Genomic DNA, 143,055 nt, shown 5'->3' with positions numbered 1-143,055 from the left:
AAATAGTGATGATACCAGGTGTTCACGACAATCTGAGCGTACCCTGCCCCAGCGGTGGCACCAGTCACAAATGCACCCAAAGGCAAGTCAATCCATAAATATGCCCATGATCACGGGTTCCGGCGTGCAAACAAAACAATGACACGATTACCTTTACCTGATGGTCAATGGGTGCTTTTCGTCCATCTGACGGTAGCCACATGTAGTCAGTGGAATGATTCTTTAATTTCCTCCAAAAGTTTACCGCAAGCCGGGGGTACCTTCTGCTCATGAAGCTTGAAAACTATACGCCTAATCACCCTGTATGAAAGCTGTCTGATATCCTCTCACGCCTGGTTCTGTTTTTGAGACCACCCATATACGTTCTCTGTTTTACTTATACTGTGGACTTGTTGGTATGAATTGAAATCCCCATAGCTTGGGCAGTTAGGTAATGCACCCTAATATATGATTTCCCTCTATCTCTCTAAAGCGGAAAGAACTCTCCAAGTACAGACTCCATGTCGTGTACCATGGCTATGCCTATGCAAGTGTAGTGTGACATGCATCATCGGAGCAGTGTTGACAAAACAAATGCAGTGTCATTTTGTTATTTTAGAAGACTCACATCAAGAATTTTCTCCACATGATTTTTTTCTGAGGATTAGATGTTTATGTGGACTACTTTATTATCATTATAATGGAGTCACGTGCGCATGTTTCTATAGTCCGTTTTAGACTGCCATCATTGGACTTCGAATAAATCTGTACTTACTGTTTTCGTTCGGATTTTTCTCCTGACTGAAATACTTCAAACCACAGGTAGACCGATCGTTTGTGACTCGATATTTCAATTGCAACAGTCTGTGAAAAGTATATCCTTTTACAAGGGTCAAAAAACATTTTTTTCTAGATTTTCCGACAGTACTGTTTTTAAGTCACACATGTCCCCTAGGTCTGGTACTGCGATCCATTGTATCACTCCTTACATAGAATACCGTCACCATCAACGGGTATACTGACATTCCTCAGCTGTTCATGGATTGGTGGGATAGCCTGTGATAATGGCTAAAGTGTTCCCACACTACCCCAATTCTTGTTGGCCCCTGTCGAGAAAACAGCAAAGTAAAACTTTTCTTAATATTTTTTTATTGACTTAAAATACATATCTCATTTAAAAACAAAATAAACCCAATGTTGTTTAATATTACCCGATTGTGCTGTTTATGATGTTATATTAAATTCTTATTTCAGAAAATTTACATAATCCGTTTTAAGTCAGGCGGGCGGTGGGATAGGCTAGTGTCTAAAGCGTTCGATTCCCCATTTGACGTCTTGAGTACAATGTGTTAAGCCCATTTCTTGTGCCCCTCTGCTGTCATAATGCTAGTTCCTTGACGTCAATCCTGGCCGCTCATTGATTGATCTTCCCCAAACCACATCAATATCCCTCATTGACTATTCATTACAGGACATTGACATATTTTTACACTTAACACACGTTGTGGACATCAATTCCTAAGGACATTGGTGAATACATTGACCACATACAGGTTAGTAGTCGGTATCAATAACACATTATCATTATGATATCGAGGTTTTCATATCTTTACGTACACGAGAATAGACGCCTACGAGGTTTGGGTTGGAAATATAAAACCAGAGGGGCAGGGGATTTGATAGCACGGAGGATGAATCACGAGGGTTTACATTTGAAACCAAAACCGAGAAGCGCTTTCTCTGACTTATAAACCGTCGAAATAACATTTGTTAATAGTTATTTGATATTATACACTAGACATGGAACCTTCTAACGAACAATCTATCTTCAGCCCATTCTGTTGGCTAAAGGTCAGAGTGCCTGACAACTGATAGGGAGGCTGTTGCCGTCATCAATAGTGAAAACATTCTTGTTTTCGATTTCAGAAAATTGGACGTTTGAAACGCCATCTGCTACTTAACTCATTAGGTAAAAGAAAAAGGTAAAACCTCCCGCTCGGGATGAGGTCTTACGAGGAAAAGCTAAAACCTCCCGCTCGGGATGAGGTCTTACGAGGAAAAGGTAAAACCTCCCGCTCGGGATGAGGTCTTACGAGGAAAAGGTAAAACCTCCCGCTCGCGATGAGGTCTTACGAGGAAAAGGTGAAAACTCTGAACCGGGATGAGGTCTAACTAGTAGAAAATAAAACCACCTAAGAGGTTATTACGAAAACACAATGGTCACAATCTGTGATAGGTTTATTACATAGCATGAAACATATATTAGCACGGCCCATAGCAACGCTCTTGATAAAACTATTTTCTTAAACAATAAGGACGAAAAAAAGATAATTGATTTCTTCTGATTCAGAAATTGTTGAAAAAGGCAATATCTCTTTTAAGAGTCGACATACCCTCAAAAATTGAACGTGAAATATTCATAAACCGCATTGGACTACAAACAGTGGTTGTCTCATATTCTCAGTGGAAACACATTTCTTTGAGCGGTTATTGAATACGATGATTCATCAATTTGCAGCTACACTCTTAAAAAAAACAACCGCACAGGTAGATTTTTAGTAAATTTATTGTACCTAATAAAGTCGATATTTTTAATTGCGATGACGTAGGTGGAACAGTCGAATGTAGCGATCCTGTGCAGGGGTGGTAACTCTTGGTCGTCCGGTTCTCGGACAATCTGCAGTGGAATTGAACTGTATGTGTCGGTCACAAAGGCGGCAAATGGTGCTGTGGTGGACGTTGAAGTGGCGTGAAACAGAAAAACTGTGATTCCCCTCTTTGGATACGTCCTATGGCGATGTTCCGATCGGCAGCGCTGAGTCTCGGCATTTCCGAACTTGTTGACAATTAAATGACAAATTATTAGCTTATGCTAGCTTTTTAATAGCCACTACCACGAGGTACGAATTCCATAACTTGCACGTGCATTTTGCTTTACTGTTTTCCTCCAGGACATGTTTGAAGAAGTGTGAAAACAATGCCCTTTAAGACATTGCAAATCAACGAATGTCGAATATCAGGCTACCAACATTTTTCAATAACATATATCCAATTGATATATCGGATTTTATTGTGTAGTCAGGTTCAATGAACGACGTACTACCTGTGCGTTTCTTTTTTTGAAGAGTGTATTCGGGTGGGTTTTTTTCTTTTGATTTAATTTGAACGTTTAGACGTAGATCAAATAATTTTGTACTCCGAACCTAACTAAGTAACATAGTAAAAATATTCATTGTTTAAAATTAATATTTATCAGGGAAGACATGCATATCTTATCCATGTTAGGTAAATATTTGTATCTATGTATGTGTTGAAAAGAGTAAATGCACATGCGCATGTTGTTTAATTATATACTTGTAATGGATTATGAGTCAGATGGTTTAAAAACAATAAACACTGAATTGAATTGAACATTGTCAATTATTTTAGAATAATTCCTGGGTTGTTAGTGATAACAAACATTAAAGGAATGTATAGACGGCGGGGCTATGTCTTGGAATAATACATAATAGGATAAACCACTGTGGCAAATTGTCATAACAGACGTAAGTGATTGAGTATGGTTTTACCAATACATTCCAGCAAAATCACGCAATGGATCATCTATAGGCTCCATATAGTTTTAATGGTGAGAGATCCGTGAAGATCACGGGTAGAATAGGACTTAAGAAGCAACCCATGCTTGCCGTAAAAGCTTGTCAATGCTTGTCGTAAGAGGCGACTAACGGGATCGGGTGGTCAGTCTCGCTGAATTGGTTGGAGCATGTCATCGATCCCAATTGCGTGGAACGATGCTCATGACATCAATCACTGGATTGTCTGGTCCAGACTCGATTATTTACAAACCGCCTTCATATAGCTATTGCTGAGTGCGGCGTAAAACAACAAACCAAACCAAAATGCATGCTGAGAATCAAACCAGAGTAACCGGCGTGGCGGGCCAAAGCTTTCCCCACAAGACTACCAGGTCAGGTCAGATTGACATACTACCGACACAGACACATTGGGTCATGATCAATATGGTTAATGATAAGGTAAACACAATTTATGGATAACAACTTCTTTAATACTGTAAAGGCGACGTTTCGGTATAGAACCTTATGCCGTTGTCAAGCAAGACTGAATGAGGAATATTGTACATGAAATATATAGTAGGTGGAGGATTAACAGTAACAAAAATTGCATACATGTGTGGGATAACATGAGTAAGTAATGACAACAGAAACATAATACTGTTACAACATGATGGACAGGGAACACATCGATGGAACCCCATGGGGCATGAAGCCAATTAACCATATGCATATCGTTGATATTGATTATCAATATGGTTTATTGAACATCACTACAAGAAAACGAGTTCTAAACCTTTCCTATAAAACATAAGGCATTTAAAATATCGACCCAACCTATAGCCTCAGTGGAGATTGCCACACGATTGCATCAAATGGAAACACTAGTCTCTCTGATACTTGAGCTGGTAAACTGGCATCAACCTACTGAGTTAATAGGGGCTGGCTATTTACGCTCAAGAAGGGCGGTGGGGTAGTCTAGTGGTGAAAGCGTTCGCTCGCAACGCCGAAGGCCCGGGTTTGATTCCCCACATGGACTTATTCACTGTACACTCGAGACACTAGTTACTACTGTTGATTTTGGTTGATAAGTATAGAGTCCCACACTCGTGTCTTCCAAGCTCAAATATATTAAAACTAGGTGATAAAAGTTTTTAAAAAGTCGGCAAGCATGGGATATTTGTAACCTTTATCTACCCGTTTTGATGTATTTAATCTCGGAGGACCCTCAATTGACTTTCTCTATTTATCCCAGGGAATGAGAGACTAACGGGTGCAATTACGTCACAGTTTCAGCTTTCCAAATCGAACTTCACGTTAATATCGATTTTGATAACTATATTCAAGTAATTTATATAACAACAAATATTCCTTTGTTACTATGCTGCTAAAGATTGCTGATGCGACACTACATTTAAGTCACGCTAAAAAGCGTGTTCACAGTAATCTGACTGCAATATTTAAAAATATATGTTATTTTTCAAAATAAAGAAGCCTCACTAAAGAAAGAAAACAGATGTCATGTTCGTATTATTACTCCTATATGTCATATCGCGATATTGTTTGTTTGTTGTTTAACGCCACACTCAGCAATATTCCAGCTATATGACATCGGTCTGTAAATAATCGAGTCAGGACCAGACAAATCAGTGATTGACATCATGAGCATCGATCCACGCAATTGGGATCGATGACATGCATCACACCAAGTCAGCGAGCCTGAGCACCCGATCTCGTTAGTCGCCTCTTACGACAAGCACAGTTGCCTTTTACGGCAAGCATGGGTTGCTGAAGACCTATTCTACCCCGGAATATCGAAATATTATTATTTGTGAGTGAACATTCCAGTTGTCAGAATGAAATCTACAGATCACCCTCATCATATACACCGCATATTTTTAAAGACAATCCACTGTTGATTTGTATTCACCTTTTATTGCAACAAATTGTATATAATCTTAATAATGTTTAATTAATACTTTATTAATTAGCACAGGTGGTTGTATATGCATGAATATAAAAATTCAAGCTTACGTAAGATGGGCGACATAAATGTCTATTGTTTGAAATACTGATTCCTCAATAGACAATCAAAATTATATTTTAATATACCACCAATGAGAAACACAAAGCTATATTGTAGCTTTGAAAGTAGACTCTTACTCTAATACATTTTACAATAAAAGGTAGCCATGCAATACAAATTATCAATAAACACTTGGAAACACGAATAATGGAAACTGGGTATAGTAATTATGATCTAAATCTTTATCTAAATACGTTTATTCGGGCTTATAGCAAAGCTATACACATGTACTCAATTGCATATCACAGATTCAAACCCTGTCACAGTGTAATGCGATAGTACGTAGTTTGATTCTCATCTTCAAGTTGAGTCAGTGTTCAACATTAATTTTGTTTATTGATTAACACCGCCAGTATTCCAGCTATATGACGGTGGTCTGTAAACATATCGAATTTGGACCAGACGCTCCAGTGATTAACATCGTGAGCATCGTTCCACGCCAACGGCGTTCGATAAAATATTACAAGGGTACTTGGATGATGATATATATTTAGAAATATGCATATATAGATAAGGTGAATGTGGCATTCCTTAATAATGATCCGGGAGGCACGGGTGGCCCAGTCGTCTGAGGCTCCGCGATTCGCTGTGCAGAGTTACGTCCCTTCGGGAGGCCAGAAACCTATGATTGTGGGTTCGAATCCCGGTTCGTCCCAATTATGTTTCTAGGTTTGTCAGCACCATACCCGTGCTCGTGGGTTTCACCGAAGTATTGAATGCCTGAGACCTGCATTACTTCGGACTTTCTTCCCACATTAAGCGATATAACTGAAATTCTGTTAAAAGCGGCGTTAAACCTAGCTCACTCACTAATAATGATCCTGTGATGTACACAAACATGCATAAACCTGTCACGGATATTGACAATCATGTTGGACATAATGACCTGTCACGGATATTGACAATTATGTTGGACGTAATGACGAATCACGGATATTGACAATTGTGTTGGACATAATGACCTGTCACGGATATTGACCATTGTGTTGGATGTATTGACCTGTCACGAGGTTTCACGTTTTATTAGTAGGACATATTGGGTTCAGTTGAGAAGCAGATTTGTTTCAAACGCCCAGTGTTCTAAAGTCGAAGACAAGAATAGAATCTGTATCATTATGGATGATGGAAGTCCAACCCACAACCTCATAATCAGTAGTCAGGCACCCTGTCCATTAGCCCACAGAACTGGTTGGTTGTAGAGTGTTCATAAGAAGGGTATGCCTTCTGGCCAGACATATTTTACGAGCGTTTCCTTAGACTCGTAACGCACTTTAAAACAGAATGTTAAAATCTTAATAAATGTTGTTTTGACGGTTTATAAGTGAGAGAAGCACTTCTTGCTTTGAGTTGAAAATGTAAACCCTTAGGCCTTCCCCGTGCTTTTTGAAGTTGTTACGCTATATCAAAGAGAACAATCCAACGTAGAGGTCACCATTCAACGAATTGAAGCCCACTGGTCAGCACCACCCAGAAAGAGAAGATACCGGCTGATTGACAACCGTCTTCAGGCTCTGAAAGACAATCTCGTCAACAACGTCATCGGCGACGTTGAGTACACAGATCACGTTGGTGACCTGATCCACTTGGAGTGAATGACTTGAACACAACGTGTATGCCAGTGCAACCGCAAATTTATTATAGAATGTATTTAGGTATTTACCATTATATTTTAAGACATAAGTTATTGTTGTATTTGTAGAAATTATAATGTACATCTATGAAATATTAAAGTATTAGAGTTATTAAATTTGTTAAATGTAAAGTACTTTTGAGCAACTATACTATACTTCAGCATCTAAAAAATTACTACTGTAATTACGGTATATGCATTTCTGTGTTTTTCTTGTAATTTGAGAGTCCCGGTACAGCAATATCCCGTGTTTACTGTAGCGTGACCAGTCTTACTGTAGCTTCACGAAAGCGAAGAGATTTTAGAGTTGATTATGGCTAGGTTTCGCTCTTCCGGCCCATAACCGCTACTCCCTCCGTCTCGAGCTTTACCATCTTCCCGAGGCAAGGGAGTTAACAGACTATAAAAGTCAAGTTTCAACTGGATATTCACCTTCAATGTTTGTCGAAATCCAGCTGACAAATGCACATGATCTGCAAATTCTGCAATCGTCCGAAATCTGCACTGAAGTGTACGAACCGGATGTCGTTTTCGTTACGCGATATTGATTGGTCTATGCTTAGACTCGTGAGTGCAGCCAAAATGTTATAATTCCAGCCTAGTTCGGCAACGGTGGAAACAAGTATTTTATGTATTGGAGAAAACACGCTTACGAGGTTTTGGTAGACAGAGCATGCCCTGGGGAGAGGGAAAAACCAAGGGGGCGGTTTTCCCGACCCCCAGGGCATGCTCTGTCTACCAAAACCGAAGGAAAGTGTTTTTCCATACTTATAAACCGAGAAAGAAACTTAAAACAACATTTATCAACATTTTTATGTTTCGATCATACTTTCCATGAACCTTAGGAAACGGGCGTAAAATATCTGTTGCTGGCGTACGGATCTTGAAAACGACATTCTAAAAACCAGTGCGGCTTATCAACACCTCTGTAGCCTCGTAGTACACTCACTGGGCTACAGGTATGAAGGTTGCGAGTTCCATCCTCGGGAATAGTAAGAAAACATTTGTCATTTGATTTACATTTCATTACATGATACAATCTCAACGGAAGTTATATTAATAAAATACCCAGGATATTATATAAAATCCCAGGGACATTACAACGTCCCTGTCAAGGAGATTTAACCCGACTGGAAAGTAAAACCTCACAATAGGTTTTAATGCCTATAGAAAGAAGTCTCTTACTTAATAGCGATCCCAATGAATAGGTGTATAAAGTCAGTTAACTCCCTTGTCGCGGGAAGATGGGGTTTTACATTTAAACCAAAACCTCGGAGCCGTCTTTTCTCATTAACGTATAAAATGTTTTATGCTATTTGTTCACGCTCTCCTTGACACGAAATGTCATATTCCATTCTGAAATTAGTAAGTGTTAAATTGTTAATTCAAACAAGAAAAAGAAAAAAATCACAATTGCGACTAAATACGTCGGGGAGCTCTTTCTTTTTAGCTGAAACAAAACTTCGAATTATTGTCAGTGACCTGTGAAGATCCGGGGTAGAATAGATCTTCAGCAACCCATGCTTGCCGTAAAAGTCGGCTATGCTTGTCGTAAGAGGCGACTAACGGGATCTGGTGGTCAGACTCGCTGACTTGGTTGATGCATTTCATCTATCCCAATTGCTTCAATCGATGCTAATGATGACAATCACTGGATTGTCAGGTCCATACTCGATTATTTACAGACCGCCCTCATATATCTTTATCTGATTATAGAAATATGAATTTGCAAATAATAGACGACGAACAGTTGAAAAATAAGTAAGGATAAGAATTTATGGACGAACAACTTCTTTATTACAATTAAGAGCGACGTTTCGGTGTAGGTTCCAACACCGTTATCTTGCTTGATAACAATGTGAGAGCCTACGCCGAAACGTCTCTCTCTCTCTCTCTCTCTCTCTCTCTCTCTCTCTCTCTCTCTCTCTCTCGAGAGAGAGAGAGAGAGAGAGAGAGAGAGAGAGAGAGAGAGAGAGAGAGAGAGAGAGAGAGAGAGAGAGATGCTTAACGACAGAGAATCTCACCCGATTGTCTCACACTTGTTGATAAAAGTGGAAACACTTCGAGGCTTGCCGAGGGTTTTTTCCACTTTTAACCAACATCATTCTTCAAACTTTTTCAGTTTGTGGACATTAATTAGCAGTGTCTTGAGCGTAAAAAGTACTGCTAACGGCTTCAGTAGCAGAGCCATTAGTGATGTCATTTGATTGTGACGTCATGGTAACCAATGACATTACAATGGTCTGCAAAGGATTGCGAAGCAATTTCATTGCAGCGATATCTACAAGCGACATGGGGAGCCAGTTTTGGATGATATTGTATATAAAAAATTTTAGTATATAAAATTGGATACAGATTATTATGCTTGTCGAATAAAAATGTAACACATTTATTCTTTGAGTTTATAAAAGGAATAAATATACATAAAGCTTCATGACTATTCGTGATAGATATAGAGAAGTATATTCACCGTTATAACTAAAAGATTAGAGTTGCGAACGACCACACGAATGTACACTGTGACGTCAGAAAAGTCTCTGGTGGGTTTCACTTAAACTGTCACATTCCTGGAAGTAATCATTCTCAAACTGTGCAGCACTTCCCCTTCCTGAAAGAGACATTGTCGAGTTTGTAGAGTCTGACGGAATCACGTTGCATTCCCCGGGGCTTACCATCAGTTACCCAAAAGGTTAGGCCTTCTTATCGTGGAAGCCATTCATTGTACCTTTCCAGTACAGGTTAGAGGAGGGATCAACCTTTTTCTCTGGAAGGTATTCCTCTGCTGATACCTCCAGAGCCTTGACACTAGCTTCGTAGAAAGTCTCAATATCTTCAGGGGAGCAGTCAAGTGCGGGAACACCAACACTCCAAAGACCATTACTTACAGCAAAGGTGTAGCCAATAGTCCATTCGCCCAGATGGGTTTGTAACAAGCCTTCTGTAACAGGTGCATTTAGGACGGGAATAGTGAGACTGAACAAGACTGGATGATGATCAGACACATTGAACGGTTTGTCGTCTTTCACTTCTGCACAAAGTACAAGCCCTTACATGTCCACAGGGATTATAATGTATGCAGGATTCGAGGCCACTATCATGGGCATAGAAGGCAGAGACTTGTCCAGTGCAAAGAGATTGTATGTTTACCGAGAAATACAGTGATTGCATAAGAAAGTCATCAAGGCTGTTCTTCTGTTCGAGCTAATGGCTGATCTGGGACCCCTTTTTTAGCATCTATTTTCATCAGTTCTTTTCTGGGAGCATGTCATGTATATGTCCAATACAATTTGAAGATAAGATGAGAACATTTCATTAGCTCTGTTGAATTGAGGGAGATAAAAAACATAAAAAGAACAATGAACATTCTTGAGATATGTACAGTTCCAATCCACTTCAATCACTCATATCACGTTTGAAGGCTCTTTTTGCAAAGGAGGGCAATTCCACCACTTCGTTTATCAAAGGTTTGGTATGGGTTGATGACTTAACACATTTGTGTCTTGTAGCAGCGCACTGGTCGTTTTATGTCTGTGATAGTGTTTTAGTGTCTGTGATTGTTCTTAGATAGTGAATAGCGGAATTTGTTTGAATTCTTTAGTTCTGGTGCGACTGATGACATGACGTTCAAAAATGCTCCAGTCAGGGCAGTTCAGATTCGACTTGAAACCTACAGCATCTGTGCAAAGGTCTATCGTCATGCTTCACAATAAAATAACATAAAAACAAATGTTCAAAAAGAGAAACCAAGAAACAGACTCAAATGACTGTTAACTTTAAAAGAATATATTTTGCAAATATATTTCAGATTCTGGCGTAAAAAAGAGACGATAACGCCGTTTCAAGTGATTTTTCTTTCCATTTATAAGTATTTATTCTTTGCAACCCAGTGTACATAAATCGAGTGAAATTTGCTATGATTCAAGTCGGAGTCTTTGAGTACTTTTTTCTTCTTCTTCTTCTTCTTAGTTGATCGTTGATAGTGAGTGAGTGAGTATGGTTTTACGCCGTTGGAAGGGGGGGGGGGGGGGAGGGGGGCACAAGAAATCACACATTGTACCCATTTCGGGAATCGAACCCGGGTCTTCGACGTGACGAGCAAACGCTTTAACCACTAGGCTACCAGACCGCCCCTGATCCTTGATAGACACACAAAGTTTTATTTAAGTATCATTCGGGTGGAATCCGTTCATTCATTGACCGGATTTGCGCATGGAGAAAAAGGTTCCAGTCGTAGCTTCATTTTCCATTCGTCTTGACTAAGTGTTTTACTTTTTATCATTGGTTTCTCATTCAGAAACTGTCTCACGTCAAGCACCGTGCGAATTTCACTGAAAACAAATAACTCATGTCGAGTAGAACGAGACAACCTGTGTGTTCGAGCACTGTGTTGGTTGAACGGTATGGTTGACAATAAATATTTCATTATCCATTACCGAAGTTTTATTTATGCGTTTGGAAAAAGTAACTCCGTTAACGATAGTCAACATTTTGATTGCCGGGGGGGGGGGCACCGAAGTTTTTTGGGGGTTTCACCGAAGTGGTAAACGTCTGAGACCTGCATCACTTCGGGCTTTCCTCCTTCAAAAAGCTGACACACCGCGATATACCGGGGATGCTGTTAAAAGCGGCGTTAAACCAAACTCACTCACTCACTTATTAGCAAATTGACGATTAACTACTGATCTCTGTCCACTCAAGTCATGATATATTGCACTATTTACATTCAGTTACAAAAACTGTCAGTAAAATTGTTCTAAACGAGAGGCAACAACTCTGGTAACTTTAAAAATAGTTTATTTCAATATAGGTCATGCTCTGGCGTACATCCTTGAAAAGGAAACGATGATGTTATTTCTCGCTAGCCATTTGAATAATGTATTGCATCGCTCCGGCTGTAGTGTGAGCGGTCAAGCGAAGTCTCCTTCGACCTTTAGTATGTTGTTTTTGGGACTTAGTAGAAAAGCATTGTGGTGACATACATTCTGTTTGCAATTTTTTTTCGAATTGAGTTAGAAAATTGCCTACATCGCCTGGACTACTAGGAGATTGAAAAATGTATTTCAACGCTCCGGTTATTGCGTGAACGTTCAAGTGATTTCTTCATCGATCTCCGTCCGCTACTCTTTGTTTTGCCCTCTTCACCTATCATTGCGTTGTTTTACATTTATGAGATCTCGGAGAACCCTTTGATCTGTCACGGTTCATACGTGTCTGACTACTAACACCATATGATGTCGTCAGTTATTGCTTTGATGAGTCCTCTTTGTATCTGATAAACAAACAAACATAGTCTCTCCGCAACCACTTGACCTCACCATGACAAGATGGCGACTTGAGTTTCATTGAGTCACAGTAAAATGTAGACCAGATAGACTATTTTATTTGTATTCAGTTTCCTTGGATTGTCCCCATTTAATCCCCACGTTCTGGCTCGTGGTTCCATCATGATTTCTTCCTTTATATACATTTCATCGTATAGAAACACACAACTGGGGTGGCCGAGAGGGGCATCGTTTTCTCGCTTTCAGTTACGGTCGCCAGAGAGCGACAAAGCGAAACCACGACACGAGAAAGTGATAACACGAGACGAGAAAACGATAACACGAGACGAGAAAGCAATAACACGAGACGAGAAAGCAATAACACGAGACGAGGAAGTGATAACACGAACACGACACGAAAAAGCAATAACACGAGACGAGAAAGCAATAACACGAGACGAGAAAGTGATAACACGACACGAGAAAGCGATAACACGACACGAGAAAGCGATAACATGACACGAGAAAGCAATAACACGAGACGAGGAAGTGATAACACGAACACGACACGAGAAAGCAATAACACGAGACGAGAAGGCAATAACACGAGACGAGGAAGTGATAACACGACACGAGAAAGTGATAACACGAGACGAGAAAGCGATAACACGAGACGAGAAAGTGATAACAGATACGAGAAAGCGATAACACGAGACGAGAAAGTGATAACACGACACGAGAAAACATGTATATCGCTTTCTCGTCTCGTGTCATCTCTTTCTCGCAGTAAAGCAATACGTTATACAGTATCCCCTCTTGGCCACTATGAGGGTCGCGTGTTTTATGTGTTTCTATACGATAAAAAAAAGTATCTACGCAAAAGAACACTAATGATTTGTTTGACCACACCTTACGGTCGCGAGAAAGAGATACACGAGACAAGAAAGCGATAGCGGACTTGGACGTCGAGCTGAACGGACGTGTTTTTTGTAGCTCCTCCAGCCAAGGGTTATGTAAGGTGCCCGTGAGAGAGGTGGTCACGAAAAAGCTGCTACGGGTAAAACATTCCAATCCACACTGTTTTAACCCGATTTTAACTACCTTTAGGCCCACACAGCATTTTTTTTCTCTTTTACTGCACGATCGGCTCTACGACATGGCCCTGGAGTTGAACGAAAGCCAATCTTTCTTGAAGAGCGTAATGGCGGAGATTCGAAATGTGACCCACCCAGACAACAGAAGTCGGCTCCCTCAGCACGATGTGACTACTTCAAGCGATGGACACTCTAGAAAGAAACCTCCCACAGAACAAGATCTCAGTGATTCAAGAGATGACGAATTAATGCGTGGCATGTTTGAGGCTGTGAAATCCGAGATCGCGAGTCTGAATAACTTTCGCCCATCGGATGGACAGCTTAGAAAAGCGATTAGAAATATCACTGTCAGAGAAGATTGCCTCCTTAATCAGTAGCACTATTAAGGTTGAAATGGACAATATTAGATCAGACCTAAAATCAAACTTAATACAGTTTGAAGACAGACTGGCCAAAATTGAAACAAGCTACGCACGTGTTGTCCGTGGATCAACTGACAAGAATGATGAATCTTGTATTGGCATCAAGAACTTAAAGTTCCACGAGGACGAAGCTAAATACACCTCTGTTACACGCAATAAAGTGGTATCTCTCGTTGAGTGAGTGAGTGAGTTGTGTTTAACGCCGCTTTTAACAGTATTATTGTTATATCACGACGTGTCAGCTTAATGCGGGAGGAAAGCCCTAAGTGATGCAGGTCTCAGACGTTTACCACTTCGGTGAAACCCACGAGCACGGGGTATGGTGCTGACAAACCTAGAAACATAATCGGGGCGAACCGGGATTCGAACCCACAATCATAGGTTTCTGTCTCGCCCAAGGGACGCAACTCTGCACAGCGAATCATCGCGCCTTAGACGACTAGGCCACCCGTGCCCCAGTCGTTTCTTGACCTTTTATATGCGGAAATGGAGACAAAAATCCCCAGAAAAGATGTTAATAAAAATCGACCTAAAAATAGAAAGACATTCTATATACCATACTGGAATGCTGGTTTGCAAGCTCTTTGGAATACTGTTTGTGAATATGAAAAGAAATGGTTGAGGTTTAAAGGTAACGAAAATGAAAAAAGAAAGCTAAAAAAGTTATATACAGATAAAAGGAAAACATTTGACAGCACTAACCGTAAAATGAAGCTCAAGTACGCGCTTGATCAGCAAAATAAACTGGTTGCATCACTTGATCAAAATAATGGAAAAGACTTTTTGGAAAAAAAATGGAAAAAACGGACTGGCTGATGATAGAAATGGCCAAGTTCCTTTTGAAGTCACTGATGATGATGGAAACATCCGATATGATTGTGACTGTTTTATCAAAATGGAAAAATGCATATCAGTCACTACTTAACACAGCACCTAGTGATTGTATACACATGCTCAAATGTTAAGCGCCACCATATTCATAGTCTCTTGATTTCACGTGTGGGAATCAGAAATACGAAATATGATGATGTATGACTGAATTAGGCTTCCATAGTTTCATCAACCCAAATTTGTCCAGATACCACAATAAAATTCCTTTCTGCTCATATTCTTTTGGAACACAAGATAAACTTGCTTTTGGACAACTTTTGCATCACATGAGGTTTACACATACGGCTTTTGACAATCGTACATCTCGTTATAATATTCTACATTAAGTGCCAAAAGTAACAGCTCACAAATATGGTGGGTGGCGCTTAACTTTTGTGCATGTGTATATTTTAAATGTGAACCCTACATAAGATCAGTCTCCCATGTTCGATACTTACATTTTAAATAAACCTATTTGAGTGCAGGAAGTTGAAAAGGCTGTTTTTAGACTTAAGAATGGAAAGGCTGCAGGTGTAGATGATATTCCTGCTGAAGTGTTAAAAAAATGTAAGTTCAGTTGATTTGTTGTACAGAATTATTAAATACTGCTTTGAAAATGGAACTGTGCCAGCTATGTGGAACATCGGTATAATCCATCCTATTCCTAAGAGTGGTATGAAGAATTTTTGAAACCCTTTAGAATATAGAGGTATCACTGTACCATCTATTCCCTGTAAAGTATATGCTGATATAATTTCATACTTTGAATTTTACACTGTTTCTTTCATGCTGATTGGCTGAAGGGGTAGTCACGCAAAAAAGTTCACACGATGTGAACAATTTTTTGTGAAATTGATCGTGTGAACTTTTGCCGGAACTACTTTCCGGGGTTTCCCCGTATTCTCGATCGGTGTTTACGATCAACTCGTTTTTCTATTTTCTTTTTAATACCTGCATTTATCTGCAATATAATTAATTTAGTAATTTTGCCTGGTCTTGTCACATTTCATATGACTTATAGATAAATAAATGCTTTGGTTCGCGTGATTGATGTCGTCTGTAGCTGCTACATGAAACAAAATGGATTGTCCTTGCGGTGATTTGGATATGGAATGGCTATCTTTCAATACTAATAACGCAAGTGAAGAAAATTAATTCTGTAAAATTACTGAGGTGAACGAAATTGATTTATTGAGCGATACTGACTTTGATGCCTTGTTTTCGAAACGACAGGAATCTAGCACCAATGAAAACAATGCCGTATACCCTGCTCAGATGTGGCCGCTGACACAGAGAAAACGCGACTGCTCCTGATCACTCCCAAACAAAAACCCGATTTACTATCGTATCGGGAAAATAATCTAAGATTTTGAGAAACCATAAAACATAAAAGGTAAGGAAAGAAACTTAAATTTGAAAAAAAACAACTCAAGACTTGCCTACCTGTTTTATCGATTGGTCATCGGAGACGAGAAAATATCCGTAGACGGAATTAGAAATCTACAATTCCGGTTTCTGGGTTTGCCGACCTTCTCCGTGCATTCTACGCCGAGAAGCAGCGGCACATGAGGAGTGACGGGGCACAGTAATGAAGCTGGCATCAGGTCATACAGTAGCTAGGTCCATCTCAGGTGACAAGAGTGAGTGAGTGAGTTGAATTAAAGTCACGTCGGCAATATTTCAGCCATAATGTGACTTGAAAGAGTTGGACAAGATTAATAAAAAAACTGTCGACGAAGGACAGTAGAATAACTAGCAATATATCACAGATGGACTTAAAACTAGTTGTAGAACATTAAAACTATTTGAACAGTTGGATACGACACAGTATAAAAATGGGGCTATAGATCACCAGCAACAAGGTTAAGGTCACCATACTGGGGACCAAGGGGACTTACGGTACCTTTGCTACCTGCATGGTTCCCCAGCAGGATTTACACCTTTACCCAAGTTACTGGTGATTGTTGCAAGTTTAGCCAGAGATTAAAATCAACAAATATTCTGCTGTTCAAATAGAGGTAGATATAAATATACATTGAAAGAGGTGGTCTTACATACCCTCTCAGGGGGACAATAATTTTACGCTACGTCAACCCCCGTCAAGGGCATAGCCACGAACAATCTCTGTTAATAATCATACACTACCGATTCATAAAATACATATCAAAATTTGTGAACTAGTTCAATATCTTTTAAAAAGTTAAGGATTAAAGATGAATTAACATTGTTAAAATTGTCCTTAACTGTTTTGACACTGAAATATTGATCCCTTGTGATCAGGTGACAAGAAACACCAGCTAAACAAAGTAGTACAGAACACGCGACAAATCCCAAACTCCAAATATAACACACCCTGACGCTGAAAATTAACACAAAACACACAAGTTTCAGAGCACTCGGTTCAATCCCCACCAGTCCATTTCGCTGGTTTGCGATTATCCAAACACATGCAACACAATCATAAATCAGTGATATTCCCAATTTGCTAGTGCCATGAGAGGATTCACGCGTCGGGGTGTTTTACTATAACTGCTCCATAAACGTCATTTTCAACAGCAGTATTTTTTAAGTATAAATTTCATCCTCATGCTCCCGTTCGACTCGAAATGCACCTCTTTACAAACTTATGTGACGTCATATATATAAATCCGCGCGTGAAGGTTGACCTCGCCTCGGTGCATCGAGGTCATGTTTATATTTTTGTTCACCTCCTGTAACCTATTTTTAAGATTCGATTTATCCCAAATATTGTTTGTAAATTTGTTCAGAGAATGAAATTATGTTGACATATTTATATATTTATATATATGTTGTATATATTCAAAGAACTATTTTTCTTTGCGTAACTGAGTATGAGTGGGGAAACGTATGTGACCGAGAGCCGGCTGGGGGGCAAATAAGATTATTCATTTCTTAATCTTACACAAGGAAGAAGGTTTTCTATAAAAAAAATCCAAGGGGACAACTGCCCGCTGCCCCTGTTTAGCTCTAAATTTGTCTTGTCTGTGTTTACATTCTAAACACATTTCCACAATATATCTATTGTTCATGACTGAGTCATCAGGGATTACTATTACTATACGATTCGGCCAGAATTGATTTTTGTTTGTTTCTGGTTTAACGCCGCACTCCAACTATACGAGGGCAGTCTGTAAATAATCGCGCCTGACCACCCGATCCCGTTAGTTGCGTCTTATGACAAGTATAGTCGCCTTTTATGGCCAGCGTGGGTTGCCGAAGACCTATTCTACAAAAGCGTATGAACCGTGAAGCTATTTATTTTTTCACTGTTGCTAATATCTTAGGGATCATGTGACCCACGCATAAAACAATTGAACTAAAGCAACGCAGAGTGAAAATTGATTTCCTAACCAATCAACAGAGACGGGTAGCGCCAAATGCTTGCGCAATGCTGCGAACCGTCAGTACCTGCGAGTGATTTGGCTTTCACTCTGATTCATTGCACAACGGGCAAAAGAAAAGTACTGCCATTAAGAGTGATCATTTAACTAAAAGTGGCATCGTTTTGAACCGAAATGACACCATGGTACTGGATATTTGAAGAAGTCATTGGAGCTTCACTACAAAAGTACTCGAATATTATGAATCTATACAGTTTGTCTCTCTTGCTTCTAACTTTTGCAAAAAGTGATGATATAAGGTTTGAAGAATTTACCGATATCTCGGCGTGTCGAGGCAAGGTTCTTCAGAGCCAGTATACGTACAGCGTGGCTAAAGGAGTCAGTCGACTCAAGTGTGCATCCCTGTGTGCTGAAAGTGATCTGTGCAAGTCTTTTCAGCATGACAAACTGACCCGGAGCTGTCATCTAAATGATGATTTCGATAATGGTGACTGTACCAAGATGAGGGATGCTGTCGATGTTAAATATTATGGAAAGGTAGGTTCATATTTTACACATCTCCTGAATATAATTACCTATGTCCACATCAACCAAATGAATAATCATGCAATTTGCTGTTTTTTAATGTTTCCACAAATAACTGTCTGGTCACAGCTGGTTCAGTAATCTATTGCGCCGAACTTCGAAATAGTTGCGTCCTTTAGCGGGGTCAGGATCCGCTGCTGCAAACTCGTCCTGATTATGATCCTTGGTTTGACCGCACAACACTCGTGCCCACGAATTACACTGAAGTGATAATCTTCAATGGCCTGCGTCACATGGGCTTTTTTGTCACCTTGACTGGGTTGTTAGGCCGTGATACAGGTGAAACACTGTTCAACCGCTCACAAATAAACATCTCTACAAAAACGTGATGAGACATTGTCGACAGATATCGTGTTTGTATAGACTTAACCAAAGGTGCGATCATCTGGGTATGGCGCTACAACAAATCTGACCCAAACAGCGAGTATGTGGACACATGCCGGAACTTCACACAGTTATTTAAACCATCCAATCCCCTGTTATGTGTGTGTGTTTGTTTGTTTGTTTGTTTGTTTGTTGTCTTAACGCCGCACTCGGCATTTTTTCAGTACCCCAGGTCAGGAAATATTTATATAATATATTTTTTACAGGCTGACGTCGCTCGGCTGTGCAGCGTCATGCAATGAATACTTACTTTGAATTGAATGTGAGGTTTTGAAAGTTCAATTAATCTTCCACATGGTCACATTCGTAACCACTCGCATGTTTCCATAACCTACAACAAGGTTCGCCCCCATTCTCAAAAGGCCGCAATGCGTTGAAACTACTTCGATCAATATAATCCCGAGTATTTAAATTATTTTTGGGAATACACTTTTGATTATAAAATGTGAAAAATTGTCGTCCCACCGTTGTGTATACGGAGAACAGAATCATTTTAGTCTACATGTATTTGCAATATTTTCAAATTTGTTTGAGACAGACCAGGATATATCATGCTTCAATAAAGACAACAAAACTATATAAGTATTTCATACTTTTGTTTTAAATGGATTTAATTGCAATATATATATATATATTTGGGTTATTATCTGGTTTCTAAGATATCCCAACTCAAACACCTCTGTGTTATATGTCAGACCCGTGTAACATACCTTTATAACATTATTTTATCACCGAACAAACAGAATGCTAGAAGAATAGGGATTCCTCAATAAACATCCACAACCATATGATGGTTTATATATCATAAATAATAAACGCAAAGATATATAAGATTCGAACGAATTATTTCGAAATTTGTAAAGGAAAAGAAAGATCAGCATTTAATACTGACTGAAATTGTTAATGAAAACTTAATGTAATAAATATTATGGGTTTTAAATAAAATAAATGGGTAACGTACATATATTTTGGTTTATCTATCCTGTAACCTGTATATTTCTCCTACACAAATTAATCGGTAAAGCTATTTATGTTATATATAGCACATCGCTTGTACTCAGCTACGTGTCTTTACTTTAGTTGATAACATTGTAATTCTTTCTGTTTCCTCAACACTTTAAACTTAAACGAGCTTTGAATATGAAAGCTTGTTTGTTGTTTAACGCCGCACTTTTCAATAATCCACCTGTTGTTTGCACATAATAGAGACATCACCAGGCAAACCGGTAATTGATATTGTAAGCAACGATCCACGCGGACGAGGAACGATTGCACCATTCAACGAAGTTACCGAGTCTGATCATCCATCCATTAAGCCGCCTCTTACGACAAGCATACCGCCACGGGGGTTAGAATATTACATGGTCTCCCTCTGATGCGGGTATTTGTTTAGAAATACTTCTATACATCTCTTAGACATGGTGGATATGGCATTCCATCGTAATTAATTCATGTAAAATGTGTGTACTATTTGTTAACGCTGTCCATGAAAAGAAAGATTCAGTCATAAAATAAATGAGTTTCAAAAAAGTCATTCAAGCATTGAAAAGATCATGTCAAATTTGCCACGCGTAACTGAATGTGTCTGAGAAAGTCATTGTTTAAATTACTTAAATCCGAAAACCAACTCCGTCTTGTCAGTTTTCTTCATCTAATTGTTACATCTGATTTAAACATTAATGATTTGAAAATAGATGAGAATGAATGAGTTGAACAGCTTGCCAAATATACTTTAGTACAAAAGAACTTACTAGTATTTATATCAGAGAGGTTCAATACCTTTACAACAGGAACAACCTATCCCACCGGTGGCATCCGTCACATACACATGCAAAGGCAAGCCAATTTTTCTTCAGAAAAAAACACGGGACCATATGGTACAAGTCAACAAAGGAGATTGTATCGGACATCATGCGTCAAATTTGGAAATGTCCGCCACATGTCTACCACAAGACGTTTTAAAATCTTTGCTGAGGCCTTGAATGTTTTACATTGTTAAAACAACTTTTGAGCAAGAATCGTATGAAATCTTGGCAGAAAGAGCATTCTCAGGTGTACTTTAAAAGTTGTAAAATGTAGAGTGTTTTGTCACTCTGAATCTCTATGCATAGATCTAAATATTTGAGCAGACAAGGCGGTCTCACTGGTCTCCCATGTTTCTAGTTCCTAGTATTTGATGGCCATTGAAGGATATCAGATGAACCATATTCTTGAAGCTGATACGAGTATCAAACTACTTGGCCAAATTACCTTGTTTTGGTTTTTCCAATCTGAGCAGAAATTCCGATTCATATGCATAAAGAAACAGATCAGCAAGGAGGGGGTGGGGGCGGGGTGGGTGTGTGTGTGTGTGTGTGTGGGGGGGGGGGGGGGGGGGCACAATTGTTGCCATGGTGATGCCCACTTCTTGCTAAAATGTCTTACCACCAAATTTTACATAGATGTTATCAATGTTGAAGTCCAGGATTCCATATATTGTATTTTCGGTAAACCTCAGATGACATTGGCTTAATGATTCGACCCGTTTGAATTCCTGGTAAGAAAATAGGTCCCCAGTAATCTCATAAGAGGCGACTGAATTGATCGGGTGGTCAGGCTCGCTGACTTGGTTGATGCATGTCATCGTATCCCAATTGCGTGGATCGATACTCATGATGTCGATCACACGATCGTCTGGTCCAGATTCGATTGTTTTCTCGATTCTTTACCGCCGTCATATAGCTAATATTGCCGAGTGCGGCGTTAAACAACAACCAATCTTTACTGTGATTCGTTAGATCAGTTGTGCAGGAGGCGTTTTCCTTTTCCTGAACACATGGTGTCATTAGTGATTTCAGTTATCCATTCATATTATTATGATCACATGTTTGCTTCGTACGCCCAAAGTAATCTGTTTAGCAGAAAATCGAAAGTCTTTTTCCGGGATTGACGTTTTATGATGTTTTTGCATTATCTCACCTTGAGTTCAGAACTAATTCATCGATCTGTGCATTGCCTCATCGATCCCATGACATGAAACAATTTCGAAAGCGAAACTTTGCTATATTATTGATACATGTACATATTTAATGACACCAGCTGAAGCAAACATCAGAGAAGAATTTCCCTTGCGTGAAAAGCGACTTTGCCAGTAAAGGGCATTAGCTTTTATGTTTTCTATAGCTCCTTGCCAGATGTATTGATGAACCTGTTCTTAAGGTACATACATAATCACTATAGTCATAGAATCATGTTAAATAGGTTATGGTATGTTTCACTATTTCGTTTCGTCAGTATATTTCAAACTCCATACGGTTCAATGTACCATGTAAATTTCGTAAAATATATTAATCTGCTTTTAACCATTGCATAACATTTTCGTCAATATTTACTGACACATTAAGTTTATAATGATAACATGCGTAGACTCAAAGTAAATTTGTCTTACACTTCAAAGGAATAAATGAAATACAGACTTGAAATTAAAGCTACATATAACTTCGTGGAATGTTAACGCAGACTGACAAAAAGGTAAACAATATTTCATAAAACAATCACCGCTTCCATGGTCTAGTGGTAAGAGTGTCCGCCCGGAGATCGGGAGGTCCCGGTTCGATCTCCGGCTGCGTCATACCAAAAGACGTTAAAAGATGGTACTCTGTCTGGCGATCGGCATTAAGGGGCTAAACACAAGGACTAGTCGGCTCGGAGTCAGTATACTGTGTCTGCGTGGGGTATTCATGTTAAACTGCGCCATGGTTTATTTGTTTGTTGTTTAACGTCGCACTCAGCAATATTCCAGCTATATGACATCGGTCTGTAGATAATCGAGCCCGGACCAGACAACCCAGTGATTGACATCATGAGCATCGATCCACGCAATTGGGATCGATGACATGCATCAACCAAGTCAGCGAGGCTGACCACCCGATCCCGTTAGTCGCCGCTTACGACAAGCATAGTCGCCTTTTACGGCAAGCATGGGTTGTTGTAGACCCATTCTACCCCGCATCTTCACGCGGCATGGTATCTCTGTGGGCTAGCACTATTAAATCGGCATCACTCCGGACTAGTTCAAGCAGCCACACAAACATGTGCATGCACGTCGTTATGTAAGTGCAATATTCTTGGACGCGACGTTAAACCCAGTATCACCTCACCTCACAAAACAATCGAAAATTGCAACACGTGTTATTAAATCGATTTATTCATCATCGTGTATATCTAAAAATGTTTTTTTTGTGCAATAATTCAGGATATGTTTAACGAACATGAATTACGCCATTAATTTTCTGTATTACAGGCGAAATGTCTTAATGGCGGTTTCCTGAAACCGGATGGTAGCTGCGCATGCGTGGATGGCCACGTTGGTACTCGGTGTGAGCGATCAATGACAGGTGAGACTTTGGTATTTTACTCAATTCTGCAGCGTGTGTCGTGGTAACAACGCAACGAGTGCGTGCTTATTCGTATTACTCCGTACACCAAGACGTACGACAGGAGGTTATCTGAAAATGTCAGTTGTTAAAAGCCGCACTCAGCAATATTCCAGATGGCGGTCTGTAAATAATCTGGACTAGTAAAACCAGTGAATGATATCATGAGCATCAACCTACGCAATTGGGATGCGATGACAATCATCAACCAAGTCAGCGAGCCTGACCACCCGATCCCGTTAGTTGCCTCTTACTGCAAGCATAGTCGCCTGTTACGGCAAGCAGGTTGTTCTCTTATTCTCTACCTGGATCGGATGTAAATTGAATATTCCAATGACGTTGAATTAAATCCCTGTCCAATTGGAATGAAAGATTTAAATGCGGTTAAATCAGCGATAGTTGATGCCTTGCGCGATTTTCGAGCGGCTGTCTCTTAAGATATCCATCGCATGAAAGAACAACTAACTGAGGTTCATTGGAGTGAGTGAGTTAATATTTAACGTCACATCGGCAATATTTCAGCCATATCGTGACAAGACAAAATTTGAATTTAATAATATATATGTAAACTGTATAACATTCTGTCGACGAAGGACAGTAAAACAACTACATTATCACAGATGTATGTTTAAAACTAGTACATAACCATTAAATACCACTATTCATAACATTACAATAGATAAAATTGGGCTATATATCACCAGCAACTAAAGTGAGGTCACCATACTGAGGACCATGGGGACTGACAGTACCTTTGCTACCTGCATAGACCCCAGCAGGATTTACACCATCCCTTTAGTCACTGGCGACCATTGACAGGATTTAGCCTGAGATTTAAAACAAACAAATATTCTACGAATAAAACACTGGTAGACATAAAGATACTTTGATTTATGTGGGCTTACATACCCTCTCAGGGGGACAATAATTTTATGCTACTTCAACCCCCTTCGAGGATATAGCCACTAACAATCTCAGTTAATAATCATACACTACCAATTTATAAAAGATATAACTTTCTACATCAAAATTTATTAATTAATTCTATTTCCTTTTAAAAAACTGATGTTTAAATGAGCATGTATTTGATTAAAAATATCCTGTATAAATGACACTTTGAAATATTTATCCCTTGTCATGGACAAATCAATACAGTCAAGCAGGAAAGGATATGCTTGACAGTGATTCTTTCATCACAAGGGATACAAAATGGAGGATCCTCACCTTTCAATAAATATTCATTTGGATACCTGCTATGGCTAATACGACATCGACGTATTATGACCTCTTCAAATCTGGACTGACATTTATTGATACCTACTTGGATGTCCCACTTCTTTTGCATCAGATCTCGGATGTAACATCTGATCACTGGTTTGTAATCGCTGTATGGAATTTGAAGTGGTCACAAATTTGTTGAGAGCTGCTTTGTCTGCAACAAAACCAACAAAAGACGAAAGCTGTAACCAACAAAAGAGAATGTCCTATTGGCCAGTTGCAAGATCATTATATAATTCAACAATTTCTAATAAAAGTGGATAATGACATGCATTATTTTGAATGGCCTGAAGACATGCGAGAGAGAGAAAAGATGATAAATTGTATATATTTAGATTGTTGATTAATGTATTCTGGCGCTGTTAAAATAGCTTTGGATTCCGCTTTTAAAATGGAACATGCATCTGGTAGTCTTAACGATAATGTGTTCGATCCAATGACAGTGACACTAGCAACTGCACCACCATCTTTGGAACCATCTGCAAATATAGATCTGTAAGTATTGTAGGTATTTCGTAACTGATTATACACTTGCTGACACATTAGTTGATTTGTTTCTGATTTCTTTAGTTTTGTTAATTCAAGATCTACCTGTGGTTGCCACGGGGGTGATGGCAGTAATTGGATGGGAGATATGTCAGTAAGTTAATTTCTTGCAGCAGAAATTTCAGGTTTTATTCTTATGCCAAGGGGCGGAGTAAGGGATTGTTCTTATGATAGAGATCCTGATACAGAGGATTAAAAACACAGCGATACGCTGGATTAGTCGGATTGGAAAAAACGTTAAGTAATGTATTGTAAGGATAGTTTTAAGCGACGGTGTTTGAGTGATGGCTCATCAGCCTCAACATATAAACTATTGATAAGAGAAGTTCTGAAGGCACCAAGGCAAAGCCTCAGACCTTGATGGTGGATACTATCTAAAATTGTTAAATTACTTTTACAGGCTCCACCATAGATGATTGAGCCATAATCTAGTTTAGAGCATCTAGAGGAGCGTTTTCTGATCTTTCAATAGTATGCATATTTTTACCACGACAAGATACATTAGAATGATCCACAAAAAGTGATCCATCAATTGAATAATTCAACACTTTGGAAAGGCTATTTGTTTTGATACTAAACAACGTGACAGACCAAATACTGCCTTGAGGGACACCCTGATCCTGATGTCAATGATCAGACAGGGTAGAACACAAGCGGACTTGAAATTGCCCATCAGTTCAAAAGACGGATATAAATTAAAACAAATGGCCTCGCAATCAATAAGTTACTGACTCCACCAGAATCCTGTCCTCCACCGACACAGGGGCGCAACCCGCGGCAAACAGGTTGCCCAATTCGGTCGCCTTTCACGACCAGCAATGGTGAGCTGAGGACACATTCTGCCCTGGGTCCACACATGGGAAGAGCTATTAGCTCTTCAGAAACTTCACGTAACACACTTTACAGTCTTATTCCAGAGGGCAAGTAACTTCACGTCGACACATTACAGGCCTGTTCCTGAGGGCCAGAAACTTCACATGGACACTTTTTCAGGCCTTCCCTGAGAGCCAGGAACATCATGTCACACACTTTACAGGACTGTTCCTGAGGGCCAGAAACTTCACGTGGACACTTTTTCAGGCCTTCCTCGAGGGCCAGAAACTTCACGTAACACACTTTACTGTCTTGTTCCAGAGGGCAAGAAACTTCACGTCGAGACAATACAGGCCTGTTCCGGAGGGCCAGAAACTTCACATGGACACTTTTTCAGGCCTTCCCTGAGAGCCAGGAACATCACGTCACACACTTTACAGACCTGTTCCTGAGGGCCAGAAACTTCATGTGGGCACATTACATGCCTTCCCCGAGGGCCAGAAACTTCACGTCGACACTTACACAGGCCTTCCCTGGAGCCAGAAACTTTACGTCGACACTTATACATGCCTTCCCCGAAGGCCAGAAACTTCACGTCGATAATGTACAGGCCTATTCCATAGGCCCAGAAACTTCACGTCGACACTTACACAGGCCTTCCCTGAGGGCCCGAAAATTTACGTCACACACTTTACAGGCCTGTTCCCGAGGGCCAGCGACTTTACACTTTACCGGCCTTTATACGGGTCTAGAAGCTGAATTTACATGTTTCGTTTGTACCGATCTAGATTATTACTGTTGTGTTTTATCACATTTTATCATATTGAAAAGCGAACAAAAACACCTTGGTGAATACTGCTCCAATGAGTTCAATATGATTCAAATTATAGTATCTTACACCCATGACCAAGAGCTAGTCTATCGATACGAAAATACACTAGATCAGACATCCAGACGACCTCAGCTGACACAACATCTGCTTTTCTATGGTGACTGGGGTATCACTGGGTGTGAACATCACCGCAACCCACCTTTACACTTCACCATGAGTGCGGAAGGTTATATTTTCACCACGACTCGGAACATTCTGAACAGCACCCTGAAATCTACTGATCACATTCTTCCTAAGGAAAGTCTAACAAATCATGGCTTTCTTAGTATGGAGCTCAGACGACCACGGGTAGTATCCCATGTCCAGAGAACGTGGTCATCAGTTTTCAAAATAAGTCCCAAACGTTGGCCTCCTCTCCAACCTTAATGGGAGTACCATCAAGAAACAATTCAGCATCTTTATGGGATTTATAACTTCGACAATAGTGAATACAATTTGTCTTGGAATTTGAAAATTTGAAACCATTATAAGAGTCCAGTTCTGAAATATATTTAGGCATAGGTGCAATTGTCTTTAAGTTGTGCGCATATTTTAGCCACGACACGAAATGTCATCATCAACAAAAACGGACCCATCAAGTGTGTTACTTGAAACAGTTGACAAAACTATTAATCTTAATACTAAACAATGTGACGGACAATATAATACCTTGTGGAACACCCTGATCTGGACGCAATGATCAGACAGGGTAGAACCCACGCGGACTTGAAATTGTCGGTCTGTTGATATAAACTGAGGCAAACGACCTCCCTATCCAGAGTTATGTAAATCTTTGGAAACACTGTCTTATGCTTTTTCGAGGTCGAAAAATATAGACACTGCATGTTGTTTGTTTATTATGGCATTTTTCACGAATGATTTTAAACGTACTAAATGATCGATAGTACTTCTGTTTTTTACGGAAACCTGTATATTTGGAATGAGATTATTGGTGTCTAAGTACTAAATTAGTCGATACTTTATCATACGTTCCATGGTCTTGCAAAAGCAGTTTATAAGCAATATCTAATTTATCAGTAAACCATTCGTTCCAACTTTTAAGATGGAGGATACCAGATTTAGATCCCTAACCTTTCATGTTTTTTTTCATGTTCCATACCTTGGCCAACGGCATACGTGAATTACAAAGACTTGCCTATATTTTGCTTAATTATACGTCCTGCCTTAGCATTCACAATCTTATAATACCAGTCAGCTTCTCCATGCCTTCCTAGCTTGTTTGCAAGTATTATAAAACCATGGTTTACGGATGTGTGGATTTGCAGAGGACTTAGGAATACACTCATCAACTTATTCAGTTCATTAGAAAACACTTTTATTGAACCAGAACATCAATAATTTAATTCTCCTGTACAGAGTACCTCGAACAAAGGCCAGTCAGCTTTAGTGAAGTTCCATCTTGATGATAGAGGAATATCAGATGGAATTATTGTTTAAAGAATAGTCGGAATATGGTCACTTCCACATAGGTCATTGCTAGAAATATAGTCCTCTAATATCTTCCTTTTACTGTTCGTAATAGCATCACCCCAAAGTGGATAATGTCCATTTAGACCTCTATACTGATACAGGACTTGGGGAGCTGGCCATATAGTGCCTGATGATCAGTTATTTAAAGAGTGGAAGAATGAGGTACATACAGAGAAAACAGTGTTTAAAGTTAATCAGACAGCTATAGCTTGAATGGTAAAGAGAGAAATCCTGCCACACCACAACGGAAGAACTTGCAGTGGCTTTTTAGCAGCTGGGGGTAAATAAGATTATATGAATCATACTGTCTGATGTCAATTAAAACAGCATTTAAGTATAAGTTTCTTCCATGCATCTGATAGTGTATAATCCTGATTTAATACAGTAAATTACGTTTATAACGAACACGCTTATAACGAACTGACCGATTTAACGAACCTTTTTTTAGTCCCGGCCATTTGTTGCATATATGCTGTATATATGCTTATAACGAACTACGGTTATTACAAACTAAAATAAGTGGTCCCTTTGAGTTCGTCATAACCGTAGTTTTCTGTAAATGTAAGTTGGTGAAATTATTTCTTAGTCCCCTGTAATTTCATTGAATTATAGGAAAAGAGCTAGTCATAAGGGGTCAACTGGATATTGTGAGCGGGAGGGAGGCCCTTTGCCGTGGACTGGGACTGAGGGACTTATGAAGGATTATGAACCTCAATATTTTTTTGTCTTTTTTTTACAAGCGGGCTTCACCCTGAACAGTTTGAATTTCGTTAATTGTGTCTATTCTGATAGATGAGTAGTTGTAGGTTTCGTTTCTCTTGCTATTGACGGGTCATTTTGAGATGCCTTGCTTTTTTCATCTACAGTCATCTGTTTATCCTGTAGCCAAGAGATATCAGTTTCAGTTGAGGTCGTTGATACTTTGACAACTGGAGTTGGAGAGCACACAGCAGTTTTGGTAGAACGAAAGTGCAACGGAAGTAACTTTTGGGCTTCTGTGTAAGAATTATTTGTACATTTGATTATTAATATAATTGTCTCATGTCTAAATACAGGACAGGATTGGGATGAGAGAAGGAACTTCCATGGCTATTGGCATATTTGATTTCATTTGTGCACTCGGAACGCTTATAGGTTCCACTGCAACGGAAGCATCTTGTCTTAGCAGTGCTATATTTCACAACGAGGACGAACTTTGATTTTTTCTAATAATATCTGAGTTGATTTGTGACATAAACCTTCACTCCAATGTTAAAGTAACCAGCTTTAATTGATTTTGGAATAGTTGACATTGAAAAAGTGAAAAGATAGGTTAGAGTGTCAACAATATTACCTCTCTGTGCCTCCCTGGTAAACCGCTGAACTTCTGTCGTCCTGGGTTTTTTTTAAATTAAGCTACTGTCTTCTTCAGTCATGTCTGACAGACAGCAAGACCGATATCTCACAGTGTCTCTGCTAAAGGTCGTAGTCTTGTGCACAGGGCAACAACCTTTGACAACAAAAGGCTGGAGACCCAGCAGATTAACGGATTGCACACTCGCCAAGGCTTGAGCCAGGACGAAGAAAGGTGACATTCTTAACTTCCCCACAGTCACTTTGCGTTTCCTTGGAGATAACAAAAAGGATTCAGCTTTAAAGGAGTGTCGTCAACAGATAAAATCATGATGAACCTAGGCCAAGAATCAGCCAGATGTGGAGAGACATCTTCATTAGACGAGACAGAATATGTATGCCTACGCTTGTTTGTTTTTGAAGAACCAGAGTGTGGATTTAGAGACCTGTTATAAGTAGGAGCTACGGCACCCCTGTTGCCACACGCCATCGAGTGTCAACAAGAACGGTGTGCAGAGGAAGCCAAGCTACAACACTAAAGCTACAAGAATGTTATACTCCACAAATAAAGACATGAAAAGCTATGAAAACTAAAAGAAGAATGTCAGGCTGATTCGGCCCATGACAAATTTCCAAAGCACCACAGACTTCAGAGGTCCGTATCACCAGATTAGCCCATGAGCCAGAGCCTTCTGGCACAAGAATCTAGGAAAAATATATATTTGCATAATTTAGCTTATCACATTTCATCATCTAAAATCATCCAAGGAACTCGGTGGTGACCTTCAGCCGTACTTAGGTCACGCCCCACGTCACGTTAGGTAATGCTTGGTAATTTCATTAAATCAGATCTTAGGTATCGCTACCGCCACACAAAGATCTGAGGACATGAGGTCATTACATTACGGGTAACGTCAGAACGACCTTTTGCGAACTTTGACCGACCAATGAATGACCAACAATAAGTCTACATTAGCCAATCAAAAAGGAGTTTGCTCGAACTTTACGGCACTAGATTCAAACTGGGGATATCCATTTCAGGCTATGATTGAAAAATATGTTGACAAAGTTCTGGGATGAAAAACTTTAATACTGAACAAAAGGTCTAATATATGGTCGAGATTGTATGACAGTGGTTCCCACGTATATACAATGCAACGTCCGTTAAAAATGTATATCCCACTGAGACGAAAGATAGACGATGATTTTGATGGTCCCACTGACTGTAACTGTTGTTCGCAATACCCGTGCTAACCTTTATGAGGTTGCATGATCAGAAAGCACATTCCGACTGTCACTTCCTTGATCTGGTCGGCAACGCTCTTGTTGGTCGGATGAAAGGTCGTTCTGACGTGACCCCTATTAAAGGGGATCTCCTCTTATCTTTGTTTTAATGGTAGTGAGAACTAAGGTCTGATTTTAATGAGATTGTATCGCTTGGTAGATTCCATTGGTGAAGACCATTGACGCACAGTAGACCTGTGTACAGAAAGCAAATGAGAAGCTATAACCCTTTGGAAAAAAGCTAGCCTATTGATTTTGAGGTAGGTAGGACATATCTGTAACAGGCTCATTTCAAACTTGCTTGTACTTGTCCCTTATTGGTGCAACAAAATTGACATAAAAGTAATACATTGTGGGTTGATATACTTCCCCAAAACAATTTTATACAGATAAAGTTTTATATCTTAACAGAACTATCCTATACATTAATAATACGTATATTCTAGTATACAAGTAATAAAATGTTTATTTGTGAGTCACACGATCAAGAGAGGGTATTCCCTAAACTGACGTGTAACATTGCAGTCTCACTTATCAGAACACAAGTATTAAAGAGCAAAACAACATCAATATGTATTATATTTGTCTCAGTTGATAAAATAAAATAAGTATTTTGTAAATTAAAATGTAAAGTATGTTAAGAAATTCAGGATTCCGGCCCTTTCAAATGTTGTTATCCCATCACAAATAACGCCAATATTGGCCTTGCCGGGCCACTCATGACTATGATAAGACATGCATAACAACTGGTATTCATTCGTCATCATATGTAGTTACTTAATGTGGTACGCGGTTTAATATGATGTGTCACCCACAATAAATTTATGAACATACAGGTCTAAAAAGTAAAATAAATGTCAAAAAGGTTTTCATTATTTTTCTCCATTAAAAATCATGAATAGGTTTCAGTTGGTTTCATTTGTTTTGTGACTTTGGGAATGTGTTTATTATCAAATGTGTGTGTATATCTTATCGTGCATAATATATAGATGTTTTAATATGTAAAAACGATTTTATTAGGTTCTACATCAAATAATGATCACACTATTGCTCATTAATTAAGCCAGAGGGGGCCTTTATTTAATTTTCTGAATTGAGGTTACTCTCAGTTGTAGTAAGTAATGTTAAAACAAAAAACTGAAGCAAACATTGGTAATTGGTAATTAACATTGATATATGTGGCATCACTCTTGTGATCAAACGATCCATTATTTTTAACGAATGGGACTGTTGGTTGTCACTTATGTACACTAGGAATTAACTACTGTATTTGAGAAGCTGAGGTGTGTCCAAGACAACCAGAGATTTGTCAATAGACGCCAAAAACGCCCTGATGATCGCGACCGCCACAACCCTCCTTTTCATGCCTCCAGGGAGGCTTCTGATGCGCTCCTGGAGTAGATTCATATGGTGGGTCCAGCTTCCGCATCTTGCGTCCTCAGATGTGTTCAAGCGGTTTGAGATGTGGACTCATGGCTGGCCAATGGGTGGTCTTGGTGACGTTCTGCTGGAGGACCTGTTGTCTCGCGTTGTCGTCCATGTGGACGGGTCTGAAAGACAATTGGTGGTACAACGACTGGATCCATGATATGACGCCCGTACCTGTCACCCGTCAGATTCACTGCACAGTGACCATGTCAAGCATGCAGTCTTGCTACCCAACATCAGGACTGATCCTCAACCATAAGAGGACTGTGGGACCTGGGTGTGTATGCTCTAGTTCTCTGGTCCAGACCAGAATACGCTGGTCCGTAACACCTGCTCCATCCCCTTGATTTTCCTCCATGCCCACATGTTCGAGTCACTTCTCCTTCAGAAAGAGGTTTTGTTGTGGCATAGGGTTGGCGCTTAACCAAGCGGAGCGGGTCGCGATGTTCGAAACGACTACGAACAGCTTTATAGGGCACGTCTGCATTAATCTCCTATGAGTCTAGTTCCGGATACTTTCAAATTGTGCTTAGATTTAGGGTCGACTGATTGTGGGTTTTTAGCAAGTCGCGAGTGGCTTGATGCGTGTCCGAATCAATAGCAAACGTTATTAGCTACGGATAACTGTCCGTGTAATTATCAAAACCACTGGGCTTCTCAACTTCAACATCATTATAAGTGATGTAAACAACATCAATTAGTTTCGCACTGAATTCCGTCAAAACTGCTTCTTCGGTATTTTATTTTGTTTGTTTGTTTATTTGTTGTTTAACGCCGCACTCATCAATATTCCAGCTGTATGACGGCAGTCTGTATACAATCGATTCTTAACCAGACAACCCAGTGATTGAGATCGTGAGTGAGTGAGTGAGTTGAGTTTGAGGCGCTATTAACAGTATTACAGTTATCTCGCGGCGTGTCAGCTTAAAGTGGAAGGAAAGCCCGAAGTGATGCAGGTCTCAGGCGTTTACCAATTCGATGAAACCCACGAGCACAGCGAATCGCGGCGCCTTGGCCACCAGTGCCCCCTCATGAGCATCGATCCCCACAATTGAGATACGATGACATTCTTCAAGCAAGTCAGGGAACCTAATCACCCGATACCTTTTAGTCGCCTTTATAAGTTATAAATACGATTGTTGTGTCAAAAATAATATGTTTGACAAATTTGCTTTTAAATATTACTTGTATTCATGACGCACTAGTGTGTATAAATCAACTTTTCTCGTCACTATATGGCTAAAATAATGCCTATGCATTGTTAACTTTACCTCACTCACCCCTCAGTGCTGAACGAATATATTTCTTCAACAAACTATATGAATTCTACTATTTTTTACATGTGTTTAGTCTTATTTGTCAGTTAGCAATTACCCCCAATAATTCATACAAATTGATTATAAATGCCTCTCCACCCCGAACTTGGAAATGGAAGAACTAGAGCTACATCACAGTTCTCACAATGTTATTGTTTACGCACCCAGTGCCTGACAAGTTACACGAAGCAAGACAACAACCCCGATCTATGATGTGGTTCAACATTCTACGGTGGTCCATAAGGGACATGGAGTTGGGACATGGGACATGTTTTTCAATATTTTGATATTTCACTTACTGTTATCGTAACCTTTTGCAAATTAACACGATTTGTCTTACAAATATGTGATAAATCATGTATAGTCACACGCAAAAGAAACGCAAGTCGAGTATGCAATATACATGTTATTTATTTTCAACAGTAAAGGTGAGGTGAGGTGAAATTGGGTTTAACGCCGCGTCCAAGATTATTGCATTTATATAGCGACGTGCATGTACGTGTATGTGTTTGTGTGGCTGCTTGTACTAGTCCGGACTGATGCCGATTAATAGTGCTAGCTCACTGAGATACCATGCCGCAGTTTAACATGAATACCCCACTCAGATACAGTATACTGACTCCGAGCCGACCAGTCCTTGTTTTAGCCCCTTAATGCCGAGCGCCAGACAGGGTAACAACAAGTACCATCTTTTTTGGTATGACGCGGCCGGGGATCGAACCCTGGACCCTCCGCTCTCCGGGCGGACGCTCTACCACAAGACCACAGAAGCGGCTTAAAGCCCCACCCTGACTATAAATAGCCCGTGTGCGTGTTCTGAAATGAAGTTTGATAACCTGTTGTGATGAAGTTCCTGTGATGTCGGGGCATTTGTGAGTGTTTTCGGATGGACTTTCACATCTTTTTCTTCAAATCCGAACCTTGCTGGCTCACAGTGATGGCAATAAATATCGATCACAAAAGGTTTGTAAACAACATGTTGTCATGAATAAAGTTTATAAAACATTTTTTTTTATGCTGTTATATTTTACTTTCATTATCGTTTCAATGGGGAAATTACGTGTTCGCCACCCAACGGGTCCTTAGCAGTAGAAGTATTCATAGTTACGGCCCAGAACGTCAAACTCGCAGCCAAAAACATCCCCTCATTAAGGGTACCGTATTTCCTCTATTAGACACTCGGATGGCTATTAATTTCGCGAGTGCTGTTGACCCTGCGTGTATAAGAGGCTTGTATTAGAAACCCAGCGTTAAATAGAGGAAAAGTAGATACAGTATACAGTTATTATCGGTGATCGGCAGCCATCTTTTATAGGTCGATATGTGGGCTATTGATGTGTTTATACGCACTTTTTTTGTGAAAAGGCTAAATATGTTTAAAAGAGGTTTCTGTTACAAAAAAGAGTCCTCTTCAGGAACAATCTCATTAGAATCAGATCTTAGTTCTCGCTATTGCTAAACAATGAACTGAGGACATCCCATTATGGGTCACGTCAGAACGACCTTTCATCCAACCAATCAGAGCGTCGCTTACCAGATCATGAAATTGACAGTCGGAATGTGTCTTCTTATCATGCAACCACATATATTTAACAGCGGGTATTCCGAACGACAGTCACGGGTTTTATGATTATATCCATACAATCTAGGCCATCTGTAAGCCATTCCAGAATGTTCTTCTTATAATTTTTTTAATTGACAATACGTCAAAATATGTTTCGAAGTGTAGTCGCCAGTTTGAAACTAGTGTCATAAAGCTCGAGAAAGCTGCCTTCTGATTGGCCAATGTCGATATCTTGTCAGTCATTTCATTGGGGTCGTTCTGACGTGACCCGTAATGGGATGTCCTCAGATCTTTGTTTAGCGGTAGGGAAGACTAAGATCTGATTTAAATGAGATTGCTTCGCGAATCAATCATTTTCAATGTCATGGTAGAATAACCATTAAGTCCATCCGAAAGAACAATTCGGTATATTATTTATCAGCTCCCTTTGAGGTGATAGGGCACAGTAATAGAGACTGCAATATTGTAAACGCCTTTCTAACTCAATGCGTGTAATGAAGTTACCTTAACATGCGCCCCTGGTGCTTAGAAAAGTCATATTCTGTTTTCAGAAATCGAGCAGTTATGAAAAAACGTCGATGAAGCTAGTCGATAACACTCTTAGGCAATCAGATACTACTTCTTCACTGAGGTTTACTGTAAGTATTCTGTAACTGAATCCCGGTTCGCCCCGATTATGTTTCTAGGTTTGTCAGCACCATACCCGTGCTCGTGGGTTTCACCGAAGTGGTAAACGTCCGAGACCTGCATCACCTCGGGCTTTCCTCACACATTAAGCTGACACGCCGTAATATAACTGGAATACTGTTAAAAGCGGCGTTAAACCCAACTCACTCACTCACTCACTATTCTGTGACTTACACAATAAACTACGGACTGTCAAGTAAATATTCAGTATTAGTAGGCGGAGGTCATAAAGATTACTTACAAATTGGTCTTGAAGAAGGGGCGTTTATTGGAGAAGGGTGCTTAATACGGCGTATACGGTAATGAAAGTTCTTAGTTACAGTTTATTTTGCATTGGGAATCGTTATTTCTGGTATAACGACTGGTATATTTCTGGTATGTACACGATTACTTCTAGATAGTATGGTCCGGATACCATACGCGTCGTGATACATATATAAACTCAAAGACGTATTCAAATTAGTGTTAGTTTAACACGGCTTTAACAGCATTTCAGTTAAACCAAAACTCAGGGCAGAGCAAGAAATCACGTTGAGAAACGCTTCATCGTGGAAAGCCTTCATTGTGCACAAACCAAAATGTCCAGAACATTCTTTGTAGCAGGGTTTCATCGAAGTGGTAAACGTCTGAGACCTGCATCACCTCGGGCTTTCCTCCCACATTAAGCTGACACGCCGTGATATAACTGGAATAATGTTAAAAGCGGCGTTAAACCAAACTCATTCATTCTTTGTAGCCCAATAACTAATAGAAACATTAATAATAAGTGCATAAGTTCATTCATTCTCACAATTTTGTTTGAATTTCTTCAACATACATCGGCGCAGTTGTTGAATATACGTCCCGTCTGCTTCCATTCGTGGGATCTGGAATAACGCGCATTAAATCCCGTGCAACAGACGTGAACTCTGGTGGGAGTTAACTCTTAACCGGGACGTCACGTGACAATACTGGTGAACACCTGCATGGAATATACAACGCTTCAGGACTTATTTGACACGTGTTTGTGTAAACAGACTTAAACGACGAAGCCAACTTCAAACACTGACTGTGGCGGTGCGGTAGCGTAGCGGGTAAAGCGTTGACTTGTCACGCTTATAGGCCCGAGTTCGATCCCCCAAAATCAGAACAATATGTGAAACCCATTTTTGGGTGTCTTGCTGCTCATTTCTTTGTTGATTATTTCAACAATCAATTTATTTCTACAACTTTTCACATTTAGTAATCATTGGCACACAGAGCTTGGCAGAAAGTCGGAAAAGGGGAAGCTGTTTTGTTTTGAGTAATTAGTATTTCATGATACAGAATTTTTTACAGTCGTTAAAAAAACAATGTTCAAGAAAATGCTTGAAAACAGAAATGGCCTCAGGTTTAACAAAAAGATGTTGTTCACGTGATGGCCTGAAAAAAACAAAAAAAGATTGTTAAGCTCTTGTTTTCGTCCAAAAAATGTATACCTTGAAGCACTGTCTGAAATTATTCCTTCACTAACGAAAAAAACTCCATTCGCCAACACTCGACCCTTTCCGTAACCTTGCAAGAAGACTCGTCACACTGTCGATCAATGTTATGTGTAAGACAAACCAATCAGAATGCGCATGATAGAGGTACTTTAACACAAATATTATCCCAGTACTTTGATCAATTATGGCAATATGTGATCATTTGAAAGTTCAAAAAATCGTGAAAAATATATATCGTCATTTCGACATTACACAGTACATGTGTTGCATGTTGTGCAGTTGTTAATACAGATCGGACCATGCAGGGTGAAAAATTCAAAAACGCACATGTGCGTTTGTTTAAAACAGTATATATCATATATGACAAATGCACTTTACTATTAAATATTGTGCTTACATTTCAAGCCATTGGGGATGTTTGGATGAGTTTTCGAACAGTGGATTGTCTCTGTCTCAGTGATATCGGTTTATTTGTTTGTTTATTTGTTGTTTTACGCCGCACTCAGCAATATTCCAGCTTTATGACGGCTGTCTGTAAATAATCGAGTCTGGACCAGACAATAAAGTGATTGATATCATGAACATCGACCCACGCAATTGGGATTCGATGACATGCATCAACCAAGTCAGCGAGCCTGACCACCAGATCCCGATAGTCGCCTTTAACGGCATCCCGGATCTTCACGGGTCCACAGTGCTGTCTGTCGGGACTGATGGTTAACATTAAAACTATACCTGAGAGTAATATCTTACAAAGTCATATCTATAGAAAGTTTCTAGGTAAAAGCTTTCATTTGGTTCAGTGTCTCAACTCAGCTAAGCTGACATACACCTTGTGCAGTACGCGAGTATCGTTAACAAATATGCTTGACATGACCTGTTACAAACAAATGACACCCATAAAATATCTTGTCTTTACAGTTACTTGTCAATCAAACTGTTCAAAGTGAAAGTATCGTAGGCTCAAATGTCCCCAACACAATATAATACAATGAGAGTTTAATAGGGACGATAATAATTTGTTTTGAAAACAGTGATAAGTTTATTATCTTAATCAGAGACAATGATCTCTGCTTAAGACACTTTTAAATTTTTGGTATATTATCAAAATGGATCTCAAAACAGATTATTTTCGGAAAGCCATGTCTAGTTAGAGCGCAGTGGAAAGGATGTCGCAGTGAGCCATTTGATGAATGAAACCAAACGTGAATGATTTGATTCTGCCACCAACGTATTCCTACAATTTACATCAATTTGTAAGACGTTGGATATCCGTATATATTGCGATGTGGCACTGACAATCTACATTTTCCACATTTTAAACTGAGGCAGACTGCCAAAATTCATCTAAATAATCGGGATAAAGTTGGTCGAAGAACTAATATCCTGACGTGCATTGTGGTTTGCTTGCACCGTTTCGACTCCTGGCGGTATCGCTTTAGGCTCGAACCTTCTAGTAGAAGCATTCGTGACCAACTCGTGTTATTCCGGGACAAGCCTTCCATTCGTCACTACTCGCCCCTTTCCGTAACCTGCATTCGTCACCACTCGCCCCTTTCCGTAACCTGCAAGAAGACTCGTCCCCCTATCGATGAATGTTATGTGCGAAAATACGACAAACCAATCAGAGTGCGCGTATGATTTCAAGTTCTTCGTCAAAGAATCCCTCAGAAATAATATTCGATTTTACATATTGCTTGCATCTAAAAATATACCCAAGACACAGTTAAATGTGTTCAAACATACTGTATAATTCCGCATGTCCAGATCTGCTTTAAATTGCATCTGAAATATATATTATATACGGGGAAATATGTGTGAACCATTACACAACGAGGTGAAAATTGTTTTAGGTATGCCCGTTTGCGCCAAGACGGAATCCGGTCGCAAATATTGCCACGAGAGGTGCACGAGTTGCTAATCGGCTTGTCCCGAAATAACACGTGTTGGTCACGAATGTAGTAGGTAACGGAAAGATGCGAATAGTGACGATTGCACGATCCCGATCATTTCGTATGAGTGTAGCGCTAAGAGTAGTTTGTACAAGTGACCACATAACTAATTGTATAAATCTTCTCTTGCGACAGATTGTTCTGAGGGTTTCAACTCTGGCTTCGGCTACACCGACGGTGTGTACAACATCAAACCACTGGCCTCCTCGACGTCATTTCCGGTTTACTGCGAGATGAGGTTCGGCGTGAGAACTCGAATTATGTTCCGGAATAAGTCTTCTGTGGATTTCTATCAAAACTGGAACGGCTACAAAAACGGGTTTGGTGAAGTGTCAAGCGACCATTGGCTTGGACTTGAGAAGATTCATCTTATAACAATGTCTGGGGCATATGAACTCAGAGTGGCGATGAAAGTGAACAATACAAATCATCATCAATATTATACAGATATGAGAGTTTCAGATGAAGCGAACAACTACCGGATGACATTTTCAGTCTCCAGGACGCCGGAAAACCGACCTATTGGGGATTGTCTAAGTCCACTGAATGGGTCCTCTTTTAGTACATTTGACCGCGACAATGACAATATGCCATCTGGAAGCTGCGCAGTCGATTATCAGAGTGGGTGGTGGTTTGACGCATGCGCAGACTGCAATCCTACAGGTCGTCTGCTGAAACCTAGTGATGGTTTACGGACGAATGTCAAACATGAGGTTTACTGGACAAATAATTTAGGTAATACTGTTCCAGTTCAAATAAAACTTTTTCTTGCAAAGATGTAAATTATTCATTCAAGATATTGCCTTCTTTAACATATTTTGACGACGCTGATGTAAGGTTGAGAGTGTTAGTTTGGTGAATTATTTGAAAGGTCTCAAACATCGAGACCTGGAACGGGACCGATAGTTTGAATTTTGAGTGATGGATTAAACTTTAATATATTGGAGTAATTAACATTGCAATGTATTACACTTAGAACGGTGTCCTCCCATAAATTAGACAGTCAGTTGTTAGACACCTTAAAATAACAACTTTTCTGGTTGAGTGCACAACAAAGTGCAATGCTGTTACCTTGAATGATGATGGAATGACCCATAGCTAAACATCAAGATATAACAAAACAAATAGACGTGTTAAGTCAGATGTACTTATTTTATAAACGTTCATCTCAGATTTGGCTGTTACATCAGATGTATATACACATATATTAAATTTAGTCATGATATGTACACAACGTCATACTCGGTTCATCCTGTTGTCAGACTAAGGTCTTTAGGCAAGTTTCAGGAGGTGGCCCACAGCATCTAAAAACTGAACTGGAGTCTTCTGGCCTAGGCGTAGATGGTCTTTCAATCTGATGATCCGGTTGTCGATCTCGCGATACACTCGCTTGCGGCTGGGTGGTGCTGCTCCAAAGTTGACCTGGACGAGTCTGCTTCTTTCCGCATGTTCAATACGTCTGATGACCTCTATAAACCGGAAGATATTGGGATGGCAATGAGGCAGGGACTGGTTCAACCGGCAGTGAAAACCTTCCAGGCTGTTGTTGGTGCGTGGCCCTTCAGTTTCATGGTGATTCCACAGGGGCAGCGGAAACCTTGCATCATCATCCACCCAGTTGATAACCATATAGTCTTTGAAATCTTCAATGCGACGACCATCAAGGGAAGTGTTCAGTACATCCAGCCATACATCTTGCACTCGGTTTGGGGGAAGTAGAGCCAGGCTAGCCGCTCTCCTGATAAACTGTTGGACCCGAGGGTCTTCTTTGTATGGCACTGCCAGTCCAAGGTCTTGCACTTTTCTCCACAGGGCTTGGCAGTAGTGGAAGTAGCACCCTTTGATGAAGGGAACTCTTCTTCTACTGCACGGATTACGGTCAGCTCGAAGTCTGTCTGAATTCTGTTTGGAACAAATAGTCTGTTCAGTCTCTACTGCACTTCAATCTCCAAGAGTCGGAACAGTCTGGCACAGGTGGCGGCTTGACGATCAGGCAACAGGGTGAAGACAAGTGGATAGGATGTAGAACCAGCTCGAGCATGAAGGATATATACTTGATCCCACAGGTCTCTGCAGGAGGTGAAGGTGCAAGGCTTGTAGTTGTTCGAGGGTAGAGAAGGCTAGGATCTTGTTGTGCACGCCATCACTTAGGATGAGGAACGGCCGTCCATCAATGGTCTCAGTCCAGGAACATAGGAGATCAACATCTGAGAGAATCCTGGGGAGAGCAGGCATGGTGTTGCGGCGCTGTCTGTAAAGGGCACCGCTGACGCTGGAGAAGGAAGGCAGAAGGCGTATCTCGTTGTCATCCTCTTGTGCTAGCTGGTCATTGTAGAGGGAGTGCATCTTGGTTGTTTCTTCACGGGCGCCCTTTCGAAGTGTGCTGAGGAACTTGTGTTTGTTGACATGTTCTGGTGGATGGTTGTGCTCAGTCTGGTTCCGGAGGAAGTCGTTACTTGTTGTGCATCTACCAGTGCAGGTCTTGATAACACACCTTCAGTGGGTGCTGGTCTGTCTTTCTCGATTTCGGTTGTAGAGATATCCATCCAGAAGAATCTGAGTTGTGCCACTCTGTGACATAATATATTCCACTTTCCTTAACCCAGCCATTCTGATAATGCTACCATGATCTGCCAGTAATGATATTTATATCACAGTTGGTTAAACTGAGTAGACTCTGACAAATTGATAGTAAAAGATTAATTGTTTTATATTAAGAATGTTATTATAACAAGCAGCTAAGTGCAAGTGTAACTTGGGTAGTAGTCTAGTTGAGAAGTTCTTCATTTTCCACAAGTTTTAAAGATCAAACACTACATATTGGATTAACATAATAACTTATAATCAGAGTACAACATGCAACTGGAGTAGCAGTCTAGTAAATAACTATAACAATAGATAAGTAGTAAATAAGTAGAGAAAGATCAAACAATGAACCTTGAGACATGCCTAATTAGTTCACTGAGTAGGACTGTACCATTGTTGTGGGTACTGCCCTAATTAATCCCCTACTTCAGTGTCTGACAACTGTCTGTCTAAAAACTGTCTGTCTAACTAATGGGAGATAACCCTTAGAACTTAAAGTGTGCGAGTTTTTAATGTATCAATCTTGTTATGTACGTAACTTGATGTCTTAACAGATGCATTTTGACGAAGATTGTAAATTTATTAAACAAACATTTGCTTCTTCAAAAACATTATCTTGAAATGGAAGTAATGATTTTTTATTTATCACTCTTACTGTAAACACCAAGTGCCCGTATCGGACAAATTGGTAACAATGTGTTCTGTAGATAATTGTGTGTCATTGTGAAGCCCATTTTAGAGAAACGCAGTTTAAACGTTTTCTGTATATATGTGAGTAGTAGTTCATGATTAACTGTTCTCATTAGATTAAAAAATAATCATACAAAAATTATTGACAATGTTTACAATTTTAAGAGACAGCTATAAAGATGTTAACGCATATATATGTTGAGTTGTCAGATTACGATCCCCATGACGTGTAATCTGGTAGCAAAATGCAATTAACTGATGTTCAGCGTGAAACCTGAAGCTTGAGTTGTTACCTAATACAAGTTTTCCGTCATATCCATTGGCCTAGAAGTGGCCATGAGTCATTCAAAACGCTTATTGATTCCAAGGTCTGAAAATTTACGGCATTCATTTGAATTACTAAAAATAGAATACGAATAACCGGAAGGTGGTATTCCCCTTGGCTGAGCCAGTCAGATGTCTCCGTTTGTTAGGACACCAAACGTTATTGTCGGTAACATAGTTTGATATATCGATGTCTGCTGTTGTCTCTCATATGTCGTTCCTATTTCATTACACTGTCAATCCAGCTAGGATATCATCGCATACATGTGTAACAGTTAGATTTGTTTGCTTTGCTTTGATTTTGTTGGTGAACAATTGACTAGCCTTTGCGTGTGTTTGTGGCATGTGGCGTCGGTGGGACAGGATTATCGCGAACGCCTTGTATCATCAGTATTTGATGATGATTCATGACCACAGGTTGCAACCGCGGGACGCCGTGGATATTGAACGACGTCACTGGGGTTAGACTTTTTTTTAAATATTTTTTTACTCATTGCAGTAGAGATATGTAAAATGTATACTCAGGGTATTCAAAGAAACAACCATTTTCTTTCAAACTTTGCGATATGGTCATTTTATATTTCCATAACTTATAAAGAATAAAATAAAAAATTCAGCAACGTTTCCAAAGATACTTGAGATATAAATATACCTTTTAGCAGCTGAAACCACATGGTTAATAAAGTCATGCTTCAAGTTAAGTCTCAACAGTATTGCATACAGTATTGTCTGAACGAATATCGCCGAGAAGTGTCTTGTTATTTTCCCTTTACGCTAAGTGGAAACTGTTTCGGCAGAAAATCTAGGATGGTTATTCTCTTGCATTTACAGGAGGCACGGGTGGCCCAGTCGTCTAAAGGGCTGCGATTTGCTGTGTAGAGTTGCGTCCCTTAGGCACGCCAGGAACCCATGATTGTGGGTTCGAATCCCGGTTCGCCCCAATTATGTTTCTAGGTTTGTCAGCACCATACCCGTGCTCGCTGGTTTCACCGAAGTGGTAAACGTCTGAGACCTGCATCACTTGGGGCTTTCCTCCCACATTAAGCTGGCGCGCCGCGATATAACTGGAATACTTTTAAAAGCGGCGTTAAACCCAACTCACTCACTCACTCTTGCATTTACAATTTTTATAATTTAAGTAGACAGTCAATCCTTACTAGAATCATTTCACGCGTGCACATGATAGCAACACATTAACATTTCTGGCTATATCTTACACAAACAGGACACATTTTTGTCAAGTACTTTCATTTTCTATAGTGTGTGTAAATAGTTTCTCTGTGTAAATAGTTCCATATATCAGAGACCATATACCGATGACATGTGGTTTCGGCATGAATAAACGCGATTCTATACAATTATAGACTTTATATAAGATCAATACCAAAATAGTTATTAAAAAGCCATATTGACCTCGGACGAATATTAAGTCTATGATTGTATAGAATCAAGTCTAAAATTGCTTTGTGTGTTGTTGTTTTTCCAAATCCACACTGCAGTACAACAGCATCTTCCCGAGGCAAGAAAGTTAACTGACTATAAAAGTCGAGTTTCCACCCTTGGCTGGGATTAATGAGTTAGATGTTGGTTGGACTAACGAGTCTACGCATAGTCCAATCAAAATCGCGCACCGAAATCGAAATCCGGTTCGTAAACTCTCATACAGAGTTCGGTCGATTGCAGGATTTGCAAAGCATGTGCATCGCCAACTCGTTGTCAACAGATATTTTCCAAATCTTTTTATGTTTTTAATCAAGGTGCTCACGTGATTTGATGTACTTCGCGAAGTAAGAACGGTTTTATCACCAAATAGATCTTGATGGTAGATCAGATCGTCTTGACTGGGCGCCACCATTTGAAGCAAATGCATGTGATACGAGAGGTAGAATAGGATTGGTCCATACGGGAGAGGCATATTATGGACATACATGTAACTCGTAATAGCCACTGGTGGCGCTACGATGGAGCCCAGGAATTCCAGCCTAGTTCGGCAAGGGTGGAAACTGGACTTTTAAAGCCAGTTAACGCCCTTGCCTCGGGAAGATGTACAACAGGGAATCCTCATCGGCAGATCTTACCAACTTGGATCGAGTGAGTGAGTTTGGCTTAATGCGGCTTTGAAAAGTATTCCAGTTATATCACGGTGTGTCAGCTTAGGTTGTGCAGGTCTCAGACGTTTACCACTTTAGTGAAACCGAAGGACAGAGGCATGGTGCTGACAAACCTAGACACATAATGGGGTCGAACCGGGATTCGAACCGACGAGCATAGGTTTCAGGTGTGCCCAAGTGACACGACTCTGCACAGCGATTTGAGGCGCCTCACATGACTGGGCCACCCGTGTCACTGCTGGTTTAAGAAATGAGGATCTCGTGGTCGTTACCTGGCTGGCTACGCCATTACGCAGTGAACTACTGATTTCCATGGCCAAGACTGGAATGGGTGTCTTTGTAGGCGTTTAGAAGTTGAATGTTAGCATGACACAAGGAGTATTGTTTATGGATAACAGCTTCCTTAGCATACACAGCGTTTCAGGGTTACTTCTTGCCCCTTCACCAGGTGAAAGACAGGGTAGGGGGAACATGACATACATAACACAAACAAATGAAGCCAGTTGTGACAATGAAGAAGTAATTGATGGACGTGACAGCTGTTCGAAGAGTGTGGGGGGATCGTTTCCTAAGATGGAGGTCGCGAGAATGTCCCTTACAGAATTCCATATGTGACACATATCCAGTTGATTTCTATGAGTATGTTGTTATGTGTCTGTAGATTGTTGTCAGTTTATTTGTAGTGATTGTCAGTGGCAGTAAATGATTAAAGCGCCGGAAAAATGCATCTTCCCGAGGCAAGTGAGTTAACTGACTATAAAAGTCCAGTTTCCACCCTTGCCGAACAAGGCTGGTATTATGGAGTTACATTTTGGCTGGACTAACGAGTCTATGCATAGTCCAATCAAAATCGCGCACCGAAATCGAAATCCGGTTCGTAAAGTGTCATGCAGATTTCGGTCGACTGCAGGATTTGCAAAACATATCCACCGCTAACTCGTTGTCAACAGATATTTTCTAAATCTTTTCATGTTTTTAATGAAGGTGCTCACGTGATTTGATGCACATCGCGATGTAAGACTCGTTTTATCACAATATAGATCTTGATGGTAGATCAGATCGTCTTGACTGGGCGCCACCGTTTTGTTTGAAGCAAATGCAAGTGATAAGAGAGGTTGAATCTGATTGGTCAATAGGAGAGGCATAGAAAGGCCATAACTCGTAATAGCCACTGGGGGCGCTACGATCGAGCCCAGGAATTCCAGCCTAGTTCGGCAAGGGTGGAAACTGGACTTTTAAAGTCAGTTAACTCTCTTGCCTCGGGAAGATGGTAAAATGTCGAGGACGGTCGGTGTCAGTTACCTCCCCTGGATGTTTACAGATCATGACATGTTCGTTCGAGACGAGAAGTTTTGGGACGGGACGGTTTTAGAAGGCTGTCCGTACATATAAATATATGCGCTATAAAGGGAATTTCGAGACCTTTTACGATCTGACTTGCGTTATGTACTTGCCAAAGGCGGGTGGGATACTGTTCTGAAAAACACCGAATTATTGCTGCTATCACTTATTTCACCGCTGCCTTTATTGCAAACCTAAAACTGTCTGTGTGCTTCAATAAAATTAATTGAATATTCATTGACACCATGTACTGGTTTTACAATTTACTTATGTACGTACCTATTTCTTTGTTAAAGTGATACAACTCTTGCTCAAACGTTGTTTCTTAACGCTCAGTAGACCCAAAGACGTATATACATCTTTAGTAAACCTTTTAAAAGGTTTTATGGTAGACATGTGGAGGTCAAATTGATGTGTGATGTGTGATGTATTTTGACTTGTACCATATGTTCCCGTTTTTTTCAGGTGAACAATAGATTTGCCTTTGCATGTGTTTGTGACGGGTGCCACCTGTGGGGCAGGATACGCTCTCCGTTTCGCGAGAAATATGTCACATCACTATTTGATTGTGATTCATAAACACATGCTTATGATAAGTCGCTTTCATTTGTGTTTCAATTTGGAAATGACACCGTAACAAAAAAAAATTGTGTGTTCTTTTAAATGGTTTAATTTAACAAAAAGTTGTACTCTCCTCGGATGAACAAGGGCAGTCATGTTCCAGTGAGAAGAATTAAACACTTGGGAGACACATTTGGAGGAATATAAAACCAGGGTTAAACTATAATGCTCCGTATAAATTCATACGGAGGCCTCGAATTCCAGGGGAACAATATTTAATATAAAGAAGCCCACAAAAAGGTCTCCACCCTTTCATCCCATGACAATAGAATATATTTGGAACCATTTATTATATACATTTTCTACTGGCTAGTTGGGGCCTCTTCTGCGGTTATAGACATGTATTAGACACTCGGGACCTCTTCTACTCCGGAATCCCAACAGATTAAACAAGCATGAGACACTGGGGGCCTCGTCTGCCCCGGTATCCCAGCACGCTAGACAAGCATGAGACACTGGGAGCCTCGTCTGCCCCGGTATCCAAACAGGGTAGACAAGCATGTGACACTGGGAGCCTCGTCTGCCCCGGTATCCCAGCACGCTAGACAAGCATGAGACACTGGGAGCCTCGTCTGCCCCGGTATCCAAACAGGGTAGACAAGCATGTGACACTGGGAGCCTCGTCTGCCCCGGTATCCAAACAGGCTAGACAAGCATGTGACACTGGGAGCCTCGCCTGCCCCAGTATCCAAACAGGCTAGACAAGCATGGCTTAATGCCGCTTTGAACAGTATTCCAGTTATATCACGGTGTGTCAGCTTAGGTGGTGCAGGTCTCAGACGTTTACCACTTTAGTGAAACCGAAGGACAGAGGCATGGTGCAGAGGCACCGCTAGACAAGCATGTGACACTTGGGACCTCGTCTGCCCCCGTATCCTTACAGGCTAGACAAGCATGAGACACTGGGGACCTCGTCTGCCCCGGTATCCAAACAGGCTAGACAAGCATGAGACACTGGGGACCTCTTCTACCCCGGTATCCCAACAGGCTAGACAATCATGAGACACTGGGAGCCTCGTCTGCCCCAGTATCCTAACAGGCTAGACAAGCATGAGACACTGGGACCTCGTCTGCCCCGGTATCCTAACAGGCTAGACGAGCATGAGACACTGGGGACCTCGTCTGTCCCGGTATCCTAACAGGCTAGACAAGCATGAGACACTGGGGACCTCGTCTGCCCCGGTATTTTTAACAGGCTAGACAAGCATGAGACACTGGGAGCCTCGTCTGCCCCGGTATCCCAACAGGCTAGACAAGCATGTAACACTGGGAACCTCGTCTGCCCCGGTATTCTAACAGGCTAGACAAGCATGAGACACTGGGGACCTCTTCTACCCCGGTATCCCAATAGGCTAGACAATCATGAGACACTGGGAGCCTCGTCTGCCCCAGTATCCTAACAGGCTAGACGAGCATGAGACACTGGGGACCTCGTCTGCCCCGGTATCCTAACAGGCTAGACAATCATGAGACACTGGGGACCTCGTCTGCCCCAGTATCCTAACAGGCTAGACGAGCATGAGACACTGGGGACCTCGTCTGCCCCGGTATCCTAACAGGCTAGACAAGCATGAGACACTGGGGACCTCGTCTGCCCCGGTATTTTTAACAGGCTAGACAAGCATGAGACACTGGGAGCCTCGTCTGCCCCGGTATCCCAACAGGCTAGACAAGCATGTAACACTGGGAACCTCGTCTGCCCCGGTATTCTAACAGGCTAGACAAGCATGAGACACTGGGAACCTCGTCTGCCCCGGTATCCTAACAGGCTAGACAAGCATGAGACACTGGGTGCCTCGTCTGCACCGGTATCCTAACAGGCTAGACAAGCATGAGGCACTGGGAGCCTCGTCTGCACCGGTATCCCAAGAGGTTAGACAAGCATGAGACACTGGGAACCTCGTCTGCCCCGGTATCATAACAGGCTAGACGAGCATGAGGCACTGGGAGCCTCGTCTGCACCGGTATCCCAAGAGGCTAGACAAGCATGAGACACTGGGAACCTCGTCTGCCCCGGTATCCTAACAGGCTAGACAAGCATGAGACACTGGCAACCTCGTCTGCCCTGGTATCCTAACAGGCTAAAACAAGCACGAAACACAGATAATATAATCAAGGCCGTAGTTAACTTTTTTACATGGGGGGCAAATATTTGTTCATGTGTCAATTGTCCCCAACATATTTTCATGATTCAAATAAAACTGTCTGATGAAGTGAACTGAAGTGCAATTTATTTTTTTTTAAACAACACAAATGACTGAAAAAGGTAAATTTTATTCGAAATACATTTCAAACATCTTTGGCAAATTTCAGCTAAACATTGAACATAATTAAATGAAACAACTTAATAATATCATATTCTTCTAAAGGAGTGATCATGTGTTATGTTGTGTACAATCTAACATTGTTTCAGATACCGCCAGTCCTTTTTTCTGTCATAAACTGCTTTTGGGCTTGGAATGTAATCTGTGGGTGTCAAGCCGGGAGAGCCACATTTCAGAAATGGCTATTGCCGGTAAAGCCACATTTTCAGCTGAGTGCATTTCGCCTATTCTAGCGGGTAATTAATTAATCCGATTACCGATACCTTTATATGAGTGTCCCACATTTAAATTACTAAGCGCGGTACTCCCAGACTGAGGGAGGCGACCAGTTCCTACACCGTGTTAGTGACGACATCATCATCTTCACTACAGACAAGAACATTGAACATTTGTGTACTGCAGACATTGTATTTTGTGATGGTACATTTTATGCCTGTCCCAAGTTGTTAGATCAGATTTATTGTTTACATGCTGAGGTGTTTGGCCATATGTTTCCATTAGTTTACTGTTTGTTGTCCAATCGAACAAAAGTTATGTCAACATGTTTCAGTACCTATGGGATTTTGCTAGTAGAGGAGGTCTAGAGTTTGCCCCACTTACAATTCAGTTGGACTTTGAACGTGCAGCTCACAATGCCGTGACTGAGGTATTTCCTGGGACATTAGTTAGAGGGTGTTTCTTACACTTCACCCAATGTATCTGGAGGAGGGTGCAGAAAGAAGGTCTGGTGTTGGACTAAAAGGAAGATGAGGAGCTGAGGAAGCTGGTGACAAGAGCTGCTGCCCTCCCTCTAGTACCTCGTGACAAAGTGGATGATGTGTGGCTTGATGCCATTGCTGACTCTCCTGCTGGCCCTAAAGTGACTGCCTTCATGGACTACGTGACAACCTGTTGGGTTCAAGGAGGGGCCTTGCCAAGAAGTGCCACCCGAACATCTAAGAGGTAGTGAAGCTATTTCAGCGAGAGCAGTCACTCAAAGAGGTTGCAGTCCTGAGACTCTCACACCAGTGATCAGAACCTTCACGAAGAAAGAAGTACAAGGCAACCGATGCACGTATTGCGTCCCTCAAGATCCAGCTCCTGAACCCACACCTGAGTAAGACGGAATATGGTGACCACGTGGGCGACCTCCTTCATCTGCATTATGATATTCATATGCTATTCATATTCATCAATGTAAAGTTTTGATGAATATGTTATCCTTGTTGAATTGAAAATGAGAAAACAAGACTTGTTTTGTTATATACGGTAACCTGTTAGAATCACAAAGCATGTTTTGACAGCATAGCCGCGAGAGCCACATTATACAATCACGTAACCATAACCATTGCCACGAGAGCCACATCAATTTGGGCTATGTATTTTCGAAATGTGGCTTTGCCGGCCTGTAACCAATCTGTGCCTCAGTAAGTGTGCAACATGGCAAGGCCACTCAGTCGTTCATCAGTCATTGATGGTCTTGTCGCCGAATGGTAGAGAATGACCTCTCACAAGATGATTTGAATGCCGGAAAACATCTCTTTTGGACAAGCTTGTGAGTAAGTGAGTGAGTGAGTTGGGTTTAACGCCGCTTTTAACAGTATTCCAGTTATATCACGGCGTGTCAGCTTAATGTGGGAGGAAAGCCCGAAGTGATGCAGGTCTCAGACGTTTACCACTTCGGTGAAACCCACGAGCACGGGTATGGTGCTGACAAACCTAGAAACATAATTGGAGCGAATCGGGATTCGAACACACAATCATAGGTTTCTGGCGTGCCCAATGGACGCAACTCTGTACAGCGAATCGCGGCGCCTAAGACGACTGTGAAAAGAGATATGTATGTGAATATTGTTTTGTTCTCACGAGGTATCGCACTGTTGTTCTGGAAAGAATGGGTTCATGTCGCATTTAGCACTAATCCATCAGTATTATGGCAGGAAAAAGGCTTCACACGGTGTACTCATACCCACATGGGGAATCAGGGTCAAAGTCTATGGCAACAGAAAAGGGGGGAAAGAGCATCGTAGCAGTATGATAGTAAATGAGTGAGTGACAGAGTGGGGTTTAACGCCTAACACGGGATATCCGCTTAACGTAATGTCACACAGGTGAACATGTTCGACACAAGCACCATGCGTGTTGTTTAACGCCGCACTCAGCAGTATTGCTGCTATACGGACGGCAGCCAGTAAATAATTGAGTCTGGACAATCCAGTGATCGATATTGTGAGCAAAGATCCAAGTCGTCAGCGTACAATGGCACAATCAACCAAGTCATCGAGCCAGACCACCCGATCCGTTTTGGAGACTCTTACGACAAGCATAGGTTGTTGTTGCTGTTCTAACCCGGCGGTGGAATGACAGTTATAATTTTTCAAATAGGCATTTTGCCGAGAACTGTCCGACATGCAGATGGCTCAGCGGGTGAGGGTAGCAGTTATTGCTTGTTTGATCTTTATGCTGGTACAAGTAGTTGAAACCTTCACCGCCCTAGAGAAAGACAACGACCCCGAAGCCCTAATGGACCACCTCAACCTACAACACCAAAGGATCAAGTTCACCATGGAAACAGAGCCGCACCAATTACCCTGCCTCAATGTACAACTCAACAAGTCATAACAACATCCACACAGCCGATTACCGCGAAACCCACCCACACGGACCAGTACATTCACTCCATATCAAACCACCATCCTCAGATCAATCTCATTAAAATTAGATCTAAATTCTCGCTGCCGCTAAACAAAGCGAAAGCGAGAACTAAGATCTGATCTTTATGAGATTGTCACACATTAATACTCAGTATTCACCTGATTAAAGAGCAAGAAGTAGCTCTGAAACGTCGTGACAAAGAATAAAAGAAGTTGCTATCAATAAAAAGTGTCATGTATTCATGTTCTTCCAACTTCTAAATCCCTATCAAAGACTTCATGTAAATACTTGCTACACAATGTTACTCGGAATCCACGCGGGGCGGCGGACAAGACGAGTGTCGGTTACAGAAGAACTCCCTCGTTGTCTAATGAGACGTTAGCTACGAAAGCCTATTCGGGTCAAAATTGAAATATGAAGGGGATACGAAAAAAATCGTAATAAAAGAAAAAAGATTCGTTCTTACGGAAATACTTTCGTTATAACGGAAAAAAGATATTACGAAAAATTAATTCGTTGTAACGAAATTATTTCCGTAATAACGAATCTTTTTCCGTCATAACGAATTTCTTTTCGTGTCTTTTCCATAATTCAATATTGGCCACAATAAGCTTTCGTAGTTATCAATGAGTACTCGTACTGTAACCATAACGCAAGAGGATACGTCAATTAAAAAGAGTATCACCTGACACTTTAACATGTTCTGTATATACAAGCGTGGAGACACGACAAACAACGAGACATTGCGAGATTCATTGCGCCGAATGGTTTTGAGAGCACAATGGTCGTAAAGGACTCGTCTCATATCGACCTGCTTCTCCTCCACAGCTACGCTCTCAATCACACAGCACTGTTTCAACAATAAGTGTCAAGTAGTTCTGTACAACACTTACAGAACAGGGTTTTGCATGGACGATGTCAGTTCATATAGCAATAGGTAATTATAATTACTATAGGGCTGGGATGGGTAACTCGGGCACTCGGGTCGGGTGGGTAATGAGTAGGATCCGGGTACCCATAGGACTACCCGGACCCGTGGTTAGTCACGTGATATATTGTTCAAAAGAAAAAATATCTAGAACTGTATGTTTGAACTACAAGTCACTAATGTTCGCAGTTCTTTCTGACTACTACGCCCATTCCTTCTGTTTTTTTATATACTGAGTCAAATTAAAAACTTCACATTTTTAAAAATTATCCCTTATATGATATACAACGGACAAATGTATCAGAGAAGGTAATTTTTAATCATTAATGTCCAAAGAAGGGTTTTAATTAACGGTGGTAACCATAATTTGTTCCCATCATAAGTCCCAAGCACGAGAATCTGATGGCACACAAGTTCAGTAGCGTGTATGGCCACCATGTGCGTTAACAACTGCCACACAACGCCTCCGCATGGACCTTGTGATGCTTGTGAACACATGATGGGGAAGACGACGCCATTGTTGCTGCAAAATGGTGCCAAGATCTTGCAAATTCTGTGCTTGTTTCTGGAGAGTGCGCAGACTTCTGCCAAGAGCATACCAGACGTGTTCGATGGGATTGAGGTTGGGAGACCTTGACGGCCAGTCCATGACGTTGATTCCCGCATTCTGAAGGACATTCCCTGTCAAAATTGCTGTGTGGGGTCTGGCATTGTCGTGTTGGAAGATCAAACAGGGTCCATGTGCTGCCATAAAAGGTAGAAGTTCTGGTTCCAGTATCTGGTCGCGGTAAGCAGCAGCGTTGAGGTTGCCACGGATGACAAGAAGCCTGGAACGTGCATTGCCACAGGAAGCCCCCAAAACCATGACACTTCCGCCTCGAAATCTGTCAACTTCCTGTACACAACACTGGGTGTAACGTTCATGACGGCGCCTCCACGCCCTCGCCCTACCATCAGCCGATGGCACGTTCACGTTGCACATTTTAAAGGCATGGCATGACAAATGGCCGTGAAGACTTTTGTTTTCTTGTGTTTTTCTTTTTTCGTTAATGACTGCTAACAAGTATGGCTGAAAACACGTGCGGTATTATGGCCACGTGACCAGTTGCAAGTGAAAAACCACTTTGGCCACTATAGTGCTGTGCACATGATTTTGATCGATTCACCTGCATAAAAACGGGGGTTATCTGAAGACAATACGTGACCATTACTGTTTAAATACACAATAAGGGCCCACAATGATAACTGGTCAAAATGTTAAACTTTCAGGATTGTGAAGTTTTTAATTTGGTTCAGTAAATGTTTGAATAAAAGCAAAAGTTTAGTCAACTTCAGTGTATACACCAGATCGTTTTATACGTGTATCTAAACACATTTTGCCAGGGCTACAGTTAAACTTTTCTCAATCGGACAGTTTGTACCCACCTCTTAAGATGTCCAAAAAGTGAGTGAGAGAAGTCAGGTATATTCTTAGAACTCAGGGGCGGTCAGGTAGCCTAGTGGTTAAAGCGTTCGCTCGTCACGCCGAAGACCTGGAATCGATTCCTGACATGGGTACAATGTGTGAAGCCCATTTCCGGTGTCCCCCGCCGTGATATTGCAGGAATATTGCTAAAAGCGGCGTAAAACCATACTCACTCACTCACTCTTAGAACTCAGGGATTGTTTATTGGAATTACATGACTAAAAAGGACATGGAGGATTGCAGACGAGGTACTACTGGCCTGAGATATGTTAATAAGATATATATATATATATATATATATATATATATATATATATATATATATATATATACCAGACAATCCAGTGATTCACACCATGAGCATCGATCCATGCAATTGGGATCGATGACATGCATCAATCAAGTCAGCGAGCCTGACCACCCGATCTCGTTAGTCGCCTTTCGCGACAGTCGCTTTTTACAGCAAGCGTGGGTTGCTGAAGATCTATTCTACCCAGGATCTTCCGACGGCGATATATATGTATATGATTGTGAACCAGCAGAGTACGGCCGTCGGCTGAGATTCGGAGCTACGCTTTGTAACTGTGTCTTAATAAAACCTTTGTGGACCCGCAGACAGACTTGTGTCGTATATAGAAAGAGTAAAGAAGTATCTCCTAGAACATATCCTTCTACGGCGGAAAGTAGAGTGCGGTCTCCCATCCAGCCACTTACCAGTTAAGTTGCCCATTACTACCTGCATAGGACCCGTGGAGATCCGGGGTAGAATAGATCTTCAGTAACCCAGCTTGCTGTAAAAAGCGACTATGCTTGTCGTAAGAGGCTCGCTGACTGGGTTGATGCATGTCATCGATCCCAATTGCGTGGATCGATGCTCATGATGTCAATCACTGGATTGTCTGGTCCAGACTCGATTATTTACAGACCGCCGTCATACCTTTAGCTGTAATATTCCTGAGTGCGGCGTTAAACAACAAACAAACAAACTACATGCATAGACTAGTGGCGACCGATTCTAATCAAAAACGTATTCACACGGAGACAAGCAGAAGGGGTCCCGCCATGACTTGTACGGCTTCCTCTGTTTCTAAAAGTAAGACCGCCAAAACAACACTAGTAAACAATGATCGGAAATCGAAATAAACGACAGAAACTATTGAAACGTGAGATGAATACAACTGAGGTACGAGGCCATCGTCCTCACGCAGGACCTGGCACCTAGCTTAAAGAGACATCGGAAATTGTCAAAGTGATTTAAGCAACGGCTTTGGACTATTCCAAAACACCAGAACAACGTCCGAATCAATTATTCCTGCGTGTACATATAGATTACCAAGGCTACACGGTACTTTACGACTTAACAGTCCTTGTGAATAAAAAGCAACCTTCGATCAAGCCAAACGTGACCTTACGCCTGCATCTTTCTCATCTAAGTACAAACGTGTTCGGCAGTTGTAGTTATGTCTGAAACAGGGGTAACATTTATATACAGCATATTACTGAATATTGTGGGTTTTTTCTATTTTATCATTAAAATATATTCTTTGAGCTCTCAAATCAGTAGTACCCTGGGGAGTAATGGCTTCTGCTTGAATTCCTTGAAAATGTATGGAAACGATAGAAAATGTCTGCCAAATTTCCCAAGGTCCTCGTTTAATGGATCGAAAATGTTTGAATGCCATGGTTTGAATCGATTTTTAAATTTTGGGAAAATCATCAATTTCACATAGTAAATGAATGTACTGTGCAGCTTCACATATTTCCATACTTGGAGTTACAAAAGAATTCGAGGCATAAACCTAAATTTGAAATCGAACCCATACTTCATCGATGACAATCGAACACACATGCCTCTGGGTTATCCAATAGGTGCATAGTTAAGTTTCAATCGGACGCCATTAATTTTTAACGACGGTAATTGTGATTGTATTCGACGAAAGAAAGAAATAAGACTGGACGGTGTTTCTTGAATTAGCCTAGTGGTTAAAGCGTTCGCTCGTCCCGCCGATTTCGAAATGAAGCCCATTTCTGGTGGTCCGGTTTCTGTGATATTGCTGGAATATTGCTAAAAGCGGTAAAACCTCACTCACTTGAATGTCCCTCACAAACTGTTAATAAACAATTTATCACTTTCTTCAGTACAGCCATTGCATATTCATCGCATCATTCAAGCTTAATCCAGTTTGTTACAGCAATTTGAAATTCTAGCAGTCGGAGAGAGGTCACATCATTGTTATTCAAAATGGCTCGTATATGTTAATGAAAAATTGAAAAGCACCACATTTTTATATATTTTCTTATATCCTGAACTACACATGATATGGTTCTCAAATGTTGAAGAAGTGGTATATTCTTCCAGACGGTCGCTAGTATATTATACTAGAGATGAACCATCCTCAAGTACCTAGGGTATATATCCATGGTAATCTGATCAATATGTTGACCTTTTCGCCACCATGGCTTTGTTTCAGAAGTGACGTCACAATATCAGTCTCTCTTATCACTATAAATTAGCACTACATTTCTCTTGGTCCAGGCTATTTATTACAATGGACAAGATATATAATACACTGGATACTCGAGGATGGGTGCAATGAGTGAGTGAGTGAGTGAGTGAGTGAGACGTTTACCACAGGGTATGGTGCTGACAAACCTAGAGACATAATCGGGGCGAACCGGGATTCGAACCCACAATCATAGGTTTCTGGCGTACCCAAGGGACGCAAATCTGCACAGCAAATCGCGGCGCCTTAGACAACTGGGCCACCCGTGCATGTCGGATTAACTGTAGTAATATATGAAAGAATTGGTTATTCTTTAACTTCTATTGAGTAGAATATAATGGAACACATACAAATAGATGTCATTTGTTTGACATAACATCCCATACCCACGCAGCAGTACATCTAAAGATATTCGTGTCCCCTGGGGCCCGTGGAGATCAGGGGTAGAATAGGTCTGAAGCAACCCACGCTTGCCGTAAAAAGCGACCATGCTTGTCGTAAGAAGCGACTTACGGAATCGGGTGGTCAGTCTCGCTGACTTTGTTGATGTATGCCATCGATCCCAATTGCGTGGATCGATGCTTATGATGTCAATCACTGGATTGTCTGGTCCAGACCGCCGTCATATAGCTGGAATATTGCTGAGTGCGGCGTTAAAAACAAAAAATCAATCAAACCGTACCATCTGGGGAGTCATTGTTCAACTCTCCCCAGCAACCTATGCTTTGCAAGTGCAGGCCACTAAAGTAGGTGACTTGGGTGACTGCGTGTCATCGTACACTGACGGCGTGAATTGTTGCTCATAATATCAATCACTGGTTTGACTGGTACAGACTCGTTTATTTACAGACCGTATTGCTGAGTGCGGCGTTAAACAACAAATAAACACAATATTCGCAAGCGTTCGCTCAATCTCATTAAAATCAGATCTTAGTTCTCGCTACCGCTAAACAAAGAACTGAGGGCATTACGGGTCACGTCAGAAAGACCTTTCGCGAATTTTGACCGACCAGTGAGATACCTGACAAGAAATCGACATTAGCCAATCAGAAGGCAGCTTTCTCGAGCTTTACGACACTAGTTTCAAACTGGCGACTACGCTTCGAAACATATTCTCGATTAAAAAAAATTAAAACTGATAAGAAGAACATTCTGGAATACCTTATAGATGGCCTTCATTGGATGTATATAATCATAAAACCAGTAACTGTCGTTCGGAATATCCCGTGTTAAATATTTCGTGGTTGCATGATTAGAAAATACATTCCGACTGTCACTTTCATGATCTGGTAATTAAGCGACGTTCTGAGTGATTGGATGAAAGGCCGTTCTGACGTGACCCTTAATGGGATGTCCTCAAATCTTTATTTGGCGATATCGAGAACTAAGATCTGATTTTAATGAGATTGGCGTTCGCTTATTCTGTTGTCATCAGCGTATATACTTGCCACCGAAAATAAGGGAACGACACAGCTGCGTTTACAGTGACCTTATTTCATGATAGGTCATCCTTGCCCTGATATACGAATGAGGTCGCTATGACGTATGGTTCCTATATTGCTGTTGGTGCATGTCTGACATTTTAGGAGAGTGCTGTTATATTTGCGTTAGGGTCCCAGACACCCTCCAGCGTGTAACTATCGATTCTTTCGAGACTTTCCATCGTTCGTGGGGCCGTGTGAGGCTGGTCGCGACATTCAGCTCGTTCAGTGAGAGGTACAACTGGCCTAGGGCATCCCCTGGACTCGATGGCGAGTGTCTTATTCTTGACCCGACATTCTGTGGAGCACATATCTCGCATTCAAATAAACAAGGTAATACATGTTTTGATACGTACATTTACTCATCAAAATCAGACCCCAATATTACAAGTTTTGTCCTAACTGTCAATTAGCACTCAGATTTCTCTCCCCCCTTAACGCCAACTTCTTTTTTTGCAAAATCAGAATTAAATTTATTAAATTAATTTCACTAATTTCAACTTTCCTGAGACCTGGATCAGATACAAATCTCACAAGAAGGCAGGACAAGATCTAAAGAACATATTTTTGTACACCTATACATAAGTTTAGTTTAAACATATTTTATTGACAAAACAGAATATGATTGAGCAATACCCTCTCCTTACTGGAATATTAAGACCAATACCCTCTGCTTACTGGAATATTAAGATCTATATATTAGTTTTCGCACTCATAAAAATACAAGTTAAACATTTAAATACTGTAGATTTGGCAAAGGTTTCATCCATTTTGCAATTGACTTAGCTCCTATTTACAGAATTTCATAAGTTCATAAAGGCGTTGTTTTCGAATAAAACCGACATGCTGAAGCAACCAGCCACTTTGGGCTATTTGTTGTTTTTTTTCTGTCAACTTGATAATGAAGTCGAAGCTTTGTTTTAAAAGACCCTTCGAATTGGACAGACGTTCAGCCGTACAAGGTGGTGGGAGTGAATCGCTTGGTGACACTCGCGGACGTGGAGAGACATCGTGTTTACACAACATTGATCACGCTCTGGGAAGTAGAGATTCGAACTGGCTCACGCTGGCAGCCAAGGGATGTAACTCTGCACAGCGAGTTGTGGTGCTTTAGGCCGCGGGGCCACCCGTTGAACTGTGAAACCAATTAAACGGGGCGTTCAAAATCCTATTTGTATGTTTATTTGCAGGGTAGGGCAAACGTTACATAAGGGCAGTAGAATGGTTCTGGTTTTGAGTGTTTCTTCCTAATTTCAAGGTGACCACCAAATTAATGGCCATATTCTGATTATGAAACAAAAGTATCAAATATCCAAGATGACCTCCTTCTGACCATATGTAATTTCCGATGTTGATGCTTGCACTCTCCATGGCAAGCCTAATTGTACCTAAACACATTTTTTTATCGGATGTGGCCTTTCGTCCAGGTGAGCTTAAAACACTCAGTTTCTCAGGATTAATATTTTGAGATTTCATTCAAAGTAATTATGTTATTAGCTCTGTCGCTGTGTCTTACCCCTTTCGGTTATGTGTATATAGCATCTTGAATTTGGATAATCAGTTCAATTACTGAGCAGATACTAGATTGAAATATCTCAATATAAAGCTTCAATGGGAATAGAGACCTTAAATGGCGGGACGTGGTCCTGTGCACAGCGCATAAGGTCACACATGGGGTGAAGTTAAGTGACGTCGGCCGCGGAGAGGAGAGATGGGTGACCACGTTCGGCAGTTTGACTCCTGAGAGTTTCTAGGGCTTCGGTTCTGCCCCACGCTGAAGAACATGTAACACACGTGGTGTCTCGTTGGGCAAGTGACTTTGTATTGTTACCCAGCAGTACATGGGTACCAGGAAGGATGGGATGGTAATGTGACCGTTAACCAGCTGTCACCTCACAGGCAGCTCGGGTTGTATACTCCCCAGGGATCAGAGAATGATAAACGAGTCGACATTGATCCACTGACAAGGGTAATGATATTAGCGCTTTGAACATATACCTTGTGTCTGGTATATAATAATATAAGTTGTTGTTGTTGTTGTTATCGTTGTTATTATTATTATTGTTGTTGTTATTATCATCATTATTATTATTCATAGTCAATGTAACTTACGGAGCAGTCCAAAAGTTCAATGACGGATATATATTTTATTTCCTTAAGTTTCTAAACGCACCCCCATTCTAAACACTACGGGACTTGTAGCTAGGACCATTAAATTCATAAGCGCTGAAGAGATATTAAATTTGGTCCCATGAGTCTTTATAGTATCTATTTTCATATGAGTATTATCTATTTTCGTTCGTTTATAAGTTAGCACTTCATTTGAAATTTATAATTGATTAGTCAATCAGCAACACGCGGATTTAAAGCCCAACGTGAAATTCATGGGGTATGAGAAAAGTCATTGATTATGTAGGCTCCATACATCGATGCTGGCCATACACGCTGTGACCTAGAGCTCATACGTTACTATTATTAGCAATGAACCCACATCCGGGTTGGGACCAGTAACCAACAGTAAACACGGAGATTCTCTACCAATTACTATCACAACGGAGGACAATTGGTATGTTGAACCTTACGCCACCTTGAATGTATGTTGTTTGTATTGTAAAGACATGGCCAATCTCTATTTGATGCACTGACCAAAACATCGATGTTTTGACACTTCACTCGTGGTGTCTCACTCCCACTCTCTCAAGATTCTAGTAAACAAGCCATTATGAAAGGCTGTAGACTCTACTGCTGCATTGGCGGTGCCATTCGGTTATGGTTTTCCATAATGTCTTTTTATCCAAGTTTGTTTCCGGAATGCTTACAATGCCTTAATCTGCAGTATGTTGAAAGAGGTCTTATATCTCAATACATGGATCTTTTAGGACAAGATTTCAAAATATATACAGTCTTAGAATTTAAATTATCTAAACACATTACAAGATTGAGCTAGGTGAGATATTGAATGAATATTGTTTCAGCACTATTCCATCTATGTCACGGTGGTCTGTAAATATTCAGACAGTGGTTGATAGCATGAGCAACTGTCTGGATACATCACACTGAATCAGAGACCCGTGAAGATCCAGGGTAGAATAGATCTTCAGCAACCCATGCTTGCCCTAAAAGGTGACTATGATTGTCGTAAGAGGCGACTAGCAGGATTTGGTGGTCAGGCTCACTGACTTGGTAAATGCATGTCATCGTATCCCAATTGCGTGGATCGGTGCTCATGATGTCAATCACTGCATGGTTTGTCTGGTCCAGACTCAAATATTTACAGACTGCCGTCATATAGCTGGAATACTGCTGAGTTAACAAACAATCAGACAGGTCACACAATCCAATCTGTCCTCATGTGGGGGTGATGGGGTAGCCCAATGGTTAAAGTGTTAGCTCGTCTCGTCAAAGACCTGGGTTCACTTCATGGGTCAAATGTGTGAAGCCCATTTCCAGTGTTCCACGTTGTGATATTGCTGGAATATTGCTAAAAGCTGCATAAAACCGTATTCACATATTCATATTTGTTAGTTACAAGAACCATATGCAGCTGGTACCAATTAAATTTATGCATATAATGTGTAGGTTTATTGGAAAGATCAAGCCAGTGGATAAAAACTGAAAAAATGTGTGTATGAAATCATGTTGTTTATATGGTTGTAACCATGGTTACGCCACTGTCTGAAAAACAATTTACTTTTGGAACTATATTGACTGTTAACATGGTTAATTGTCATTGTCTGACTTGACTAATCACTGGCCCTATTACAAAATATATTAATGTGCACATTCCAGGAAACTTGTAATCTTTTGGTATCAAATGTAAGAAATGCTATTTTTGATGCTACAAACGGAATTAAGACCTGACAAGATATGATAAAGTGGTTATCACGTTTGTATGTTTTGGGATGTTAAATATCCTATAGCAGGAACTAAGACTGTGTATTTTGCCTCATCCAGCATATTTAGCCTCAGGAAACACTCCCATGATTGCCTACATTCATCCTGCATTCTCATTGGGTTCCAGAAACAGAGAATATTGCTTTATAAGTGAGAACTTAAAATACTTGTTGATAGTGTTGTGTGGACACCATCTTCCCGAGGCAAGAGAGTTAACTGACTTTAAAAGTCCAGTTTCCACCCTTGCCGAACTAGGCTGGAATTACTTGGCTCAATCGTAGTAGCGCCACCAATGGCTATTACCTGTTATGTCCCTTCTAAGCCTCTCCTCTGGACCAATCAGATTCAACCTCTCGTATCACTTGCGTTTGCTTCACACAAAATGGTGGCGCCCAGTCAGGACGATATGATCGATAATCAAGTGAGTGTGAGTATGGTTTTACGCCGCTTTTAGGAATATTCCAGCAATATCACGGACACCAGAAATGGGCTTCACACATTGTACCCATGTCGGGAATCGAACCCAGGTCTTCAGCGTGACGAGCGAACGCTTTAACCACTAGGCTACCCGACCGCCCTCGATAATCAAGATAAACTGTATCACGTTACCATCTTGATTAAAAACATGAAAGGATTTAGAAAATATCTGTTGACAACGAGTTAGCGGTGCACATGCTTTGCAAATCCTGCAATCGACCGAAATCTGCACAACAGTTTATGAACCGGAATTCGATTTCGGTGCGCGATTTTGTTTGAACTATGCATAGACTCGTTAGTCCAGCCAAAATGTAACTCCATAATACCAGCCTAGTTCGGCAAGGGTGGAAACTTGACTTTTATAGTCAGTTAACTCCTTTGCCTCGAGAAGATGTCTGGACACAAATATGTCAACAAATATTAACTAAACTCTATCTATGATGGTATGACGACGAGTAACTCATTACATTAACCTGATTTAAACCATGGCTCCTTTGTATTTGAGCATGGTCTAACTAAATCAATTGTTAGTTAAACACTACTTGGCAATGATGGATCTTCTTTTTTCCCCTGTCATTTATCTTGATGATAGAAAGATTTCATGACAAACTTTTACGACCAGCGGGATTCGAACCGCGATGTCCGCACTGAAGGTTAACGAATGTAGTCTTCTGCCACGGCGACACGGGAAAAATTGTGTGAAATTAGCAATATTTAGTTACATCAGGACGAATTGCTTATCCGTTTATGAACTGCGAAATCTGTTTTATGCATTTTTTATACAGTATGTTACTCTATACATTCTAGTAAATGTACAGTACTTGAGATTTGGAAGCTTTTCGTTCAATGAAACAAACAGACAGAAACAAAACTACTATTACCTTGATCAGGGCTATGTTTGCTAATAATAGGCCCATCAACATGGGCAAGTAATATGTAAGTGATTGATAAAAGTGCTCGAGTTGTCTAATTGTTGAAATGATTGATTAAACCACTGCGCTGGGTCCTCGTGGTCAAATCTATACATAGTCCTCTCAGGATGAGCAATACACAAATGAAAAGATCTCATTACGATCTCATCTCTCAGGCGAACTTTCTAATCAACCGTTTGTACTGGTCTGTATGTATTCTGGTAAACTGCAATACACTTAACAAACGATACATATTGCGTTTTGGTATACTGGGTAAAAAAATATAACTAATTTTGTTAATATTTGTATTATTTAACATAAAATCTATGCAGAAACATATTCACAAATAATGTTTCCCTTCAAAACTGACTGACAAGACAGCAGAAACGCAGAAATGATTTTCTCTCATGTTATCTCGCTGTATCCATGACGACAAAATGGTTGCAACTGAACATGCTGACATAGTAATATTTACTTTTGTATGTGTCAATCACTGTCAAACACCTTAGCACCCGATATATTGCAATGTGTATCGCAATACAGATACATGTTCAAGTATCACAATATATAGTAATACATTTTTTGCCAACACACAGCCCCATTAGTCTTTCTGTATAATGCTTCTACTTCTCAGAGTTGCATAACAGATTACTGTGTCTTGAAAATGAATGTAAACTAAAAGTTCTGGGTGGAGATAATAATAGAAGAAAGATTTTCTGTACACAAACCATTTATTTGAAAACTTCCCTGATGTTGGTTGGTTGGTTTGTCGTTTAACGCTGGACCAGACAATCCAGTGATTGATATGAGCATCGATCCACACTATTGGGATGGATGACATGCATCAACCAAGTCAGCGAGCCTGACCACCTGTCCATGAACAGACACACAAAAACATATTCCACATAGACCCTTATACCGTTGTCTTGCTTGACAATGGTATAAGGATCTATACCAAAAAATCGCTTTTTACAGTATTAAAGAAGTTGATATCCATAAAACTTTGTCCACCTAGCCCTAATAACATGTATAGGATTTCTAGTGCATGGCACATCTAGAATGGTGATTTATGTTGTTGTAGCCGTGTTTTTCATATGAAGCAGGATGTGGTATTACCGGTATACCATGATTAAAATGTTAACATGGTTAATGAATATGTGTCACAAAGAATTTGGAAAGTACTGGTATGTTACGTTGTTCGAAATCATGCATATTTTCATCTTGTTTGTCAGTCGAAATTAAATTATCAAATTCAGAAGTTACCATCTTGCTTCCTGTGATCGAAAAAAGCAAACTTTTCGCAACCAGCATCCTGAATATAATGTGTCTATTACACATGCATTGCGACCAGAGCAACATCCAATAAAATGGCCGACAAAGTATGTGTGTAGAGCCATTAATATTCTGGTTCATTATAAGTTACAGATGAAAGAACACATGCAACATATTGTGTTTACGTAATGCAGAACTTGATCATCATTGCAGTAAATTTCAACATGGACATCGGGTCATTATCCATCACTAGTCATATGTCACACTTGTGGCGGCAGACAAACTGTAATACAATGGTGGATACATACACATGCAGTTATTGGTACGTCGGAAATACTATTAGAATTCATCATCGATTAATTGGAATTAAATGTTTATATCCTTTGTTCCCAAAGTAAAAACAACGGTTTTAACGAACTCAAAGGGACCACTAATTTAAGTTTGTTATAACAATAGTTCATGATAAGCATATGTACAGTATATATATACAGCTAATTGCCCACTTGCTCAAAGCGATCTTAGCGCTAAGAAGATCATAACTCCCATACATTAACGTAGGCTTACAATAGTTGTAGAGCTGATATCGCTTTGTGCAAGTGGTCCCAGGGCCAAAAACTAAATATGTTATATCCATAAGCTTGTTACTGTGCTTCTAAAATACAGGAAAGCTTCAGAAATGTGATCTGGAAGTAAAAATTACTCAAAGTACAATGAATCTTCAGAGAGTCTATAATACTGCGCTTTTAGTGAGGCTATGAGGGTTGTTGTTGCTTTAAGTGTTTAAGAGGTCGCCTTCTGCCTAAGCAATTTCGGCTGACCTGTCCCTCTTTGGGACTCCTGTGTGTGAGTAGGGTACACATATCTATTGTGAGTTTGGTGTTCACATGATTTTAGTTTTTGTATTGATATGATTTCTATTTTTGTATATTGATATAAGTTCATTTTTATCCTCAGCTGCTCTGTTTATATACGTTCGAGTAGCTGTCTGTCTCTCAGAAATAGAGTTACTTTGGCCTTGGCTATTGCATCTCTTGGCATAAGGAGATCTATGACACATAGCAGATCTAACTGCAGTTCTTGTTTTAACCGAGGCCGGGCTGGGGCATGGTCTTGACATTCTAGTAACAAGTGAGCAATGGTTTCAGCCTGATTGCAAGATGATCAAACCTTGTCATAGTGCTTTTTGTGACCGAGTCTGAGGCGTGACAGCAATTTCAATTTTCCTTTCATTTGAGTATGAGTTTGGCTTTTGGTGGATCGTGGGTTGAATTTTGTACAGCCATCTGCTGATCTTACTTGCGTCCCACTGGGCTTGCCATCTTTGGGCTATGGAGGCTTTTCCTTTTTATTTCTAGTTTACTAAAGGGAATAGGCTGTATATTCGCTTTGTCTAGAGCTAGCTTCGCTAGTGAGTCTGCTTTTTCATTTCCATGAATATCTATGTGAGAGGGGATCCAACACAGCTCCACCTGTTGCCCTTGGTCCGATAGTTTTGTATATTCATATAGAATATTGTTGACTGTGTTTGGCCTGGAGTTTGAGTTTCTGCCGCTGATTGCTTGAAGTGCACTTAGCCAGTCTGATAGGACGACTGCCTTTGCTTCCGGAAGTTCCAGTATGAGTTTGAGTGCATGATGACATCGACGTTACAAGCAAACTCATCAAGCACTATGCAACCCCACCGCCCTATTTAGGACCAAAAGCCAAAATATCTTCTGTGACTTTTCATAAAAAACAAAAAAGGGAAAATAAAATTCTCTTTAGAAAGAAGGTTTTAGAAATGTATTTTTTTTACCACAGATCGACCTTATGGTTTTGAAACATACACCAGCAAACCTGGTGGTGAGAATAAGAGATCTAACTGAACGTGTAGTATGTACAGTGTTGGAAATAGAGCCAATGCTTAATCAAAGACTGGTAACTTTAAAACAGAACTTGCTTTACTTTTTGAAAATTAACCCTTTTCCTAAATACCATATTCAACGTAATAAGCACCTAAGACAACTCACCCAGGTTTGAAAGATCGTAAATTTTGTGGCTTTTGCTGACAGCCTGAAATATTAATAATAATATACGACATTTATTTTCTAAAATTTAACTCACGAGTGCGCATTATACATGAATAAATAAGTCTTGTGTACATTGATCAATGGGAAGGGGTGCTAATTGGGATTGTTCACTAGCCAATATATTAGCAAATATCGCCATGGGTGCTTATAAGAGCTGGGCCCTTATTACGTCGAATACAGTAATAATTTAAATACCTCGAGAGTTGGATACATTGATATTCCACCAGATCTACTCTTATTTAACAATATCTATACAACATGTTTGATTGACTTACATATTATGTTAAACTAGTGGTTTGTCATGTTCAAAAATATTTTTCTGTTTTGTTTCACCAGAATATAACAAGGTACTTCTCTGATACGGCAGCATTGACATGGAAGGCGAGAAGAAGGTAAGATTGTGTTGATTGGAACTGTTTATCTTCGTGAGAGGATAATCAAATAGTGCTGTGAGAGACCTAGTTATCATGAGAGGCTATGTTTGTGTAAATCTGACTCACTGCGATGAAGCTCTTCTCGGTATCAGGCAGACTGACCCTTTGGTAATTGGCTCCCACAAACTGCCCACTAGGAAGATTAATCACTCTTGTTATCAGTGTTGGTTCTAGCTGCAAGTGATTTCTACCAATAAGTCATTTCATGAGCAACAGTTGAGGTGAATAATATCATCATTCTATCACATACAATTACCGTATTCAACGTAATAAGCGCCCAGGGCGCTGTCAAAATTAGAAATAGGGGGCTCTTATTAGAATATTATTTTGGTGAAAAAAACAGAGTTGAAAGATAAATTTCGTGGTTTATGCTGACAGCCTGAAATGTTTATGTACAACAGATATATTTTTCCAGAATTTAGTTGCTCATAATTAAGGGTGCATATAACACATGAGTGCATATTATTCGCGAAAAAATAAGTCTTGTGTACATTGATTGGAAGGGGTGCCAATTGTGATTGTTCACTAGCCAATATATTAGCAAATATCGCCGTGGGCGCTTATTAGAGCGGGGCGCTTATTACGTCGAATACGGTATTATCGCAATGCTAAATTTGCTTTGATTCCATGGTGTACTCTTCAAACTGTATGTTTGCTGGGACAGGATATTGATTTGAGCTTTGCAGGACTGTAGATAATGTTTTTATCCATTTAGGATGAACATACTGTGTTTTCAATGTAGAGTTAGGTTACCTATAGATTTAATCGTGAGAAATTGAATTTGGAACCTAACACGCAGCAAAAGATATGACATCACAGTCGTATATAGAAAAGCGGCAAATTTAAAGCTATCTGTTGTCCCCAAAATTTAAAACTACATTCTCTTTGTTGATTTCTGTCCTGTTGTCAGCACAAAATGTATTGCCACACATCCTTTGAATACTGTAAACAGGGAATTTTTTGCGACCGTTTTATTATTGCGATTTTTTGCGAACGAGACTCAATCGCAAAAATTAAAAACGCAAAAATAAGTATAAATAATACATACATACTTTATTCATTGCACCACGTCATCAAATGTTGAAATCATCAACAAGTACCACAAGTTACTCTATAAGTTAAAAACACAAATCAATGCAGAATGGTCACACAATACATCACAAATGACAGTGCAAACAGACCAATCAGTGTCACTGTTACCTCACAGTAATCCTGCCTTCTTCCAACCTCGCTTGATTGCGTCAGTGTCCTTTGCAATTTTGTCCACACAGGAAACAAGCCATCTTGCGTGAATTGGTTTCATGACACTGGTCAACTTTCCAGCCAACTCAGATTAACTAGCTTTGGAGAGAAGCTGTCTATTGTTTGGTAATTGAGGGGTCATCTCAACACGGCAACACGCAAAAATATCTCGTCGCAGTATTGTCTTTGGTGCGGTATTCGCAATATTTTAACGGCGCAGAAATAAAGCTGTTTACAGTATTGTGGTAACCATGGTAACCGCAAAATCACATTTTGTGACCTATAATAGTAAATATCATTTAAATATGCATACCGACAATGACTTAAGAAAAGTACTATTCTATGAATAATAACTTCTGCAGTGGTCCAGCTGTCAGATCAGCTGTTTTAATCAGAGGGGGTTTATTGTGATTTGACAACAATTGAGTAATTTCCAAATTCATGGTAGAATGAGTATTCACAAGATATCATTGTCATTGGGTGTTGATAGATTTCTGTGGATATTAAATATGTTATTATCCCATTGGGTCCAGTCTTGTGGGCATTTTTACATCCAAAAGTAGATATTTTTCAAAGATAATTCTGCATAATTTGCTGTATCAGGTGACATATACTTTGTATCTGTTCGTGTACTCCCCTAAGTGTGTAACATGGCACATGAACCCACAGCAGCATTTCTAACGAACAAGGAGCAAGACATAACACCTTTTTATGTATTAAAACTATTATTCACTGAGGTATAGTGAGTGAGCGAGTATGATTTAATGCCGCTTTTAGCAATATTCCAGCAACATTACGGCGGGGGACACCAGAAATGGGCTTCACACATTGTACCAATGTCGGGAATCAAACCCGGGTCTTCGGCGTGATGAGCGAACACTTTAACCACTAGGCTACCTGACCGCTCCTGCAGTAAAGTGCATGTAGATGTGATGCCTGCAATCCATCAGTAAATATAAGATAGCTACGCGATACACCACAAAGAACAATAAAGAACAAAGCATGGTTTATTTCATGTTAAACTATGGCTCCTTTGTCTTTGACCGTGGTCTAACAAACTGAATTGTTAGTTAAATACCACTTGGCAATAACGGAACTTCTTTTTTTCCCGATCATTTGTCATGATGATAGAACAATTTCATGAAAAACGTTTGTTGCCAGCGGGATTCAAACCTACAAGCATAAATCATAAGGAAATGGATGATAGGTAATCTATGTGTGACTTCTTTCCCAGAGTTCAAATTTCATTAGCATGAATTTTACACATTTTCACACACTCTCCTACCCAGAGTTCCATGCGGCCGGCAGCCAGCTAGCATAGTACCTCTGCCACAGGCCAGCGCCATGTGACGATTCGTCACATCTTTCACAGTCCATTCAAGATATTGCATATGCTTTTCATCCGTTTCATGTTTGAAAAGTCTACACATTTTCATAAACAAATGTCAAAGAATGGTTAACTTTCATTGAGAAAGTATGCAAATACGTTAAATTCTACTTGTTTTTGCGTAGTTATCCTATGTTTACATTGGTTGTACGGCTCCACGTGCTGTCATCGAAGCCCAACGGAGAGCTAGCGACAGGGTCACTTTGATGCATAAATATATATATTGTCATGCAACTCACTGTAGCAGTTGTAGTAGCATATCTATATAGTTATGCAAAACAATATGTAAAGCGCCCCCAAATACTTGCATTAGTCTGTTCTATACTGATTTCTGAAAAAGCGTGTTTGTTTACAAACAAGAGAAAAGTCCGGTCACGTGATATGCAAATTAGCCTGTGGCAGTGGTGTTATGCTGAGTCACCACTGCGACGGAGTGTGATTTTCACATTAACGCTTGTCAAGTGACCCAAGTCAATTTCCTCTGATGATGTTAAACAGATCTGATCATTAACCATTGGTAACTTGTTTTAATAAGTACCACTAGAGATCCAACTGGAATGGCAGATTTTTCTTGGCCTACCAACAAATTCTGCCATTCAACAATAGCCAACCTGACTTGGGGCTGCCAGGCTTATGCCCATTTGCAACCCTGAGATTTGATCCAGCAATTTTGTACCCAAAATGAGCCTAATAAAGTTGAAGTAGCAAGTGAAATGACGCTGTTACAAGGTAGCAGCATCTTTCATTCAGATTCCTTGTTTCAGGGGAAGGATGACGGTAAATCTCCTAAGAAGCCAGGTAAGATAGATGAAGAACTGATCCAACATCCAGGTTGCTGTTGTACAAAGCGATCTTAGTGCTAAGATCGTAACTCCCATACCTGAACCTATAGACTTACAACAGTGGTAGCGCTAAGGTTGTTTTGTACAGTGGGACCCTGGACTTTTTATTATTCTGGAGTGGGGAAGGGTGCTGGGAGCTTTATAGAGATATATATTGTTTCACTCACTTCATAACATACCTCTTTTTTTCGGAAGGGTGAAGTGAGGTGAAATTGGGTTTAACGTCACATCCAAGATTATTGCACTTATATATAGCGAGGTGCATGCACGTGTGTATGTGTGAATTATTTCTCACTATTTTCCGGGAACAAATTCATTTTAAAAAATTGCCCCCGAGAATATCAGATGTTTGGTTCCTCTGACTGAGTTTTCTCTTTGGAATACTGGCACCAACTCTTTTACAGACACTTTACCATTCCACATTCTGTGGTGCTATTTCATCAGATAGGGCATGTTAATTTGTAAATACGGATGCAACACACAGAATATTTAAAAGATAAATGCTAAGTCTCTTGCATTTGTTCACAATTTCATGATGGATTTGCAGATGATGATACCAATTGGATAATAACACTTTCATCATGTCATCTTTTTCCTCAGAGGGCAAGGAAGAGGGAGCACAGGGAGCACAGGGAGGACAGGTCAGTATTAATATAACGCATTCATTTGTTTCTTTGGTTTGTTTTCAGATTTCTTTTCTCAAAAACTTGGGTCATTGGTCAAAATGAAAATAATATTAAACCCTTCAATTCTTTTTGTAAGAGTTAGAACTTGGTTGTGTAGTGTATGACTGAAATTATAACCATAATATACTTATCTTAAATGTATCTTCATCTGTGACTGCTTTTTCTTCCGTTTTCCTTGGCTCAGTTTTGGGGCCCAACTGTAACTTTACCAGCAACTTCCCATATCACACCAAACACATCGTGTCACTCAGATAAAGGGCTCAACTTTGCACATCGTGTCAACTTTGCCCATCGACTCAGCTTTGCCCATCGGCTACAACTCCAATGCTCAATGAGCTCAAATTCTTGAGCCAATATTTAGCAAGATGTAAAATCTGCCCGCCTGTGTAATGTGAAGACCTCGATTGGTTCAACACAGTCAGTGAACACTGACCTTCACCTTCCTCACGTGACTTTGTGACACCACATTCACATGCAATGTACCTGGCTTTGGCAGGCAAACTCTTACCGTATTAACCCTTAATGAATTAATCGTAAGTAGTCCTAAAATTGTCTGCCAGACAGTCTTTCAGTTGGAGGAAACTTTAATGCAGCCCGCCAGAAAAGTTACTAGCCACGGGCAGGCAGCAGGCAATTATTTTGGACACTGCACACATGCATCTTATGGGGTCATACCAAAACATGCACATGAAATAAATGTGAAATGGGAATAGAACACAATGGAACAATATAGGTAGGATGGAAAAAAATAATAACTTATACTGTTTTTCATTTGACATTCTGGGGAAATGTGGGAGGAATATTTAAATGGTTATTGAGTTTACTTGGAAACATAATCACACACTTGAGTAATGCTGGAGCTATGGAACATTTTTGTTGGCTACTTCTCATGCTGTGGGCCTAGGTCAGGCATGGAAAAGATGTGATGGTTATTGTTTTTTGTATGTGTGGTATTCAGGCTACGCAGTAATTGAAATTGGTTTGTTGCACATTCTGATGTTTGGGGTCTGTGGATCCGTCAAGCAAAGAATATGAAATAAACCGCTTAAGCTGAAGGTGACACTGTGTTGTGATCCTTGTAGTGTAGAAGAGGAACTCTGTACGCCTTCCTTGTTGTAAGAGTGGACTATTTGGGGATTGGGTAGTTCCAGATTGCGAACTGGCTGACTGTGCTGATGGCATAGATTGTTGCTCATGCGGTCAACCACTGGTTGCCTGATTCAGGCTCAATCATGTACAGGCCAGTGTGTTGTGGCTGAAATATTACTGATAACATTCACATATTCACTCACTGAAGTGGGGTTGGGCACCACTACTCTCTGTAGAGTTGCATCCCTTAGATGTACCAGGATCCTTTTATTGTAGGTTTGAATCCGAGGTTCTCCCTGATTATGATCATTAGTTTGTTAGCACCAGACCCATGCTCATTTCTTCTGACCAAACTGATAAATGCCAGCATCAACTTGGGTTGTCCTCATTCATCAATCTGAGATCAATCTTGACATCAATCTTGACATCAATCTGACATCAATCTGAAATATTGTTCAAAGAGGTACTCAAGTCACTTACGGGTTGGTGAGGTAGCCTAGTGGTTAAAGCATTTTGCTCGTCACACCGAGGGTCTGGGTTCGACTCCCCCATGGGTACAATGTGTGAAGTCCATTTCTGGTGTCCCCATACATGATATTGCTGGAATATTGCTAACAGCAGCGCAAAACCAAACTCACTCACTCATCTCACTTACTGATTCATGCACTGAAGGTTTGACATCACAGATGATGTGTCAGCTGTGTCTGTTTAACTTCAATTCCCACGTTGGCAGCACAGGTGGCGCCAAGGTTGGACTCACTCTGCCCAGTGGCACCCCATACCTCTGTGGCGCCACTGATTCTGGGTTCAAATCTAAAATGTATACGATTAGGATCCATCATCTTTTAGCTAACACCTGGATGTATATTGGAAACAATGATAAAAGGTATTTATTTGCTTATGACAGGCTGACAAGGTAGACACAATTTTATGGATACTGTGAAAAGCGACGTTTTTGGTATAGATCCTTATACCGTTGTCAACACCTACCTATGTTAGCCCCACTCATGTATGCAATTGTTGTTACTGTTAATTCTCTATTGTTAATCCTCCACCTACTATATATATTCTGTATTAAGGATCTATACCGAAACGTCGCTTTTCACAGTATTAAAGTAGTTGTTAACCAAAATTGTGTCTACCTTGTGATCCCTCAACTTCTAAGTAATGACTATCAAATAATTTATGACAGGCTTACGAAATTTTATAGACTGTGCATTTGTTAGTTCGAAAATGTCCAATGATGTGAACATTAATCAATATATATCTGTTTCAGACGGGAGGAGCAATAGACGCACGTAAGTTTAGCCTGGCACTAAAACCTGACATGTTGAGTCTGGTCTACAGTAAACTGGAAACATTGCATGCAAGAATATTGAGGGAAGCAGCATGGGTTGAGTCTTATGTTTTGAGTGGATTTTCGATCTGAAGTACGGAATCACTAACGATAATCTGTGACCAAACTATGGTTCTGTATATGTAAGGAGTGTTTTTTACTTCATTCGGCCATTAACAGGCACTGAAAGCATATAGCACAGCAACTTCGTAAACCATCATGAAGTGGGCACCACTACAGAAAACTAAGTAAGCCTTGCAAGGTTTTGTTCTACAAGGCATGGCACTATTATGACATCATATAGCTTTTTTTATGCAAAATCGTGTATGGAAAAGCACCAAATTTCATGTCGCCAAAATTTAAAATACATTCTCTTTGTAGATTTGTTTTTGGCCCATCTTTTTTTTGTGTGTATTGCCACACATACTTAAAATATTGTAGTTACTGCAACCCTGCATGTTGTAACCTATATTTGTACATGTAATTATTTTACAATGTCCTACCAACAATGACAGAAAAAGAAGTACTATTCTAAAAATATTAGGTTCTCTGGTGGTACAGCCATCAAACCGTCCGTTTCAATGAGACATGATTATTGGGATTTCATACCTTTGATTAACCAATCAGAATCGAGTAATTTGCACATTCATGGTAGTATCGACCAATCATGCGAGTTCAACACAAACTGGTTAATAGCAATGACCTCTTGTCAGATAGGGTTGCAAGTAAGTATCTCGATTTGTATTCTGACTCAAGAATCGCAATTCATATTGTGAAGTAGGCATATTGTGAATAGGCTGCGGTGTAAGACAAAATACATGTTTGACCATTATTGCAAGAGATAAGTCATGAAGATGTTCCTCATCTCAGTAATGGAGACAAAGCGTTTGAATCCTTTCAGTTGCAGCAGGATTGAGCAACTATTTCTCCAGCGCTGTCAAGTTGGATGATGCTGAGAAAGTTCTGAGTGAGGTGAGCTTCGAGGGCGTGGCCAAGTATTTGAAGAGTGACAAGTGCACCAACATCATCACCATGGCAGGAGCTGGGATATCAACATGTAAGTGTTGTCATGGAAACAAGGTTACATATAAGTGTTGTCATGAGACACGAAGTTACATGTAAGTGTTGTCATGGAAACACAAAGTTACATATAAGTGTTGTCATGGAAACATAGTTATATACAAGTGTTGTCATGGAAACATGAAGTTACATGTAAATGTTGTCATGGAAACACAAAGTTACATATAAGTCTTGTCATGGAAACAAGGTTATATACAAGTGTTGTCATGGAAACAAGGTTACATATAAGTGTTGTCATGGAGACACAAAGTTACATGTAAATTGTCATGGAAACACAAGGTTACATGTAAGTGTCATCATGGCAACACACAAGGTTAATGGTGAACATTCCAGCTTCCAAGTTTTGTGTGTTTGACATTGTGGAAGGAAACAGGAAGGGTCTAGTGTACCTTATTCATGCGTCTTTGATTATCAAGGGAATTGTGTCTCCGTTCTGTTATGATAAATAAATACCCCAGGCTCATTCGCCATCATTCAATGTGTTTCGAAAGCAGCACCATCTTCTCCATCTCTTGTATCATTCCCTTAACACAGACTTTCCCTTCTTCATCATTGTCCTCTTATTAGATGGCAGGTCACATGCGAAGATCCAGGTTAGAATTGACCTTCAGTAACCCACACTTGTCAAGAGGCGACTACCGAAATCTATTGGTCAGACTCGCTGACTTGGTTGATGCATGTCAACGTATCCCAATTGCATAGATCATTGCTACTGATGTCAATCACTGGATAGTGTGGTTTGGACTCTATTATTTACAGACTGCCATCATATATTTGGAATATTGCTGAATGTAGCATTAAACATGTTAAACAACAAACAAACAAACAAAACAAACAAACAAAACAAACAAACAAGATGGCTAGTTTTAGTGGTGTGTCTTTCAAATAGGTTTCAAAACAAAGCTAAGGTAGTGAATGAGTATTTATCATAATTGATTGTAGTCATGGTACACCAGATAATCGAGGATTCAGTGCACTGAAGAGAGATGAGACAGTGATAATCCCTGGACCCCATTTGGATGCCTTGGACCCTCCAAACTCCAGAACTTAGAAATAGATAGACCCAGGCTAACTCTGTTACAGTTTTTGTTTTCGGTTTACAGCGGCAGGCATTCCAGACTTTCGGTCCCCAGGAAGTGGCCTGTATGACAACCTCCAGAAATACAACCTGCCAGACCCAATGGCCATTTTCAACATACAATATTTTACAGTAAGCGTACAAATTGATGTTTGCATATATTTTAATTTGAACACATATAAATAATGTTTGAGTTAATGTGATTTGTTTTATTTGATTGGTTTCTTCGTCATGTGACCTAATTTAATTTGATTCAGCTCCACAATAATGGAAGAGGTATGATGTGCAAATAAATTCATCAGCCCCTTATTTATTGATGATAAATATTTTTTATGTCAATTATGGATGTTACAAAACATATTCATATATCATATTTTGGTAATGTGCATTTTCCTGAGGCAAGGCCATTAACTGACTTTAAAAGTCCACTTTCCTCCCTTGATGAACAAGACTGGAATTTCCATGCTCAATTGTAGCGCCACCAGTGGCTATTACGAGTTATGTTCCTTCTATGTCCCTCCTATTGACAATCAGATTCCATCTCATATCACTTGTTTTGTTTCAAACAAAATGGCGGTGCCAAGTCAAGATGATCTGATTGATAATGAAGATCTATATTGTAATAAAAGGGTCTTACCATGCGAAGTGCATAAGATCACTGGAGCACCTTAATTAAAAACATGAAAAGATTTGCAAAATATGTGTCAACGCCCAGCTGGCGGTAGTCATGCTTTGCCAACCGTGCAGTCGACCAAAATCTGCACATTGAAATCCATGTTGTTTACGAACCAGATGTCTAATTCATTACACGATTTTGATTGGACTATGCATAGACTCGTTAGTCTTGCCAAAATGTAGCGCCAGAATTCCAGCCTAGTTTGCCATGGGTGGATACGTGACGTTTATAGTCATCTAACGCCCTTGCCTCAGGAAGATGGGTGATGTGTAGTGACCACGGTGTCTATTGATTACATCTTGTAGGACCAAGGTCCTCTGAAACATTGTTGCTCATGTTCGTGTATGTTTTCACAGGAGAACCCAGAACCATTTTGTCACCTTGCCAAAGAGCTGTGGCCAGGACATTTCAAGGTGAGTGAAGAAGACTGTGAAATACTTGTAGTCAGGGAACACTCGATTAACCTTCAGTGGCCAACACTGACGTCCTCTTAGAACTAAAAGTATATGAAGGTAGTCTTCACCTTTTGTCTGTTAATCCAGAAAAGTGTTTATCTGGACATTTCTGTCTGCATTGACAAGGTTTCAATGTATTTTGATTCAATGGGCATAAGACCCTAGTCTTCAAAATGTAGAAAATATGCAAAAGTTGGGATTTCTTTTTCAGATGTTTATTTGCTTTACAAGTAAGCCTGAAACATTTGCCCTTGGTCAGTGTGAGTAGTGACTGTGGTAAATGAGTTTGCTTGAGATGCTTGGGGTGCATTCCACAGAGCAAGTCTAAGCACTAAGATTCTAATACTACCATACACTACCATACACTACGATCCTACTAGTCCCATACACTAACATAGACATATGATATTCGTAACTCTACAATCCTGCTAGTCCCATACACTAACATAGACTTATGACAATCTTAACACTACGATCCTACTAGTCCCATACACTAACATAGACTTATGATATTCGTAACTCTACAATCCTACTAGTCCCGTACACTAACATAGACTTATGATAATCTTAACACTATGATCCTACTAGTCCCATACACTAACATAGACTTATGACAATCTTAACACTACGATCCTACAAGTCCCATACACTTACATAGACTTATGACAATCTTAACACTACGATCCTACTAGTCCCATACACTTACATAGACTTATGACAATCTTAACACTACGATCCTACTAGTCCCATACCCTAACATAGACTTATGACAATCTTAACACTACGATCCTACAAGTCCCATACACTTACATAGACTTATGACAATCTTAACACTACAATCCTACTACAGTGATTGCTCGCTATTGCGCTCTTCGATAAAGCGCTACTTCGGTTACTACGAGCGGTAACGCATGGCTCCCAAAATTTATGTACACTTTTATTACTGATAGTTTTACACAGACATAATTGTATTGTTGTTCGTTGTTCATTTGCACATAACGCTTCTCATTGCATAATCAACCGCTTATCGCTGAATGGAGTTCTAATAATCTGTTTGAAAACATCCGCGGCAAGTCCCGGAAATACGATTGTTCAACTAGTTAACTTTTCACACTATCGACCTTTGATCTTAGAAGCGCATGCATGCAATAAAAGAGAACCACAAGCAAAGTTTATATTCTTAATTAGTGGGCAATCCAATTTGAGGCGACACTGTCACACACATGTAGTTGCTGTCACAACACGGCGGTCATTCATTTCGTAATCGCGCTTTCGTAACATCGCCTGGTTTTTTCCGTAGTTATAACAAGCGATTTCATTGGATTAAAATTTGTTTCTAATGACGCTTTCTTGCCGAAATCTACTACAACTTTCGTGATTGGTCAATTTTGAGCACGTGACCTCAGGCAGCCAATCAAATTATAGCTGTGATACCAAGCTCGTGTTTGATAAATTTCAGAAGTTGGCGAAAGATTTTTTGTTAAATCGTGTTAATCTGAACGTTTTAAGCAGGAAATCACGATATATATTAAAAATATGGAGCTTCGCGAATGTATCGTGCTAGGTTACGAGCTGTGACAAAGATTTTTCATGCATATATTTTTGCATTAAACATTGTGTCCGAGCCGAGAATTCAAGGCGACGAAAGCCGAGATGTCATTTGACTTACATTACACGCGATCGCACGAAACGATGGAAATAATAACTTAGATGTAAGTTTGATTACTTTTAGATGTATTTTTGTTGATTTTATTTATCATTTTGTATAATATATTTAAAGATTTGTTTAAAACGTCTTTATTTTGCTCTTTGATGTGGACCCGTTTTCGAAATGTGTGTCCGAGAATTTTATTTTCAATAACATCGCGGTAAATAGTGAATAATTTTTTAATTTATCGATTAAAAATGATAAATTGAAATGGAATACGTATTTCAGACATTGTGAAATGTGACAGATTTAATAAATGAATGATATTACAGGTAGATCTAGGTCCATAAAAATATATACTATTTTGATGTGACGTGAGATAAACACATATTGATGATTTAAGATTTTCCGAGCGCGCGCCTCGGCCTCGGTTAAACGGCTCATCGTCTATAACGCCCACCAATTATTTGGACCCCATTGGTAGCGTTATAGTGAGCGATCACTGTAGTCCCATACACTAACATAGACTTATGACAATCTTAACACTATGATCCAACTAGTCCCATACACTAACATAGACTTATGACAATCTTAACACTACGATCCTACTAGTCCCATACACTAGCATAGACTTATGACAATCTTAACACTACGATCCTACTAGTCCCATACACTAACATAGACTTATGACAATCTTAACACTACGATCCTACTAGTCCCATACACTAACATAGACTTATGACAATCTTAACACTATGATCCTACTAGTCCCATACACTAACATAGACTTATGATGATCATAACATCTTTCTCAGGCAAGGGAGTTAACTGACTATAAACGTCCAGTTTCCACCCTTGCTGAACTAAAAAATATAAGTCCTTCAAAACGATTAGGCGTAATAGAGAAAATTATACCAATACCAAATAAAACAAAATGCAAAGTTGATTTAGACTCTTGATACGTAACAAGTGACTGGAAGCTTATGTCCAGGTATGACAACATGAATGAGGATTCAAACTCAGACATTATTGCAATGTTGCATGCATTCAGGCCTCTCAACCACATTCCAATGTCTTTGTTTTCCACTCTGGACTTTCACTGTGTCAGTATAAGAACAATGCATGTTTCAGCCAACACCCTGTCACTACTTTGTGAAACAGCTCCATGACAAGGGGAAGCTCCTCCGTCATTACACGCAGGTAAGTGGTACAGTAAGGGTGTGGCAGGACTCAGAGACATTACATGTTACACACACACACACACACACACACACACACACACACACACACACACACACACACACACACACACACACACACACACACACACACACGTGATATTAGTCAAAATGTCAATCACAGGTTTATCTGGAGTTATTTACAGGACGGGGTAATATTACTTTAATATTTCTATAATGTTGCTGAATCACCCACTCATCCATTTTGAGAATCACAGAGTCTTGTTGTCAGAAGTGTTGCTCCCTAGGACTCCCTGCTTGTCGTGGGAGTCTTGTTGTCAGAAATGTTTGTCTCTAGGAGACCCTGCTTGTCGTGGGAGTCTTGTTGTCAGAAGTGTTTGTCCGTAGGACTCCCTGCTTGTCGTGGGAGTCTTGTTGTCAGAAGTGTTCGTCCCTAGTACTCCCTGCTTGTCGTGGGAGTCTTGTTGTCAGAAGTGTTCGTCCCTAGGACTCCCTGCTTGTCGTGGGAGTCTTGTTGTCAGAAGTGTTCGTCCCTAGGACTCCCTGCTTGTCGTGGGAGTCTTGTCAGAAGTGTTCGTCCCTAGGACTCCCTGCTTGTCGTGGGAGTCTTGTTGTCAGAAGTGTTCATCCCTAGGACTCCCTGCTTGTCGTGGGAGTCTTGTCAGAAGTGTTCGTCCCTAGGACTCCCTGCTTGTCGTGGGAGTCTTGTTGTCAGAAGTGTTCATCCCTAGGACACACTGCTTGTCGTGGGAGTCTTGTCAGAAGTGTTCGTCCCTAGGACTCCCTGCTTGTCGTGGGAGTCTTGTTGTCAGAAGTGTTTGTCCATAGGACTCCCTGCTTGTCGTGGGAGTCTTGTTGTCAGAAGTGTTCGTCCCTAGTACTCCCTGCTTGTCGTGGGAGTCTTGTTGTCAGAAGTGTTCGTCCCTAGGACTCCCTGCTTGTCGTGGGAGTCTTGTTGTCAGAAGTGTTCATCCCTAGGACTCCCTGCTTGTCGTGGGAGTCTTGTTGTCAGAAGTGTTCATCCCTAGGACTCCCTGCTTGTCGTGGGAGTCTTGTCAGAAGTGTTCGTCCCTAGGACTCCCTGCTTGTCGTGGGAGTCTTGTTGTCAGAAGTGTTTGTCCCTAGGACTCCCTGCTTGTCGTGGGAGTCTTGTCAGAAGTGTTCGTCCCTAGGACTCCCTGCTTGTCGTGGGAGTCTTGTTGTCAGCAGTGTTCGTCCCTAGTACTCCCTGCTTGTCGTGGGAGTCTTGTTGTCAGCAGTGTTCGTCCCTAGGACACACTGCTTGTCGTGGGAGTCTTGTCAGAAGTGTTCGTCCCTAGGACTCCCTGCTTGTCGTGGGAGCTTTTTGTCAGAAGTGTTCGTCCCTAGGACTCCCTGCTTGTCATGGGAGTCTTGTTGTCAGAAGTGTTCGTCCCTAGGACACCCTGCTTGTCGTGGGAGTCTTGTCAGAAGTGTTCGTCCCTAGGACTCCCTGCTTGTCGTGGGAGTCTTGTCAGAAGTGTTCGTCCCTAGGACTCCCTGCTTGTCGTGGGAGTCTTGTCAGAAGTGTTTGTCCCTAGGACTCCCTGCTTGTCGTGGGAGCTTTTTGTCAGAAGTGTTCGTCCCTAGGACTCCCTGCTTGTCATGGGAGTCTTGTTGTCAGAAGTGTTCGTCCCTAGGACTCCCTGCTTGTCGTGGGAGTCTTGTCAGAAGTGTTCGTCCCTAGGACTCCCTGCTTGTCGTGGGAGTCTTGTCAGAAGTGTTCATCCCTAGGACACCCTGCTTTTCGTGGGTGTTGACCAAACATGGGATTGGGTGTTCATGCTATCAGCCATTGGTTTGCTGGTTGAGACTTGATTATTTACAAGTCACAGAGCCTCTGGGTGGATTCCTGTTTAGAACTGGTCCCCAGCAACCTATGCTGGTCGTACGAGGTGACCAAATGGATCGGGTGGGCAGACTCTGTGAAAAGGTTAACTGCATGTAATTGTACCGCAGTGGAATAGGTCGTTGCTCATAATGTCAATCACAGATCATCTGTTCCAGACTCAATTATTTACATATGACTGTTGCATATTCCTGGCATACTGTTTCAGTGACTTCCATGGTCTCAGTGTTAATCATACACTGAAACAGTTAAGTTGTGGTCAAAGTTGATATTTTTTTAATGCATTTTGTACATCTTTCAGAATATTGATACACTGGAGCATTACACAGGCCTCCCCGCGGACAAGATTGTGGAGGCTCATGGGACATTTCGTACTTCCCACTGTCTCAAATGTGCAAAGGAATTCTCACAGGACTGGATCAAAGGTACGTCGATAGGCATCCTTTGTTTAAGTATATTAAAAATACAAAAAATAACATAATATAGGTGATTGGGTATGACGAGTGTAAAAATATTACCACGCTATAACTAATTTGTTGATCTACTATATTTGCTGTAATAAGTGCCTTGGACGCTTAGAAAATTGACAGAGGAGGGTTTGAAAAGATTTACATCAAGTCAAATTTGTTGTAAGATATCAAACGGTAACCTGGAAAGAATGCAAGAGCCCTTTATTTTTTATTATAAAATGTCAATTTTTTCATGACTCTCCCCAAATATGTGTACTATTTTTTATGACCCTCCCCGAGAGACTTCATATTTTTGGGCGACCCTCATCTGAGATCCCCACTCCCCCTATAACAAATGACCAGCCCCTAAGTTAAGTTGATAATGATGCCAGGGTTTGAATGACTGGTAAGACAAAACATAAATATTCAGTTAATTTAAGTTGTTCTAAAATGTTCTTGTATGCCTGATACAGAGAAGATATTTGCCGAGGAGACACCCACCTGTGATGCTGAGGGCTGTGCTGGACTGGTCAAACCAGGTATGTGGTCACAACTGGTCAGTAGTTGGATCACCTGAACCATGTCATGTCTGTCTGAAACCTTCACATCTCCTGAAACTCCAGGGTTTATAATGGTGAACCTTGCTTGTATTATTCTGGTTTAAACGTGGCCGTGATCAAAGTTGTTGTTTAAAAAATATTCCATTTCCATCTCTGTGATTGCTGCCGCTATTCACAGATCTGAGGACATCCCCTTTTGGGTCACGTCAGAACAACCTTTCATACGACCAGAGCGTTGTTTACCAGATCGGAAAAGTGACACCTGGAAACCCGAAAAGGTTACAGACTGTACGACCGATTCCGTCAAAATCATCGGGTTTTTTTATTTAAAACTTTTTTTCTATTTTAAGGCAGTCTGTGTATATATTAAGTCTTTGAAAGGCATTTAGAAGTGATACACATAAGGAAGAGAATTTATGAATTTAAACTTCTTTATTATGAGGAACACAACGTTTCGGAGTATATACTTACTCCTTCATCAGGTGAAATGGAGTAAGCATATGCTCTGAAAAGTTGGGTTCCTCATAATAAAGAAGTTGACATCCATAAATTCTCTTCCTTATGTGTATATATTAACTAGCCATGGGTTTAATTTTTTTAAAGCATGAATGTTTGGCAGTCTGTGTATATGGTGTATTTTTATATCAAGTCAAGAAAGGAACACAGCGCTTTCTTTTGTCTGTAGGTGCTAGGGGACACTCGTGTGATGGGAGGTAGGTTGTTTGGTACTGAGATGGCGAGGATGAACATCTAATAAAAAAATTCATGGTGCTTTTTGTTGTAGATATTGTTTTCTTTGGTGAAAAGTTGCCTGACAGATTCTTCAGCTGTGTTAAAGAGGTAAGTATCACCTTGTTACAACATGCATACCGTATTCGACGTAATAAGCGCCCACGCCAATATTTATTAATATATTAGCTAGTGAACAATCCCAATCAGCACCCCTTCCGATTGGTCAATGTACTAAAGACTTATTTATTCATGTATAATACGCACTCGTGTGTTATATGCATCCTTAATTATGGGCAGTTAAAAATATATATGTCGTATTTTAATATTTCAGGCTGTCAGCATAAACCACGAAATTTATCTTTCAACTCTTTTCACCAAAATATTATCCTAATAAGAGCCCCCTATTTCTAATTTTGAGAGCGCCCTGGGTGCTTATTACGTCGAATATGGTAGTCAATACTTCAAGGACTTTCATACACTATCTTAAATACTGTAAATCTTGAAATTAATGCGTGTCCAAATTAATAAGACTGCTGACCCCTAGCCAAAAATGCGACTGAGTATCAATGTGACCCCACCCCATCCCCTGTGGAATGATACATATCCTTACTTTAATCCAATCAAACAGCAAATAGGAGCACTTATTAGTACTGAGTAAAGCACTTCCGTAAAAACAATAAACAGTGTTTTCCTGACAACAAGACACAGTTTATATGTATATTCTGTTGACTAGCATGAGGGAAGTTTAAAGGCAATAAAATAGTTGAACCAACAACAGTTCACTGATTGGTATTCGGAGAAGGTGTCAACAAACTTGAAGGCAGATGATAAGACAAAGGCTGTAGATCTGAGGAGTGTTGTGAAGCCTATCGGTGCGCGTTGGATCGTGTCGGCCTTTGACGAAGTGTTGCATGGGTGGCATCTGTCTGGACTGCTGGTGTATTCCCCTAATATTTTTATCAAAAGACACAAAGGGTTCCTTGATGGAACCAGCAGACCTCCAGATTTGCTGAGTATTTGCATAAAATAGCCACAACGAATCTCTATTACCCAGTTAATTGGTTGATTGTGTACAAATACACAAGAAAGATCATTAAGCCAATGGTATAATGACACTGTGCGTAATTCCTGAATGTAGCCGTTTCTGATTGCATAAGCTGTACGTCTTTACAGAGGTTTATTGACTATCAGATGCAGGTATCATGTGTACATGGACTGCAGTGAATAAGGCACAAAAGTGTTACATCTCGCTTATTGTAACTTAGACATGTATCACTCTTGTCAGATTATGCAATATGTGACAATATGTGACAATATGTGACACACTAGGGGCATCGCAGATCCAATTACAAGTCAACAACATGTTTATTAAAGGTTCACTCAAAGATTTGACCCAATGCAGTAAAAACATTAAATGACCAAAGAAAGCAATGAACACCCAAAGTGAATGATATCAGGAGAGTTAGTACTCCATGGGTCAAAGCATGATCCGGAGCCCTGAACCAGATACGTTTACTGACATGGAGCTGGGTCATACATTCACTGATGTGTAGCTGGGTAATACATTCACTGATGTGTAGCTGGGTAATACATTCACTGATGTGTAGCTGGGTAATACATTCACTGATGTGCAGCTGGGTAATACATTCACTGATGTGTAGCTGGGTAATACATTCACTGATGTGTAGCTGGGTAATACATTTACTGATGTGTAGCTGGGTAATACATTCACTGATGTGTAGCTGGTCAATACATTCACTGATGTGTAGCTGAGTAATACATTCACTGATGTGTAGCTGGGTAATACATTCACTGATGTGTAGCTGGGTAATACATTCACTGATGTGTTGCTGAGTAATACATTCACTGATGTGTAGCTGGGTAATACATTCACTGATGTGTAGCTGGGTAATACATTCACTGATGTGTAGCTGGGTAATACATTCACTGATGTGTAGCTGGGTAATACATTTACTGATGTGTAGCTGGGTAATACATTCACTGATGTGTAGCTGGTCAATACATTCACTGATGTGTAGCTGAGTAATACATTCACTGATGTGTAGCTGGGTAATACATTCACTGATGTGTAGCTGGTCAATACATTCACTGATGTGTAGCTGAGTAATACATTCACTGATGTGTAGCTGGTCAATACATTTACTGATGTGTAGCTGGGTAATACATTCACTGATGTGTAGCTGGTCAATACATTCACTGATGTGCAGCTGGGTAATACATTCACTGATGTGTAGCTGGGTAATACATTCACTGATGTGTAGCTGGGTAATACATTCACTGATGTGTAGCTGGTCAATACATTCACTGATGTGCAGCTGGGTAATACATTCACTGATGTGTAGCTGGGTAATACATTCACTGATGTGTAGCTGGGTAATACATTCACTGATGTGTAGCTGGGTAATACATTCACTGATGTGTAGCTGGGTAATACATTCACTGATGTGTAGCTGAGTAATACATTCACTGATGTGTAGCTGGGTAATACATTCACTGATGTGTAGCTGGGTAATACATTCACTGATGTGTAGCTGGGTAATACATTCACTGATGTGTAGCTGGGTAATACATTCACTGATGTGTAGCTGGGTAATACATTCACTAAAGTGTAGCTTGGTTATAAGCTTTCACTGGTGTGTAGCTGGGTAATACATTCACTGATGTGTAGCTGGGTAATACATTCACTGATGTGTAGCTGGGTAATACATTCACTGATGTGTAGCTGAGTAATACATTCACTGATGTGTAGCTGGGTAATACATTCACTGATGTGTAGCTGGGTAATACATTCACTGATGTGTAGCTGGGTAATACATTCACTGATGTGTAGCTGAGTAATACATTCACTGATGTGTAGCTGGGTAATACATTCACTGATGTGTAGCTGGGTAATACATTCACTGATGTGTAGCTGGGTAATATATTCACTGATGTGTAGCTGGGTAATACATTCACTGATGTGGAGCTGGTAATACATTCACTGATGTGTAGCTGGGTAATATATTCACTGATGTGTAGCTGGGTAATACATTCACTGATGTGCAGCTGGGTAATACATTCACTGATGTGTAGCTGGGTAATACATTCACTGATGTGTAGCTGGGTAATACATTCACTGATGTGTAGCTGAGTAATACATTCACTGATGTGTAGCTGGGTAATACATTCACTGATGTGTAGCTGGTAATACATTCACTGATGTGTAGCTGGGTCATACATTCACTGATGTGTAGCTGGGTAATACATTCACTGATGTGTAGCTGGGTAATACATTCACTGATGTGTAGCTGGTAATACATTCACTGATGTGTAGCTGAGTAATACATTCACTGATGTGTAGCTGGGTAATACATTCACTGATGTGTAGCTGGTAATACATTCACTGATGTGTAGCTGGGTAATACATTCACTGATGTGGAGCTGGGTAATACATTCACTGATGTGTAGCTGGGTAATACATTCACTGATGTGTAGCTGGGTAATACATTCACTGATGTGTAGCTGGGTAATACATTCACTGATGTGTAGCTGGGTAATACATTCACTGATGTGTAGCTGGGTAATACATTCACTGATGTGTAGCTGGGTAATATATTCAATGATGTGTAGCTGGGTAATACATTCACTGATGTGGAGCTGGGTAATACATTCACTGATGTGTAGCTGGGTAATACATTCACTGATGTGTAGCTGGGTAATACATTCACTGATGTGTAGCTGGGTAATACATTCACTGATGTGTAGCTGGGTAATACATTCACTGATGTGTAGCTGGTAATACATTCACTGATGTGTAGCTGGGTAATACATTCACTGATGTGTAGCTGGTCAATACATTCACTGATGTGTAGCTGAGTAATACATTCACTGATGTGTAGCTGGGTAATACATTCACTGATGTGTAGCTGGGTAATACATTCACTGATGTGTAGCTGGGTAATACATTCACTGATGTGCAGCTGGGTAATACATTCACTGATGTGCAGCTGAGTAATACATTCACTGATGTGTAGCTGGGTAATACATTCACTGATGTGTAGCTGGGTAATACATTCACTGATGTGTAGCTGGTCAATACATTCACTGATGTGTAGCTGAGTAATACATTCACTGATGTGTAGCTGAGTAATACATTCACTGATGTGTAGCTGGGTAATACATTCACTGATGTGCAGCTGAGTAATACATTCACTGATGTGTAGCTAGTAATACATTCACTGATGTGTAGCTAGTAATACATTCACTGATGTGTAGCTGAGTAATACATTCACTGATGTGTAGCTGAGTAATACATTCACTGATGTGTAGCTGGGTAATATATTCACTGATGTGTAGCTGGGTAATACATTCACTGATGTGTAGCTGGGTAATACATTCACTGATGTGCAGCTGGGTAATACATTCACTGATGTGCAGCTGAGTAATACATTCACTGATGTGTAGCTGAGTAATACATTCACTGATATGTAGCTGGGTAATACATTCACTGATGTGTAGCTGGGTAATACATTCACTGATGTGTAGCTGGGTAATACATTCACTGATGTGTAGCTGGTCAATACATTCACTGATGTGTAGCTAGGTAATACATTCACTGATGTGTAGCTGGGTAATACATTCACTGATGTGTAGCTGGGTAATACATTCACTGATGTGTAGCTGGGTAATACATTCACTGATGTGTAGCTGGGTAATACATTCACTGATGTGCAGCTGAGTAATACATTCACTGATGTGTAGCTGTGTAATACATTCACTGATGTGTAGCTGGGTAATACATTCACTGATGTGTAGCTGGTAATACATTCACTGATGTGTAGCTGGGTAATACATTCACTGATGTGTAGCTGGGTAATACATTCACTGATGTGTAGCTGGGTAATACATTCACTGATGTGTAGCTGGTCAATACATTCACTGATGTGTAGCTGAGTAATACATTCACTGATGTGTAGCTGGGTAATACATTCACTGATGTGTAGCTGGGTAATACATTCACTGATGTGTAGCTGGGTAATACATTCACTGATGTGCAGCTGGGTAATACATTCACTGATGTGCAGCTGAGTAATACATTCACTGATGTGTAGCTGGGTAATACATTCACTGATGTGTAGCTGGGTAATACATTCACTGATGTGTAGCTGGTCAATACATTCACTGATGTGTAGCTGAGTAATACATTCACTGATGTGTAGCTGAGTAATACATTCACTGATGTGTAGCTGGGTAATACATTCACTGATGTGCAGCTGAGTAATACATTCACTGATGTGTAGCTAGTAATACATTCACTGATGTGTAGCTAGTAATACATTCACTGATGTGTAGCTGAGTAATACATTCACTGATGTGTAGCTGAGTAATACATTCACTGATGTGTAGCTGGGTAATATATTCACTGATGTGTAGCTGGGTAATACATTCACTGATGTGTAGCTGGGTAATACATTCACTGATGTGCAGCTGGGTAATACATTCACTGATGTGCAGCTGAGTAATACATTCACTGATGTGTAGCTGAGTAATACATTCACTGATATGTAGCTGGGTAATACATTCACTGATGTGTAGCTGGGTAATACATTCACTGATGTGTAGCTGGGTAATACATTCACTGATGTGTAGCTGGTCAATACATTCACTGATGTGTAGCTAGGTAATACATTCACTGATGTGTAGCTGGGTAATACATTCACTGATGTGTAGCTGGGTAATACATTCACTGATGTGTAGCTGGGTAATACATTCACTGATGTGTAGCTGGGTAATACATTCACTGATGTGCAGCTGAGTAATACATTCACTGATGTGTAGCTGTGTAATACATTCACTGATGTGTAGCTGGGTAATACATTCACTGATGTGTAGCTGGTAATACATCCACTGATGTGTAGCTGGGTAATACATTCACTGATGTGCAGCTGAGTAATACATTCACTGATGTGTAGCTAGTAATACATTCACTGATGTGTAGCTGGGTAATACATTCACTGATGTGCAGCTGAGTAATACATTCACTGATGTGTAGCTGGGTAATACATTCACTGATGTGTAGCTGGGTAATACATTCACTGATGTGTAGCTGGGTAATACATTCACTGATGTGTAGCTGGGTAATACATTCACTGATGTGTAGCTGAGTAATACATTCACTAATGTGTAGCTGGGTAATACATTCACTGATGTGTAGCTGGGTAATACATTCACTGATGTGTAGCTGGGTAATACATTCACTGATGTGCAGCTGAGTAATACATTCACTGATGTGTAGCCGGGTAATACATTCACTGATGTGTAGCTGGGTAATACATTCACTGATGTGTAGCTGGTCAATACATTCACTGATGTGTAGCTGGGTAATACATTCACTGATGTGTAGCTGGGTAATACATTCACTGATGTGTAGCTGGGTAATACATTCACTGATGTGTAGCTGAGTAATACATTCACTGATGTGTAGCTGAGTAATACATTCACTGATGTGTAGCTGGGTAATACATTCACTGATGTGTAGCTAGTAATACATTCACTGATGTGTAGCTGGGTAATACATTCACTGATGTGTAGCTGGTAATACATTCACTGATGTGTAGCTGGTAATACATTCACTGATGTGTAGCTGGTAATACATTCACTGATGTGTAGCTGGGTAATACATTCACTGATGTGTAGCTGGGTAATACATTCACTGATGTGTAGCTGGGTAATACATTCACTGACATGGAGCTGGGTAATACATTCACTGATGTGTAGCTGAGTAATACATTCACTGATGTGTAGCTGAGTAATACATTCACTGATGTGTAGCTGGGTAATACATTCACTGATGTGTAGCTAGTAATACATTCACTGATGTGTAGCTGGGTAATACATTCACTGATGTGTAGCTGGTAATACATTCACTGATGTGTAGCTGGTAATACATTCACTGATGTGTAGCTGGTAATACATTCACTGATGTGTAGCTGGGTAATACATTCACTGATGTGTAGCTGGGTAATACATTCACTGATGTGTAGCTGAGTAATACATTCACTGATGTGTAGCTGGGTAATACATTCACTGATGTGTAGCTGGGTAATACATTCACTGATGTGTAGCTGGGTAATACATTTACTGATGTGTAGCTGGGTAATACATTCACTGATGTGTAGCTGGGTAATACATTCACTGATGTGTAGCTGAGTAATACATTCACTGATGTGTAGCTGGTAATACATTCACTGATGTGTAGCTGGGTAATACATTCACTGATGTGTAGCTGGGTAATACATTCACTGATGTGTAGCTGGGTAATACATTCACTGATGTGTAGCTGGGTAATACATTTACTGATGTGTAGCTGGGTAATACATTCACTGATGTGTAGCTGGGTAATACATTCACTGATGTGTAGCTGAGTAATACATTCACTGATGTGTAGCTGGTAATACATTCACTGATGTGTAGCTGGTCAATACATTCACTGATGTGTAGCTGGGTAATACATTCACTGATGTGTAGCTGGGTAATACATTCACTGATGTGTAGCTGGGTAATACATTCACTGATGTGTAGCTGGTAATACATTCACTGATGTGTAGCTGGGTAATACATTCACTGATGTGTAGCTGGGTAATACATTAACTGATGTGTAGCTGAGTAATACATTCACTGATGTGTAGCTGGGTAATACATTCACTGATGTGGAGCTGGGTAATACATTCACTGATGTGTAGCTGGGTAATACATTCACTGATGTGTAGCTGGGTAATACATTCACTGATGTGTAGCTGGGTAATACATTCACTGATGTGTAGCTGGGTAATACATTCACTGATGTGTAGCTGGGTAATACATTCACTGATGTGTAGCTGGGTAATACATTCACTGATGTGTAGCTGGGTAATACATTCACTGATGTGTAGCTGAGTAATACATTCACTGATGTGGAGCTGGGTAATACATTCACTGATGTGTAGCTGGGTAATACATTCACTGATGTGTAGCTGGGTAATACATTCACTGATGTGTAGCTGGGTAATACATTCACTGATGTGTAGCTGAGTAATACATTCACTGATGTGTAGCTGAGTAATACATTCACTGATGTGCAGCTGGGTAATACATTCACTGATGTGTAGCTGAGTAATACATTCACTGATGTGTAGCTGGGTAATACATTCACTGATGTGTAGCTGGGTAATACATTCACTGATGTGTAGCTGGGTAATACATTCACTGATGTGTAGCTGGGTAATACATTCACTGATGTGTAGCTGGGTAATACATTCACTGATGTGTAGCTGAGTAATACATTCACTGATGTGTAGCTGGGTAATACATTCACTGATGTGTAGCTGGGTAATACATTCACTGATGTGTAGCTGAGTAATACATTCACTGATGTGTAGCTGGGTAATACATTCACTGATGTGTAGCTGGTAATACATTCACTGATGTGTAGCTGGTAATACATTCACTGATGTGTAGCTGAGTAATACATTCACTGATGTGTAGCTGGGTAATACATTCACTGATGTGTAGCTGGTAATACATTCACTGATGTGTAGCTGGGTAATACATTCACTGATGTGTAGCTGAGTAATACATTCACTGATGTGGAGCTGGGTAATACATTCACTGATGTGTAGCTGGTAATACATTCACTGATGTGTAGCTGGATAATACATTCACTGATGTGCAGCTGAGTAATACATTCACTGATGTGTAGCTGGTAATACATTCACATATCTAGCTGGTAATACATTCACTGATGTGTAGCTGGTAATACATTCACTGATGTGTAGCTGGGTAATACATTCACTGATGTGTAGCTGGTCAATACATTCACTGATGTGCAGCTGAGTAATACATTCACTGATGTGTAGCTGGGTAATACATTCACTGATGTGTAGCTGGGTAATACATTCACTGATGTGTAGCTGGGTAATACATTCACTGATGTGTAGCTGGGTAATACATTCACTGATGTGTAGCTGGGTAATACATTCACTGATGTGTAGCTGGTCAATACATTCACTGATGTGTAGCTAGTAATACATTCACTGATGTGCAGCTGAGTAATACATTCACTGATGTCTAGCTGGGTAATACATTCACTGATGTGTAGCTGGGTCATACATTCACTGATGTGTAGCTGGTAATACATTCACTGATGTGTAGCTGGTCAATACATTCACTGATGTGTAGCTGGTCAATACATTCACTGATGTGCAGCTGGTAATACATTCACTGATGTGTAGCTGGTAATACATTCACTGATGTGTAGCTGGTAATACATTCACTGATGTGTAGCTGGTAATACATTCACTGATGTGTAGCTGGTAATACATTCACTGATGTGCAGCTGGTAATACATTCACTGATGTGTAGCTGGTAATACATTCACTGATGTGTAGCTGGTCAATACATTCACTGATGTGCAGCTGAGTAATACATTCACTGATGTGCAGCTGGTAATACATTCACTGATGTGTAGCTGGTAATACATTCACTGATGTGTAGCTGGTCAATACATTCACTGATGTGCAGCTGAGTAATACATTCACTGATGTGTAGCTGGGTAATACATTCACTGATGTGTAGCTGGGTAATACATTCACTGATGTGTAGCTGGGTAATACATTCACTGATGTGTAGCTGGTCAATACATTCACTGATGTGCAGCTGAGTAATACATTCACTGATGTGTAGCTGGGTAATACATTCACTGATGTGGAGCTGGGTAATACATTCACTGATGTGTAGCTGGGTAATACATTCACTGATGTGTAGCTGGGTCATACATTCACTGATGTGTAGCTGGGTAATACATTCACTGATGTGTAGCTGGGTAATACATTCACTGAAGTGTAGCTGAGTAATACATTCACTGATGTGTAGCTGGGTAATACATTCACTGATGTGTAGCTGGGTAATACATTCACTGAAGTGTAGCTGGGTAATACATTCACTGATGTGCAGCTGAGTAATACATTCACTGATGTGTAGCTGGGTAATACATTTACTGATGTGTAGCTGGTAATACATTCACTGATGTGTAGCTGGTAATACATTCACTGATGTGTAGCTGGGTAATACATTCACTGATGTGTAGCTGGGTCATACATTCACTGATGTGTAGCTGGGTAATACATTCACTGATGTGCAGCTGAGTAATACATTCACTGATGTGTAGCTGGGTAATACATTCACTGATGTGTAGCTGGGTCATACATTCACTGATGTGTAGCTGGGTAATACATTCACTGATGTGTAGCTGGTCAATACATTCACTGATGTGTAGCTGGGTAATACATTCACTGATGTGCAGCTGAGTAATACATTCACTGATGTGTAGCTGAGTAATACATTCACTGATGTGTAGCTGGGTAATACATTCACTGATGTGTAGCTGGGTCATACATTCACTGATGTGTAGCTGGGTAATACATTCACTGATGTGTAGCTGGGTAATACATTCACTGAAGTGTAGCTGAGTAATACATTCACTGATGTGTAGCTGGGTAATACATTCACTGATGTGTAGCTGGGTCATACATTCACTGATGTGTAGCTGGGTAATACATTCACTGATGTGTAGCTGGTCAATACATTCACTGATGTGCAGCTGAGTAATACATTCACTGATGTGTAGCTGAGTAATACATTCACTGATGTGTAGCTGGGTAATACATTCACTGATGTGTAGCTGGGTAATACATTCACTGATGTGTAGCTGGTCAATACATTCACTGATGTGTAGCTGGTCAATACATTCACTGATGTGTAGCTGAGTAATACATTCACTGATGTGTAGCTGGGTAATACATTCACTGATGTGTAGCTGGGTAATACATTCACTGATGTGTAGCTGGGTAATACATTCACTGATGTGTAGCTGGTAATACATTCACTGATGTGTAGCTGGGTAATACATTCACTGATGTGTAGCTGGGTCATACATTCACTGATGTGTAGCTGGGTAATACATTCACTGATGTGTAGCTGGGTAATACATTCACTGATGTGTAGCTGAGTAATACATTCACTGATGTGTAGCTGGGTAATACATTCACTGATGTGTAGCTGGGTAATACATTCACTGAAGTGTAGCTTGGTTATAAGCTTTCACTGGTGTGTAGCTGGGTAATACATTCACTGAAGTGTAGCTTGGTTATAAGCTTTCCCTGCTGGGTAATAAGCTTGTATCTATCTGTTTCCAGGACTTTGAAAAGTGTGATTTACTCATCATCCTCGGAACATCTCTGTCAGTGCAGCCATTTGCAAGTCTGACTGGACGGTAAGTGAGTGAATGAGTATAGTTTTACGCCGCTTTAGCAATATTCCAGCAGTATCAAGGCAGAGATACTGGCTTCACATGGTGTACTAATGCGGTGAATCAAACCTGGTGTGACGAGCAACTGCTTTTACCACTAGGCCACATCATTGCCCCTGAAAGTAAGTAAATGAAAGAGCGATTTCACACAACAATTTAACAAATTGTTTTGGTCCACATTTCATCATGTTTTATATGGATTTAAAAAGGTGACAAATGGAAATCTTCAATTTTCACTCCAAAGAAGCCCTTTGGCTCTCGCTAAACAAAGATCTGAGGACATCCCAGTAGGGGTCACGTCAGAACGACCTTTCATCTGACCAATCAGAGCATCGCTTACCAGATCATGAAGGTGACAGTCGGAATGTGATTTCTAATCATGCAATCTTGAAAACTTTAACACAGGGTATTCGGAACAATAGTTACGGGCTTAACGACTGAATTAATACAATGTAGACCATCTACTAGCCCCTCCAGAATGTTCTTTTGTTCAGGTTTCAAATTTTTGATCGAGAATTTGTCAAAATATGTTTCGAAGCGTAGTCGCCAATTTGAAATTAGTGCCGTAAAGTACGAGAAAGCTGCCTTCTGATTGGCTAATTTCGACTTCTTGTCAGTCATTCCATTGGTCGGTCAAAGTTAGTGCAAGGTCGGTCTGACGTGACCCGTAATGGGATGTCCTCAGATCTTTATTTAGCTGTAGCAAGAACTGAGATCTGATTTTAATGAGCTTGTAGTGTCCTGTTTTGGAATGACCAGGACAGATTATGCTTTTTTGTTGTTTAACATGTGAAACAGGGAAAACAACATTTATATCTCTACAGCCTCTTGTATTCAATGCCTGCAAATGATAATGTCTTTCCAGGACTCAATGGCATTAAGTCTGTATGTTAATGAAAATATTGTCTAAGTTACCACAGTTCGAGTTGCATCCCTTAGGTTTGTTGGAAATCTTTGATCATGAGTTTGAATCCCAAATTTGCCCTGATTATGCTTCATGGTTTGTCAGCACCATTTCTGAGCTTGTGGATTCAATCAGAATTGATAATTGGTAAGACCTACATCACTTCGGGCTTCCTCCTACATTAAGTTGGGACAATGTGATATGATTGGAATACTATTCAACTGTTCAAAGCATGTTAAATAAAATTAACTTACTGTTCATATTTCAGAGTGCCGACAAAAACACCACGCTTGTACATCAACCTGGATAAGGGAAACACAGACGTAAGACTCCAGAATTTCTCGTTATGCTAGAGAACACTTGTAGACAAAGCTGCCCGGCAGCTCAGAAAACAGCCTTCTGTTCCGGAAATGGTTTGAGTTATTCTAGTCTTTAAGTAAGATACCAGCACTTAATCATAGCATGAGACCGCCTCAGTGGTCTAGTGGGAGAGCGTCTGCCAGGAGAGCGGAAGGTCCGGGGTTCGATCCCCGGCTGCGTCATACCAAAAGACGTTAAAAGATGGTACTTGTTGTTACCCTGTTTGGCGCTCAGCATTAAGGGGCTATAACAAGGACTAGTCGGCTCGACTAGTGTCTCAGTGGGCTAGCACTATAAATCGGCATCAGTCCGGTCTAGTACAAGCAGCCAACACACACACACACGTGCATGCACATCGCTATATAAGTGCAATAATCTTGGACGCGACGTTAAACCCAATTTCATCTCACATCACATCATAAATGTAGTGTGATAAATGGACTAAAAATTAAAAATATATAACTTCTTTTGGTGGATATTTTATCAGACTATTTAGGAGCTATTTACAATGTGTTATGAGTCTGTAGTAGCCTACGGAATCTCAACTCCAGATATAGGAGCATGTTGGCTATTACAAACCCTTTAGGGATTGAGTAATACACTTTGTCATAGAGCCCTACTTACAGCCGTTGTATGGTCATCATATAATGAAAATGTGTCCAGCTGATTTCTCTTTCCAGCTTATTTTCGGGAGAATTATACACATTAATCTTTAACTTTTCAGCATAGAGGAAATACAATTGAAATTGTAAATTATCAAGACTAGGAATGTTTTTTATCATCCAAAACTGGCTCCCGCAGGAGATATCGCTTGGATAAGATAAAGCGATATCTATAGTGTAGATATCGCTGCAATGAAATTACATCACAATGCTTTGCAGACCATTGTGACGTCACTGGTTACCATGACGTCACAATCAAATGACATCACTAATGGCTCTGCTACTGAAGCTGTTAGCAGTACTTTTTACACTGAAGACACTGCTAATTACTGTCTACAAATTGAAAATGTTGGAAGAATGATTTTGGATGATATATAAAATATCAGCCTCTTGTCTTTTGATATCTAATATATCAACGCTCATTGATAAAAGTGGCAAAAATCCTCGGCAAGCCTCAGAATTTTCCCACTTTTATCAACTCGTGTTGATATATTTGATATCAAAAGACACTCGGGTGAGATTCTCTACATCACAAACTTTACATTTTCATTTACAAAAACATTCATTTCCTGTTTGTTCACTTGAAGAAATACAATGTAGTTTGTAACTACACTTCACAATCTTTCCAGATAAAGAACATCAACACGTCATCTCTTATTCTTTTAATTTCTTTTTTGGAAACACTTATTGACAAGACTCCAGTTGAACCAAACGTTAGGACGATTGCTTTAAAAAACGCAAAAGCAGACCATTACAATACAATACAAGGAAATAATCTCGCAACAGAAGTTAATTTGAGCTCTAGAAGTTCTTGTCATTTATTATCTAGGTATATTTACTGTGTGTTTATGCCTCTTATCTTGAAGTTCCTTTTTGAACTTAATATTACTTCCGTAACAACTGTACGACCCCATGGATGATATCCAGACTTCCTACAGAGTAGTCTCCCTTGAGGTAATAAGCGTCAAGCTCCTCACAGCGATAGTCCATTCGCGGAGCTCTCTATACTATCGCTGCCACCAGTCAAAACTCCCCATTGTGAAAGGTGGCCCCAACCATGCTTGGAGTTGAACTCGCAACCGAATGACCGTTATGTTTACAAACATGTGACGACTGTCGTGACGCCGAATACACTTACTGCTGATAAATTACTTTCTTTCTTTGTCAATTTGAATTTCTATTTCATTAAAACTATCATCTTTAATTGATATATTAGGAATGTAAGGGAGAAGTTGGTTGATTTTCCGTTAGTCTGCAATCTTGAACCAATCTGTTTATTAAAACAACAAAGTAAATTCATCTGGAAAACATTGTCAGTCGTAAACCTTTTCAAAATGAAATATGATGGCATTCCCAAAGATATATACAAAAGTATAAACGTTACTACATATGGGGTTAGAGGGCAAATTTCAAGATTCTTGTAATGGCCCCGCCCACACTGGTGGCAGCGATGTTACAGAGAGTGTAACGAAGGTGTCACGCGCTGGGAAGGAGCTTGAATAAGTGTACATACAAAAGTGGAGGTATACCCGGGGACAGCCACATAATAGACAATCTGGCTGCATCAACACTGATCATGGTTGATATTTTGTTACGTAATGACATGCTCACACTGCATCAAATCCGCAGGATCATTTTGCATCAGGGTAAAAGCTTTCCTTCTTTTTAGCTGTGATCGATCTCAATTGAATGGATCGATGCTCATGATATCAATCACTGGATTGTCTGGTTCAGAATCGATTAGTTTACAGACCGCCGTCTTATGGCTGGAATATTGTTGAGTGTTAGCTGTTATTGGACTCAGAACAAGAACTGAAACAATTGTGATGGGTTTAATAACCAAAATTGAAAACACTCTCAAGTATCATTAGCATCGTTTCTCTACACATGCTACTCAGAATATTACAAGTTTTCTGCGCTATATGAATACCCAGTCATTACCTAAATGCCAGTCTTGATATAAGTTCATATCTTATATTTTTATTAAATAAAAAGTTAGACAATCAACATACATGTTATAAAAGTTGGTTGTCCAAGACAAAACAGCCTGTCTCGGACAATCGGGCAGGTGGGTGTTTTACACATGGAAGATATGAGGCAGATGATATAAACAATTGTCTGTAACAATGTAACAAAGATAATGAAGCTTGTGTATGAAGCAGCCATATAATGTCCGAGTCCTGTAATGGGATTCCAACCACGGACCTTCTGATCTGAGGGCGGACGCCTTGTCCACATGACCACAGAGGTTAACCCCGTCAGCAAGCTGACATGGCTAGGGTCAAACTAGATCCAATTGGACATTGTGTACCCATCTCTTGAGACCGGCCACGGGTAGGGTCGGGTGATAGGAGATTGGGTACTTGGGTAGTAAATCTGGACTCGTCCATGCCCTACTGAGTGATCTATCAGAATCGAGTGTTTTCCAAAGCCATGGTAACCAAGTGTGAAAAGTGTCGCCTGTACATCGGACGTGTGATATTTGCAGGTCGATCCCTTCATGATGCTGCTAATGGGTGGTGGCTCCACGCTCAACTTCGATGAGGAGGGCAACTATCGAGATGTCTTCAAGAAAGCCACATGTGATGAAGGCTGCTACAGCCTCTCGGAACTGGTTGGATGGGGGGTGAGTTATGACAACATCTAGCTACCCTGAAGGACAAGCCAAGTCACATTCATCAGGGGTGGTGTGGACTGCAATCTCATTCAAATCAGCTAATAGTGGCAGCAAAGACGACTTGGCCACCCGTGCCCCCAATATGCATAAAGAAATATAAACTAAGTAAACAGTAAAATCATCCAAGGGCAACCCTATCGTCTTGCAGCGGTAAATTGATGAACTAGCGTCATACAATAAGTGCTATTAAAGGATTCATGATCACACGTTGACCTGTCCGTCATTTGTTTCGGTGTCCGTCATTTGTCAATCTTATTAAAATCAGGGCCTAGATTTTCGAAACGATCTTAGCTAGGATAAATCTTAACAACTTACGTTCAAAGATAAGATATCTTAAGGTTAAGATAAGATAGAATTTCTAAACTATCGTAAACCTGTCGCAGATCGTTCAGAGCTACGATACCTATGACTGCGCAGAACTTTATAATATACATGTAAACACATCGCGTACCAAGTCAAGGATGAAAGTAAGGGACGTTATTCTAAATAACAATGACGAGACCTTTGAACGAACAGCATATGCGTTAAGCATTTAACATGCGTGTTCAAGTCTGATGTTAAGTGATGTATACTGTATAAGTTTGTGTTTATGTCAAAAGTCAAGTTTATATTAGTGTAAACACCAACATTATACGTGGAAACACTCAAAACAAAAATTGTTCAGGAAGCAGCGCATCCACAAGCAAGTTTTTATAACAATCTAAGCTTGTTAAGTTTGTTTTGTTATTTATGTATCCAATGTATTTCACGAATTAACCAAGGACTTAAATACAATATCAAGCTTTAAGTATTTAGATGATGATATTATTTTTTATCTATCTAGATCCATAATTCTTTTCAAAATTTAAAAGTGACACTAATTTTCGTTCACAAAGAGAGATAATTTCGGAATTGTCAAGTTATGTTGTCTCATGGAACATGCCACAAGTTAACGTGAACATACATATAATGTAGTCATTTTCTATCCTTTTAAATAAAGTAGAGCTAATAAACTGATTTGTCTGATTTCATTTAAATCTGACTAAGGAACGAAATAATTTGTATTGTGTCAAACCTATTCCAGAACGTAGTTCAATGATGTTTGGCTTGTCTGACAGAATTGCTGAGGATCATTTACTAGTATTTGTCCGCTGACCCTAAACGCTGACTGCTGACCTAAAACATTTTAAAACCGGTTTATTGAATGCAGAGATTATTGTGTTGAAAATGTGTATTTTATATTGATCATTAAATTTTATTCAATAAAGTTTTTTTTCTGCGAACATATATTGGAATTTGCAAACTATGCTACATTTTGACGAGAACCAGAACAAGCATGAGAACCCATTTTCTATTTGATTTGTCGATACGAAAATCTGTGCTTAACTTTTACTGTCAAAATTTCAGTAAATTGTTATATTTAATTGAATACATCTATATGCCGTTAATCATTGTTTTTAAAGAATGCAATTGTTCAACAGACAGTTTTGAATCATTTTTTTATCAAATATTTGTTTTTAAAGATGATATAGATAACATAGGTATTGAATTTAAAACGAAACAAATTACAATTACTTTTGCAAGAAAAGTATTAGATATTGTATACAAATATTTGATCACATGTATTTCCTTGTTAAGTCAAAAATACTACACTGTATAGTTAAAATTCAATTATTAAAACCACCCGTCCCAAAACGATTTTAGATGTAAAAACTTATGCGAAACCTTATGCGTAGATTGATATAATTTTATAAAATGCGGAAATAAAGACTAAAGCATTGACACAAATGCGATCCAAAAAATATAACAGTGGAACTCTGCGCTATATGAAAACTGGAACATTGAGGAAGGTGTCCTGGGCGAATACGAAGGGAAACCACTCTCAACTAGAGTTTGAACTAAGATTAGCTCCCCCTGAAATATGAATGAGGTCACGGTCATTACTGTAGCCTGCCGACATTTTTATCCTTCCCAAAATATCGAAAAGGTATGTTGTTTCACACTTCTTCAGCATAGACTCGGATAGAAATATATTGTAAGCTATTGACTCCACAGTTATGTGGATCGCTGTCGCGATTATGAACATTTTTGACGTGAAATCCTTGATGCGTTCTTCGTGTTTTCGAAGTGTCAATTTGAATCACACAGTTTTACAAAATAAAATGTTAGTGTTTGAACGTAAAGCAGACTAATTGTTTGGCAAAATATCTATGGAAAAGTATGCCGCCATCTTGGATGAAGATAAAATAAACTTACGACAGGTATGGGACTATCTTAGATTTACGACAATCTTAAGATATCTTAGGGCTACGATAGTTTGGAAAACAGGCTACGATAGCCTACGATTTCCTTACGACAAATTTACGATAATTTTAAGGCTACGATCTTTTCGAAAATCTAGGCCCAGATCTCAGTTCTTGCTATCGCTAAACAAAGATCTGAGGACATCCCATTACGGGTCACATCAGAATGACCTTTCATCCGACCAAACAAAGCATCGCTTACCAGATCATGAAAGTGACAGTCAATGTGTTTTCTAATCATGCAACCTCGAAAACGTTAAAACGGGGTATTCCAAACGACAGTTATGGCCCGTATGACTGATTCCATCAAAATGATCATCTATCTCTCGCTTCCATGGGATACACATTTGAACAAAGGAGGCGTTGCACAGTACGTGGGAAGCACTGCCATATATTAGACATTCCGGAATGTTCGTTTGTTCAGTTTTCAAAATTTTAATCGAAATCTGTGTCAACATATTTTTCAAGCATAGTCTGAAATGGAAGTGGCCAGGTTGAAACAAGTGCGGTATAGCTTGAGAAAGCTGCTTTTTCGTTGGCTGATATTGACTTCTTGTTATTTGTTTCAGTTGTTGGTCAAAGTAATTGGATATCCTCAGATCTTTGTTTAGCAACAGCGAGAACTTCAATCTGAATTTAATGAGATTGGTGTGGAGTGGTTTTGGAGTTATTTGATGGTGCCTTGGATAATTTTGACCAAACAATAAATCATAATAAATTTGTTTGAGACCCAATGTCAATGATAATCATGTCTTTGTATCTTTGCACAACAAGTCTGTAGCAACAGTGTTCTGGTTGATTATCAACGGACACAAAGTGGAAATATTCTGGTGAGATTGCCAGCGGGCAGATAGAGATTAGTCGATTCAGGACATATTAGAGTGGCCCAAAAGTATGTTTCTATTCAGATACACATAGTATTATGGGATAGAGTCTGATTAAGGTCCTTGATAAGCCTACAGCATCAAAGCCCACACAATCTCATTCATCGATCTCTCTGATTTTTTGTAGAAGGATCTACGGAAGACAGTGGAAAGTGAACACAAACGACTGGATGCTGAGATTGCCACAGATAAACAAAAAACAAATGCCACCAAGGGAGCATCGAAGTAGTGCAGGTATACTGCCACATCTTGCAGGGGTTCTAGCTCCTTGGCTTATCAGCATCGGAAGAGTATTACTCAGTCATCTAGGTCAAGGTCAGTTCTGTAGCATCGTTGACCTTTCAAAGTCTCATTGTTGTTTGTCAAATATTGAAGTTTTCCAATTCCTTCTTTGATAACTTTCTACAGGAGAAGGAACTGCACCCTAGTCGGGTGGGTACAGAGTAGGACCCGGGTACCCACAGGACTACATGGACTCGTGGTTAGTCACGTGATGAATTGTTTAATGACTAAAATTATCTGGAACTCAATGGTTACTCTACAAGTCATTAATGTTCGCTTTTCGTTCTGACTCTGCACCTATTCCTTCTAATTTTTCATATGGTTGAATATAGATATAACTTGAGTTAACTTCAGTGTATGCATGACCAGATTGTTTAATACAGGTATCTAAATACGTTTTGCCAGGGCTATGCTAAAAATATTCCCAATCAGACATTTTGAGACATCTTCTGAGACCTAGAGTGGGTACCCGGGTAGGGTCGGGTAATAGGGGGCCGGGTACCTGGGTAGTAAATTTGGACTCAGCCCAGCCCTAGCTTCTATCTATGAAATATTACATTGCAAAAATTGACCTGAACTCTTTCTTCAGAAAAGGCTATGCTCATTACAAAGTGTGCTTCTGCAATACTGGTCTTTAAATCCATAACATCTGAAAGCTGCGCTGTGATCGCTCTGATGACCAAGGCCAAGGACAAGTCTTCAAAGACAAACTTGTCAGTTCTGTAGCATCGTTGACCTTTCAAGGTCTCATTGTTGTTTGTCATTTGTTGAAGTTTTCCAGTTCCTTCTTTACTTACTGGAGCTCGAACCAGTGTACATTCTATTGTGAAACTTTATGTGGTATACTGTTTCTGTGTATTGAATATGTTCAAATGTTGATTTCACAGAGAAAAACAAGAATTTGTTATATATTTTATGTCAGTTTTTAATGTCCAGAGCTACAGATAAGCTGCATATTTGCGTAAAATACCCCCCCCCCCCCCCCAAATTCAAAACCCAATTACTTTCAATTACCTTGCGTACAGAAACGCATGCATTAAATGGAAAACGCACGCATAAATACCCAATGAAGTTTTTTCAGCATGTGTTAAACGGATCTAATTTCCGAAACACAATTACGAGCTAATTTACTTTCCGAGTCAAGCCAATATTTAGAACCATTATGTACATCTAAAGCATTATTTCATTTTTTTTTAAATCTCAAAATGCTTGCTCATTTTGGGAAAAACCCAATTGAGTGATGAATAGATGAGTGAAAAAGTATTGTTTACCCAATGAAAAATGAAATAACCCAATTGAAATAGAATCCTTCGAGTGAAAACTCAATTGCTCAAAAAGTTATCTGGAGCTCTGATGTTGAATGCTTGTACTATTTGAAGATAAAAATAACAACGTAATTTGATAAATAAGAACTCGTCCAAAGTCACATGCCTTTGTTCTCAGTATCAATTAAAGACATTTGATTGGTCGGTTCTTTTAGAGCTGTCCTCATCTTCATCAAGCAGAGTTTTTTCACGAGGACCTGTGTGTAACAAAGTTACACAGCTGGGTTTTTTACGTGAAAATACTGCAATTACTAATATATTTTGAAGTATTAAACTTCCAGGGATGTTCGTTGTCGATGAATTTGTTTTGTAGTTCTTTTTAGCTAAATTTAGAGCATCATTATTTAAATATTGATTAATTAGAGTTGTATGTATATTATATTAAAAAATATTTCTCAAGTGCAATGTTCATATTCTTCAAATGTATATATATGTTGTTTGTGTTCAAGGTTGTTTTTGAAAAAAAATGTTTTAGTTGTTTTGAAACATGTTTTACTTATATGAGTTAAATTATTTATTTTATGTTAAAGGAAAAACAGGATTTGTCTTTTTACAATTTGTGTTGTAAATTAGAAAAGTTTACCTGGATAATAACTAACAGTAAAAATACACAAATTTAATTTGGAGTTTTATCACCAAAAATCACTCAATGTCTTTACATAATCTTACCGCAAATGTCAATACTTCATGTGTTTGTATGCACAACATTCCAAATCACTCATAAATACATGTCCGATATCCAGTATCACGCAGGAAACCACTGATTGCTATGACCAATCAGCAGTTAGAGTACATCCGACAAACGGCAATATGTTTTGGCCATCTGCTCTAGACTTTGAGTGAGTATGGTTTTACGCCGCTTTTAGCAATATTCCAGCAATATCACTGCTGGGGACACCAGAAATTGACTTTACACATTGTACCCATGTCGGGAATCGATCCCAGGTCTTTGGCGTGACGGGTGAACGCTTAGCTACCAGGCTACCCCACCGCCCCACTCTTCACTTTGCTTCAATATCAGGCAATGATAGTGTTCGACCAAAGTCCATGCATGGAGCTAGACTCAATTTACATCATGAGTTAAACACAGCCTCATGTCATTGCTTGAGTGAGTGAGTATGATTTTACGCCGCTTTTAGCAATATTCCAGCAATATCACGGCGGGGGACACCAGAAATGGGCTTCACACATTGTACCCATGTCGGGAATCGAACCCGGGTCTTTGGCGTGACGAGCCAACGCTTTAACCACTAGGCTACCCGACCGCCCCTCAGTGCTTGAGGTAAAAAAGACATGCGTCGCTATTACTCCACATATCGGCCGCCTGTATTCATGGCAGATGGAGGACCTTGGCGTGTACAAACCTGTGAGGTATTGGTGAGGTCTTGCTGCTGAAAGTATTGTTTACAATGACTTGTTTCCATGTCTGTGATATGTGTTACCCCTTGCTGACTTTGTTTCCGTACTATGCAAACTCCATCATGGCTCAATCCATGTTCACCGTCTGTGTTACCAATGGTTACAGTGGTAATTGTAATTCATGTTTGACGCAAAATTTAAGAATTCACAATCAGTTTTATAAAGTTAAAAACATAAAATGACTTCTTTGGATTTGTTTTAATCAAAATAATTTCCATTGCATAATCAAAATCGCCAGATTCAAGAAACGTTGAAATTTTTAAAACTACTTCCTTAAGTCAAAATAGATTATAACAGTTTAGAAGCATTTATTCATAAATTATATTCATTATACTTTGCATAGAATTATTAAGGTTACTTATTAAGGTAATAACCCAATTATTATATTGATACCTTAACAATAATAGGTAGACTTTCAATTTGCCAAAAATATTGTTATTTATGATATTAAAAATATGTTTTTCTTTGAATATGATTGGTGTTTGATTTTTAAGAATAAATGTATAGGTTTGAATTAATCTTTCTCCATTTTTAAACAGCAACTAGTTGTCTGATACATCATGTTGGTACGATAACACTGCTCACATCTACATGGATGTACAAACGATCAGACGCACTTCAACTCCGTCATCAACGTCTATGGGTGTGTCCTCTTTTTATGAGCAAAGGAAATCCAAGTGCCAAAATCATTTCAGGGTTTGTAGATTTGAGTAAATCCCTGTCTTGAGTATTTGTGGTAGGAATAGATAATAGTTACACAGCACAATACTGATGTTGATGCTTGTCTGAAATGCAGCCATCTAGGGCTGGGACGGGTAACTCGGGTACCAGAGTCGGGTGGGTACTGAGTAGGACCTGGGTACCCACAGGACTACCCGGACCCGTGGTTAGTCACGGGATATTGTGTTTAATGACAAAAATTGTATCTAGAACTCTATGGTTACACTACTAGTCACTAATGTTCACATTTCTCTCTCACTATGCACCCATTCCTTCTCATTTTTCATATGGTTGAATAAAGATATAACTTAATTCAACTTCAGTGTATGCATGACCATATTGTTTGATACATGTATCTAAATACGTTTGGCAGGGCTAAGCTAAAAAAAATTCCCATTCGGACATTTTGAGCCCTACAGTGGGTACCCGGATTCGGGTAATAGGAGGGTGGGTACCCAGATAGTAAATATGGACTCATCCCAGCCCTACAGCCATCCCTTTGATGTACGTCATAATAAGGAAGGAAGAATGATAGCCCAGGTGTATTTACAGGGTTAAATAAGCTTCTGCTAAGACTTATTTATGAAGGTAGTCAGTCATCAAGTTATACAAAGAAGCTGGAGGACCTGAGGTAACAAATTATGTACATACCTTGAAATTCTCTTTCTACACGGAGTAATAACTAGCAGTTTAAAATCTTGACGGGTAAAATCTTGTTATTCAAACTATTTATTTGAAGTACTGTAAATCTTGAAATTAATGCGTCTCCAAATTAATACGACTGCTGACCCCTTGCCAAAAATGCGACTCGAAAATCAATGTGACTCGCCCACCCAATCCCCAGTGGAACGATACATATCCTTACCTTAATCCAACCTATCCTTAATCCAATCAAACAGCAAATAGCACTGCCTATTAGCGATGAGTAAAGCACTTCCGTAAAAACAATAAACAGTGTTTTCCTAACAACAACACACTGTTTATATGTTTATTCTGCTGACTGGCATAAAGAAAGTTCAAAGGCAATAAAATAATTGAACCAACAACAGTTCACTGATTGGAGAGGTCAGTGTTGCCTAGTTTGACACGAGTGGGTAGAACTCTTGACCCCAGGGTGATAACTGACCGGATGCCTATTGTGCAATTCCTATTCTTTAAATGATGTTTCTATGTACTTGTTACAACTGCTGCTCAATAAACCGTGTTTGTTTTTGTATTCAAGTTGGTATTTCTTCACCAAAGTGTGCAGTGAGACCGTCTTTTGGTGATAGTCATTTTGGAGAAATAAATGCGAAGTTTCATTTAAGGGAACAAAGACCACTCGCATTTTTCGCATTTAAATACAGTATACTGACAAAGCCGACACCCCACCGTGCGTCAAGGAAGTTCCAGGTTAAGGGTGCTGGCACAAATACGCTTCAGTCTAGTATTTCCAAGAAGCAGACCATGGCTGTCCAATTGGCTCCATGCTTGTATCAGAAATAGGACCAAAATGAAATCCTATAGATTGGGGATAAAAACGCAAACATTAAAGATGTCTTTCATAAATGTGTGAGCATCACATGTCACAAGATACGTATCTCATGTTGGTGTTGTTCTCACGTGACTGTAGTGTAGTTGTATAAGAGCAGTAATCTAGTCATTAGACAAAATAGGTCCAGCACATATTCACTGGGCAGACGTAATTCAGAGATTTCAGAAGTACCATATATGATGCATAAGTACCCAGGTTGTGATTTTTAGGGTCACTTGATTGGTTATGCTTCTGAATATGGCATTATACTCTGAAAATGATAAAAACAGCTGACAGGGAACTCTTACTGGTACCTTCATGAGCATGATAAGGCCACTATAAATTATTCGTAACATTTTCATCAACAATTTTCCAAAAGTGAAGCAGGACATTATTTAAAAATATTTTCTTTTTTTTAAACAAACTATTTCACATGTTAACAATAAACCTTGATGGATGAGATTCACATGAAGCATTCATATTTGCTCATATATTAACAGCATAAACCACGAAATTATGATCTTTCCACTTTGGTTTTTTTCTCACCAAAATTATATTCTAATAAGAGCCCTATTTCTAAGTTTGAGAGCCCCCTGGGCGCTTATTACATTGAATACAGTAATATAGTATGGTCAACAGGACACTTGAAATTTTGTTCAGAAATAAATTAATTATACATACTTTTCATACATAGTCATCTTGACACTCAAGTCTTGGATGGACATTTAGAATTTAGAAGAACATGAAGACATGACACTGGATAACAACTTATTTATTGTTCGTAGCCAAGTTTCAGTGCTACTTCTTGTCCCCATCAGGTGAATTCTGAGTTAACACATAGTTAATATCTATGCTGATCTGTTTACACAAGGTAGAAATGTTGTACAAATATAGCAACTCAACAAGGAATTCAAGATGGTTAACCAGAGAGAAACCACACAAGTTCAATGAAAGTAGCCCGGAAACATCGTAACAAAAAATGAAGTCGTCCATCAAAGGTTAATGACTTCAGATCTTGTTCCTGTATTGAAAACAAAATGTATTGACTAGGGGCTTACCAACTAAGTCAACAATATGTGTACTTTAGATAAATCCTGCTACTGACAAGAGATCATTTTATCGTTTGATGTTTGATTTCCAAATCTGGTAGATCAGATCTTGCAGCCCATTAAAGGCTTGCCCACTGACTAGCCCGGCAAAAGTAGAGACAATTTATGGATAAGGACTTCTTTATTTACTGTAAAGGCGACGTTTCGGTATAGACTTGACAACAGAATAAGGATCCATAACGAAACGTTGCCTTTGCGGTAAATAAAATGTTTTTATCCATAAATTGTCTCCACTTTGTCTTCCATCAACTTCTAAGTAAGGATCTATACCAAAACGTCTCCTTACAGTAAATAAAGAAGTTGTTATGCATAAATTTGTGTCTACTTTGTCATCCGTCAACGTCTTAGTAATGCCTATCAAACAATTCACTAGCAAGGTACTTTGTATGTTAGCTAGGTCCATCACATGGTGCTTCCATGTTGTCCAAGGCTCGGCCTACCTATATATCCTTCCATTACTGTGGTGGCAGCCATGACACGTCTTCATGAGTCTGATAGTATCATTGTGTTCAGGACTTCCATACTGTAGCTCACTGCCGAGACGATTGTTCTTGTTCTCTGGTACTGGCACAGGAACAACCTTATATCTGGTCTGTGTCAAGAAATGACATGTTAGACATATCTCACCACATTATTTTTTTCCATGAAAAACTTTAAATGGTTCAATCTGGAAGTGAGAGCTACCCATTCCTGGGTACCATGAAAAACTTTACATGGTTCAATCTGGAAGTGAGAGCTAAACATTCTTGGGGAGGAGTGGAATTGACCAAATTTTGCCAGAGACAGAATATTTTTTCTGTCACCGAACACTTTTTTTAAACCTTTTTTTTTCCAGGACTTTCAGCATATCCTGTGAATAAAAACCTACAAAAAAAACTTTTTTTCCCAGATTTGAGCAAATTATTCTAAAACAATCCACCCCCATCAGAATGTGACAAGGTCTGTGAGGTATTTATCTTATTAACCTAAACTCATACTGGAACCCATTGTTGTGCAGAAATATGGACAACATATTTATCACTATATTGTGAGCTGTAAATCATGCTTTGACCATCATTTCAACTTTGAGGATTTAACCAATCTCATTAAAATCAGATCTTAGTTTTCGCTACCGCTGAACAAAGATCTGAGGACATCCCATTACGGGTCACGTCAGAACGACCTTTCACGAATTTTGACCGACCAATGAAATGACTGACAAGAAATCGACATTAGCCAATCAGAAGGCAGCTTTCTCGAGCTTTACGAGACTAGTTTCAAACTGGCTACTACGCTTCGAAACATATTTTGACGTATTCTCCATTAAAGAATTTAAAACTGATAAGAAATCTGGAATGGCTTATAGATGGCCTAGATTGTATGGATATAATCATAAAACCTGTAACTGTCGTTCGGAATACCCCGTGTTAAATATTTCGTGGTTGCATCATTAGAAAACACATTCAGACTGTCACTTTCATGATCTGGTAAGCGACGCTCTGATTGGTTGGATGAAAGGTCGTTCTGACGTGACCCTTAATGGGATGTCCTCAGATCTTTGTTTAGCGGTAGCGAGAACTAAGATCAAATTTTAATGAGATTGAGGATTTAATATGGATACAGTTTCATTTAGAGTGATTATTCCTGATTTTGTTTCATGATTGTTAAAAGCATAAAATACTACTCAAGAGAAGTTAAACAAAGGCCCAATTTGTTATATGACATGACAGATTAACTGTACTCATATAAAAATAAAGAGTGTTCATTAACTTCTTTTCAGTAGTATGCATACTCATTTGTCATCTCATGATAAATGCATTCCAATATTTTCTTGATGTCGAATCATTTAGTGGACAACTGGATTCTAGTATTTACTAAACACATCCTCATTCAACCATCTTTATTCGGAGGTTGGGTTTAGTTGTGAACATTCAGTATATTTATGTTGTTCATCCAGTAAGTAAACATGTCCTTGTAATGTACTTTTTGGCACTTATGAAATACTCATTGTTACCATAGTTACAGATAAGTTTGTTGTTTAGTGAAATAAATATTATCATCTTGACTCTTTGTCTGTACTTTGTGAGTGAATGAGAGTGATGAGGGAATGTTATTTAACTTTCCAGTCAGCAATATTCCAGCTCTAACCTCATAAAGAAAACAAAATAAACTTTTATCATGTCCTTGATCTTGTGGGGGATCAAGGAACTGTTTCCTGCAGCCTAGGCTGGTCGCAAGAGATGAGTCAATGGATCAAGTGGTCGGACATCCCCGTGAAGATGTGGGTTAGAATTTGTCTTCAGCTGCCAATGCTTGTCGTAAGAGGTGAGGTGAGGTGAAATTTGGTTTAACGTTGCATTCAAGATTATTGCACTTATATAGCGATGTGCATGCACGTGTGTGTGTGGCTGCTTGTACTAGTCCGGACTGATGCCGATTAATAGTGCTAGCTCACTGAGAAACCATGCCTCAGTTTAACATGAATACCCCACTCAGACACAGTATACTGACTCCGAGCCGACCAGTCCTTGTTTTAGCCGCTTAATGCTGAGCGCCAGACAGGGTAACAACAAGTACCATCTTTTAACGTCTTTTCGTATGACGCGGCCGGGGATTAAACCCCGGACCTTCCGCTCTCCGGGCGGATGCTCTTCCACTAGACCACGGAGACGGTTGCTTGTCATAAGAGGCAACTTAATGGATGGGATGGTCCGACTCTGTGACTTGGTTGATCATGATGGCAATTGCTGGATTGTCAGGTCCACACTCGATTAATTACAGGCTGCTATATTGATGGAATATTGTCGTGTGTGGTGTCAACAAACCCAAAACAAACAACTATCACATCCTTGACTGTCAGCTCCAGTCTATTAGGATACGCACCCAGGACCCTTTTGCCATCCTGATATCACTTTGCACCGAATTTAACACAGACTTATGACAGTTGTAGCGATACGATCGCTTCATGAAATGGGCCCATGTACTGACAGCCCTTGAATTGAGTGATCCAAGCCATAATTGTCTGGTAAATAGCCACCATTTTGTCCAGTTTATATACCCGAGAACAGAAACACTGCATGTTGAAAATGCAAGTTGGTACTCTGACCATATTTTCATTATCAGTGCTTAATTTAATGGGCATGCAGCTCTCACACAAATGTTTAAGATATCAACATTTAGACTCATCAACGGTTAAACAACAAAAGACATGGAATTTCATTCTTTATTACATAAATTTCCGACAGCAGTACATTGTCTAGCAGCAAAGTCTTCGTATCTTACAGTGCATCATTCAGAAACTGGAGCAGCTGGGCTCTGTTCTTGTCTCGCTGGAAGAGATCAGTTTGAAACATGTATTTTGGCAGATTACCATATCCAACCTAATAAGTTATTATTACTCTATAGTGTATTATCGTTATGATATTTGAAGGGAAGTGCCTGCCTATGTGTTTTTCTGTCTGCTAAGCCCTATTTTCTGTCTTCAAAATCACAACCCCAATACTGATACTGTTTCAAACATAGAACAATTGACTATCAAATTGAGAACCATTTATCTTACAAATCTTACACAACAGACAACATATCAGGCGTATTCTCAAGCAATGGCATTTATCTAAAAAAACATCAGTTTATTTGTGTTCTTCCCACCAACTGCTCTCCTTGAAGCTGAGGATGGATACGAGAAACAACCAAAATAATGTATCCAATTATGAAATTCAAGTGCCTGCTGCACTTGGCCTACCCCAGAGTGATGATGAACCACTTTTCCACTAACACATGTGAGCACCCTAAACAAATGTAACAGCAGAACACCAGGAATACTGCAAACCGTATTTCCTGTAATAAACTCATGACTGTTGTGTTAAAGAAAAAGAAGATAACAATACTGAGTTACAAGTCCTCCAATATGAGCTCCGGAGCTGATTTTGACATTTAAATTGCTTCAGGCCCATAGAGGAAATATGGTACAGTGTTGTTATCCTGTTCTTCACTTCATCCTCAATCTTGGATTCTAGTTCGTACATTAGTCTCCCTCAGTCCTACATTACGGTCTGATGCAACGTATCAAAGTATGAAAGGGTTTCAAATCTTACAGAGAGAAGTATCGTATCAGAGTAAGAGATCTGATTTTAATAAGATTGTAGTTAGTATCTCAAACTGCAGTAAAAATAGCAACAATCTCCTGTTCTACCATTATTTTGGGACATACATGGTTTAGTTTTTTCAGAGTTGCACCCCTTAGCCAAACCAGGATCTGCTGATCCTGCATTAGAATCTGAAGTCTGACAAGCTCTGTATCTGTTCTTGAATTTTACACCTATTATAAAGACCATCACTTTTGGCTTGCCTGTCATAAGAGACATGCCAACAATTTTCCGTCATCAAGCACAACTTCCCCACCAACGCACTGTATAATCAAGCTGAATCTCACCTGTTTATCATGCTTGGACTTCTTCACCTTCATCTTGATCTTCTTCCCCGAGATGGAACTGCGGGCACCCTTCTCTTTCATATACTGGAACAAGGGAGGTAATCAGTGACAACAGTTTCCATATACTGGAACAAGGGAGGTAATCAGTGACAACAGTTTTTACAAATACTGGAACAAGGGAGGTAATCATTGACAACAGTTTTTTACGAATACTGGAACAAGGGAGGTAATCAGTGACAACAGTTTTTACATATACTGGAACAAGGGAGGTAATCAGTGACAACAGTTTTTACATATACTTGAACAAAGGAGGTAATCAGTGACAATGGTTTTACAAATACTGGAACAAGGGAGGTAATCAGTAACAACAGTTTTACATATACTGGAACAAGGGAGGTAATTAGTGACAACAGTTTTACATATACTTGAACAAGGGAGGTAATCAGTGACAACGGTTTTTACAAATACTTGAACAAGGGAGGCAATCAGTGACAACGGTTTTACAAATACTGGAACAAGGGAGGTAATCAGTGACAACAGTTTTAAGTATACTTGAACAAGGGAGGTAATCAGTGACAACAGTTTTTACAAATACTTGAACAAGGGAGGCAATCAGTGACAACGGTTTTACAAATACTGGAACAAGGGAGGTAATCAGTGACAACAGTTTTTACATATACTGGAACAAGGGAGGTAATCAGTGACAACAGTTTTCATATACTTGAACAAGGGAGGTAATCAGTGACAACGGTTTTTACATATACTTGAACACAGGAGGTAATCAGTGACAACAGTTTTACAAATACTGGAACAAGGGAGGTAATCAGTGACAACAGTTTTAAGTATACTTGAACAAGGGAGGTAATCAGTGACAACAGTTTTTACAAATACTTGAACAAGGGAGGCAATCAGTGACAACGGTTTTACAAATACTGGAACAAGGGAGGTAATCAGTGACAACAGTTTTTACATATACTGGAACAAGGGAGGTAATCTGTGACAACAGTTTTACATATCTCTGTGCACATCAACTGTGGACGGATGTGACTCATGACATGTGGCACGATATCGCCAATAATTCACGGGTTTATATAAACTATGGTCCCCTATCACCCTTGAATTGGATGCTTTGTGGTGAGCTTTGTGTTTAGCAGACAGCTGCAAGGCTATGGTACATCAACCCATGATCATGTTTCTGGCGTGCCCAAGGGACGCAACTCTGCATAGTGAATTGCAGCGCCTTAGACAACCGGCAACTGTGCCCCCATGTGAGTACAAAGAGTATGGCAGTCCCCCAGTATATGAGATACCAACAGGTGATGGACACTACCTTAGAGAGCTGGACTGGTCCTTTGTCCTTGGAGTGTTTTCTCTTCTTCTTCTGTTGGAGGATTTCATCACCATGTATCACCCAGGTCAAAGGTCAAACAGCAGATGCCAGGTCAAGGTCACATACCAATACAAGGGAGGCAATCGTTAGTGATGTAACAAACCGAACAGAGAGAGTAAATAACCTATTTATAGCTCTTAGAATGTGAATAGGTGAATGTTGTCTTTATGCAAAAATCAGCACTACTCTAGCAATATAATCACAGTCATTATATATTGATTATACAGTCCAACTTGGTTTTGGAGTTGTCTTATAAAAATAGCCATGAATATTTCATAGTTATTTTTGGAAAAGGCATTCAATAGAAATATGCTAAACACTCACTGGTTCAGAAAACTGATCAGGTATTGACTTAAAAAATCTCACAAAATATATGTCTGTACACATGGAAAAGGTTTGTTAGTTGTTGAATGCTGTATTCGAGCCGTGTTCAGTTCCTTTGCAAAAAACTTTCTGAATACCTTGTGCTTATGCTTGTGGTGTTTCTTGCTCCTCTTCCTGCGATGGTTATCATCTGCAGAGAAGAAAAACAACATTATAAATAAAAGTGCAGAAAATGTGTCTTGTTACTAAAACTTCAGTTATTATCTAAGTTCCATACTAAGTGCTTACCAATGGTAAGTGACCTTCTTTATTGCCTAGGTTTGAAAATGGCCCATAAAGTAGGTTAGACTTTATTCTACTTTGCATATGTTGTCCTACTGAGTAAATTACAATGGAGCTCTATGTCTTTGATGATAATAATAATGAGATTGACTCCATCAAATTAGAGTAAGCAGAGTTTGTCCTCGCCTCTTCAAACCATTTTGGTGAAAACTAAACATCTGGGGATGGTGCAGACAAACCAAGGATCATAACCTTGAAGAAACTAGGGATTCAAACCACAATCAGCAGATCCTCCTGACAGGCAAAGGTACACAATCAGTGGCAGAGTAGAACACTGGGCCTACAGCACACAAGAATAAATTGCTGAAGATGGGTGAGAGCGTGAGTGAGTTTCATTTTATGCCGCTTTTAGTAATATTCCAGCAATATCACGGCGGGGGACGCCATAACTGGACTTCACACATTGTACCCATGTCGGGAATCGAACTCAGGTCTTCAACGTGACGAGCGAACGCTTTAACCACTAGGCTACCGCCCCTGAAGATGGGTGAGAGCATGTGTAACACATATACCATCAGTTGTTTAAGGCAGTCCTTTATCGAGTTAAGCGGCGTCACAATTGCCACATTGTGTTCAATAGGAACTGTAGCTCACCTGATGAGGAAGAATCCGAGGAGTCCCTGTGTCTTTTCTTTTTTTTCCTGTGTCTGTCCACATCTGAATTAACAAGGTTAAATGTAACTTAGATAAATTTAATAGTTTAAAATTTCAGCAGAAGAAATCTGTAAAGCAGATTCCATTAACTTCAAGCGTCAATCATTCAATTTTTAAAGTATTACAATACTCATCATAACACATGTCATGATACGTGCTGTTTCATCACACTGCTGCTACAACTCAGAGCATGAAAGTTCTGCTGATCTTTGACAGAATGGCTGCGTGTGTTGTAAGCCTACCTGATTCTGAAGAGGAGGAGTCAGTGTCGTCACTGCTGCTGTCACTAGACACATGTCTGCGTTTGGCTGGCCTTGTGTCTGTATGAAAGAGAAATTACTGGTACACCAGTGCATCACAAGGCAAACTTTGCACGATACGGTACCCTATACACTAAGTTGGCATAGATTCACAGGCCCATATCGACAGTCCATTTTGTTATCAATCAGTATCAATAAGCAAGTACAAACAATTTATTTAATTCCTCATAACTTTCATGGTCCTCTTTCGGACGTGAAACCATAATACAAAATACATACACGTTTGTTTCTTATTATTTTCTCATATCTCAGTGTCATTAGTCAGTTGATTGTCTTTGCTTCTGTGAGTGAGAATATGGGCTCTATTCTCAGTCTAATGACTGGGTTTTCTGGATATTGTATATGCAGTATCGAGATATGTATCGTACCATATGGCAACATTTTCGTGACATCCCTACTTGATACTTTAAAGCTGGCAAACATCCTGTACCTAACCAGATGTAACATTGATCTCTTTCCTCCTCCGAGTCCTCACAGTATGCCAAATCCAACAAAACGATTTGGATACACAAACAAAACCTTCGTTACACATATAAACTCCCCACACTGCACTTAATACCTTCCTCCTCCTTACACAGGCTACATCTAAGCTCCCTACACTGCCCCTTACCTCTCTCAGCCTTGAACAGGCTACCTACATCTAAGCTCCCTACACTGCCCCTGACCTCTCTCAGCCTTGCACAGGATAACATCAGAGCTCCCTATCCTGTCCCTTGCCTCTCTCCTCCAAACAACATATATCAGAGCTCCAAACAACATATATCAGAGCTCCCAACACTGCCTGTTACCCCTCTCCTGACACAGGATACCACCTGAGCTCCCTACACTGCACTCACCTCTCTCCTCCTTGTCTCTCCTACTCCTACTAGAGTGGGATGAGGACTCCATATTGTCTCCAAAGTTCAGCTTATGTTTTCATAATACTCAAGACAATCTGCAAAATGGGGAAAATTATTTTTTTTATTACAACTGTCCATCGTACACATTTTCTAAATATGAATTTGGTTTATTTGCTTCATCAAAAATATCAGTAGAAATATCTCTTAGCATCATCTAATTGGCATATTAAGGCTGTGACGCAGGAAGACCTAAATAAGGGACCCTTCCCAGTGACAATATCATTGTTTCTGTATTGTACAAAATCTGTCTAAGATTGCTCAAATAAAGATTTAAAGTTTTCTTATGACAGAGCTCCAGATAAGCAGCATATCTGCGTCAAATACGCATCAGATATAAAAAATATGCAGTAAAATATAATCCAAGCGTATCAAATACGCAACAAACATTACATATACGCTACAAAAATATAACTTGTGCATATCATCAAAATATTATGAAGTTACCCTGCGTATTCGATTAGCAAATCAGCAACTTATTTTGAAATTATAAATGGGCATTCCGTCAACCTTGCCAAACTCAACGATGACAGTTACATCATGATCATTTGCCATCAAACTTTCTTGTGGAAGTATTGTGGTATTTTTGAGTCCTATAAAGCTCTCGAACCCACACGACACCAGTTTGCAGGGACTAGGTGAAAAGCGTTTTTACATATTTAACTTAAATACCCACATGTGTAAAAACTAGTGGGTAACAGAAACTTGAATACCCAGATAGAATTACTGATACCCAATGATTTTAAAATGCATGGGTAAAATACCCACAACACAAAAAGCTTACCTGGAGCTCTGTTATGAACATGATGCACACTTTTTCAATAAACATACATGTTGGCGGACATTTAGTAATGAGACCTTACTATAATCTTGCAAGGAACAAAAGGTTTATGATGATCATTAACTATATCACCTAATCCTAAGATTAATCAGATCATTATTTATTTATTAAATTATGACAACATATATTGTCTTAGTGACCTTTCCTTACCAAACCACAGTGGTAATAGAGGTGCAAGTATCGAAAATACTGACATGAAAATGTGCACCTAGTGTTTTTCTTGTATTTGTTTAACGCCACAGTCAGCAATATTCCATTTACATGACGTCCCTCTGAAAAAAATGTGAGTCTGGACCAGACAATCCAGTGACTGACATCATGATCTTTGCCAATGGGATACAATGACATGCATCAACCAAGTCTGCGAGTCTGACCACCCAATTCTGTTAGTCACCTCTTACAACAAGCATGGTTTGCTGATGACCAATTGTAACCAGGATCTTTGCAGAGGGTAGCCAAAATATGAGCAGCAATCATTCACTGAATGTTATTTGCTGCATAATTTTATAAACATGACCAATGCCACTGTTGTGGCCATTACATTTCCATGTCCTGTGATAGAATTTTGGAACAAGGTCCTTCGCATCCGAGGTCGATCTTGTTCACATGACCAAAGAAGTTAACCCCACCAACAGGGTAAGTATGCCATCTAATTCCAAGCCCTGCTACACAAGTTTTTAAATAACTAGACTATGACTCTGGATGAGGAATATTTAGTTCCAACATTCGGACTATTTTTTAACAACATTAATCAAACAACAGGTAAACCCTACAATGCACATCCATTGCTGAGTCATGCATTACTTCCAGACTGGACAACAATATATACTACTGACAAGAAGTTAAAAAACAACTGATCCATTCATATTATTGCAGTTTATCTGTCATGACATGACATGAGAGATTGAGTAACTACAGCAGTTGGAATGTAATATGAAAGAATCAGTTCCTCCTTAACTTCTTTTGTGTAGTATACATATGTTCCTGATCAATGCTGACAGAATGTGAACAGATCTTGATATAGCATCAAAACTGCTGTTCAAACTATTTGTTGTTTGTTTGTTTGTTTGTTGTTTTACGCCGCACTCAGCAGAAGAAGGGTTGCTGAAGACCTATTCTACCCTGGATCTTCACGAGTCTCAAACTATTTGTATTTTAATGATGTTATTACATTTAATTATTCATTTATTTATCATTCATCTCAGTAATTATACTGTAGTCCAAAAATGTGTGATGTAGAAATCATCCATGATCCTACTTAGTAAGAAACCATCTGTCTTGTATTAAAACCTAATCTGCAGCCATCATTGATATTACCACGGACCTATATAACCTGGTTATACAAGTCCGTGATATTACACTTAGCAAATTAACTTTTCAGTCGGAACTAGGTCTGTTTGTTGTTAACAGTATTCCAGCTATATCATGGTGGCTTGTAATATAATGGAGTCCTGCCCAGACAATCCAGTTGACATTCCGAGCAATAATCTACAAAAGACACCGGTCTCCTAAATTTGATCACGGATATAAAAGTCCGTGATTTGATAGAGGAAATACGGTATGTTGTCAACCATTTGTTTACACGAAAGCCGTGTCATCAACCCTGACTAGAACTGAAACAAACTTGGATTTTTTCTTTCATTATGATGAACAACATCACTACACGTCATGAAGAGCTTATAACTATGGAGGGCTATGCTTGACTCAAGAATGTTTTAATTTTAAAACTCAAAGCACTCGATATATTTTTTACAAGAACATATATTATGACATTTGTACAATGACTCCCCTCTACTTGCGCCAGTTCCTGAAACAAGGTTGCAGCATTGTAGAAGCTTACTTCGAAGTGTTATGACAGCCGACGTTTCGGTGTACATATTCTCTTACTTACCTGCATGTTAGTCTGACGAACAAGACGTACAGCGGTCTGATGTCTCACTCAAGGGGACATAATCAACAGCTATAATCGAAGGTTAGAGTTATTCGCCCTTGGTGATAGAGCATTGCGCCGATTGAAAATACCGCATTTCCTCTATTAGACGTCGGACTTAAAAAAAACGCCGACCTATAAAATTGACGCCAGGTCATACGCTTTTTCCACAACAATAGAAGCCGGGCCGCTAAGAGGGCCGGGGTCATCATGTGGTGAAATGAATTATTATTTATATCACATTAACGTGCAGCATGTGTGTTTGTTGTTTAACACCGCACTTAGCAATATTCAAGCTATATATGACGGCGTTCTGTAAATATTCGAGTCTGGACCTGACAATCCAGTGATTGACATCATGAGCATCGATCTACGCCATTGGGATACGATGGCATGCATCAATTTAACCAAGTCAGTGAGCCTGACCACCCGATCCCGTTAGTCGCCTTCTACCACAAGCATTGGATGCTGAAGACCTATATCTACCCCGGATCTTCTCGGGTCGCACAAGATGTACAATTATTACCAATTTCCTGCAAATCATAATAGTCCCTTTGTATGACTGTAGAATATGGGATACGGTAAGGTAATGAGTTGCTACAGTGTCATGTAACATGTAACATTACATGCATATCGGATGTTGGAACAATAAGGGACAATATTCCCGTGTCAATAAAATATCCATTTCAACTGCAGATACTTACTACGTTTAATATAAAGAAGATATTGAGAAAATAACAAGCAGCTAAAACAAACTAAATTCCTCGAACCAAAAAAACCTCATTCACCATACTAAAATCTTATGTCCTGCACTATGAGTCTAGACGGTGTTGGTGTGGATGGGTTGTTATCAGCGTGGCATGTATTCGTGTATTGGGCGACATAACATTTCATAACTCTTTGTTATATACCTTATTGTGCTTTCAAAGAATACCTCATCCTAGAGACATTCACCGAAGGAGCCGTGCCATGCTTCCTTGACCTGGTGTAAATGCTTTAGATGAGAATAAATTGGAATTTCTTTTGGGACTGTTGTACATTCTGGCAAATGTAGTTGTTGTTTTTTGTTAAATGAATTGCCTTTTCCAAACCACACCTACCTAACCTTTTCTTCTCTGCGCACCGGTGAATGCAAACTATAAAAATAACTTTGTTAACGTCGTTAACAATAAGTTAATAAGTTAGCAATAAGTTGCATATCCATAGAACTATTTCCCTTGCTTATTAATAGTCCTGTCGTCACTTGAACCAGACTTAGCATGGTCACACACCTGGTTTCGTCACTGTAAGTACAATCATGTTTGAAAATATTTCATCTTGTATCGCTTCCTTCAGTTCTGCATAACCTCACTTCTCTGTCCTGAGGTAGAAATGTGACATGCTACAGTTTACGCGTACTTTGTCTTCATTATGTTCCACGTTGTATCACTTTATTCTCAAAAAGCGCCTACAGTTCAGGGTATTACATTTTGACTGTAAAAATATAAACACGATAAAATAAACAATACTCAGGAGAAATATTTACTTTGTGTTGCAAGTAAAAATAGTGTAAACGAAAAAATCGCACAATTACCAAGCAAGTGACTTATCAAAAGTTCGTCACCATTACCGATGCTACCCACAAAGATACCTACATTTCCTTATTATTTCCAAAACTGTAATTCATTTAATTGATTAATGTGACCATACGCCGTTATACTATCAATAAACGTAACAAATGCGCTTACGAATTGCGCAGCACAGGTCGCGAACTAGTCTAGATTTGTACTGTATCATCCGGGTACTCACGGGAAAAAGCAATAACATAGGCAACAACCAGTCCCGGGGAATTGCTTTAGATCAGTGCCCCTTTAACGCCACACTCAGCAATATTCCAGCTATATGATGGCGGTCTATAAATAATAGAGTCTGGACCAGAAAATCCAGTGATTGAGCTCATCAGCATCGATCTACGACAAGCATGGGTTGCTGAAGACTTATTCTTTCCCCGGATCTTCAAGGGTCCAGAGTATTAAAACAACAAATCAATAATATGTCTATTAAAAACAACAAATGAATTATATGTCTTTGTTTTCCTCGTTTAACATGGAAATGAATATATTATTGATGTTACCCTAGCGTGTGTGTATATATTGACAATATGTTATTGCGTTTTACCTGTACTTACATGAACAGAATTATATCACATGTACATAATACCCCTCAGGTTCAAAGTAACTGTGTTCCTATCACCTTCACATCTAGTATATTCAATACTCGTGAATATCCGGGTTATATAGGTCTTCAGCAAACCATCCATTCCGTAAGAGGCGACTATGCTTGTACTAAGGTGGCCTGTTTCATTCCATTCATAAAGATCAGATATATAGAGGAAATTCCTAAGTTCTATTGTTTCAAAAAGTCCATCTTTATACACGAAGGAAATATGAAATCTGGACTTCTTTTTATTTCTAACGGTATATCAGGACTAAATGTTTAAAGTCTTCAGGTTGATGTGATCGACAATATCAACACAAACTACGTTTGTTTTAAGTGTGGTTAATTTCTTATTTGTATAACATGCTTGAAAAGATGCATATCGTATTGGATAAAACCAATATCCATATACCGGATGTCCGCTGTCCCTCAAACACATACAAAATGCCACAACTTCATACGAACAGTTGGATCCGTTCATTGTCGAGTCACATGTAACATGTGATAGGATCTGCAAAGGAAGCTGTCACGCGCTGGGTAGGACCTTGTGGGCATTTATGCAAAGGGAAACAACTCCCAACCAGACTGGAGTATGAACTTAGAGTAAGTTCCTGTCCTTTCCTGTTTCAGGTCTTGTTGGCAATACGTACCATCTATGGCCTTGGTTTGGATGCTCTTCTCTCCAGCGTGAGTGAGTGAGTATGCTTTTACGCCGCTTTTAGCAATATTCCAACAATATCACGGCAGGGGACACCAGAAATGGGCTTCACACATTGTACCCATGTCGGGAATCGAACCCGGGTCTTCGGCGTGACGAGCGAAAGCTTTAACCACTAGGCTACCCGACCGCCCATCTCTCCAGAGTAATTGCCTGAACAGTATGGATGTATGAACAGTGTATCTTCGTTCTGACACCCAGGAGGACACTGAGAACAGGAGAACACCTAGGAGGACACCCAGAACAACACCCAGGAGGACACCCAGAACAGAACAACACCCAGGAGGACACCCAGAACAACACCCAGGAGGACACCCAGAACAGAACAACACCCAGGAGGACACCCAGAACAGAACAACACCCAGGAGGACACCCAGAACAACACCCAGGAGGACACCCAGAACAGAACAACACCCAGGAGGACACCCGGGACAACACCCAGGAGGACACCCAGAACAACACACAGGAAGACACCCAGAACAGAACAACACCCAGGAGGACACCCGGGACAACACCCAGGAGGACACCCAGAACAGAACAACACCCAGGAGGACACCCAGAACAACACCCAGGAGGACACCCAGAACAGAACACCCAAGACAACACCCAGGATGACGCTGAGAACAGGAGGACACCCAGGAGGACACCCAGAACAACACCCAGGAGGACACCCAGGACAACACCCAGGAGAACACTGAGAACAGAACAACACCCAGGAGAACACTGAGAACAGAAGAACACCCAGGACAACGCCCAGGAGGACGCTGAGAACAGAAGAACACCCAGGACAACGCCCAGGAGGACGCTGAGAACAGAAGAACACCCAGGACAACGCCCAGGAGGACACCCAGAACAGGAGAACACCCAGGACAACGCCCAGGAGAACACTGAGAACAGAAGAACACCCAGGACAACGCCCAGGAGGACGCTGAGAACAGAAGAACACCCAGGACAACGCCCAGGAGAACACTGAGAACAGAAGAATACCCAGGACAACGCCCAGGAGGACGCTGAGAACAGAAGAACACCCAGGACAACGCCCAGGAGGACACCCAGAACAGAACAACACCCAGGAGGACACTGAGAACAGGAGAACACCCAGGACAACGCCCAGGAGGACGCTGAGAACAGGAGAACACCCAGGACAACGCCCAGGAGGACGCTGAGAACAGAAGAACACCCAGGACAACGCCCAGGAGGACACCCAGAACAGAACAACACCCAGGAGGACACTGAGAACAGGAGAACACCCAGGACAACGCCCAGGAGAACACTGAGAACAGAAGAACACCCAGGACAACGCCCAGGAGGACGCTGAGAACAGAAGAACACCCAGGACAACGCCCAGGAGGACGCTGAGAACAGAAGAACACCCAGGACAACGCCCAGGAGGACACCCAGAACAGAACAACACCCAGGAGGACACTGAGAACAGGAGAACACCCAGGACAACGCCCAGGAGGACGCTGAGAACAGGAGAACACCCAGGACAACGCCCAGGAGGACGCTGAGAACAGAAGAACACCCAGGACAACGCCCAGGAGGACACCCAGAACAGAACAACACCCAGAAGGACACCCAGAACAACACCCAGGAGGACACCCAGAACAACACACAGGAGGACACCCAGAACAGAACAACACCCAGAAGGACACCCAGAACAACACCCAGGAGGACACCCAGAACAACACACAGGAGGACACCCAGAACAGAACAACACCCAGGAGGACACCCGGGACAACACCCAGGAGGACACCCAGAACAGAACACCCAAGACAACACCCAGGATGACGCTGAGAACAGGAGAACACCCAGGAGGACACCCAGAACAACACACAGGAGGACACCCAGAACAGAAGAACACCCAGGAGGACACCCAGAACAAAAGAACACCCAGGAGGACACCCGGGACACCACCCAGGAGGACACCCAGAACAACACACAGGAGGACACCCAGAACAGAACAACACCCAGGAGGACACCCGGGACAACACCCAGGAGGACACCCAGAACAGAAGAACACCCAGGAGGACACCCAGAACAGAAGAACACCCAGGAGGACACCCGGGACAACATCCAGGAGGACACCCAGAACAGAACACCCAAGACAACACCCAGGATGACGCTGAGAACAGGAGAACACCCAGAAGGACACCCAGAACAACACCCAGGAGGACACCCAGAACAACACACAGGAGGACACCCAGAAAAACACACAGGAGGACACCCAGAACAGAACAACACCCAGAAGGACACCCAGAACAACACCCAGGAGGACACCCAGAACAACACACAGGAGGACACCCAGGATGACGCTGAGAACAGGAGAACACCCAGGAGGACACCCAGAACAACACACAGGAGGACACCCAGAACAGAAGAACACCCAGGAGGACACCCAGAACAGAAGAACACCCAGGAGGACACCCGGGACAACATCCAGGAGGACATGCACTGAGAACAAGAGAACACCCAGGAGGATACTGAGAACAGGAGAACACCCAGGAGGACGCCAAGGAGGACATCCAAGGAGCTCCAGTCAGTCACCCAAGTTACCTATTCCGCCTGGCAGGATCCGAGTGGTATCTCTCCGGCTAGTGGTTATGTATAATAACATGACTTTTGGATGAAACAACTAATCCATCTAGATTTTCACTTGTCTTGGACTAACGGACTAGTGATCGTGTCTATCCCTGGATGGAGGGACGTGAGGGGGGAGACAATACTGAGGGCAACAGCCTCAGCTGGCAGGAAGACTTCACCAGCAGGTGCGCTGTGGTCTGACATTAGTCCGGTCGTGGATTTGATGCTAGAAACACCTTATCAGCTTCAACAGGACGCAGAGGATGAGATGATAGATAATGTATCTGGGGCCTTGAAGTCGACCCAGAGAAGGAGGAGGAGGCGTAGAAGGAGGAAGTGTAAACGGGGGATGTATAGAAGGGGGGGATGTAGAAGGAGGTTTAAAAAACAGGGTGTGGAAGGAGGGGGTGTAGACGGAAGAGTTGTAGAAGGCGGTGTAGACAGAGGTGTAGAAGGAGAAGGGGGGAGGGGGGGGGGGGGATTTGGAAGAAGGGTGTAGAAGGAAGAGGTGTAGAAGGAGGAGGAACGTAGAAGGAGGAGGAACGTATTAGAAGGAGGTAAAGAAAGAAGGAGAAGTGTAGAAGAAGGTGTAGAAGGGGGCGGCATAGAAGAAGGGAGTGCAGAAGGAGGAGGTGTAGAAGGAGGAGGGGATGTGGAAGAAGGGTGTAGAAGGAGGTGTAGAAGTGTAAAATGAGGGGATATAGAAGGAGGTTTAGAAGTAGGGAGTGTAGAAGGAGGAGGCACGGGAGGTGTAAAAAGAATGTGGAGTATAGGAGGAGGAGGATGTGTATAAGAGGAGGTGTAGAAGGAGGCAGCATAGAAGAAGGAGGTGTAGAAGGAAATGGCATAGAAGAAGGAGGTGTAGAAGAAAGTGGCATAGAAGGAGGAGGTGTAGAAGGAGTGGTGTAGAAGGATGGGGTGTAGAAGAAGTGGTGTAGAATGAGGAGGTGTAGAAGGAGTGGTGTAGAAGGAGGAGGTGTAGAAGAAGTGGTGTAGAAGAAGTGGTGTGAAAGGAGTGGTGTAGAAGGAGGAGGTGTAGAATGAGGAGGTGTAGAAGAAGTGGTGTAGAAGAAGTGGTGTAGAAGAAGTGGTGTAGAAGGAGTGGTGTAGAAGGAGTGGTGTAGAAGGAGGAGGTGTAGAAGGAGGAGGTGCAGAAGAAGTGGTGTAGAAGAAGTGGTGTAGAAGGAGGAGGTGTAGAAGAAGTGGTGTAGAAGGAGGAGGTGTAGAAGGAGTGGTGTAGAAGAAGTGGTGTAGAAGGAGTGGTGTAGAAGGAGTGGGTGTAGAAGAAGTGGTGTAGAAGGAGTGGTGTAGAAGGAGGAGGTGTAGAAGGAGGAGGTGTAGAAGAAGTGGTGTAGAAGAAGTGGTGTAGAAGGAGGAGGTGTAGAAGAAGTGGTGTAGAAGGAGGAGGTGTAGAAGGAGGAGGTGTAGAAGAAGTGGTGTAGAAGAAGTGGTGTAGAAGGAGGAGGTGTAGAAGAAGTGGTGTAGAAGGAGGAGGTGTAGAAGGAGGAGGTGTAGAAGAAGTGGTGTAGAAGAAGTGGTGTAGAAGGAGGAGGTGTAGAAGAAGTGGTGTAGAAGGAGTGGTGTAGAAGGAGTGGGTGTAGAAGAAGTGGTGTAGAAGGAGTGGTGTAGAAGGAGGAGGTGTAGAAGGAGGAGGTGTAGAAGAAGTGGTGTAGAAGAAGTGGTGTAGAAGGAGGAGGTGTAGAAGAAGTGGTGTAGAAGGAGGAGGTGTAGAAGGAGTGGTGTAGAAGGAGGAGGTGTAGAAGAAGTGGTGTAGAAGGAGTGGTGTAGAAGGAGGAGGTGTAGAAGGAGGAGGTGTAGAAGAAGTGGTGTAGAAGAAGTGGTGTAGAAGGAGGAGGTGTAGAAAAAGTGGTGTAGAAGGAGGAGGTGTAGAAGGAGTGGTGTAGAAGAAGTGGTGTAGAAGGAGGAGGTGTAGAAGGAGGAGATGTAGAAGGATGGGGTGTAGAAGAAGTGGTGTAGAATAAGGAGGTGTAGAAGGAGGAGGTGTAGAAGAAGTGGTGTAGAAGGAGGAGGTGTAGAAGAAGTGGTGTAGAAGGAGGAGGTGTAGAAGGAGTGGTGTAGAAGGATGGGGTGTTGAAGAAGTGGTGTAGAATGAGGAGGTGTAGAAGGAGTGGTGTAGAAGGAGGAGGTGTAGAAGAAGTGGTGTAGAATGAGGAGGTGTAGAAGGAGTGGTGTAGAAGGAGGAGGTGTAGAAGAAGTGGTGTAGAAGGAGTGGTGTAGAATGAGGAGGTGTAGAAGAAGTGGTGTAAAAGAAGTGGTGTAGAAGGAGTGGTGTAGAAGGAGGAGGTGTAGAAGGAGGAGGTGTAGAAGAAGTGGTGTAGAAGAAGTGGTGTAGAAGGAGGAGGTGTAGAAGGAGTGGTGTAGAAGGAGGAGGTGTAGAATAAAGAGGTGTAGAAGGAGTGGTGTAGAAGGATGGGGTGTAGAAGAAGTGGTGTAGAAGGAGGAGGTGTAGAAAGAATAGGGAGTGTAGAAGCAAGGGTGATGTAGGCAAGGAGGCAGGAGGAAATGGCAGCGAAGGCAGTGAGAACAGGGAACCATCTGCTATTTCTTCTTTAGACTAAAAGCCAAGAACTCGGAGAAGTAACAACATTTGCACCTAGGAGGAAAGAATTTTTTTTTAAATGCCTTTTGATGTATTTGCTAAATTGTTATCTCCATGAACATTTACATGAAACTGATTAAAAACATGTATTTTAGCTACTTTTAGCATGTATTTTTTATAACATACTGGTGCTCACAAAAAAAATGATACTTATTTATGAAAAATGTTTATTTTGTTACCATATTCTTGTTACATATTTGTATTTTCTTAATGATAAAATACTTTAGTGAATGTTAAAACATATTTAAATATCTTAAATCACATTTGTAGAGTACTGATTAAGCTACATTGTGTCATGTTGGAACCAGCTACAAGATGCAGTTTGTGTTGTGTTGATGCCGTAAACCTCCTGTGACACCATCCTTTTGTGTTGACAGGGCTTCACAGGAATAACCTCTAAACAGGGGCACTTTCTACAGAATGACACTCTGTCCCGGGGCTATAGAAATTCCCCAGTTTACATCAGGTGAATATGCAAGGAAGCAGAGAACATATATATGTGAGTGAGTAATTTATTTTATAAATTAACATCAGCATTATTATATGTACCTTTTCTATGTAGACTATCGGTCTCACCGGTACATATATATATGTTCTCTGCTTCACAACATTTATTCACCTGATGAAGGAGTAAGAATATACTCCAAACGTTTTGTTCCTCATAATAAAGAAGTTGACATCCATAAATTCTCTTCCTTACGACTTAGAGGGTTAGGTTGAGAATGTAAACATGATGGGTCTGGAAAAAACGTGCCGAAGATTTTTTCTTTCTCCTGGGTTGAGTGTTTTATTTTACTTATAAAACAAAGGAAAATCTGAAACAATATTTATCAAAATTTTATATTTCAAACACACTCCTCCTTATGTGTTTCACTTATAAATGCCATTCATAGACCCGTCACTCGTGTTTTATCCTTCACATGATACTTTAGACATAACTGATTTTCAGACTACCAGAGTAACAGTTTTCCTTGTTTGAAATAATCAGATCATAGTAGCAATTTCAATGATAGAAATACATTCCTTTCCATGCTAAGTTTCATGAATCTTGTGGATTCAAGGCAGATGTAGAAAACTATATGAGGTGAGGTGAGGTGAAACTGGGTTTAACGTCCAAGATTATTGCACTTATATAGCGACGTGCATGTACATGTATGTGTTTGTGTGGCTGCTTGTACTAGTCCGGACTGATGCCAATTTATAGTGCTAGCTTACTGAGATACAATGCTGCAGTTTAACATGAATACCCCACTCAGACACAGTGTACTGACTCCGAGCTGACCAGTCCTTTTTTTAGCCCCTCAATGCCGGGCGCCAGACAGGGTAACAACAAGTACCATCTTTTGGTATGACGCGGCCGGGGATTGAACCCCGGACCTTCCGCTCTCCGGGTGGACGCTCTACCACTAGACCACGTAGGCGGTTAAAAACTATAGGAATGACAGACAATTACTACACCAACCATTGCAGAGACTGAATTTACTTATGAAATATCAAGTCAAATGTGAAAGAATAGTGGTGAGAGAGTTAGGTCCAAGTCGAAAGTGCGAGTCAGTTGGTTACCTGGCATGATGAGTGAGTGAGTTAGCCATCATATAGCCGAAATACTGCTGAGTGCGGCTTTAAACAACAAAAACAAGTGAGTGAGTTGGGTTTAACGCCACTTTTTAACATCATTCAAGTTATATCACCACGTGTGAGCTTAATGAGAGAGGAAAGCCCGAAGTGATGCAGGTCTCAGACGTTTACCACTTCGGTGAAACCCATGAGCACGGGTATGGTGCTGAAAAACCTAGAAACATAAACGGGGCAACCGTGATTCGAACCCACAATCATAGGTTTCTGGCGTGCCCAAATGACGCAACTCTGCACTGCGAACGCGGCGCCTTAGACGACTGGGCCACCTGTGCCCCCTCCTGACATCATAAAGCAGGAGAGTTACCAGGTTGTCATAGTAACATTGCAACCCTGAACAAACTAGAGATCACTTCAGTAACGAACATCTACACAAATTTGCAGTGACTCTGTCAAGCACTTTCAAGACAAGATGAAGTCGACCGTAAAACGTTTTTGGAAGACATGGATGGATGACTTACAATGACACGTGCTTGTTCCATGGACACAGGGTTGCATAATTATGTAAAGTGAAGACTATTCTTACTTCAGCTATGACTGACTGAGCAAAAGGTAAAAACGTACATTAAACATGTCCGCACATATAGCTGTGGAAAAAACATGGAGACATCGTAATGCAACAATCACAGTGGTTTATTCCTTGATTATCAATTACATCAATCCTGTCAAACCTCACTAACCAATCAGGTAATACCAGTGCTGTTACTGTCAGGAACTGTAACCATGGCAACCAGTCCCAGTTGGTCCTCACAACAGCCTTAGTGGTAAGATTTCTTTGTGTTTGTTTGTTTGTTCAGGACCGTACTCAGCAATATTCCATCTAATTTAATTTACAACGGTAGTCTGTAAATAATAAAGTCTGGACCAGACAATCCAGTGCTTGACATCATGAGCAATGATCTTTGCAATTGGGATATGATAACATGCATCAACCAAGACCACCCGATCCCGTCAGTCACCATTACAAGCATCGGTTGCTGAAGACCTAGTCTAACCCAGGGGGCTGCTTTGGTTAATGTAGCTCTCATGTATAGATAAATTACTACAAATCTTCAGTGCTTTGGAGCACTCTAAGCCAGGACCCACTTGTATAAAACAATCTTAGCATCAAGACTTTGAACTCATGCACGATAACAATGATTTACAATATTTGTATCGCTAAGCATCGGCTCTGGTCCTGATGGTTTCGAACCTGACATTGAATTTTGATCCCTTGATAACCTGGGCCCAATTCCACAATTCCATGTAGCGCAAGAACAGTCGTAAGTGAAGGTTAAAAGTATGGGATTACAATCACCTCAGAACCACAATCACTTAGTGGAACCTCTGAACCTTGTTCCACAAAGTGATCTTAGCACTATGACTGTCCTAACTCCCATATTTCAACATAAACTTATTATTGTTGTAGCGTAAAGATCGCTTTGCAAGGGCCAATGCAGCATTTTAATAGGGAGGGGTCCAAGATATCAACATCCTGTCTCAGATAAGTTTTTACTGCCTACAACATACTACATTTGGTTTTCAAAAGGGGGAGGGAGGGGTTCTGGACCCCCTGGATCTCCTCTCTGGATCCCCTCTCTGGATCCCCTTTCTGGATCCCCTCTCTGGACCCTCAGGATCCCCCTCTGGAACCCCTTTCTGGATCCCCTCTCTGGATCCCCTCTCTGGATCCCCTCTCTGAACCCCCTGGATCCCCTCTCTGTACCCCCTGGATCCCCTCTCTGGACCCTCAGGATCCCCCTCTGGATCCCCTCTCTGGATCCCCTCTCTGGACCCTCAGGATCCCCCTCTGGATGCCCTCTCTGGACCCCTGGATCCCCTCTCTAGATCCGCCTATGCTTTGTGGAATGGGAAGTAGATACAGTGACACTAACTTCAGAGACCTCAAATATCAACTTTGCCCAAAACAGTCAAGTCCTGTTAATCCGACATGGCTGGTTGCATATGATTATGTCAGATTAACAAGTATGTCGGATAAACGAAATTAAGTAGTATCAACGTTCGTGATCGCAAATCGGACAACTACACGATAGATAACGATACAAACACTAATTGTTCATTAATTGTTTATAGTTAAGTAAGGGTGAAACGATACACCGATATTCCGATGCATCGCGATACTTGACCAACGATATGATACACAATACACGCGGGTCTATTTATCGATACGCCACGATACGGAATGCACATCTTAGTACAATGTTACCTGGCTATTGCACACTTCAATATAGCGCTAACTCTGTTATAGAGCGCGGTAACGCATGGCACCCAAAACTTACTTACATTTTGATAAGCTCAAGTTTCTTCACTGACAGGATGTTTTTCCCAATCACAAAAAAACATTATCAGCGCGGGCAGGGAACACCGGAAATACCAGTCAATATATCCGAACTCAAGTACGCAATTCAATCTTATCATTATACTATCTGGTTATAAAAACGTGTTCATGGTATACCTGGACTCATGTTTGTAATATATTTTTTAAATTTTATTCAAAATTTCATTCAATATTGTTTACATTCATTTTGGCGAAATCGTATGTGAAGTGATCAGTAGATAGCACAACTCGCCGTTATTTACAGCAACCACGGTCAGATTGCAGGTTGTAACGAACTTAAGTTGCAAGTGAATGGATACATATATTATAAATGCCATACTTTGACCCTTCGAAAAACATATTTGTGGCAACTTGAGTATTGAATGTCAACATAACGTTTTCGCAGTCGAAATACATGTAGTGCGGGAATTCTCTACGGTGACTGGTCAAATTGTAAGATATGTAAAAATAGTCTGCAATAGCAATCACCTGTACCAAACTGCTACGCTTATGCTTCTTATAATTTTAAATATATATAAAGTTGCGTATAAAGTAACACAATATTGAAATATGTTATTCCTGATAAAACAATAATTTCAGGTACAATTTCTTCCGACCATTGCATACTTTTTAACTGAATCACCGGAAGATTGGGAGAAAACGTGTGTACAGCTGGTTGCTATTTCCGGCTTAGTTTACAAGACAAAACACACGACAATCTTAATCTCTGCATATAAAACAATGCCTTGGAGAGCAGGAAATAGAATGTTAATGTTAAATCGTGTCTGGTGATGTTTTATATCAAATTTCATATTTTTATTGACCAGGTTTCTAATACCTATTTATTCACCTAAATTCGCTGAAGGGATACGATGTGTGTTTTTAAAAGCGCATAACACTCGATTAATATGTTTTTTACACCATGAATCATAAACAACTATTATTCTAATCCTTTTTCAAACTCTGAAGCGTACATCATAGATCGTGTTAGGGAGGCAGAGCATGTACTGTATTGTTGGTCATCTACCCCCTACGACCCCACCTCCGTTAAGAGAGGGTTATACTATCCCCTGACAATGTTGACATTTTAATTTTTCTGAATAAAAACCTGAAGTTGAACTATTCACACTGCGAAGTGCATTGATTATTTTTCTTGTGTTTGAACTTTGAAGTTTCCTGCTGTTTAGAAATTTGACATGATTTGTCGGAGGGTGAGAGAAAGTTTCACTTTGAAGCTTGACAAATAGTCTCCGTGTTATAAAATAATTTGAATTAAATATTCATAAAAGGTCCAATCCTGACATGCTTGAAGCCTCGAAATTTAACATATGCTGGAGTACTGGAGTATTTTTTATCGTTGCGTGTCGAGATACGTATCGTATCATGACCAGCATATCGAGATACGTATCGTATCGTGACCTTCCTGTATCGTTGCAGCCCTTTTGTTAAGATAGTTTATCTCTGCACCTCTGATTTAGTGTAATATGCAGCTACCAGCCGAGTGGTCTCGCATCAAAACACGGCAGGCAGATTACCACGGAGTACGCTGATCACTGTGTCGGATTAACGGGACTGATTTCAGTTATTTGTTGCAAACTAGGTGTGTCGGAGTGCGAGACTGTCGGATTTAAGGGTCTAAATAGCACTGATTGAATTGGTTCCCATCATTAGAGTCGGATAAAGCGGATTGTCGGATTTACGAGACTTGACTGTATCTGTCAACACAGGTGTCTGAAAATGCCCCAGTCCTCATCTTCCCGAGGCAGGAGAGTTAACTGACTTGATAATCAAGATCTATATTGTGATAAAACGGGTCTTACATCGCGAAGTGCATCAAGTCATGTGAGCACCTTGATAAAAAAACTTGAACAGATTTGGGAAATATCTGTTGACAACTAGTTGGCTGTGCACATGCCGTGCAAATCCTGCAATCGACCGAACTCTGCATGAAAGTTTACGAACCGGATTTCGATTTCGGTGCGCGATTTTGATTGGACTATGTATAGGCTCGTTGGTCCAGCCAAAATGTAACTCCATAATACCAGCCTAGTTCGGCAAGGGTGGAAACTGGACTTTTATAGTCAGTTAACGCTCTTGCCTCGGGAAGATGCCCACTCCTATGCTGACAGATATTTGTGGACATTGCCTGCCACTCGTACTGTCCTCCATCAGTGCCCCCTTCAATATAAGTGAGTGAGTGAGTATGGTTTTACGCCACTTTTAGCAATATTCCAGCAATATCACGGCGGGGGACATCAGAAATGGGCTTCACACATTGTACCCATGTCGGGAATCGAAACCGGATCTTCGGCGTGACGAGCGAACACTTTAACCACTAGGCTACCCGACCGTCCCCTCCTTCAATATAAAGTCAAGTCTCGTTAATCTGACACTCGTTAATCCGACAATCGGCCTATGCAAAGTATTTTGAATCAGTCATACATTGTGTTAAACTTGCATGATTAGAAAAGTTTGCATGATTAGAAAACATATTCAGCTAACAACGTAACATAACAATATGAATATTGTCTTTTTCCTCTTTTTTTATTACAACGTGTTTGAATCGTTATCTATCGTGTAGTTGTCTGATTTTCGATCACCAACGTTGATAGTACCTAATTTCGTTCATCCGACATAATCATAATAATGTCGGATTAACAGGATTTGACTGTATAAGAGTGTATATATACCGGTACACCACAGTGACACTTGGAGGCCATGACGCTTAACATCCATTATCTCCCTTCAATGTACAATCATAGGCAGGATACTGACTTCGTGTTGAAAAGTTATGAAGTACAACATTACTTATATATTTCACTTCTAACAAAGTAAGTTAAAAATGATATTATATCACATACAATTTGTACATAAATATTGGTCAATAATATGTTCCTTAAATAATCTTAAAGCATCTATAGTTTGTTTGTTGTTTAACGCCGCACTCAGCAATATTCCAGCTAAATGACGTTGGTCTGTAAATAATCAAGTCTGGACTAGACAATCCAGTGATTGACATCATGAGCATGGATCTAAGCAATTGGGATATGATGACTTGCATCAACCAAGTCAGCGAGTCTGACCACCCGATCCTATTAGTCGCCTCTTATGACTGCTGCTGCTGGGCTGCTGAAGACCTATTCTACCCCGGATCTTCAGGGGTTAAAGCATCACAAGAATCCCTTCACACAATCTAATATGATTTAATGTTAATTAATGGAGTGATACAAATAAAATGACCATAAGTCATAACATCTTCAGTGTTGAAGGCTGTCATGACTGATGGCAAACTTTATAAATATTCTGCTGTCAGTCAGCATTAAATAATTTCTAATCCTTAATTTACATTTTTAATACTTGGTTAATGGATCAGCCTACTAAATGTCTTAAACGTGAATTTGATAAATAAAATCTCTCAAAATCAGACCTATTTTCAATATGACAAATTTATTTTCAAGTTCCACACAGACATCCTACTATAAACATTTGATTTTAGTACTTAACAAACCCTCAATAGAGGAAGGGAAATAAATTTCTCACAGCATGATTAATTTCATCTTATTTTTTCTCAAAGTGATTATACTAATATTGGATACAAAATGTGTTTTTTCTAGTTGTATTTTTTAATTAATTGATTTATTAAAAAATCTGAAAGCCAAGTAGAAAAGCCCTAAGAATCATGTTAATCATTCACAAAATCTGACATTCATGTGTAAGGTAAGATAATAGTTAATGGCATGACAGACTAACTACATCTTCCTGAGGCAAGGGAATTAACTGACTATAATAGTCCAGTTTCCACCCTTGCCAAATGAGGCTGGAATTTCCAGGCTCAATCGTTGCGCCCTCAGCGGCTATTATGAGTTATGTCCCTTCTATGTCTCCCTTCTAACACCCTTGTTTCGGGAAGATGGACTAACTATAATAATATCAAAGAATCAGGTGTTCTTTAATTTCTTTTGAATAGTATATGATCATGATAATAGGCAATATACAATGACACCAACATTGATGCACAGCAGCTCTCCAAATATCACAGCTTGGGTTTGTTTGTTCTGCATGCAACTCTCATGTCTCCTTGACGGGCAGAAACAACCACTTCAAAACACCCCTCATACACTCAGGGCCTTCATACTCTCAGGGCCTTCATACTCTCAGGGCCTTCACACGCTTACGGCCTTCATACTCTCAGGGCCTTCATACACTCAGGGCCTTCACAACATCAAACACTAGTCTGTGGTTTACCCAATACTTCATCATGACACCATACAAACAATTCCTTATTGCAAAAATACAGTGGCCCATAAGGGACATGGAGTCTGTTTTTCAATATTATGATATTTCACTTACTGTTATCGTAACCTTTTGCAAATTAACACAATTTGTCATACAAATGTGTGACTAATCATGTATAAAGAAGATACTGAATCGCTGAAAAGTGAAGTGAAAATGTCAAAAACTAAAATGAAAATGTCAAAAACAGAAACGAAAAGGTCAAAAACTAAAATGAAAATGTCAAAAAACAAAAACAAAAATGTCAAAAACTAAAATGAAAATACAGAAAACTATTTTCACAGAGGTGGAAATATTATCACCACGGTAGAAATAGTTTTGTGTATTTTCATTTTAGCTTTTGACATTTTCGTTTTTGTTTTTGACATTTTCATTTTAGTTTTTGACATTTTTGCTTCACATATCAGCGATTCAATAGCTACTTGAAAGTACATTTTCCATGTTTTTGCTTGTTTTTATACATGATTTATCACATATTTGTATGACAAATTGTGTTAATTTGCAAAAGGTTATGATAAAAGTAAGTGAAATATCAAAATATTGAAAAGCAGACTCCATGTCCCTTATGGGCCACCGTACAAAAAGAACAGAAGATTATCTACACAAATAAGAAATGTACAACACAATGAAACCATATATCATAATATAACAATAGACAACAAAACTTACATCTACATGTTCATAAATACAAACAATTACATACAAACAAAATATACAGAATCAAATTTATATCTTACACATTCCAACTTATAGGGCTTCTGCTCAGTCAACCAAGCAGTGTTGTATTAACTGAAATAACCCACACTGCTGAGAAACATTTAGCTTTTCAGGGGTTAACAGAAAATGACTGAAGTGGCTGCAGTTTCACATTCAATACTCTCAAAATAGTTTTCGCTACTGCTAAACAAAGATCTGAGGACATCCCATTAGGGTTCACGTCAGACCGACCTTTCGCGAACTTTGACCGATCAATGAAGTGACTGACAAGAAACAACATTAGCCAATCAGAAGGCATTAGAAAACACATTCTGTGTGTCACTTTCATGATCTGGTAAGCCATGCTCTGATTGGTTGGATGAAAGGTCGTTCTGACGTGACCCGTAATGGGATGTCCTCAGATCTTTGTTTAGTGATAGGGAGAACTAAGATCTGATTTTAATGAGATTGAATTGTAATAAAGATATTGTTCATCCATATATCTTATCCATACTTATGACACTTGGCATTTTGATAGGAAGTCTGTCATATTTAAAATATGCTATCACCTCACTTTGACCTAAAAAACAAGACAAATAATCAACATAACAGACAGAGAGTGCTTCTCGTAAACAAGAGGTCAGTTGTTGGCATTCTCTTCCTATACAGATCCTCCGTGACAGCAGAAACTCGATCCTACCATATTTTCTTGAGTACCTTATTTTCTTGAGTATAGTGCACACTTTTTTTCCAAAAAAACACAGCTGTGTAGAAGGGGGTGCGCATAATACACGCCATAATGAGTTTTGATGTTTTTTTCCCCCAACGCAAAGACATTACCGTGAGCACGTAACACCCGAAATACCATTTCAACAAATCCATACTGAAGTATACAAATCATGTAATTACACTGTCAGGCCATAAAAAGTGTTCATTACATCATGTTATATATCTGGACTTGTTATTTCATTAATTTATTCAAAATTCCTTTTAATATTGTTTTAATTAATTTCGGCGAAGTCGGTAATCTTAATCCCTGGATGTAAAACAATGCCTAGCAGAACAAAAAATACAATTTAAACGGTAAATCAACATATCTGGTGATTTTTTATCTCAAATTTCAAATTATACTGACCAAGTTTCTTATCATCGTTTACCGGAATTCGCTGAAGGGGTGCAGTGTATATTTTTTCTGTGCATAATAGGGCCTATTCAAAAAAATATTTGTTCCAAATTACTTAATCCGCTAGAGGGGGGTGCGCATTATACTCAAGAAAATATGGTAATACAACCTGCTAGAGTGCAAGGTTGACAGTCCTACCACTGCCAATGTGTTCTGCGTAGCCTTTGGTTAAAAAACACTTAGGTCAGATAATCACTCAGGAAGTTAAGGAGGAAGATGAAAGATATTTTGAAACTTTTGTTCAATTTTATAGGAACAGACGTCACCATTTATCATGGACAGACTTTTAATTTGCTGTTTTGTTACCCGTAATGACTCTTGCCTTACATGAGTGTGTTCAAGACAGGAGTCTTTGGATACATTACAAGATTTTGTATCTTCAGTCAGTACAAAATACACATTGGCCGGCTAAAAAGAAACAGAAAACATGACATAAGTACCTCTGTGAGCAATGAAACATACCATGCTACTTGTCTCAATCCATATGCATCTAGATACCATTACCGGTACATACAGTTTTCAGGTAAATGATCCATAGAGCAGACGCGTTTACATGACACAATATTGTTCTTTCAAACCAAATACATAGTGTTACGAACATTTCCAAAGCAGACAATGCCGCGATATAACTGGAATACTGTTAAAAGCGGCGTTAAACCCAACTCACTCACTCACTCACTCCCAAAGCAGACATGTTTTCATAAACCTGTGAAAAAACATGTAGGAGAGTATTCACCATCCCCAGTAACGGCCACATTTGATGTATAGGGTACCCAGCTCTGTTAAATTGCATTTCACAGTTTTTTAATGTTTAGAAAGTCTTTTATTGCTAACCCTTCTTTGTATATAGTATACCTACTGCTATTGCGTTGAAACTTGCAGAAAGTCCTGAATTAATTAAAACTTTATTCAAACAATCGAAAGTACATGTAGCATGAAAACTGTGGCTGTCATCTCAAATACGGGCAACAATTTCAAACTTCTTAAGCTTCACAGACACCCAATATGTCAAGTACAGTAATGAACGATGAATTTGGTTGTGACTTTAGCTTTGGCAAGATAATATTGTATATATATATTATTTGTTGTGTGCGTGATGCTTTCAGAATGAAACAAGTTTGCAACAGTACTTCAATTGTCACAGCGTGTTTGTGTAAAAAGCCTAATAATGAAGCAGTTTGTACATGTTTTGGATATCGGTCAATCCCACCAGTAGATGCTGATATCTGCTCTTATGGCACCACAGAACAACCACAGAAACACCCAACAAGTTTAACACAACGTACAAAAGATTTGTTATGTTTGTCAAAAATATTAGCCTGGCATACATGGTTACAGACAATTGTAACAGAAAATAAACTATGGAATGATCAAATTTGTGACATTATCTCAAAAACAACAGCATCGTCAACAATTATGAGCATTTGTACAGAAACAGGTATCGCAGCTTTAACACATGAACAATTAACTATGTTCCAGTTCATGGTCACACAAAGTACATGTGAAACCCACACAAAACTAGTTCAGGATATGAACACATAAAGAGACATTTCCTATGAGTACAGCAAATAAACTATTAGGTCAGGCGTTTTATATTTTTCTGATTACAGATCCGCCGACTCTAATTTTTGAGAAAATGTATTAAAAATATTAAATCAGATTTCCAATTTTTTCCCCCGCCAATAGCCACGTAGTCAGTTATTTTATATGTTATCATCACCTTTTAATAAAAAACATATAAATTTACCGTTGTAAATAAGTAAAGAGATACATAATCGATCTTTGTTGATCTCGAAGCCGAACATGAATAGCCTCCCTTGACAATTGTCTGTGTTGTAAGTGGTAGAATTTATATTGTTACAAGGGGCTTTATCGTCACAATGGCTGTCTTTTGTGCACAGAATATGTCTATAAAATATGCGAGAGGCATTCTCCATTAAAAAAACATGCATCTGGCATTCTTTTGCTTTTTTTTCCCCCTCCTCCAACCCTTAACTTTGGGTTGAAAAATCCGTAATCCAAAAATACAAAAAGCCTGGCCTTAGGGGCATATTTTGTTCATTTTACTTACAACTTATCTGAGTTAAGCAAATTGAAATAATTTGCAGTGTGTGCAGAGTTGCACACCCCTCCTCTCCGAAGCACATAAACAACCGAACATTGAGGAATGTTAGTCAGGAATACTAAACATTTAACAACACTAGGATTAATTCATTTGGTGAATTATTTTCCCTAATGGTGAATATCCAGATCACAGAATTCTACCCTTCTTTGTCAAAACTCCATTTCGCATTTCTATACTTCAACTTTGATGTAAGGGGAAGATCAAATAACACAAAAAACAAGCAAGTGTTATTTTGTCTGTTAGTTTACAGTTGGTTTGCATAATACTGGTGTACAGGCAGATACATCCTGTTTCTAAAAATAGACACAAGCTGACCTACTTGTATGTTGCCCTGAAAACCATCTTCTACACAAGGAAGTTATTTTTCAATAACACTTTTCTGAACAGTTAATGTGTTATGAAAACATTTAATTAACAATAAATATAAATCAAATACAAAATTCATGTCATAGTATAGAATAAATATTATTTTAATTTTTGTTTGGGAGAATATGCATTTATAATAAATATGTCTGTATACACAATTTAATGTCATAGTATCAATGATATTTTTCATTTTTAATTTGATATGAAACTATCATGTCATTGGTATTGGTAATATATTTTTGCATTTACAAGATCCATGCAATAAACAATAGGTTTAATTTCTATATGTTTCATCAACAGGTGAGACAGCTATATGCCCACTGGGTTAGCTTAAAGCCAGTATGTATTTTATTTTCAGCATACATATATACCCGGTATATATGTTTTGATTTCCAGATAGCTTTCATAAATATCTACAGTCAACCCCCTTAATCTGGACAAAATAATTCTCAGTGAAATGGTATGGATTAACAAATGTCCAGATTAAGAAATCAAGGAAGCATGGCGATTTCACCAAAATGTGTCCTGCAAATAAACAAGTTCCTGACAGTAACCATCCAGAAGATGGGGATTCCAGATTCAAGGGGTCGGTCCTATCAAGGTTTCTCTGTATATCTAATAGCAAGGATTCCAGATTCAAGGGGTCGGTCCTATCAAGGTTTCTCTGTATATCTAATAGCAAGGATTCCAGATTCAAGGGGTCGGTCCTATCAAGGTTTCACCGTATATCTAACAGCAAGGATTCCAGATTCAAGGGGTCCTATCAAGGTTTCACCGTATATCTAACAGCAAGGATTCCAGATTCAAGGGGTCCTATCAAGGTTTCTCTGTATATCTAACAGCAAGGATTCCAGATTCAAGGGGTCCTATCAAGGTTTCTCTGTATACCTTACAGCAAGGATTCCAGATTCAAGGGGTCCTATCAAGGTTTCACTGTATTTCTAATAGCAAGGATTCAAGATTCAAGGGTTCGGTCCTATCAAGGTTTCACTGTATATCTAATAGCAAGTATTCCAGATTCAAGGGGTTCTTTCAAGGTTTCACTGTATATCTAATAGCAAGGATTCAAGAATCTAGGGGTCCTATCAAGGTTTCACTGTATATCTAATAGCAAGGATTCCAGATTCAAGAGGTTCTATCAAGGTTTCACTGTATATCTAATAGCAAGGATTCAAGATTCAAGGGGTCGGTCCTATCAAGGTTTCACTGTATATCTAACAGCAAGGATTCCAGATTCAAGGGGTCCTATCAAGGTTTCACTGTATATCTAATAGCAAGGATTCTAGATTCAAGAGGTCCTATCAAGGTTTCACTGTATTTCTAATAGCAAGGATTCCAGATTCAAGAGGTTCTATCAAGGTTTCACTGTATATCTAATAGCAAGGATTCCAGAATCAAGGGGTCCTATCAAGGTTTCACTGTATATCTAATAGCAACGATTCCAGAATCAAGGGGTCCTATCAAGGTATATATCTGATACCAAAATAAATACTTTCATTGATGTCAAGAGTTAACTGAATAAACTTTATATAAACTATGTCATATTTACACTGAATATTTATAACTCTACCCTGTACAAAACTCAAAAAAAAATATCCTTATATATATGTGCGTCCATTCAGTCAAAAAATACAAAGTTGAAAAAAAGGACAAAAGT

The 143,055-nt window shown here is 40.0% G+C and overlaps 4 protein-coding genes and 1 pseudogene across 4 annotated transcripts; 2 read left to right on the top strand and 3 right to left on the bottom strand.

Moving 5' to 3' along the window:
* Positions 1–40,957: 40,957 nt before the first annotated feature.
* Positions 40,958–41,314, bottom strand: LOC139443533 (uncharacterized). Its single transcript, XM_071224517.1, has one exon. The coding sequence runs from the start codon at positions 41,312–41,314 to the stop codon at positions 40,958–40,960; it is 357 nt and encodes a 118-aa protein (XP_071080618.1).
* Positions 41,315–41,358: 44 nt separating this feature from the next.
* On the bottom strand, positions 41,359–42,295 carry LOC139443531 (uncharacterized; annotated as a pseudogene).
* An 18,887-nt stretch (positions 42,296–61,182) lies between these two features.
* LOC139442018 (NAD-dependent protein deacetylase sirtuin-2-like) lies at positions 61,183–105,535 on the top strand. The gene is made up of 16 exons (XM_071222770.1): positions 61,183–61,260; positions 67,654–67,709; positions 71,145–71,178; positions 71,823–71,863; positions 74,274–74,295; positions 75,235–75,390; positions 76,517–76,623; positions 77,524–77,580; positions 80,402–80,470; positions 82,638–82,761; positions 83,259–83,324; positions 84,130–84,185; positions 95,309–95,385; positions 96,594–96,648; positions 99,836–99,973; positions 103,318–105,535. The coding sequence occupies exons 2-16, from the start codon at positions 67,692–67,694 to the stop codon at positions 103,417–103,419; spliced, it is 1,122 nt and encodes a 373-aa protein (XP_071078871.1). The 5' UTR covers positions 61,183–61,260; positions 67,654–67,691; the 3' UTR covers positions 103,420–105,535.
* Positions 105,536–112,765: 7,230 nt separating this feature from the next.
* On the bottom strand, positions 112,766–120,691 carry LOC139443357 (protein FAM133B-like). Its single transcript, XM_071224345.1, has 8 exons — positions 120,628–120,691; positions 117,836–117,933; positions 116,922–116,999; positions 116,620–116,682; positions 115,821–115,873; positions 115,300–115,350; positions 113,970–114,053; positions 112,766–112,866 (listed from the first exon to the last, which is right to left on the bottom strand). The coding sequence occupies exons 2-8, from the start codon at positions 117,885–117,887 to the stop codon at positions 112,816–112,818; spliced, it is 432 nt and encodes a 143-aa protein (XP_071080446.1). The 5' UTR covers positions 117,888–117,933; positions 120,628–120,691; the 3' UTR covers positions 112,766–112,815.
* Positions 119,343–126,038, top strand: LOC139443530 (cell surface glycoprotein 1-like). Its single transcript, XM_071224516.1, has 4 exons — positions 119,343–119,372; positions 123,493–123,549; positions 123,759–124,196; positions 125,016–126,038. Exons 1-4 carry the CDS (start codon positions 119,343–119,345, stop codon positions 126,036–126,038), a joined length of 1,548 nt encoding a protein of 515 aa, XP_071080617.1.
* The last annotated feature ends 17,017 nt before the right edge of the window (positions 126,039–143,055 follow it).

Source organism: Haliotis cracherodii, unplaced genomic scaffold, assembly GCF_022045235.1.
Source record: "Haliotis cracherodii isolate W230 unplaced genomic scaffold, xgHalCrac1.p SCAF_5, whole genome shotgun sequence".
Lineage (NCBI taxonomy): Eukaryota > Metazoa > Mollusca > Gastropoda > Lepetellida > Haliotidae > Haliotis > Haliotis cracherodii.
Note: the sequence above shows the minus strand (reverse complement) of the source record. Positions and strands in the feature narration are given on the sequence as shown.

Excerpts from the sequence above, each read along its gene's own strand:
- LOC139443530 (XM_071224516.1), top strand. The coding sequence starts at position 119,343 with ATGACCAAAGAAGTTAACCCCACCAACAGG. Across the intron at positions 119,373-123,492 it reads AAGTTAACCCCACCAACAGG|GTCTTGTTGGCAATACGTAC; the intron begins GTAAGTATGCCA and ends TTCCTGTTTCAG. Across the intron at positions 124,197-125,015 it reads AAGACAACACCCAGGATGAC|GAGAACACCCAGGACAACGC; the intron begins GCTGAGAACAGG and ends CACTGAGAACAG.
- LOC139443533 (XM_071224517.1), bottom strand. The coding sequence starts at position 41,314 with ATGGTTATCAACTGGGTGGATGATGATGCAAGGTTTCCGCTGCCCCTG.
- LOC139442018 (XM_071222770.1), top strand. Across the intron at positions 74,296-75,234 it reads GGGAGGAGCAATAGACGCAC|TTGCAGCAGGATTGAGCAAC; the intron begins GTAAGTTTAGCC and ends GAATCCTTTCAG. Across the intron at positions 96,649-99,835 it reads TGGATAAGGGAAACACAGAC|GTCGATCCCTTCATGATGCT; the intron begins GTAAGACTCCAG and ends TGATATTTGCAG.
- LOC139443357 (XM_071224345.1), bottom strand. The coding sequence starts at position 117,887 with ATGGAGTCCTCATCCCACTCTAGTAGGAGTAGGAGAGACAAGGAGGAG. Across the intron at positions 117,000-117,835 it reads GAGAGACAAGGAGGAGAGAG|ACACAAGGCCAGCCAAACGC; the intron begins GTGAGTGCAGTG and ends TCTTTCATACAG. Across the intron at positions 112,867-113,969 it reads AGTCCAAGCATGATAAACAG|CGAGACAAGAACAGAGCCCA; the intron begins GTGAGATTCAGC and ends GATCTCTTCCAG.